General features: G+C 36.5%; 6 protein-coding genes across 12 annotated transcripts; 5 read left to right on the plus strand and 1 right to left on the minus strand.

The window, feature by feature from the left end:
* Nucleotides 1–12,498: 12,498 nt before the first annotated feature.
* Nucleotides 12,499–30,532, minus strand: LOC113091346 (coiled-coil domain-containing protein 85A-like). 2 transcript variants are annotated; one of them, XM_026256802.1, is made up of 5 exons: nt 29,620–30,532; nt 27,541–28,540; nt 17,999–18,056; nt 15,680–15,716; nt 12,499–13,381 (listed from the first exon to the last, which is right to left on the minus strand). In XM_026256802.1, exons 1-5 carry the CDS (start codon nt 29,854–29,856, stop codon nt 13,376–13,378), a joined length of 1,338 nt encoding a protein of 445 aa, XP_026112587.1. In that variant the 5' UTR covers nt 29,857–30,532; the 3' UTR covers nt 12,499–13,375. The 2 variants fall into 2 exon arrangements, with proteins under 2 accessions (XP_026112587.1, XP_026112597.1); XM_026256812.1 differs by lacking the exon at nt 15,680–15,716 and having other exon boundaries at nt 29,620–30,530.
* An 803-nt stretch (nt 30,533–31,335) lies between these two features.
* On the plus strand, nt 31,336–39,635 carry LOC113091353 (protein transport protein Sec23A-like). The gene is made up of 19 exons (XM_026256826.1): nt 31,336–31,493; nt 32,652–32,883; nt 33,496–33,553; nt 33,663–33,749; nt 34,387–34,623; nt 34,731–34,816; nt 34,933–35,077; nt 35,509–35,667; nt 35,779–35,894; nt 35,989–36,112; nt 36,205–36,285; nt 36,393–36,482; nt 36,587–36,693; nt 37,019–37,172; nt 37,321–37,398; nt 37,953–38,114; nt 38,203–38,289; nt 38,397–38,618; nt 38,726–39,635. The coding sequence occupies exons 2-19, from the start codon at nt 32,663–32,665 to the stop codon at nt 38,813–38,815; spliced, it is 2,304 nt and encodes a 767-aa protein (XP_026112611.1). The 5' UTR covers nt 31,336–31,493; nt 32,652–32,662; the 3' UTR covers nt 38,816–39,635.
* Nucleotides 39,636–41,965: 2,330 nt separating this feature from the next.
* On the plus strand, nt 41,966–45,736 carry dtd1 (D-aminoacyl-tRNA deacylase 1). Its single transcript, XM_026256877.1, has 6 exons — nt 41,966–42,103; nt 42,420–42,510; nt 43,292–43,527; nt 44,845–44,942; nt 45,095–45,261; nt 45,417–45,736. The coding sequence occupies exons 1-5, from the start codon at nt 42,061–42,063 to the stop codon at nt 45,248–45,250; spliced, it is 624 nt and encodes a 207-aa protein (XP_026112662.1). The 5' UTR covers nt 41,966–42,060; the 3' UTR covers nt 45,251–45,261; nt 45,417–45,736.
* A 138-nt stretch (nt 45,737–45,874) lies between these two features.
* On the plus strand, nt 45,875–69,204 carry rin2b (Ras and Rab interactor 2b). Of its 4 annotated transcripts, none has more exons than XM_026256865.1 (12): nt 45,875–46,538; nt 49,040–49,122; nt 51,577–51,677; nt 51,986–52,157; nt 53,368–53,479; nt 54,048–54,120; nt 54,459–54,550; nt 56,954–58,108; nt 61,185–61,493; nt 61,639–61,770; nt 65,022–65,185; nt 69,154–69,204. In XM_026256865.1, the coding sequence occupies exons 2-12, from the start codon at nt 49,051–49,053 to the stop codon at nt 69,196–69,198; spliced, it is 2,427 nt and encodes an 808-aa protein (XP_026112650.1). In that variant the 5' UTR covers nt 45,875–46,538; nt 49,040–49,050; the 3' UTR covers nt 69,199–69,204. The 4 variants fall into 4 exon arrangements, with proteins under 4 accessions (XP_026112650.1, XP_026112623.1, XP_026112640.1 ...); XM_026256838.1 differs by lacking the exon at nt 69,154–69,204 and adding an exon at nt 65,291–67,000; XM_026256855.1 differs by lacking the exon at nt 69,154–69,204 and adding an exon at nt 65,291–67,000 and having other exon boundaries at nt 51,986–52,055.
* Nucleotides 69,205–69,863: 659 nt separating this feature from the next.
* LOC113091381 (rap guanine nucleotide exchange factor 4) lies at nt 69,864–102,307 on the plus strand. 2 transcript variants are annotated; one of them, XM_026256891.1, is made up of 30 exons: nt 69,864–70,379; nt 75,078–75,220; nt 76,480–76,568; nt 79,094–79,240; nt 90,010–90,082; nt 90,164–90,228; nt 91,162–91,268; nt 91,364–91,485; nt 92,326–92,509; nt 92,636–92,720; nt 92,822–92,882; nt 94,008–94,084; nt 94,190–94,336; nt 94,454–94,560; nt 94,688–94,773; nt 96,331–96,409; nt 96,614–96,764; nt 96,897–96,985; nt 97,097–97,127; nt 97,265–97,343; nt 97,700–97,846; nt 98,205–98,302; nt 99,203–99,328; nt 99,415–99,593; nt 99,729–99,819; nt 99,968–100,018; nt 100,185–100,272; nt 100,377–100,441; nt 100,690–100,744; nt 101,173–102,307. In XM_026256891.1, exons 1-30 carry the CDS (start codon nt 70,312–70,314, stop codon nt 101,298–101,300), a joined length of 3,018 nt encoding a protein of 1,005 aa, XP_026112676.1. In that variant the 5' UTR covers nt 69,864–70,311; the 3' UTR covers nt 101,301–102,307. The 2 variants fall into 2 exon arrangements, with proteins under 2 accessions (XP_026112676.1, XP_026112684.1); XM_026256899.1 differs by lacking the exons at nt 69,864–70,379; nt 75,078–75,220; nt 76,480–76,568; nt 79,094–79,240 and adding an exon at nt 87,473–87,828.
* A 793-nt stretch (nt 102,308–103,100) lies between these two features.
* Nucleotides 103,101–118,700, plus strand: LOC113091393 (mitogen-activated protein kinase kinase kinase 20-like). Of its 2 annotated transcripts, XM_026256915.1 has the most exons (13): nt 103,185–103,252; nt 105,268–105,411; nt 106,367–106,547; nt 107,547–107,634; nt 111,576–111,677; nt 111,773–111,838; nt 111,928–111,956; nt 112,078–112,215; nt 112,496–112,582; nt 114,201–114,275; nt 114,805–114,911; nt 115,538–115,679; nt 117,854–118,700. In XM_026256915.1, the coding sequence occupies exons 3-13, from the start codon at nt 106,389–106,391 to the stop codon at nt 118,196–118,198; spliced, it is 1,338 nt and encodes a 445-aa protein (XP_026112700.1). In that variant the 5' UTR covers nt 103,185–103,252; nt 105,268–105,411; nt 106,367–106,388; the 3' UTR covers nt 118,199–118,700. The 2 variants fall into 2 exon arrangements, with proteins under 2 accessions (XP_026112692.1, XP_026112700.1); XM_026256907.1 differs by lacking the exon at nt 105,268–105,411 and having other exon boundaries at nt 103,101–103,252.
* The last annotated feature ends 1,708 nt before the right edge of the window (nt 118,701–120,408 follow it).

Below are 120,408 nucleotides of genomic sequence, written 5' to 3' on the forward strand. Positions count from 1 at the left end.
TCCTGACATCCTGTATTGCAAGCCTAGCTAAAATAAGATTTGAAAATTCAAGCATAAATGTGCTGTTTTTATCTAAGCAGGTGAAATGTAATCAATCTCTTTCCTGGCCCTGGTTTTAAGGCCAGCTTCACCTGTTTTTTACATCCCGCTGGTAAGTATTTCCTCTCCTAGAAGGAAAGAGATGGTTCTCACTCAGGAGGTTGGCTCCCTCCCTACAAAACACACTTTAACATAGATGGCTTGAAAGATGGTGAAATGTGGTTCCAAGTGATAAATATAAATAAATTCTGGGCTTTTTGATGGAAATAGGGATGTCCAGCTACATTTGCTAAAATGTGCAGTATTCCGCCAGAGCGGATGGCCAGGAACACTGTATTCCTTAGTGCAATGCACTGAAATTTGTGTGCACATTTAAATTCTAATTTACATTTATTTGTATATCACTTTCACAATACGTATCCAACATCTTTATAGAAAATGCCATTTCAGTGTTACAATAAAGTCAGTGCCTGTCAAAGTAATGTCCGTCTGTCAGTAGGCTTTATACAAGTTTGCAAGTGTTGTTTGTCCATCCAAAATTGGCATCCAGTATAGCAATTGTTGCATTTATTTTAGGTTTCCTCCCTTTGTACTGCAAATTTTGTGTGGCATCTGTAAAATCAAATGTCATACAATTCTACATCCAAGACTAAGTCAGACTTCAAGTGTCCATTCCGTTGCACTTTTTTAAGTAATAAGTTAGATCTTTCTTTTTATTACACCCTATTAAAGTGAGGGCCTGTTGTGTAAACATTTTAATTGAATGTTTAAAGGTACAGGTTGTAGGACCTGCCACTAGAGGGCGCACTACCAAAACAATAAATATCGCATGGTTTGATGACGCTAAGAAGGAGCATGGAATGATGGGATTTGTTGTCTTCTACCCAACCGATGACGGCCATCAATCAGATGGAAAGATAAATCATGGATTTAACTGATGAGGTAAAGTTTTATAAATGTTGTGTTTGTTGTCATAATTTTATTATATTGAATTAGACCTGAGTAATGGAAGGTTTACAACTAAATTGTTTAGTCATAGATGTCAGAATATTGGTCCAATGCGATGGTGTGATAACACAGCACAGTTTAAAGTGTTCAAATCAATAATAATAAATATTATTTTGAACTTAGGGTTAGGGTTATATACACTTGTGTACATTCAAACATAAAAATTGCGCATACATAGCAAACGCGTGTTCAACGATTTGCACGAGTAGATTACATACAAAGTCAATGCAAAGACGCAATCAGACTATGGATCAGACACGTCTAGAGACGCAATGCCCCGCGTTTGGCGTGTATGCCCCATAATACTAATCTTGTTGATCGTTATAAAAGCATATGTTTTCTGTAAAGATACGAATCCAAACAACTCACCTGTCGAGAAAAACACAAGCCTCTTTCTAGTTGAAGTTTGTCGTGAAGCTCTCTCCATCTAGAAAATGCAACACCGATATTGATCCTCGCTCTTTCTCTCCTCTTGTCCCAAACTCTTCTTGGGTCGTTTGGTTGGCCCGTATGCTTACGTTTACGGGAGCTGTCCTTGTCGACAGAACCAGTGGCAGACGGTAAACAGTAATTATGTTCCATAAATAAGTAACACAATCCACCATGAAACGTGCAAGAAGAAGTAAATAAGGAGCTGCTTGAAGCAAGCTAGTGGTTGGCTGGACGCTAGACTCTACACTAGGTTTCTACATCAGTAAAGGCGGTAACAAAGGGAAACTAACGTCACTGACAGGCGACTGCACTGCCCCGTGTCACTGTATAGAAAGGGGATTTTCTCATAATTTACAAGTAGTTGAAAACATTACAGATATTGTTAGTAGTCAGATGGACAAAACATATAACACTAGCCTAGTGGTTTTTGGATATTTTACTACAAATATCTTACAAATTGTACCTTTAAATAAATGCATCTGTTCAGACTGGCACAATCATTTGCATACCATCAGGTGTTGAGGTGAAATGTGTTCTAATCTAATTTTTGCTGCACTTTGAAGGCAACTGTCCAACCAAAAATTTGTTTAAATAAAAAAAGGAATGTGAACTTGGCTCATAGATTTTCCCGCTAAGAAATAGCAGAGAAAAATCCAGATCCATATTGTCCTATTGTCTATGTGTCATGGTGTGGGAGAGAAACATGTAACCAAGGAAGATACAATACAGTCTTTAATATTTCACAGAGGGGCGATCCACAGCAGGGTTAAAAAATACAAATATACACACACCAGGATAACAAAGATGTATTCCACAGTCTACCAGACAATACTGACATGTGACATTACTCCCCCCTTCCGGAAGGTGCGACCAAGGAGGACGGATGGAGGACGGATCCCCATGAGGGGTCCAGCAAACAGAGACTGTGGAGGAAGGAGCAAGGGAGGAGACGACGGAGGGAGGAGCCAGGAGGAACCAGGTGGGACCTAGGCCACAGCAGGAGGAGGACAGATCCCCGGGAGGGGTCCAGCAAACAGAGATTGTGGAGGAAGGAGCAAGGGAGGAGCCAACGGAGGGAGGAACCAGGTGGGACCTAGGCCACAGCAGGAAGAGGACGGATCCCCGGGAGGGGTCCAGCAAACAGAGACCATGGAAGAAGGAGCAAGGGAGGAGACCACGAAGGGAGGAGCAGGAGGAACCAGGTGGGACCTAGGCCACAGCAGGAAGAGGACGGATCCCCGGGAGGGGTCCAGCAAACAGAGACCATGGAAGAAGGAGCAAGGGATGAGACCACGGAGGGAGGAGCAGGAGAAGCAAGGTAGGACCTAGGGTACAGCCATGATGGCGGTCCACGGTGGAGCCGACGGGGATGAGGAGCCATGGTGGAGGGAGGGCCGATGACCCCAGGGGGCAGACCGACGGTGGCGAAGCAGGAGGAGGAGGAACCCGAAGCAGAGAGCCTATGAGCCAGGGTGACACCAAGGATCCGGAGGGCCAAGGCGGAGCAGATGGTGCTGGCGACAGAGGCAGAGATCCAGAAGGCTGTGGTGGAGCCGGTGCAACCGAGCACTGAGGTGGAGCCGGAGGGCAGGAGGAGCCTGACATAGCAAGAGGGACAGAGGGATGAGGTGAAGCCGGAGGAGTGGAGTCCCAAGGCAACGAATGGTCAACGACAGACTAAGGCGGAGCCAGAGAAACGAGGGAGCCCGGCGGAGCTGGTGGGCTGGTGGGCTGACAGACCACAGTGGAGACCCTCGGTGAATCCAAGACACAGATGGAGGGCTGAGGGTGAGCAAAGGGGCTGTCAGGTGACAGCGGTGGCAATGGTGAACCAGAGATGACAGAAGAACACAGACATATTCCATGGACGATACCAGACAACCAAACACTAAACACACTGCAACTTATATGGGGAACGTACATGAGGATAATTGATAAGGCCCACCTGAACATAATGACACAATTAATACAAGACAAAAACTAGTTCACACAGAGAACATGAGGAATGAAAACGTAACATAATGATTCCAGGGGCATGACATTATGGACTTTGACTTCCTTTCTTAATTTTGAGTTTGCGTTTTCTTTCAGCCCATTTGGCGATTTTATTCAAAAATGTGTGTTGGTTTAACCAAGTGGAAATGTTTAAATGCTTTCTCAGCTCCACCCATTTTTACATTCATTACAGATTCAATCCGAGGCACGATGGCTGCAGTAAGAGTGAGACAAAGTTGTGTGGCTGAGATTGATGAGAGGATGAATCAGCACATTGTGTAACTGCCTCTGAAGTGGCGCTGTGAGATGCGACTGTCTTGTGTGATGATGAGAGGGATCAGATCTCAGATTTGAGTCAACACTGAACAGCCTGAGCCGAGGGAAGCACACTCAAGGGAGGCACCTCAAAGTAATTAAAAATCAGAGCCAGAGATGTGTGTGTGTGAGAGAGAGAGAGAGAGCGAGAGAAGGAGAGGGGAAATGAGGAGGCAGAAAGACTGAGGGAGAAAGGTCATTTTGATTCTTACGTTCGCTGAGGGAGTTTTGGGTCAGAGGTGGGCGGCAGTTTGTCTAGAAAGCAAATCGCGGTGGTCTAGTTTACCAGTGGGTCTAATAAGGCAGTCATACTGTGCAGAAGGAAAGGACAATTCTGGGTTCTTTCAAATCTAATGTCTGTGGTACCACATCCGTGTCTTGTTGTCAAATAGCACTAGCAATAATATTGACTCATCCTGCGTCTGAAAAAACATGAAACATGTTTACAGGAATAGACTTCTAATGGAAGCTTACAGAGGAAATGGGCATAAATAAACACTTAAAATGTACAATAAAACTGTCTTACTGGTAAACCATAAGATTTTATGCTCAAGTGTATCATTACTGGAGGCAAATGCAGAATAATGATTATCTGTGCACAGGTTTCCCAAACAAACCTTCCCCCCTGTCTACCATTGATTAACATGTATAGTAAGATGTTGTTGAGTTTGTTTCTTCATTGGAACAGATTTCTAGAAATTTAGCATTACACCACATGCTCACTAATGGATCATATGCAGTGAATGGGTGCCGTCATAATGAGAGTCCAAACAGTTGAATAAAGCATCACAATAATCCACAAGTAATCCACACCACTCGAGTCCATCAATTAACATCTTGTGAAGATAGACATCTTGTTTAAATGTATCCAGTGGCAAGAAGTGAAAGGCTCATCAGCATAAGGCAAAAGGCCAACAGTATTGATACAAAAAATTCTTTAGCTGAAGTAATGTTTTGTCTATGATACTTGTTTAGAAACAATCACATCAAAAATGTTGTATACCTTATTTTCGAAACTGCTTATTCTAAAACATAAAATGCACATATTTTATTATATTGTAGGTGGTTTTTGGGAGGCATGAAACTAAGTTGTGTTTTTCCCTGTCTGTTGCCTTTGACATTAACGTTTCTGCCTTTTAACCCAGCCAACTTGATTTATAAGTATATATCCTTATAAAGTATTTTTCCTACATTAGTATATGTTAACTGTAAACATGTTTCTCCTTTATTCACACTGAGGGAGAATGACAATGCTTTATATGCATTTCAGAATATTCTTTATGAACTCCTGATAAACCCCACAGCACAGTCAATCAGCTCCGTTTCACAGCCAGGCCACTGATTCAGCTCATCTGGTGTTCATCTAATGCTTTGCACTCAGGAAGTACAATGCTCATACACAGAATCAATCATTCAATCCGACTGTGAGCCTGATTCAGATCGGCCAATGAAAGAGCACCGTGAGTCAGAGTCTCTATGCATTATGTACATTTCACTCTGCAAACAGAATGAGCAGCTGCATGTTTGATGAGTGGATGGTTAGTCACGATAAATTCTTTTGTTTAACAGGAATCTGTAGTGAGTCCATGAAAGTATAGGGGTCATACAGGAAGATGGATTTGTACAACAGACCGCTGCTTAGTGGTATATTTGTAGTGAGCATGTGTTAAGATAAGGTCCATTAATCTGTTGTATGATATCTGGCAGGACACCTTTAGAGGAACTGACTTGACAAGTCCACTTGCGATCAGCACCAGTTGGTTAAAAGTGTTTGCAAAAATGACTCAGAGAAGTTTCTTTCTTCTCATTAGAACTAATGTCTACTTGGCAGTAACTGCTGTGACTAATTCTGTCTGGTTATATGGATTACTGGCCAAAGAAATCCCTACGGATTCATTCATCACATTAGCATAAAAAGCCTCATATTCAGAATCATTTTCATAACAGACAATGCAGTCAAATCTAATTTGCAGTGTGAATAGTGCTTTTCTTTTCTCTTCTTTTATTTTATTAATTAATTTATTTATTTATTTCAGAATTAGCTCACAGCCCTTGGTCATTTTAGCAAACTCTGCATTGCTGAAAGACACTCAGTGAACTGCCTAGAACAGATTTCTCTCATTTACAACAGTCTGTCTTGTCTGGGATGTGGTAAAGAGCTTCTAATTGGGAGGTATTTACTTCATTTTAACTTTTTTCATGCACCGTCAGGTTTTATGCTCTCATGGGTAGCAGCTACAGAGGAAAGACAGCCACAGCAGTGTGATTAAATAATTCCAGACAAAATGCTTCACTGACGTAAGGGAAATAGCACATTATAATTTATTATAAAAAGTGTCATCATGCAATTAATATTCAGTCATTGAGGCACTGGGTTTGATACGCTCTTGAATGTGGTATTATTCCTTAGTTTGTGAGTGAGCTGCATTCAGATTTTGTCTCTGTACTGCATGACTGTGCAGTGACCTGCAAAGCTTTTTGCTGTACTCCTTTAGAGCTGTCAACATCTCTCCCACTGCAACACTTTAAAAACATCCTAAACTATCACAAAGAGCTTCTGTTCCCTAGTAGACATGGGGGCAATTGCTCACACAGGGTGAACAAACATGTATTCCTGCATCAAAATCATGGCATCAATGTAATAATTCACATTAGCTGCCCAGGATACTGAGAGATGGGCACTATCCTCATTATTGAGTGATGTGAACATGCAACAAACTAGTTATGAACATGCGAATTACCCATCTCAATGTGTGAGTCTGTGAGAAGCACGCCAGATGACTGCAACTGCATTCACAAAGCCAAAACTCTCTTTCCCTGTTCTATTCTTAGCTGCTGCTTGCACAGTGCATATAATATAAAGGCTGGTATGGTAGAAAATGGACAGGCTGGGAAATTAGCTAAGGTCTAATGACTGATGCTATCTCTCTGCACTTTGAGAACTAGCAGTCAGTAATTAGAGCTGGTAAATTAGACCCATTCAGGCTAAAGTCTGTCATTCATACAGTGCTTATGGAACAGCGCCTACATGCATTCTCTCTGCCTTTGATCTCAATCGAGACCTTTAGTCTGCTCATTCACAGTTATGATGGTGCCATCCAACCCCCTGCATTGAATGCTTACCATAATTCATGTATTTAGTCATCAGCAGATCTACAGCTTTTGAGTGAGACTGGTTTCAAATGACATTCAAAAGATTGGAATCATGAGAATTTTTTATGTTTTTGAAAATAATTATCTTGCAACAATGCTGGATTTAATTTATTTTAAACATTTATTTAAAATATGGTTAAAACAGTAATATTATTAAATATTTTAGCAATTTAAATAACATTTTCTGTGAATTCTGTGTTTTTGTAACATGGCGGTCGGTTTTGTGTTTTCATTGGTTCTAGTTATGCTCCCTGTGATCTAGTTTCCCTGTATTTTTTTTTTTTATTTCATTCATTTCCACCTGTGTTCATTAATTATGTCATTGGTCTTCATTCATTTAAGCCCTGGGTTCTCTTGAGATCCTTTTTCATGTATTGGTTTGAGTTTGTATTTGTATTTGTATGTTCTTCTTTTGATTCTCCTGTCCATTGTTTTGCAATTAAACACTATATTCATTCACTCAGACTTGTGCACTTCTTTACTGCCACATTCTGTTACAGAATACAGGACTGAAAAACTGTCTTTTGCAGTGTTCCTCTTTCTTTTATTTTTATTTTTATTTTTGGGGTGTCTGGGAAAGGTCTTCAAGGGGGTTTCGTCACCCTCGTGGAGTGGGTGCTGGAGAGTAATGATGGACTGTATTTCTCAATCTGTCCAGCTGAGGAGGACATCTCCAGCCCGACTCTTGAACCAGAGATTAGCCAGCCGTCATCCTGCCTGGAACAAATGCCTGAGCCCACTGTAGACGGAGAGCATGAGCCTGCTGCGACACATGAGCCAGCGAATAAAACTGCTTATGAGCCGATCATCGCCCCGGAGCCTGAGCATCTAGATGTGTCTGAGCAGGTTTGTGAGCCAGCAACATCGCCCGTCCCAGAGAGAGTACTGGTAGAGATTGAGGGCTTGGAGGGAAGCGGGGCTCCCGTCACTGAGGGTGAGCTACAACTGGCCTCTTGATGCCATTAGGAGGAACTAATGGACATTTTTCAAGCGGATTTGATTGACTGGTTTGGAAAAGTTGCCCCCAGTTCCCCTGAACCTCCATTATTTCCTATATCTCCTGAGTCTCTGCTGTTTCCGTCCAGCCCTCCTGTGTCTCCTATGCTCCCTGTGACTCTTAAGCTCCCACCCATCCTACCTCTCCCACCTCCTCTTATGCCACCCAGTTCCTCAGCCCTAGCTCCGCTGGTGCCTGTCAGTCCCTCAGCTCATTCTCAGTCAGTGCCTCCAACGGTCCTGAATTCCACCTCGGTCTTTCGACCCATCGGCTCCGCCTTGGTATGAGCTTCCTCTTCTCCACCATGGCCCATCATCCCACTTGCTCCACTAGGCTCCCTCATCCCTATGCTGCCTCGGAACTCCACTCCTCCAGCCTTGCTTCATCACTACATCCCTCTGGCTCTGTCAAGCTCCTTATTCCCTCTGGCTCCACCTTAGTCCTCAGTCGCTCCAGCTCCACTGCATTCTTCTGGATCTGCCTTAGCCTTGGCTCTCTGAATCCTCTGTGTTGCCCTGGCTCTCCATCTGCTTGGCTCCACCTTGACCTCCACCTCCATTTCCATTACTCATCCCCAGGGTGTTGTGAGTCATCTTTCCACCATGGCTCCTCTCTGTCTTATCCAGGATGGTTTCTGGCTCTACGCCTGGCTCCTCCTGCTCCTGGCTTCCCCTTTGACTTACTTTTTGTATAAAAAAAATTGACTCTGTTGTCTCTTTTGTGAATATCATGTGTATGTGAAAGTTTCAGCCATTTGAATTTGGCTATGCATGTGTGCATCTCTTTTGCATGAATTGTCATTGAGACCAGTCGAGCTCCATATTTGATCCTAAGGGTGGGGTTGTTAGTGTCCTGTTAGAACGATGTTTTGCATGATCTACGACATTCCAATTGGTCATGGTGACAAAATATAGAATAAAACAAATCCTTGATTAAGTGGTAAATGTGTAGAGATAAACGGTAATTCTAAACAAACTTAAAGTTAGAAAATTTTGGTGGCATTTTAAATAGAAACAGATAATTGATTCTGACATTCAGAAAGAATTTTATAAACCACCACGTATACATTTTATGTAAATTAACTCTCAGCTATAGAAAATTTGACCTTTTAAACTTCTAAAATTAAAAAATAATAATAATACTGGGAAATGTAATTTATTGTGGCAGATCTTATCAACTCTTATCATATTGGTTTTGTCCCAACTTTCAAATATGACTTTTGAAGTTCAAATGAAATAAAGGCAACAATTAGTTAGTTAATAAAACAGTTAGTTGAAGCGAAATGTCAAATGTTGACCTTTTAAATTAACAACTATTGCATGCTGTAGAAAACGCCGTAACACTGTTCTCTTTGATGCTCCTAACAGACTGACGTCTCCTTCACATTATAAAACCTTGAGCAGTCAGGCCACCTTCATCAAAAACAGATAATGTGCTGTATCTCAGTATTTATAGATTCTGTGCCGGGCTCCATATGCAGATTGAGCAATTGACCTGCTCCGACCTTGTGTGAATGTCCAGACTACACTAGTGCCCTTCCTTGGAGCAATGACAGGTGCCTTCACACTTTTTATTCTCCGTTTCCATTATTCTCTTTTTCTTTATCCATTCACTCAACTGTTATGCAACTTCTTAATTATAATTATACGCCTCCTACTTTGCAATCATAACTCCTCTACTAGGCTTTTCAACTAATTTATTACACCCCATCCAAAGAATCAAAACTGTTGTACTCTGCCCCTCCTTCCCTCTCGTCATAACTTTTCTTATGCACCTCCTTCTCTACAGCCATTGACTGCTCAACTACACCTCCTTTTTATTATCTCATTTTCTCAGCTGTACCTCCTTCTGTATTATCATAACTTCACCTTCCCTTTTAGAACAATTTCTCCTTCACTGTACCTCCTTCCCTTTAATGATAAGTTATCTTATGCACCCCCTTACCTCCTTCCTTCTAATCCTATTTCTTCTACTGCTCTCTTCCCTCTAATCATAATTCTTCTATTGCACCTCCTACCCTCTCATTATCTCTCTCTTTTGTACTTCACCATCTTTTCTATAATCAAAACCCTCTCACCTCTGCACCTTACCCCCTCTAATAATAGCTTCCTTCATAACTCCCTCTTATCCTAATTGTAATCCCCTAGCCTCTAACATAACTCCTCTAACACACTTCCTTCTTTATAGCTATTATTTTTCAACTACACCTCCTCTTTTATAATTAACACCTCTCTGCACTGCACCACCTTCCCTCTAAGCATATCTTGTGTATTGTGCCTCCTCTTTTTTATAACTCCTCAAGTGTACTTCCTTTAATCATTACTGTTCTGCTGCACCTCCTTCCTCTGCAACTCATTATGTTCCTTCTCCTTTATAGCCATTACTCCTAAATTACACCTCCTTTTTATCATTAACTCTTCTTGTCTGCTGTGCCTCCTCTCTAATCAGAAACCAACTGCTGCACCTCCTTCTTTAAAACAATAACTTCTCTACTATACTTCCTTCCCTCTAATCATAGCTCCGTTTATGCTCCTCCTCCTCTATAGCGTTAATCCACATTTACACTTCCTTCTTTATAATGATTAACTCCTCTGGTGCACCTTTTTCTATCGAATCATATTTCAGCTACTGCACCTACTTCCTTAAAACTAAAACTCCTGCCCTCTAATCATATCTCCTGCATTCTGCCTTTTCTTTTATCACAACTCCACAACTGCAAATATCTTAATCATTACTCCTCTACCGCACCTCCTTCCTTCTAAACAAAACTTATTTTGCTCCTCATTCTCTATAACATTACTCCTTAATTACACCTACTTTTTATATCTATGAACTCTGCTATAGCACCTCCTTCTCTCCAATCTTAACACCTGTATTGTGCCTTTGTCTTTTATCATAACTCAGCAGCTGCTCCTTTCCCTCAAATTATAACTATTTTTTTCCCTTTTATAATACCCACTCTACTGCCTTGTCCTTCAATTGTAAGTCTTATACTGCACATATTTCTCTGCTGCCATAGCTCCTCTCCTCGCCTCCTTCCTTCTAATTTAATTTCTTTTAATGCACCCCTTCCCCTTTAAAAATAATTTCTCTATTACACCTCCTGCCATCTGATCATAATTTCTCTTCCCTATAATCATATCATCTCCTCTCCTCTGTGCATTTAACTTCTTTACTGCACCTCCTTTCAGCAAATTTACACTCCTCTGTTGAACCACCCTCCCTCTAACACAACTTCTCTAACACACCTTCCCTTTAATCATAACTTTTCTGTTCCTTATCCCACTACAGTTCCAATCGCTCAAACTTCCTCGATCAAATTCATCTTTTCTCCACCATTCCTGTGCTCATCTCTGCCATCTCTGCTTACCTACCGCTCTCCTCACTTCCCTAGCATTCACATCTTTCCTTTACTGTACTGCAATGCAGCAGAGCGGATCTGGGCGCAGCTCAGGGAACCTGAGAGAGCAGCCCTCTGTCAGCTCGCCTGCACTGGCAAGGATGCGTCTTAATCACACTGCACTGCCTGTCTCTCCTTTACTCTCCACATCAGGCATACAGTCTAAAGTGGATCAGTTTGTTTGAAACTGAAACTGATATTGATTCATAGATAAGTGAATCTGTTGCGCACATCCTTTTCACAGCAGCAGAAAAATCTTCTAGCAAATAAGACTTCTGTATGGTTCTGTATAAATATGTATTATTAAATGAGTGAAAACTCTATTAATTTACTATTGTTTCTGCAGTATATACTATGCACTGTGCATAATAATTAAATAATTACAGTCTCAGTTTGTAAAATGTTTGATTCATGATTTGATTGGGCTAACAGCTTTTAAGACATTTTCAAACAGCTACATTTAAAAATACAATGTGATGAGAATTTTGACTATAGCATGGATACTACTACTTGAAACATTTGTTGTGGCATTTTTTCTTAAGAATAGAAGACAGCATATTATGTGTAGTATTCAGTGGATAGTACACTAGTTTTACATTTCAGACTCAGACCCACAAGGGATTTGATTTTATTTGCAACCTGGGTGCAAGCCACCGTGAATTGCAAACTGAAAAATAAACTCTTAAGAAACTAAAAGAAAGCATCTGCAAAGAACATAAAGGTCTATGCAGCTCTGTGATAAAAGGCCTTTTTAACAGGGATCTTAAAGCACATCACAGTTCTTATTTAAAACACTGTTTCTGGTGTCAGTAAGAGGATCAGTTGATTTCATCACAAGCAAATGCTCAGAAAAGTAAAATCCGACTGGAGCCGTCCTGCTTGAGAAATAATGAAGCGGATTGAGGTCGGCCCTGAAGCCCAATCTCAAAACCAAAGCGAAAAGCTTCTAATTTCATGGCTGTATGATATTGTGACAAAATAAAAACAATTTAAAAACAAATCCGATGGTTTCATTAATTTTCTATCATCCTGACATGGCAGAACGAGTCTAATTTACATGAAAACAGACTGAATTAGCAACTTGGGAAGCTTTGCGCTTTAGTGTTAGTGAAACAAATAATAAATGCCACGCAAGCGTACATAATGAAAATCCTTTAATATTTTGCACATAGATATATTCATATTATTATTGTTATAATAATGACTGTAAGTCAAAAATAATAGTCATTATATGCATATAAAACTAATCCATTAATTTACTATATGTACTATGCTGTATTTTTTGCATATAAAACAACGTGAAGAAACACCTCATTAGCTTATATACAGGAGCTTGGAGGGAAGGAATAATAAATCCAATAAACACACACACATACACACACAGAATCAGTGAAAACACTGATGAGGTTATTCAGTCACTGACAACATGTACAGAGTCCATTCTGCTTTCGTAACACAAACATCTTGCACTGGTGTCAGTCATGTAAAAAACGATCCAAGAGATGGAAAACTAGCAAACATTATACTGATACTCCTTGATAGATGCCTGGATGAAAAATGAGCAATAGAGATATTTCAAATAGCTTTGGTTGAAAAGAAACTGCATAAATAAACATCAAGGGCAGGGAAGCACCTTCAGAGAAGCCACAGCGTTGTGTTTCATGTGTCCTATTGCTACTCAGAATGATACAGAGAGACACGATATAGAGAGAGGGACGGCTCGAGTGTTTGATTACCCAAATGAAGTACTGTTAAACATCTGTAAACCACAGGAGATATTTAGATTCTCATAGTCGTGTGTGGGTGTGTCTGTTTCTGTGGTTTGTGCCAGGGTCATCTTTCACCCCAAAAACATCCTGCGTCTCGCTCCAGTCCCCACTGAAATGATCGCACCAGAGGGTCCACAAAGGGATTGATGTTATGAAAACTCAAAGGGGGTCTGCCTGCTCAGGGATGGAATGCCTGGTGAGAGCTGGGCTCCAGGGGCCCCTGCATCAATCCGAACCTCCAAGCAACAGCGTGGTCAAGAGGAGCCATCAAAACTGTGGAGACACAAATTTCGCTTTAGCTGTTGAAGTTTACAGCAATAAAACACCAAAGTAGAATTTTTTGAGTTTTAAAACATCTACATGCTAGTGTACTCTTAAAATTTGGGAAAATAAACTTTTAGCCCATATATGCATTTACAACCTTTTGTTTAAATATTGATGTTCCCATGGTACAAAAAGAAGTACATTTGAGTATACCATTAAAAATAGTATTTATTACAAAACTAGTATGCTTTTAAAGTCAGTTCACACTGCACCAACAGATGCCAACAAACATCGACAGGCATGTTCATCGGGTTTTGTCAGATCAGTTTGTTAGCCCTGTTGGCGTTGGTCGGCACTTTTTTTTTCCGACTGAACATGCTGAAATGGAAGTTTGTTGGGTTGGCTATCAGCACTGGCTGTGACTGTCTGTGCAGTGTGAATTGGTTTTAAAAGGATGAAAAGGACACACAATCACATTTGATTTACAATTAAATTGAATTGTGTTATAATTTACATTTATATTAAGTGTGATTATTTGAACTTAAGTATATTAATGTCAGTACACTACTTTTTCATAATTATTTCTATTGTCTTTACACAAGTCCACAGTCGAATCCATTTATAGTAACTAAAATATATTTTAGCTTGGTTAATATTATGAGCACTATGTTGCAAAACCTAACAAATTGGCCTTAAAAAAATATACTTAAGCGCATAGCATTTTCAGATACTTAGTTACATTTACAACTAAATGAAATTGTATCATAACTTACATTTTTTGTGATTAGTTGAACTTAGTTGAAGGTTGCTTTTTCACCAAAGTACATTAGGGTCTTTCTTTAAGTGCACTACTTTTTCAAAATTATTTCTATTGTCTTTTCAATATGTATAAGTCCACAGTGAACGCATTTTTTGTAACTAAAATATACTTTACCTATACAGTACCTTGTTAATATCATGAGCAGTATGTTGGAAAAACTTGTAAATTGGCCTTAAAAGAATAAACTTAAGTGCATACCATTTTCAGACTCTTAATTACATTTACAATAAAATTAAACTGAATTAAAACTTACATGTATGTGTGATTACTTGAACTTAAGTACATAAGTACTACACTTAAGTACATTAAGGTCTTACTGTAAGTGTACACTTCTAAGTAATAGTAATCTAAGTAATTTTTTTTATAGTTATTTCTATTGTCTATGCAATATGTGTAAGTCCACAGGCGAATCATTTATGGTAAAAAACATACTTTACCTGTACCTGGTTAATATTATGGATATTTTGTTAGAAAAACTAACATCCACCAAAGTGTGTTACTTCTGTGGAACAGTTTTGAATTTAGAGCTTTTCCATCTCTGTTCTTTTTGTGTAATTTTTGCTGAAACTTGTACATCCCATATTTAAATATTATACTATTGTAATGATAAAATTGAGTTTCACTTAAAATATAGTAACAATAAGCAAATTATAATTATACGTGCTTTACGTGTGCTTTGATATGTTCGTCAACACCAAAATAATTGTATAAAGTATTACAAAGTGCACTTTTTAAAAGTGTTAAAGAACAACTGAAAAAAATTTAGTTTTTCAAGTATTATATTATCTGCAAGTACATTTTTTAAAACGGACTTTTAAAATTTGAAATACACTACAAGTGCACCTTCAGTACAATTAATAATGCACATGCATCGATTTTTTCCCATCAAATGCCAGCAGCCGATTAGTTTTTACATTTTCAGTAAGAAAAGTAGCTTATTTTAGAGTTGTATACTGTGATGGCCTGTAGGTCTGGCCTGTTTCCTTGTGTCTGGTTTGTTCTTTGTTGTAGGGGGCGTGGCTATCGGTTGTCAGTGAGATTGGGGACACCTGGGCCCAGGTGTTTCACGCCCTTCATAAACCTAGCACTCTCTTTGTTAAGGGAGAGCCCTTCTCACCCGTGCAATAATTGCTTTGTTCATGCAACACGCAACAGTATACGTTCCATTCATCCAAACATGCACCTCATTCTACTGACCTTACTGATGTTCACACTTCACGGTTGTATTATGTTATGTTAGTGGTTGTATCTGTGTTTTTGTTTAGTTAATACATTTCATAATAAATAATAATATATAATAATAAAAATATAATAATACATTTAAAACTGCGTCCTTCTATTTTTGTCATGGCTTTAGAGCCAGGTCATGACAATACTAGCATACTACTCTTGCTATTCCAAATACATCTTATTTCAACACTGGACAGAAATATGTAGAGCGATTTAATGTGGTCTTCACATACATACATGTGTCATCATTTACTAACCTCTGTTTTGTTCTCACCCTGTATAAGTTTCGTTTTTCTGTGAAACAAAACAACAACAAGAACAAAAAAAAGAGATCTTCAGGAGGGCTTTAGTTATTCATTCAAGTAAAATGGATGGTGATTTATACTGTCAAGCTCCAAAATAGGCTAAAAGCCACCAGAAATGAACTCCATAGGACTTGTGCTCTATATTTCAAGTCTTCTGAAGTGCCTCTATTGTATTTTAAACATATGCAGCATTTTTCAAACTTGCTTTTGTCGACTAAATGCAAGCATAAATAACACTTGAGAACTCCAGCAAAGGGTTTTTTTGGGAGCTTGACAGTATATATAATATTTGTTTGTTATACAGAGGAAAGGCAATAATACAGGGAGGGGTCTGAACATGAAGGTGAGTAAATGATGACAACATTTAACATTTATTGACAGGTTTTACAAGAGGATTACAGAAATCATCCCTGTATGGCATGGAAGTTGGTGTCTTTAATTACAACAAATTGAAAATCAAGGGGAAAATCATAATCCCTGTGAAATCTTGATGGGATTGGTGAGTAATCCCTAAGGACAAACGTCTGCCTTTCAGCTATTAAATATGAACAAAAACATTTTCTGCCCCTGCTGGGCATCCTTATGAGATCCCTGATAGACAGAGTCACCTCTACCATTGTATTCATACACATATGGATGCATATATGCATGGAGCATGGGGACATGTGAGCTCTGTTTTTAACTATAGTAAGCTGCCTTGCTGTGTTACGTCTCTTTTTGACAGCCCTCTAACTGAAATGAAAATTGAAATGCTCTATAGACAGCAACCCCATTAGGATCAGCCTCAGACAGCACAGTCTGTTCATGCATATTGCACACAAAACTGGAAAGCACTTGGGAAAATCAGATCAGACAGAACTCTGACTGCTTCACAATTTCCGGGAGCCGGGGTGAGCAGGTCAGTCTGCCAGGAAATACAATTCTGTGTACCTACTTAATATAATGAGCATTTTGGTGTCTCTGGATTTGTGGTGGTTAGATTTTTGAAAGATTCTCTTTCTTAACATTTAACATTTTAACATTTAACATTTAATCATTTAGCAGACGCTTTTATCCAAAGCGACTTACAAATGAGAACAATAGAAGCAGTCAGGTCAACAAGAGAACAACAACAGAATACAAGTGCCATGACAAGTCTCAGTTAGTCTAGTATAGAACGCATAGCCAGGTATATATAATTTTTTTTTTTTTTTTTTTATTAAATGAAAAAAGAGACAAGAAAAGGAAAAGTACTGGTGTTAGAAGGTTAAGTGCAGGCGAAAAAGATGAGTTTTTAGATGTTTCTTGAAAATGAGTAAAGACTCAGCTGTACGAATTGAGATTGGGAGGTCATTCCACCAGCTGGGCACAGTCCAGGAAAAGGTCCGTGAGAGTGATTTTGAATTTCTTTGGGATGGCACCACAAGGCGTTGTTCACTTGCAGAACGCAAACTTCTTGAGGGCACATAGGATTTAACCAGTGAGTTTAGGTAAGTTGGTGCCGTCCCAGTGGTCGTCTTGTAGGCAAGCATCAGTACCTTGAATTTGATGCGAGCAGCTACTGGTAGCCAGTGTAACCTGATGAGGAGAGGAGTAACATGAGCTTTTTTTGGCTCATTGAAGACAACCCTCGCTGCTGCATTCTGGATCATTTGCAGGGGCTTGACAGTACATGCAGGAAGGCCCGCCAAGAGAGCATTACAATAGTCCAGTCTAGAGAGAACAAGAGCTTGGACAAGAAGTTGGGTTGCTTGCTCTGACAGGAAGGGTCTAATCTTCCTAATGTTGTATAAGGCAAACCTGCAGGACCGGGTCGTTGTAGCAATGTGGTCAGTGAAGCTTAATTGATGATCCATCACAACTCCTAGGTTTCTGGCTGTCCTCGAAGGAGACAGCCAGACAGCCTTTCTCTGCAACTTGTTTTTTTCTGTAGAACTGTGGAACTATTTCAGTGAGTTTGTTGGTATGTAAATATTTGGTAGAATAATTCAATTTGTAATCACTTGGAACTTTTTTTTTTTCATTGATACTTTAAATAAATTATGTTTACATTTGTCATTTTGTCATATTTACAGAAAATCTGCACTTACTGTAGTTTGTTGCAATCCATCAGCAAAGGATAGAATGCTGCCTTAGCTGTTGCTCTTTCTTGTAAGGCAGCATTATTTAGCTGCCTACTGTTTTGAAATAGCTTTCACTTCAGGAGCACACCAGTGATGCCTTAAAATGCTGTCTATGTAGGCAGCTCACTTGGTTTTGGAACAGAGCCGAAGTCATTTGAGCTGAACTCACCTGTCCCAGAGCTTCACGTTCCTGCAGTTGTTGCTGCAACATCCTGCTGATATCAAAGCTGTGAAGATAAAAAAAAAATTTTTTACAGTTATATTCAGTTTTTGCAGTGCATCAAGGTTGTGATGTCATTATATATACTGGAAAGTTTCCATTTATGTTTAAGTTTCTTCATGGAACCATAAAGTAGATGCCAAAAAAAATCAAGGAACCAAGGACACTGAAAAATGGGCAATTGCTGTTGTCCTTGAGATGACTTATAGCAGCTTATTGTCATAATACAGTCCTCAAAAACGGGCACAGAATGAAAAGCATTTAGATCTGGCTTTTCACAGAGGTGTTGGTAAATTTCATTGTGGTTTGTGCACATTAAGGCTGACACCGAGGGTGGTCTGTAGGAAATAAGAGGCTCTTGACATAATTTGTTGCCCTCACAGCGCCTGAGTAGTTATTTTCTCTTTTTAAGGTTTAGTTGCACACTGGAGACCACAGGCAAACCCTCCTGTTTTCCTTCTTTACAGAGCCTGGCGACAACATTTTCTCCTGCATGTCTGCCCAGACTAAATCAACTGTGAACCTGTCTGCTTTTCCCATATGCTGCCCCGTCAAACACACACACAAGCAGACACAGTACCAGTCCTTTGGGCTGAAAAACCTCACTTTGTGGATGGTGTATTTACCAGAGTAAGAGCATATGGTTAAATACAATTCACAGTGTCACTTCTACATTCTCATTCAGACTCTTCTTAAGAGTAGCTACTGACATGCACCTTTCATTGGCAGGCTCATCAAGGCTTAGCCAGTTTTCCTGTACTCTGAACTGTTCAAAGTCATTCGATATTCATTCAGATAGTGATGACACATCCATTCTTCCTGAACTCTCCTCCATTAAGCCGGCATCAGTAGTGCTCTGTTTCATTCACCACTTCTGTTTTTTCATCTCGTTATCATATTTGCTTCAGGCGTGCATGCGCAGTCAGCCATAAAAGATTCATGCCAGGCTGTGGACTTCTAAGAAACACTTTAGGAGGCTTTAGCAGAAATCCTGGCCAGTTTATCCGCTAACATTCACAACGTGAAAGCGGATAAAGCCCAGGAACAACCGGGAACGCAGAGCAAAACTGATGTCCTGGAGAGAGATAGACCCTCTGCTTTGATCAAACAGAAGATAATAAGAACGACAAAGAGGTTTTGGACTCTGCTCCACAAATGCTCAAAGGATGATCAAGGATAAGGATCAAATCAATATTTGTTGATGAAACAAATCAAAACCAAGGGTTCCCAGTATCATGCAATCAAGACAGATTTGTGTCCATTGAAGCACAGTGTACTCAAATCATACTGGATGACATGATCATCAGGCTTTGCTGGATTGGTATAAAAATTCATCCTATCTGTTTTTTAAATGCATGTTAGAGAAGATATTGTGATTCTGATTTACCCATGTTTATGGTTTTATTTGTTTTGGCCTCATAAATATTAATCAAAATGTTATTGGGCCAAAATGTTACAGAGACTTTTGACATATGTGACAGATGCAGGACCCCTCCGATCATTTAGTGCACTTATGAACCCATTGCACAGTATACAACAAATCATGACTGACATATAAATGGGAGAAAATATCTGTTGCTACTTCCATTTTATTTTGACTTTAAAGCAAAAAGGGCTACACATTTTTACAAATGACAAATTTGTTCCATTCAATTTTTAAAGTTTGAGAAGAAGAGAGCAAAACTGACCATAAATAGACAATTTGGTTAATTTGCTGAGATTTCTATGACCAAAAATAAGATTATTCTGACAGATTATAATGTAAATCAATGTCACGCATAAATACATCAGTTGTCACTCTATATCTGCCAATAATGTATTATCACAATGATATTTAAATGCTTAATTTTATTATCAAAGCTCTGTAGTTTTTTATTGTGAAGGTCAAAACGTATATTACAATGAAGACTGAGAGATGAACAAATAAACTTTAATCAAATGTCTGATATATACTGTAATGCATGATTTTTCTAAAAACTGATGAATACATTCAAAGTGTTCATGTTGAATATTACTGACAGTGTAATAGCAAAACGTGTTCTACGACCTGAAGGTGAACATTTATACAATTATACTAAAAGGCCTTTAAAACATTTTTTTTTAAGTATGAAGTCTTTTGGGGTTATTGAATTAATAGATCATTTATGCTGAACATGGCATGATATCAAAATCTTGTTGCATCCTATACCATTAACATTAACAATCATTATACAAGGCTTTACGTTATAATAATGCCCTAAGCATGCGTTTAGCTCTTGAGCTTGAATATTGAAATTGCATTGTGTGGGCTTTTATAATGTCACTGCGCTTCTTGGCTGGTAGCTTATAATGTTCAATTTGCCCTGAGAGCTCATGGGCTGATATTCATGCAATGTGTTGTGACTCGGATCTGTCAGATAGAGCCTATCCTGAGAGGGGTCACTGAGGTCAAGATGTGTGATTTCATATTTGTACAAACTTCTGTCAAGATGAATATCTCTTTCACATTCTCCCATCTCTATAACAAATACACAAACACACTGCTACAGCAAATGCACACAGACTTACACATTTCCATCATTGTAAAACAGGGATTATGGGAGAATGTCCTATATTTTTACAGATCATGGAAATGCTTAAGCTCTGAAAGTGGGGGGGGGGGGTCACAAAATTCACTAAGAAGAAGAGCTACTTGCTCTATTCTCAGTTATTTGGAATTAATAATTAAAATAAAACAGTTATAAATCGATATAGACATCATAAGGTCAACTTGCACACACTTTTGGAAAAAAAAATATTATTATTATTTTTTTCACCAATGTGGACATTTGCTTGCAATCTATTTGTACCGTCATTTTTATTATTCAAAGGCATAATTCCAAGTAGTTTCATAAATACTTGCCTATAAAAGCACAGATGTTGTCTTAGTTAATTATTTTCATACATCTGCACTTCTAATGACCCTAATTCTGCATGTTCTCCAAACATCAGCCTCTGCAGAGGAAATATGTCTTTTGTAACCAGATCAGATTTTGCTCCATTCTTGGGACTTTAGCAATATATGCAGCAAAAAATGCATGAAAAATGACAATGGGTGCGTACAATTTTCTTATTTATACGCACATTTGAACTTCTCACGATAACTTTCCGCCTAATTCACAACACGTGCGTACGCACATGAGCTTGTTCTTAAGCTCGTTCTTCTGTTAGTGAATTTGGAGTCTTCTAAATGAGCGCCCGCGTGCATGTGGTCAGTAATTAGCATAATTCACGCCCAAACCAGCTCCATATAAGGGCTTTCCACAACGAGGCACTTGTACAGAGAAAGACAATTATGGCACCGAAACAAAAGACAAAGAAAAATAACTTTAACGATAATGAACGTGAGGTTTTGCTGCCGGGGGTGGAAGCCAGGAAAAATTATTTGTTATTTAAAAGTGTATCCACTGGCATAACGGGCACAGGTAAAAAGGAAGTATGGGTTAAACACAGGCTTGGAGATAAGGTGGTATAGGGTGAGAGTGGTTGGTGATGTGGCTTAGGTGTTGTTCCAGTGAGTTGAATAAATCAATGAGGACTTCTCTGGGCAACCTAAAGCGACTGAACAGCTATTCGTCACTCTCCGCGAACATATCTGTGCGCTCTCTAAAGACGCGCTCTCTCCTTAGAGCACGCACCGCGATGTCTTCAAGCAGTAGCCTACCAAGTGTGCCATGCCTACATGCCATGATTAATGCGTACGTGTGGTATAAGTTGTTCTTGAATCTTTTCGTACATTTAGAATAAATTTTAGTACGAAAGTTTTTGATGAATCATGATTTATTCGTGAAAACGTCCGTACGCACATTTCAGGCAAAAATCTGTGCCTACGCATATTTAGTGAATGAGACTCAATGTTTGCCATATGCTTTAATTTCTTGTTGTAGCATAACAACTGTGCAGAAAAATAATCTGTGAAATTAAAGATTAACCAAAATCTAATTTCTGAGATTTAAAGCCCTTAGACTCGGCGAAAATAAATGAATAAAAAGAAAAGATGTTTCAGCGACCGTGGAAATTCTCTCTGAATGCTAATTATTTTGTCTGTTCAATTTTGCTGGTTGTGTGATTCAAGTAAAAAGAGCTGAAATTGCTTACAGCACTTTTAAACACACTAAAATAATGTCATATACTGTATCATCCAAAGAATAGCCACAATGGACCTCTCAGAGCATGCAAACTGAAGGTCATTGCCTAATGAAGCTCACAGCACATTCATGCATCTCACGACTGTGTTAAACCATATCCCTTCAGACAGAGTCACGTTCAGTTCAGATTTAGTTTTCTTAATCACACACATAACTTATTATTTTCATATTAAACACAAAAACAACAGGATTTTACTGTGTGCTACTGCTGAAATACATGGAAATAGGAAACCTGTCAGAAAACAGTTGTTTTTGCAGCTATGCATGGTGCAAAAACACGTGGAGATGCAGGGTTTTTTTTTTTTTTTTTTGAGAAACGTACAATCCTCACACAAAGCCATGACTCAACAATCTGAGCTGAGCCCGCCGTGACAATCCATTAGAGGCCCATGACTAAGAGCTCACTGTAATATTCTTTCCCAGGGAAAAAAAAACACTCAAATATGGTGCACAGGGGAAGAATTATAGGACGTTTTCTAACTTGCCAGATCCTGTTTTTGTTAAAACCTTAACCTTAAACCTGGCCACTGCCTAAATGTAAGCCTATTACTCTCTATAACATTTTTGAGCATCAGTTAAACAATGCTAAAGAAGACAAGGAGCCCATATATATCATTCAATAAATTTCACATGCGAGTCAGTTCCTTTTTTAGTTTTTTCACCTTTATATAAAATAATATTTACATATTTTTGCATCTTAGATTTGTAAATTAAATTTCTATTGGACACAGTTGATGTTATTGCCTAATTATTTTTATATTTTTACAACCAAAGTCATTGGTGTCTTTTAACTGAAAATAAAATAGAATAAATGCAACCTTTAATAATAACTTGTTAAAGAGTATAAACTGTACTAAAATAAAATAAAATATAATGTAACCTTTACTAAAATTATTTAAATTAAATAAAACAAAAATGTAAACTTCACTATACAATAATTTGTTAAAAGTGTAAACTGTACTTAAGTAAAATTTAATTTATTTTCTAAAAACAAATTATAAAATAAAATAATACAAATGCAACCTTCCCTATACAATATATTTGTAATTTTAACTAAAATAAATATGTAAAAAAAATGGAACCATTATACAGTAAAATTACAAAATTAAAATTGTATTACTAAAATAAAATAAAATAAAATTACTTTAGTTTTTTTTTTAATGTAACTTTTATTATAAAGGGTGTAAACTTTGCTAAATGAAATGAAATTAAATTAAATTGAAATGAAATGAAATTAAATTAGCAAGGGCTTGAGTGTTTACCTGATTATTCAGCAGGACACCTGTAAGACTGTTAGTGGAAGTGGGGGAAAGGTCTTTGCCTACTGTATGTGTGGAGGTAAACATTAAGAAAGCCGTCAGCTTCTGGGCTAAATTTAGAGCCGGAGTCAGAGGGGGCTATCTCCCAAGATCACATAGGAGCACACACAACATTAAGGCTCAAACTAACACACTCCCATTTCAGATACAGGTCTGCCTAAACCACAGGCTTCCCTGGAGACTGAGAGTTTGAGACTGAAGAGGTCTGACTTCTGTATTATCAGAAGTCGTGTAATGGCCGCTTTGTCTCCTCTTTTAAAGCCTCGCTCTCATCTGAATTATTAGGAAGGTCTGAGATTTGCCAGAGTTGGAACTGAAGTGAAAGTAGCTGAGAAAGAAATCTCACATGCATAAGAGTTTCAAAAGTTTTAAGCAGAAAAGCTAAAACAAGCACACTGATGTAATTCAACATGCTAGAAAACATGATCATGTCACTGAGTTTATGAGAGAAGCAGCGATGTCAGCTTCAAATGACTTCAAATTCAAATTTATTTCACAATCGCTCCATGCTATTGTATGGCTTCTGGGTCACATGGAATACTTTTATGATTTTTATTTTTTATGGTGCTTAGTTTGCAAAGCTCACTACAGCTGGATGGAAAAGATTGAATACTGTATTATTAAAAATGTTCCACAGAAGAGACAGGACGGGTCTGGCATGACATGTTGGTGAGTAAATGATGACAGAACTTTCATTCTTGGGTGAACCGGTCCTTTAACCTTGCTCTGTTTAAAAACAAACACTCTGGTCCCTCCATCTGTTCATTGTGCGGGGTCAGCAAAAAAATATAAATACAAATCTGAGCCAAGCGATAGAGAGAGAAACAAAGAATGGAGCACCCATTTTTCTCTGCCTATAAAACAATGCCCTCATTTAAATGTTCAGACTTTTCAAGTCATCAGAATATTGACAGATGCTGCCAAATACTGCCTGTATGGAAACAGCTTTCATGTGAATTTCCAGCATGAGCCGACAGCATTAGCTACTGTACAACGTGATTCCCATGCAAAGTCCAAATAAAGCCGCCCTGCGTCTTACCCAGAAAAAAGGTTAGCAGCAGGATGGCATATAGATTAGTTTAGATGAGGTCAAGAGGGGCTTGTTTTCATGCAGGATTTCAGCGAAAAACGCAGAGGGATTGTCTTGTGACGCTGTTATTTAGATGCTCATTTATCTGAACTTTGTTGGCTGAAGTCACTGTGATGTTTATGATCATGTGCTCTGGCTTTTTGAATAATAGCCGCACGCTAAGAAAGCAGAAAAATAATAATTCTCTGAAAACCTCTTACAGGATCATCCAGAGCTACGCACAAGTTTAATTCCCACAACAAATACTACGTTTATGATTTGTACCAACTGCACACACTGCAACACACTCCATTTGAATTAATAGCTACATAATGCAATGTCAATATGGTAAAGACTTCCATCATGCCGGTCTGCAAATAGACATACAGCTCTTATGTCACAACTGTGATATAATCCTGGTTAAACTTTGATATGACAGTAATATAACTTAAAAATGCAGTTTACTACAAAATAAATAAATAGCATTGGCTGTCTAGGCACCATGACCGCAACAGTAAATGCTGACAATACTGATCGATTCTCTGTAAAACCAACAAATACAGATGCCAGAACAATGTTTTTCAAAATATCTTATTTAGTTTGGTGGGAAAATGTTTATAGGTTTTCTTTTTTGTAGTGTACTACCCCTTTAAAACCAATACTTTCCACACACTCTATTAGATCATCAACACTGCAAAGCATTTCAGAGCTGCATTAGGGTCGCTCAGAGGAAGATATGGATGATGTGGAAGTGTTACAGGGTCAGTGGACGTGTGGTTTTTCCTTTGGGACCAACACCAGAAGAGACTGTGACAGTGACAAATGTCTACAGCAGCATTACAGACACGTAGGACAATGCTGAAACCACAGTATCCAACAACAACAGTCATCTTGTTAGCAATTACCTTTTATTGTTAGTGCTGAGCTGAAAGCCATTCTTGTGGTTCTTTGCCAGTTGTAAAGCTAATATCTTTCAACAACTATTATCGATTTCATTTTGACAGTGAGAGAATGTTATTTCGTCACCAGGAAGGTGCTACCGTAAACGTAACAAATAAATCTTATCTGATATGAGGGAAGCTAATGTAACTGTAGAGAGTCAGCTAAAGAAGTTCTTCTGTATTTTGAGTTATTTAAATATGGACATCAATCTGCTCTTTCTTGGTCCTTATTTCACCTTAAGGGGGCATTTCTTGAAGCTAATGAATGCAAAGTGAGTCACATCTTTCACCTTGAGGTGAGTGTTTTATGGACGGTGTGAACTATGGGCTACTCAGCATGTTCTCCTGTAGAAATCGTTATCTGCAGCTGTGGGATATGCACATAGCTGCCTAGCGCCTTTGATTTGAACCATTTCTCTAGTGTGTGTTTGTGTGTGTTTATTTAAAATCATGAGATTTTGAACAGTCAACATCTTTTCTCTCACAAGCTAGCAATTTCATAAAGTACTTACATAAAGCAGCAGAAAGACAAAGCTTAGAGTTATGTCTGAATATGTCAACTTCCCTGCTATATAAATGCTACATTTTACTATTCCATGACGCTGAAGAAGAAGAGTTGTGAATGGCAGTGAAACGACACATGACAAAGCCAATATGGCGGATGTAGAAGTCCCAATTACATTCTTACTGCACACATATGTAGAACATACTTTTTTAACAGACTAAGAAAGTTCTTCAGGTGTACTCAGTGTGTGATTTTAAATGAAGCATATGATTTATCATTTCACCTATTATGTGTGTGCATGCATGCTGAAGTATTGGTCCTGCATTAGCATGATCTTTGTGATGGTTTTTGCTAATGTAAATTCAATGGTTTTTAATACATGGTATTCCATAGTATTCTCTATAGAGGACCTCTTAGTACCAAACCACGCTATTGTACATTTTTAGTACTAGTACTAGAGATGTGCATTTCTTAAATGATGCAAAATAGGACACTGTCTGTATGGTAACATCTAACGCAGTGTCCAGTTGTTTAGATTTGATACTCATTGATACCAGGCATAGGTCTGGTGTCTCTGGAGAAATAATTAACTGTGTTTCAAGATGGATGAGCCAATCGTGAGTAACTTCAGCAGAGTCCATTGCAATCTGGCTGTGGGTGGCAGGCTAGTCTGAAGAAAACTGCAAAGACCTCGACATCAGCAATCATTAGAGATCAGGGTTATGCTGCCTTCACGTAATATTGCGGTTATCGGAAATTGGAAATTGGACATTAATGGCCTCAGGAGCCATATTTATGATTGGGAAACTCAAGAGTTTCAGAGCTGAGCGGGCCATAAACTTTAAACATGGCAGAGGAGAAAACCAAATGTGTAAATAACCGTATGATGCATATTATGTATATTTTACACAGCATTTATAACATTTATTTGACACTATATTGCTAGATTAGGGTGTACAGTCCTGCTTCTAGACGTCTTATGTCCTGCAGAGTTGAACTCCAACCTGGCCAAACACCAGATGTATCTAATAATCTTGATTAGCTTTTTCAGGCTGTTTCAGATGTAAACTCTGCAGGATAGTGCCAGGAACAGAATGGGTAATGTTTATATGGTTGCCAATGAATGGGATACAATGTACTCATGGTTGGATACTGGCTAAATATCTTCTATATATATGGCTTTAATAAAAATTCCCCAAGAAATAGGCAAGAATAAATTTGCCATACTCCATGATTCCTTTTCTTTCCAACAACAAAGCACTTGAACGTGACAATATCAATATCAAAAAATGGAAACGTGCAAATTTTTTGATCAGAGCTCTTAAAGATCTGTTTCTCATTTTACCATTTATCAGATCATATTTTTGTGTATTAGCTAATACTAAACTGGTGAACATGGGATAAAAATTGAGAAAGGAGATATATTTCTCCGGCATAAAAGCACACCTTCAGTGTTTTTTAAATATGTGAAATTTTGCAAGTCAGACCCACCATTTACGCCATTGTAAAGGCTCCGATGGTGTGGCGACAGCTCTTCTCCTGCCAATCTCCGAGGTGACATCTCTCTACCAGGGCTGCCAAACTTCCCATGTTCAGGGCTCATGCTGTACTGGTGCCTCAGCATCTCAGGACTACTTCCTCCCAGCTTGCTTTTGTCATGGTGGAGCTCTGATGTTCCTAGCAGCAGGTGTCTAGCTTCTGGACTCCCAGGCCCACTTCCTAAGCTGCCCCTGTGCCTCTGGATGTAGAGCTCAGGATTCATGGGTTGTCCTGTAGCCAGATGGTGCTTGGGATGAGTCTCCGGACTCCGGTGGCCCAGGGATCGACTGTACTTTTCTGGACTAAGCCCTCTAATCAGCCGATGGTCAGGGACAGATATGGAGCCACAGCGTGGTCGGCAGGGCTGAGGCAGTACGAAGGGATACTCCAGGCTGGTGCTTCTGTGTCGGACGGGAGGGTCAGGACTGGAGATCTCCACCCGTTCTCCTTCCCCTCTTTTCCCAGGACGAGCCTTCTGGATCTCTGGGCTTTTATTCCCAATTCCACCACTAGACGGCGGCTGTGGCTGCTTATGGTGTGGATGCTCAGAGCTGTCAGCGCTTCCAGCACTAGAAGTACTGCTTCCGTCCCCCACGTCCCGCATCAAGCTGGGTACCAAAAGCCCACTCTGGCTATCAATGGAGTTACGACACCCAATGGACCCCGTCCCACTTTGGCCTCCTTCCCTTCCACTGCCTCCTTTCTCCTCGTCTATCAGCAGACAAAGTTCCCTAAGCTCCAGGTTCTCCCGAATGACCTCATCCTGCTTGCGCTCCAGTTCTGTCAGTTTCTGAAGATAAAGTGCCACCTCCTTACGCATAACGCTGGCACTGAAGCGACCCAGACGCTGCCACTCACGCGACACCCGCTTGCCCTTTTGCCGGTCATCGTCCAGAAAACAGCACAGGTCTCGCAGTTCCCGATTGTCATCCTGCAGCTTCTGGTTTACCTCCTTCACCACAATTGGGAAAACAAAATATACAAAATGTGTTTACATATTTTAAAATGTTGCTATTCTTGAGGCCATACAAACTATATCATATCATTTATTTGATTTAATAATTCATTATGAGACTAAAGTCTAGTTAAAAGGGGTTGTTCAAGCAGAGCTCTCATGCATTTCTAACACTGATCTAAAATAGAACAGTCTAAAACTATGATTTTCTTGTATGTGCCACATTTGACAAAAAACTCTGCTTGTCCATTGAAGCAACAGCTCACCTGACACACATGAGTGCCAAATGGATTTGGCATCAATGTTACCAAACTTTGCATGACACATGATGAATGAACATGAAACTAAGATTGAAGAGCTTCAAAATATTTGCAGTGAACGTCAACTAAGCTATATTGCATGGCTTCAAAAAAAAACTTGCAAGTGTCATATGGACTATTTTTATGGAACTTGACAGATGTGGTCATTGTCTTAATATGACATAAAGCTGAAATAAAAAAAAATAATAATAAAGAATTTTTTTAAATAATCTGTTCCTTTTTAGACACCTTCGACAACACTGTGAATTTTTTTATGAATGTTTATTTATATGTAACATTCATGGTTAAAAATTGTGAAATGCTCACATTCATTCACAATGGATGTTTTACCAGCAGTTCAAACATAAATAAAAAATATAAATTATTGATTATAAATTATAAATAAATATATATATATATATATATATATATATATATATATATATATATATATATATATATATATAATACACACATATATATGTGTGTGTGTGTGTGTGTGTGTATTATATATATATATATATATATATATATATATATATATATATATATATATATATATATATATATATATATATATATATAATAAACTAAGGTACTTTGCTTATATCAGTGTTAAGTAATTTTCTTTTTTTTTTTCCAGAAGCTTTTCGTTTTAATCAAAAGAAAAGCATATAATGCAGCAAGAAAATTTTCAGTGCGTTGTTCTCAAAAGAAGAATGATGTGCACCTAGGTGCTTGTGGCACATCCTCAGAGAGCGCAGGTGTGCTACTCACCTTCAGCCCCCGGATCTCGTTCAGATGCAGCTGGAGGCTGCGGTTCACCTCCCGAATCAGATTACTGTGATCCAGAATGACGGTCATTTTATCGGCTTCGGACCTTCGGAGTCGCTGCACCAGCTCCTCTTTGCTCCATTGGAGGAGCTCTTCATCCGTGAGGTTGGAGATGTCTTCTGCTGGACTTTCATGCGCCTTGGATCCAGGCTGTGCTTGTACAGATTGTGCTTTCTCCATCAGGAGTGGCGAGCTGCTGCTGTGATACCAGGTGCTGATCAAATATTAATGATGCAGGCAGCATCCGCTGTGTTAGGAGGAGTCAGGAAGACAGAGGATGCATCGTGGAGTGATGCCCGTATCCGATGCCCTCAGAGTGGGAGTCGCCTCGAGTTTTCCCAGAGCAACAGCTGATGCAGCTGACGATTAGAAAGAAGGGGCGGCATACAGAACAAGTCCGCCCAGATTATTCAGCATCGACCCCCATTCATAGTTCTTGTAAGTTTGGGAAAGTGACGGTACAGGATAGCCGACGAGATATGGGTGATTTCAGGCGGCCCGATGCGCTCGCCTCCGTCCGCCTCTGTGCGCTCCAGCATCCTCGTGGAGATGGAGGAGGAGAGACGGCAGCATCCGCAGCCAGAGCTCCGGAGAAATGAGCGTGACTGCAGCGACCGAGTAAACTCTCTCTCTCTCTCTGTGTGTGTGTGTGTGTCTCTGCTTGTGTGTCGTAAATGTTTGTGTGTGTGAGTTGCCAAGAGGTGATGCTGCTAAAGTTGCATTTAGATATGGATCAAGCGCCATCTATGGACACATTGAGGTACTACACTACAATTTTTTAAAATTCTTCCCCCCTGTTGAAACCGTTTCAGACATTCGCTTAAGGTAAGGTAATTATGCAATTAGGGCTTGATTTAGGCCATTCACTGTATACATACGTTTGATTACACAGCTCTATGCTATCTACCTTGAACATTTTAATGAAAACCCTCTTTCGCATTTTAGAAAGGTTACGTTTTTGTATTTTTTTTTTTTTTATAAAAAAAAAAAAAAAACGTTAATATTGGCCCCTGACAGCAAATACAAAACTACCCTGAAAGAGAACAATAATATAAATATACACGTTTTTACTTTATTTAACTTTGGCACATTCAGTGACACTTTTTTACGTTTGACCTGATCCTGAATGAAATATATTAAATTACATATTAAACAAGATTCTTTGTAATGTGACTTTATCCATCCAGCCATTCTTTTTATAATATCTATATACATCTCATGAATATTCATGAACAGAGTTCAATAATGTCATGCATAGCCTATTTTATAGTTTAGTTTTGTTTGTATTGTTTGTTATCTTAATATAATAGCCTACGTTATCTCAGAACGGTATTGTGTGTAGGCTATACTACTATATTATTACTACGAGTCGATCAAAAAATTGCTTATCAACATATGTATAGCATACTCTTCATCTATATTAATTTTTATTATAATATAATAAATCATAATATAATACGTTCCTTTATAACCAATGTTACGACTCACAACCCGTCAAAATATTGTTTAGTCGGTATTAAAAGTATGTGAGAAATTTTAGGTCATGTGTTTACGCAAAACTCATTTGCATCAAACGCTGCGATAGAAACCGCTCTTCGCATCTACGTACAGAAATTCGACACTGCAGCGGAACGTTCCTTTGACGTCATGCGGAAGCAGCCAATCGTGGCGCACGGAGCGTGTTGTAACACGTCACTCTTCGGAGCTCCAGGAACCGGCTGCGGACGAATCCTCCTCGAAGAAGTCATTTTCTCTTTCAATGGTCCTGTGATCGCGATTATCATATTTAATTTATTAAAGCCTCATCGATTAAAAAGGTATGTCTATCGTTGTGTTCTACCAATGAAATCGGGGTTCGTTGATGTGTTAGATTTTAACCCGCAGACCCCGGATTAGATCAGCGGAAGTCAGTAACGATAATAGTACTGTGTGTGTAACGTACTGCTTACACGGGTGTATTTAGTAGTATGTTTTGGCATTAATGATAGGGATATTATACATATATATATATATATATATATATATATATATATATATATATATATATATATATATATAATTTTTTTTATTTTTTACTTTTTTTAATTACACAACTGCCTTAAGTCTTGCTTTTACTTATGGTTTCTTTTTCTGTGGCGTATTGAGAGCGGATGGAGTTAGCTAGCGCGAGCTTGTCCACTGAAATAAATGTTAGATATACGCGTGACGTCATGACGAGGTTCTTATTTTGACTAAAACGTATTTAATATTGTAATATATTAATAATATGTTAACACCAGTGTAATACATTTAAGATCATTCAGTCAATTTTTATTAAGTTGTCTAATATGCTGACCACATCTTAACAATCTGCTGGACTCTTGTCATGTAACTTACAGTCAGTCTAGTGTCTTCATGTCTGTCTGGAAACTCTATCATTGTGTAACCAAACAGTCAATACAGGTACTGGACAGACATTTCCAGGGATCCCTCTGATTTAGGGTTATCAGAGGCCAAAGTCTCTTCTAATACTTTGAAGTGCTTTGTGTTTAGTCAGCAAACATGTGACTGGAGTGGAGTAGGTATTCTAGGACAGGTGTGTCCCAGCAGTAGTGCATTCTACTCAAAAATAGCATCTGCTTTTGCTCCTCAACACATCTACGCATATCTCTGATCAGCAAGCTCTTAATGACGTTTTGGGCTTGGCAAGGGTAGCCACTCGTGTCAGGTGTCTTTGTTCAAAGATGATAGTTGCGTGAACATTCCGTCTGTGAAAGAGTTCCTTCTGTTATGAACAAACATAAAAGAATGCAATTCCTACTCACATTGCTGACATGGGTTAAATTGTCCTTGTCACTCTGGTATTTGCTGTTAATTTAAGGCATTGCTATCCTGCTTGTCCAGTTTTGGAGACACAACCCGATAGGTGTGGTTTAGGGTTGAAAAGACTTCGCAGCTCACTGTTTACTCATTTCGCTGTTTCTGGTCATTCACAGTTCACACTGTAATGTCGACCTTCCAAGAGTTCATCCAACAGAATGAAGATCGTGATGGAGTACGCTGCAGCTGGAACCTCTGGCCTTCCAGCCGCCTGGAGGCCACACGGCTAGTGGTTCCTGTTTCCTGCCTCTACACCCCCCTCAAAGAGAGACCGGACCTGCCTCCGGTTCAGTACGAGCCGCTACTGTGCAGCCGGGCCAACTGTAAAGCCGTGCTCAACCCACTCTGGTAAGGACTGAATCACTTTTCCAAGCAGTGTTGAGCTCTGTTTGTTTGTACAGCGTGTGGTCCATATAGATAAATATCATAATGACATTTGATTTGCATATCCGAAGTATTGATTAGTTGGTGGACAGGAATTGAAATGGATTTGAAATATCATCTTACACTTAACAACAGTCAATTCCTGTTTATTAGATTAAACTTTGGTGTCCTTAATCATATTGCTGTTGCTCTCATTAATAAACAAAATAAAACTGGTTTAGAGGGTTTCATGTGAAGCTGATTTTGCCTGGTTTAGATGTTGACCTTTTATTTTAGGGTTTAGTGAAATAGTGTTTTGCTCAAGTGGAGGTTTGGTCTTTTCCTCTAGATTTCCTCAGGCTTGCTAATTACATTATTTCAGAGATTTTTAAATGTTAAAAGACACTATACAGCATTACTTTTCAACATTGTCATTGCAATGTTAATTGGATAAGGTTAGTTAACTGCTAATTGTTTCCTTTATTCGCTGTGACTAAAGGAAGACAATTGTTTCTCTTTGTGTGTCAATGACTTGCATTAGAAAAGGCTTTGTCATAGATATGTTTAGCAGTTTTAATGCTTGATTTCCTTTTGTAGTCAAGTGGACTTCAGAGCTAAGATATGGGCCTGCAACTTCTGCTTCCAGAGGAACTCTGTGAGTATACATTACTGAAACTCATTTCAGTCTTGGATTTGCTCCATGTGCTTCTCTAACGTCAATCACACTTGTCACTGTGAGTAAATATTAATCTGTTTCTTCACAGTTTCCTCCATCATATGCAGGCATTTCAGAAGTGAATCAGCCCGCAGAATTAATGCAACAGTTCTCCACCATTGAGTACATAGTGCAGGTAAATATACATTTACTCTGTGTACTCTGTTCTGTAAATAGGCATACTTTACTGCACAAACATATAGATTAACTACAACTCCTTTAGCTCACAGATAGCTGCTTGTGTCATGAAGCTAGTTTTCAGTGTTTTGACAAGTGACAGGATTTTTTTAATAGTTTAACATTTCAAGGAAAACTATTTAAAGTCTGTATAAACTTCCATTGAAGAGAATTATTACATTTATAAGTAATGCAAGTAGTTATATCATCAAATAGTAATATCGTGAGAACATTTTTTTATATATATATTAAAGCTGAATTTTCAGCATCATTATTCCAGTCTTCGGTTCCACATGATCTTTTAGAAATCATTCTAATTTGATGATTTGGTGGTCCATAAACATCTCGTATTATTATTCTTATTAATTTTTCATTATACTTTGATAAATAAAAGTTTAAAAAACAGAACTGATTTGAAATACAAAATCATTTGTAACATTATCAGTGTCTTTACTGACACATTTTTCTTTACTGGGGTGAGATATTTTAATGTATATTTTACTATTTAAAATGTATCAGAATAAATAAATAAATGAATTAAATGATCCATCAATAACAGTATGTAATATTATTTAACCTGATTTATTTCTCTTCAGCGTGGTCCTCCAACTCCTCTCATCTTCCTGTATGTGGTGGACACATGTCTGGAAGAGGAAGACCTCCAGGCTCTGAAAGAATCCCTTCAGATGTCTCTGAGTCTGCTGCCACCTAATGCCCTGGTGGGTCTCATCACCTTCGGCCGCATGGTTCAGATCCATGAGCTCAGCTGCGAAGGTATCGCCAAGAGCTACGTCTTCCGTGGCACAAAAGAGCTCACGCCCAAACAGATACAGGTCAGTGATCTTTTTATTTAGTTTTGATTTACTATTCCTAAATCTCTAAAATAGCCAATAAAGCTGAGTTTTCAGTTATATTTATCAAGTGTGTCATCTGTTTGCAGGAGATGCTGGGATTGATGAAGCCAGCCACTTCTGGACAGCAAGGCAAACCACTGGCCCCTCATGATGCTGCTGCTTCTTCCTGCATGTATGAGATGCTCACCTGTCATTCTCCTTAGCATGCACATTAGAAGTGAACAGAGACAAGTCTTTACCTAAAGGCAGTTGTGTTCATTTTCTATTTTTTGTTTGCACCTGTTTTAGATTTCTGCAGCCTGTGGAAGCAGTAGACATGAACCTGACTGACCTTCTGGGGGAGTTGCAGAGAGACCCCTGGCCTGTTCCTCAGGGGAAGAGACCTCTTCGTTCCACGGGCATCGCCCTTTCTATTGCTATTGGACTACTGGAGGTACAGCCAGGACGTTATTCATTTAAAGCTCATTTTTTATTTTGCTTCTCTTTACTGAACCAGTGTGCAGTACCCTGAGAATTTTCTGCTCTGGCGGTTTGTTCAAATTGGCAACGTGTCAGTAATGCTGGCTGTGAGATTCAAAGTCCACTTCAGTTGTCATGTCATATCAGAACAGTTGTACCTAGTGCTCGAGCCAATCGTTATTCTTACATAACTCTCAAGATAGGAAACAGACTACCTACTGCAGTCTTGAGCTTGTTTGATAATAAGTCTAGCATGGCTGATTTTACTTTAGCCTGCATTATTCCCTTTAAAAAGCACCAATAAAGTTTGTAATATGTGGGAAAAATACTAAAATATACACTTTGACAATGAACTAAATTTAGCTTTTAGCATTTTATTCATTGTCTCTGTCATTCTATTTGTAGAGCACTTTCCCTAACACAGGGGCCCGTGTGATGCTGTTCACTGGTGGCCCCCCAACACAGGGGCCCGGCATGGTGGTGGGAGATGAACTGAAGACCCCCATCCGCTCCTGGCACGACATCCAGAAAGACAACGCTCGCCATCTGAAGAAGGCCACTAAGGTGATTACAGATTTTAGTTCTAACGGTCCGGTGATAATTTCATTTACATTTATAATTTTCCGGTTTAATTTGTGAAAAGCTAATTGAGAACTTCTGTTGACGTGTGTGTAGTATTACGAGGCTCTGGCAAACCGTGCAGCAGTAAACGGACACAGCGTCGACATCTACGCCTGCGCGCTGGATCAGACGGGACTGCTAGAGATGAAATGTCTATCCAACCTCACAGGGTATCTACACAATACCAACGTCTTGTTTCTTTAACGCCAAGGAATTCCGAGTGAAATATGATACATTTCCCAAATATTTCTTGTTCTGTTTCAGGGGCCACATTGTCATGGGCGATTCCTTCAACACATCACTTTTCAAGCAGACCTTCCAAAGAGTCTTCAGCAAAGACTACAATGGAGAGTTTCGCATGGCTTTTGGTGGTACTTTGGAAGTGAAGGTAAAAGAGTTGGACTTAAAATACCTTGGACTCTAGAACGGTAGTGTAAATTATGACAGTACCCATCTAAATCATTGCCTGTTTCTTCTCAGACCTCAAGAGAGCTGAAGATTTCTGGTGCGATCGGGCCGTGTGTGTCTCTCAACACCAAAGGACCCTGTGTTTCAGACAATGTAAGTCCCAAGCATGTAACTTCCCATTTCAGCTTTTGCACTGGATTCCAGATAGGCTCTTCACACATCTGGACACGTATGTGAGAATGTCTCATTGTTTTTCACAGGAAATGGGTGTCGGAGGAACATGTCAGTGGAAGATTTGTAGTCTCACACCTGCCACCACCTTGGCCATGTACTTTGAAGTAGTAAATCAGGTATATAGTTATATAATTATCAGTTCTATTGTACATCCCGTTGGGTGTGAGAGCTTATATTAACATTGATGTATTAATAACACTGGTTTGTTGTATTTTCGTAGCACAACGCCCCAGTTCCTCAGGGTGGAAGGGGAGCCATCCAGTTTGTTACACAGTACCAGCATTCAAACACACAGCGGCGGATCCGTGTCACCACCATTGCCAGGAAGTGAGTATAAGCTTCAGCTTTCAACCTCATGAAATTCTGTTATAAGTCAATATCATATTAAAATCAAGGTCTTGGTTGGTTCTTTTCATTCATAAGATTTTCCTTTGTTAATATCAACTTTGATGTGGTACAAACCGCAGGTGTGGTAGGATGTTATCTAAAGTCAACACATCTCATGTTTCCCTGTGCTATTTGTGTTTGCTGTAGCTCAAAATAGATTTAGCTGCGTAAATGTGTAGTTCAGTCCCAGTAGTCAAATTCTTGAGTGTTCAATTTGTGCGTCTTTCGCTCTCGACAAACCGGTTCTTTCTATTGTCACACCTAGTTGGGCTGACGCACAGTCCCAGATCCAGCATATCGAGTCGTCATTTGATCAGGAGGCCTCTGCCGTTCTCATGGCCCGGCTCGGCGTTTTCAGGGCGGAGTCAGAGGAGGGGCCTGACGTTCTCCGCTGGCTAGACAGGCAACTCATTCGCTTGGTGAGTATCACAGCTATTCAGAAGGAAATGTAGGTCAACGCCTCCATTCAGAAGAGGCAATAATGCGAATCATTGAATCATTATTATTGTAATAATGAATGTAGAATTTGCGTCACACTCAACTTTTGTGTTTGTTGTATGGTTTCAGTGTCAGAAGTTTGGCCAGTTCAATAAAGATGATCCAAACTCCTTCAAACTGTCTGAATCTCTCTCACTGTACCCACAGGTAAAAAACACAAACACCTTCAGATAAACTTTTATATTTGGGATAGGACAGGGTCCTTAAAAGTCTTCAGTTCACATAATAAATGTTTATATTCTAATATGATGATGGTGTAAAAGTGCAAAAGATTTTATTACATTTATGTTTTATCATCTTTTTAAATGAGCTGCTAGAAGTACTAAAACAATAGACATTTCAAAATAAGAGTCCTGGTGTAAGTATAATTAAAAATCCCACATAATGCACAAATGAAGAAAACATTTGGCCTTAATACACTATAATTTAATTCAAAGTAAACTCTTGTTTGATAATCATGCTATTATCATATCAGCAAAATCCAATATTTTGTGCTTAATTTTCATTTATTGATACATTAGTACATATCTCAGTCAGTAGATATGTATATATTGAATAAATCATGCCTTGAATAGTTCAAACTTGCAGTTACACTGTTTTGCAATTAAATGTGTGCCTGTTAAAATTCATAAATGATGCATGGTTTATTTTGAGATTGTAGTGTATGATTAAAACCTGTATGAAAACTATTTTCTTAACAGTTCATGTTCCACTTGAGGAGATCCCCATTCCTGCAGGTGTTCAACAACAGTCCTGATGAGTCGTCCTACTACAGGCATCATTTTGTGCGCCAGGATCTGACGCAGTCACTCATAATGATACAGCCCATCCTCTACTCCTACTCTTTCTACGGCCCTCCAGAGGTGATTTGAGACCCATCCATGCAATATTATAATATGAAATGTTGTGTAATTCAGCTTGCACTCATCTCGTCTTTGTCTGGTTTTGTAGCCCGTTCTTCTGGACAGCAGCAGCATCCTTCCTGATCGCATTCTGTTGATGGACACCTTCTTCCAGTTGGTGATTTACCACGGAGAGGTACGACAGCTCACTAGGTTTTGGATCAGAACTGATGTTTTCAATGGCTCCTCAAATGCTCCTCCTCTGAGGTCAGTTTAGTGATGGTGTTATTTTCATCTTCTCAGACTATCGCTCAGTGGAGGAAGGCTGGATACCAGGAGATGGCAGAGTATGAGAACTTCAAGCAGCTGCTTCAGGCTCCTCTGGATGACGCTCAGGAGATCTTGCAGACACGCTTCCCCATGCCCAGATACATCGACACCGAGCACGGAGGTTCACAGGCACGCTTCCTCCTCTCCAAAGTCAACCCCTCCCAGACCCACAACAACCTCTACGCCTGGGGCCAGGTACACACCTTTAGTTCTGATGGAGCGATACGTTCGTTATGTGTTCTTGAAATGAATTCAGTGTTGACCAAGTGTCTGATCTCTAATATTATATCTTCTCCTTGTAGGAGTCAGGAGCTCCAATCCTTACAGACGACGTCAGTCTGCAAGTTTTTATGGACCATCTCAAGAAACTGGCTGTTTCAAGTTCAGCATAAACTTTCTGCAGAAGATCAGTGAAGGATGTACATTCAGAGTGTTGAAGAAGTGGACTTTTGACCTAATCTTCTGGAAAAACTTCCATATCTAACCTTAACACAACAAAGTGTATCTCTGTATTTGTTTAGGAGGTCCTCCAGAGAAAGGGTTGTTAGATGTTTTCTAATTCTCATCTACGCAAGTAATTATGATTTGTCTGTCATGTTTGTTTGCTTATTTAATTAAATAAATTTAGTTTGTATCTAACAGAGAGTGTTACGTGAAAAACCTTAAAAACATACCATCTGATTTCCCAAAGAGAAACTGTTTTCTGCCATCATGTTGCTTGCATCGCTATTTCTCAAGCATGTTCAGACTGAAATTCCTGTTAATGTTTATTTGACAGAATCCTCTTGTCCGTTGGTTCTTTTTTTTATTGCACAGATTGACAGTCTTCTTACTTTCATAAACTGTACCTGTGATCTGCTCACTGGCGGGGAGAAACAGTTTTTTGTAGTCCTGTTCCTCCAGTCCTGTAATTAAATGAATGTTGTATGTAAAGAATTTAAATGTGACTTGTGATCCACATTCCAGATTCATCTTGATCTACAATTATGAACTAATGCTATGCATAATATTTATCGTGAAAATCTTTTGTAGGTTACTTCATTTCAAAGGTAAAGCTGAAGTTGAGCACCTTGAATGTGCAAACTCTGGTCTTGATCTAAAATAAAACAACAAATCAGCATGACTGAGGCATTTGTACCTATTTATATCAGGATTTTAAGTCTGATGAAATGTGGAAACATTAAAATATATATTAAACAAAAACTATTTGTACTTTTGCACATTATTATTCCTAACTGTAAAGTTCACAATATGATTTGTTAATTGTCAACCATGCAATTACTTTTTTTTATTTTGTATTATAAAATATAACTATAATTTGTACTTTTGCACATTATTATTTGTAACTGTAAATTTCACAATATGATTTGTTATTTGTCAACCTTGCAATGACTTTTTTTATTTTTCATTATAAAATATAACTATGTGGAGACCTAATTTAGTTTCTTTTTTTTTAATAAGATCTAGCTATCTATTATAATGTAATTCATTATTAATTACATTTAATAACTAAACATTTTATTATACATTTATTAACATCATCTGAAGATATTAATTAAAATTACAGGTGAGTAGTTTAGATTGTGTTATGTTATGGACTTCAGGTGCTTTTAAAGTTTTCAAATCGAAACTAAAGAAAAACGGAGGGCACAAAACACACATGAAGCATTCTTTACGATTTATCAAAGACTTTAGTTTCATGGAATATGGCGCACTCTGGTGGACATGAAAAGAAACATTCAAATCTAAGGACGGTTTGGTAACTGAACTCTATATGTTATTTAAAAATAATAATAATAATAAATAATAGTAATAGTAATATCAAAGATTGTTATTTGACATGCAAATAAATCTATGAAATGTTTAAATAAAATCCAATCCACTTACTTCTGGCCAGCGCTGAGAAAAGTAACGGATACCAAATGACTTTTATTTAGTACTTAGTCAATTACTAAAGGGTTGCATTTTAGTAGTATTTAAATTTACTTGAATTAACATTTTCTGGGAAAAAATTTAAATAAACCAAATGCTGCGAGATAAAGAGCAAAAATGGAGACGTTAACCAACTGTTTGATTAATGCTCCGGAACAGAAGCTGGCGGTAATGTACTAATAAACTTGATGCCAAGCGACGCTTAAAAAGAAGAAGAAGCACGTGACAACAACATGAGTGGCACCTGCTCAATTTAATATCTTACATTTTTTTTTACATTGCAGATATGAAGATAGATCATGTGTAATGGAACCGGAATGCGTCGCTGGTTTACGCTGTTGGTGTTTGGACCATGCTTGGTTACGCAAATTATAAATACACGCTCGGAGACGACAAAGATAAAGGTGAATTATAATAGATTCATCTGTAATTTAGGGTGCTTTCACACTAGCACTTTTGGGTTCGGGTTGTTCAATTATTCTACAGACATTTTACTTCAATTTATCCTAGAAGCTAAAAAAAAAAACACTGTGGGAGTTTATATACTAAATAAAAGGCAATGTTGTGTCAATTTATTAACTGCAAATTTTCGTCGAAGACAACAGACCTAATGTGAAGATATATGAAATAAAGCACACTCGGACCACAATTATCTATAAGGATGATTCTGTGCCATATACCACAATGCTTTTAAACTTCATCAGATCTTATGGAGGGTCTACAGAGAGTCAAAACCAGGAAGCTGAAGATAAATGAGCTGACTATTTGCCTGTGTGTTTTTCTGAAGAAAATATTAACTGTCATATTTTAAGATTAAATTAAAAAGCAAAATAAATGTTTTGGTACACTGAACTCAACTGCAGTGTAAATGAGGCAAGTTCCCTGGCAACATAGATAAAATATTGTCATGATTGTCTTTTGAGCAACGCACCTGAAGAGGAGTATTGTGTTCTGTGTTAAAGGAATAGTTCACCCCAAAAAGAAAAAATGTGCTGAAAGGTTTACTTGCCCTAAGGACATCAAAGATGTAGATGATCTTGTGTCTTCATCGGAAAATGTTTGTAGAAATGTAGCATTATATCACTGTCTCACCAATGGGTCCTCTGCAGTGAATGGGTGCCGTCAGAATGAGAGTCCAAACATCTGATGAAAACTTCACAATAATCAACACCACTTAACTAATGTCATTTAAAGTGAAAATAAATGTAGTTTATTTTCTAGAAACCAATCTAGAAACTTGAACAATGATAAACTCTAAACTTCTGTTGGTGTGTTTAATTGAAATGTATTTTTAAAGTTTATGTAAAGTTTATTTTTTTTAATCATGTTAAATGGCATTTACTAGCAAAGAGGAAAAACGGGTTTATAAGCAGGATGAACTCAAATGTTTGGCCGCATCTACACATACTGTACCATTATTACTTTACATGTTTGAGAATAATAATAAGGTCCTTAAAAATATAAACACAAATTTAATACAGTTTAGCACTCTTCTTCAGTGCTCAGTTAATTAAAATACAATCAGGAATATATTTTAAGGTAATAATTTATTTTACCCAAAATTGTTCGCTGCGTTGCGCATTTTCTCCGCAAGGGGGCGGAGGTGTCAGTGCGCAGCCGCTGAGGGGGGCGGGGCTTCGTAGAAACCGGAAGCTCAAAGTGTTCGAGTGTTACACACGGTTACATATGATTAGAGACCAAAACAATGAAGGCGATCATTCAAAGAGTAACGAAGGCAAGCGTAACAGGTACGGCACAAATTGCACACTAAATTTTGATGTCAGCTGGAGGCTCCTTGTTAAACTGTCAGTTAATTTGTTGAAATGAAAATGAAAGCGGCTACAGGCTTGACTGTGTAACTTACTGTACACACCGCTATCATGCTTGCGCCTTGCTTTAACAGCTTCACATTAATGTTGCTGTCTTATTAGTCGCATTTAAAAAGTGCATTTTAAAATATAAACACGTGTTGATCTAAAAGTGTTCAGATCAGCACTAAGTATCATGTTAAGCATGCAGCTCGAGTCACGCTCTCTTTACTGTACGGTGACGTCATCCACGCAGTTGGGGAGGAGCAGATCAGCTCCATTGGCAGAGGACTCTGCGTCTTACTCGGCATCTCAGTGGAGGACACGCAGAAGGATGTCGACTACATGTAAGTATTGATCTCTGGCTCTGGCTAAAAATCAGTTAAACCAGGGAGATCATATATAATATAATAACATCAATATCTATGTATTATAGCAGCATCAGATACAGTAAAAATAATGAATACATTGTATTTATAGTAATATTAGGATCTATTTTTTGTAGATCAGATATTTCATTCATAAAACCAGGCTTGCAGGATTCATCCTGAAATAAAGTTGAAGTATATTTTTACACGTTGATCTTAATAAAAGTATTATCATGTGTGATATTTTCGTTATATTCCCTATAATCATCAACGCTTCATATATTTGATCAAAAATTTAATGTAAAATGTTAGCCTCATACATTTAACATAGCATTTTTCTGTTTTAGGATATTTTAAAATGTCATTTATTTACATGAAGGCGAAGCTGAATTTTCGGCATCATTACTCCAGTCTTCAGTTTCACATGATCCTTCAGAAATCATGCTAACCCTGAAACAAAATACAGAACTAACAAATATTGCTACAAGTGTGATTGCATCATATAATAATTGCAGTTAATAGTGTTCATTTGGTTGACTACGTCTTGTATTAATTTTTCTGAAAATTCCTGTCATATGCACATAAACTGACAGTCACCACTTATAAGCCACTACTAAATATTGTAGAAACTTAATTTTCTGTAAAGTTGCTTTGCAATGATTTGTTTCCTAATAAGCGCTATACAAATAAACTTGAATTGAATTCTAATATGCTGACTGTATTCTCTTGTTTTACAAATCTGTGTGATGTTGTTTATCAGGGTACGTAAGATTCTTAACTTGCGTCTGTTTGAGGATGAGAACGACCGTGCCTGGAGCCGCAGCGTGATGGACCGAGAGCTAGAGGTGTTGTGTGTGAGTCAGTTCACTCTGCAGTGTATCCTCAAGGGAAATAAGCCGGACTTCCACTCTGCCATGCCGGCTGAACTGGCCCAGCCCTTCTACAACAAGATGCTGGAGCAGCTGAGGGAAGCCTATAAACCAGAACTCATCAAAGGTGAGGGCACCCCAGCTGACTGATGAGCGTTTCATTCTTCTGATCAGGATGTGTTCGTTCGTTGTTTAAAGGGATACTCCACCCCAAAATGAAAATTTTGTTATTATTCACTTACCCCCATGTCGTTCCAAACCCATAAAAGCTCTGTTCGTCTTCAAAACACAATTTAAGATATTTTGGATGAAAACCTGGAGGCTTGAGACTGTCCCATAGACTGCCAAATAAATAACAGTGTCAAGGTCCAGAAAAGGTATGAAAAGCATCGTCAGAATAGTCTATCTGCCATCAGACTTGCAATCTGGGTCATATGAAGCGACGGGAACACTTTTTGTAAGCGAAGAAATAAAAAATAACAACCTTATTCAATTATTCCTTTGTTAACGGTCTCCTCTGTGTCACTCCATATCACTGTATGCTGCGTGTGCTGTTCTGTGTCCTCCACGCCACAAGGATGCGCTGTTTCTACATGTATTTAGCTTTGATTTGAAATAAAACCTTCCTTGTAAACTGTGTTCCGAAGACGAACAGAGCTTTTTCGGGTTTGTAACGGCATGGGGGTAAGTAATTAATGACAAAATTTTCATTTTAGGGTGGACTATCCCTTTAAGGTATTTGCTGCATTAAATAGTTAGTTTATCCAAAAATAAAAAAATTCTCACTTGTGTGATTCCAAAAATTTAGAACACAAAAGGAGATCTTTCCAGTTTTTTTGTGTGTTAATGGTGAATGTCAAAATGACAATGACAAAATGTTCTTTTTTGGATGAACTATCCATTTAATAAGTCACTGATTCATTAATCAAACGGTGATTTAGAAATGTGAATTTTTACTATGCAGTCAGAAGACAGCTGAACAGTGGTTCTCCGTTTAATTTATTAACCTAATTTATTATTAATAAAAATGGATCACTTACTGTATTGAAGAATTGTATGAATTGTGTTATTTGTATTAAGATTACTAAATTAATATATACCAGCCAGTTTGTGTTTAGGGAAATAAATGGAAACATTTGCTAATGTAGTTGATGTGTAAATTACTTTTAATATTATTTTAATATACAAGTGTAATTAATATAAAATACTAAATCAAGTATTCTACTTAAAGTTTTTTTTTTTTTTGACAATTTAGTTTCATAATTCTATACCTGATGACAGACTACCTGATTTTATTACAAGACACATATTCACTTGTATTAAAATGACTAAATCATTATATAATAAAAAAAAATCCTTTATATGTAATTGAAAATGCTAAAAACTTTTTTTTCACCATGAATTGGTGTTGGTGTTGACTTACACAGCTTGTGTTGTGTTGCAGATGGGCAATTTGGTGCAAAAATGCAGGTCCTCATTCAAAATGATGGCCCTGTGACCATTCAGCTGGAGTCTCCTGCTGGCCCTACAGACCCTAAACTGGTATCCAGCTTTGATTCGCAATGAAACACATGCCTTAATCTTATTTTCTACAGAAACTGTAAATTCTGTATTTCCGATTACAGCTTGAATTGTTTTGGGACCGTATAAACCCACAAACCGGTTTGCCTGTCTTCCTTTTTTTCATGCTTCAGCTGTCCAAACAAGAGAAGCAACAGCAGCGGAAAGAAAAAACACGGTCAAAAGGCCCCTCCGAGTCCAGCAGAGAGAAGGCAGCTCAGCGCTCGAAAGCGGACCCCAGCGCCAGCAGCGGAGCAGAGGGAGATGTGTCCTCTGAACGCGAACCATAGAGTACCTCACGGTACAGCCAAAGTCAAAATTTATGTTTTATAAAAGCTGTTTTTTATTTTTATTGAATTGAATCAACCTCCAGGGGTTGCTCTTTGGAGACTGACACCAAATATCACAGTCTGCTCATTGTATTTCTTTGCTTTTGTTTGTTTTAATTTTTTTTAGGATTTTGCAACTTGCATATCAGTCCAGCTTCCAGTGGAATGCTGCTGTCTTCAGGGACGTCTTTCAGTGCACTTCAGTGTCTTATTACTGTCCCTCTCAAATGTCCACCGTAGTGCCCCGTCTGATTTTCTTCTGAAACCTGGAATTACAAACATAAGAACGACTGGCAGCTCCACATTTACTAGTAGAAAAAAGACTCAGGCACACACCAGTGGCATTTTAGCACCACTTTGAATACTATCTGAATATTTACTATGCCATCTAATTTATTTAAATGAATACATCTCTGTGATGGGTTTGAATAAAATCAGGTAAGAAAATGTGCGTTATTATTACTTATTCCATAGCTGTTGAGTACTGTTGTTCATTTTACATAATGCCATCATATTTGAAGATCTTGTTTAGATCTACAAATCTGAAACATTATTCATAAGTCTGTTTTCTGTTAGGTCATTAGGCTAATTTAAATCACTGTATAATACAGTGTGACCAACAGTTAATAATTTCATAGAATATTTGCTAAATATGGTCAATAACAAAAGGGCAAAGGAGCTTTTGTGAGCTAACCTGCTTTACTGCATGGCACTTTAAGTAGGGGATTACTCCTGAATGTGGAAAAACACGTGTACCTTTACAATTTTAATAATAATAAAAAAAGCATAATGATTGGAGAGGATGTTATCCAATGTCAGAAGTTAAATATAATTGACAGGTAAATAATTGGGTGGGGGTCATGTGATTTTTCATACATACATGATACATTCGCGGACATTAATGCTGAACATTTCCTAAAAAACATTTATAATTGAATGAATTTTCATTTAGATAATTATATAAAACATTAATACTAATACATAACTATAATGTCATCCTTCGTTATACAAATTTTTGTTCGTATTTCCCATTAAAAAATAATAAATAAAAAAAGTCTAGCAAATTTTCTGACCAGTCTGAAACACGGCTATTTAAATCGTTTCTCTTATACCGCAGTTATTCAGTGGCGTGCAGCGTCGGTCACGTGATCATGTGAGCGCGTGTGTTGTGAGAGATAGAATCACTGGACTGTTACAGTTACTGTAGAGGCATGTGCTTTAAATACAGACTGGAGAGGAGCGATCACAGGTAGGTTTATGTGACATCAATTTTCTTATATAATAGCATTGCGTAATTAGTTATTAAATGTGTTAAAATTATATTAGTTCTCATTGGGCTTGTTTGTTTTCTCTATTGAAACGTTGTAGCTACTGTTTCTCTGTTTTTATACAAATAATAATCATCATGAACTAGTGTTTAGACTTCAGACCGCAACTTATTAATACTCGTCATACTTTTTATTTAACATACCTATATTTTACATGGATAACACGATAAACAATCAGACATCACTGAAAGTTAGAGAAAAGATGTCCCAGTTAAGAACAATGTGTAGGTACTTTAAATTTTAACATATTTAGATACAAGTCTGACATGTGCCAGATGATAATTGTGTTAAATAAATACCTGTTTAAATATTTGCTGATTACAGTTTTTTCTATATATAAATAAATATATAAATAAATATATATATATATATATATATATGTATATATATTTATATAGTATATATATATATATATATATATATATATATATATATATATATATATATAATTATATATAATTATTAGTTGAAAATGTAGTTAAATAATTGAAAAAAATATTATTTGAATTTTACACAGGTATATGAATTTATTAATAGCCTATAAATTATATTTATGAGTAGAGCATTGTTAAATCAATACAGTGCATAACATGAACACTGTGTTTGTAATGTAATCTTTACAAGCTTGCTTTACATTCAACTATTCCTAATAAAATATTCCACAACAAAGTTGAAGTACAATCATGGTCCTAGTTTATTTGTGTGATCTCCAGTGCTGATGGCGCCAGCGTGCACTTGGTTTGCACTGAGGACCCGGTGCAATGATGTGGTCTTTGTCAGGAATTTTTAAACATGTCTCACACTAAATTGCTTCCATGCACTGTAGTGACAGGAACAAACAGGAAGATATGTGTGTTTGTGCAAAGAAAGAGAGTAGGGAGCTCTAGAGCGTTCACCCTTCTACAGAAAACAGACTTTTAGCTTTAGACCTCAGTGAATATTGATAAATGTTTCAGTGAAGTATGCATGTGTTTTTCTGTGGTATGGGTTACTAAGAATTAAGTTCTTACAATGGATATGGGAACTTTAGATTCCTCTTATGTAAATGTCACTGGTGTGTGAAATGGAGTGCGTGTAATGAGGCATGCTTCCTTTTTCTGTGGTGGTGTGTGTGGGTACATGTAAGTATTTTTATAGTTATAAAGTGTATTTTTAGTAATATAGGAATTTATATATACAAAAAAAACATAAATTAATGCTATAGATCGTTTATATATTTGTATAACTATTATTTTTTCAAGGACTTTTTGTCTATTCTTAAACCCATTATAATGTATAAAAATAAATGAAAAGGTAATATATGTAAAAATAAATATTTCAATTTTTTTGGGCCTTTGTGTCAAGTCTTGAAGCCAGTGGTATGTATATAAAAATTAAATAAAAACATATTACTGTATATAAACATATATTTACAAAAATATACTTATAAGTTGTGGAAATTATTATCATTTATAATATTAAATTAATTAATAAGTTAACATGCAGTCTTTTTTTTAATGCCAAAGCCTTGCAAATGTATTGCGTCCACCAGCAGACATTACAACTTTTTCAGTGTTTTAAAAAATCATGAAGTTACGGAAAGAATGTCCACTTGTGTGTGACAGAAGAGAGAATTTGATGCACTCTTTAAATATACCTCTAGCTCTGTTTTTAGTCTCAATGTATTGCTCATGCATGTCTTTGTTTGATTGCAGCTGTTTTAAACTCACATACGCACTAGTTTCACTTCAGAATATTGCCTGACTATGGATGTCCCCAAAGATAGAATCAGTAGTGTGAAGAACACAAAAATGTCTTTCAGAAAGTGAGAGGTATGACTTAACACCTGCTGCTTTCATAAATAGCATAACTTTTCTGATCTGTAATTATGAGTCCAGCCTGTTCAATGAAGCTATTTTGCAGGTGACCTGGAATGTGTAGAATCTCATTATACTGTAATTTTACATCTAGGTTCTGTACTAACCACACAGTGCTGCACCTGCTGTAACTGAGCTGTGTAGCTGATCTAATCACTGACCTCACTGTGTGTTCTAGTGAATAACTTCTGCAAATATTGTTTTGAGGAAATGATCTGTTTAAGATCTGTCTCCATGTGAGTGTGACTTCAGTGCTGCTGTGCTAATTAAACAAAACAAATATTGCTTTAGAAAATATAGTTTCAAGAGATGTCAGGCAAACAGGGCCGTCAGTGCGTAATTGTCTCTTTGAGGAAATGATTATAGCTTCTAGACTCTAATCTCAGGCTTACAGACAAAATCTTTCATCTGTAATCATAATAATACACCACAGACATGCACAGAGTATGACTGAATGTGAAGGGAGATAAGAGCGTGGCAAATACAATATGAATGTATGCATCGGTCGTACTGAAAATAGACAGATTTATATCAGAGTCATTTCATTTAGTGATTTTGAATTGCAGGACTTTAAAACATGAAGAGCAACATGGCAGTAAACTCGTCATTGCAACCCAGACGGATGGACAGAAGTGCAAGTTTTCTTCAGGTAGGATGATCAGTTGTGCACTAAATCTGAAACATGATAAATCAAGGACAGCATTTGTGATTTCTGTAGATTTAAAAAGTTCTCACTCCCAAATCAAGCTTATTATTTTATTTATTTATTTTATGCATTTAGCAGACGCTTTTATTCAAAGCTACTTACATTGCATTCAGGCTAACAATTTTATCCTATCATGTGTTCCCCGGGATTCGAACCCCCAACCTTGTTAACACAATGCTCTACCACTTGAGCTACAGGAACACTATTATTCTGGACCTTTGGGATTTTTAGTACCCAGTTTTAGTGTGTGGCTGGTGGAAATTTTAAATCTTATTTAATATTATCTGTATTGGGGAAAAAACACATATAAAAGCACACTTATCCTTAACAAAATGCATGATCAGCATCATAAATGTTAATAGCATACACAAATATAGGACAATTTAAACACCAAATTTATGAATTGTAAGCAGCAATAAATTAAGATTATTTCCATTAGATGTAATTTTTACATTGATGTACAATGTTTAGTTCCAAATCCATTTTTCTGAGTTAAATCTATGATGACTATGTGCTAAAAACAGTTTGTGTCTTAAAACATTGGTGTATCGATTTAATAATGGCAGGACACGCTACAGACTCTCATTAGGCAATGGGCTCAGACAGGGACTGTTTTTGGATCAGTATAAATATCCCTATTCTCTCTCAGAACATTTTCTGTTCCACTATACATTCACTGGCTGTCTGGTGTTCCTTGTAAAAATCAATGGACAGACACTGTGTGTGTGTGTGTGTGTGTGTGTGTGTGACTGCAGCAGGGCTTATTGCCTAGACAGGACATTCAAGTGCTCTCTCTCTCTCTCAAGATTCAAGATTCAAGTAGCTTTATTGGTATAGTAAAAAAGTATCTTTACATTGCCAAAGCATGGGAACATTTAAAGGAACATTTAACACAAATATACATAGAAGTATATAGCATATAGAGTCTATATATTTGTATTCAGTAAAATGAATGTACTAATAACAGTTCTAATAAAGAGACAGGAGAAGGACTGGATCCTGTCACATCAGTTTATGTCTGTTGTACAGTGTTTTCTTCCAGCTGTGAAAACAGCTCTCGCCCCCCCTTCTCTCTCTCTCTCTCTCTCTCTCTCTCTCTCTCACTCCTTAATTAGTCCTTCTTCTCTTCTTCTCTGTTCCGTTCTCATCCTCCGTCTCGCTCTTCTGAAGTTTATCTTGCCCAGTTTATGTCAAGGAATTTATCACTAGCACTAGGAATTACACTAGGAAATCTCAAAGAACTTCTGTGTTTTGATTCTGTTTTCATCTACATTTAATGGCCTGCAATTTAATCCAAAATAGCCCATAATTGCAGATCAGCATTAAAAGCACAGGAAGCTGGCACAGTGTTTCAAAAATGCATGGAGTCAACATTTGTTTAGTCACCATGGTGGCATATTGGAAACATTACTTCATTTTCAAAGAAGTTTTGGTCAGAATGCCACTAACAGCCTGCTAGGCTGACTTTTTTATATATATAATTTTGATACTAATTGTACTTAATTATAATTAGATTTAATTACAGTAACCTGTATCTAACCTGTACCTGTAACTAATCCTGCTCCATTAGCACGATGGATATACACCAAATCATGCACTTTGTTGAAAAGGAATGTGTTATTACTTTTTAAAAGGTGATTCTATTTACTTTTTGCCTCGTGGAAAATGTGCCCAAACATACCATAGACTTGCATTACAGGAGAATGAGATACAAACTCACAATTGCAAGAATTGTGAGAAGAAAAAAAAAGTTGCTTTCACCTTTTTTTATGTTTTACTCCATGATGAAAAAAGAACAAACAATTGCACTTTTTTTTTTTTAATTGCAATCGCAACTTAGAATTCAGAGAATACAAGTCATAATTGTGAGATGTAAGCACAATGTTGAAATTATGACTCAAAATCAAACACACTGAAACACATTTTTCTCATTTTTGTAGTAGAGTTTATTTCACATATCTACTAATGTCCTTTTAAAAAAAAACATGGATTTACTTGCATAAAGTAATGCTGTGATGGTTGGCTTGTGTTGCCATGACGGATCCCATTTCCTGTTGGGGAAAATAGATTATGAAGACAGGAGAGTGGCTAACTTGCTTCCTGCATGCATAGATGACGCTGTTGACAAGAAGCTTTTGCTCTTGTTTTGGCCACAAATAAGCCTCTTTCAGCTTGTTTTTTATTTTTATTTTTATTTTTTTTTTGGCTTTCCATTTTTTTCTTCACCGTTCTCAGCAGGTTTCCTGGCAGTTTCTCTTTTTTCAGAGAAAAAAGAGAAACTCTTTCTCTTTTCTTAGCAAAGGGGAAGTTGGCAAAGTGAATTTTTAAAAAAGCTATATTAATTCACATGTCTTCTGCTTGTACATGTAAGATTTTACCTTTTCTATCAATGTGCAGCTCGTCGATGTGTTTGCATTGTCACTGGGAGCACTGGAGCAGCAAATGGTTCATGCCGTGCAGGAAAAAGACAGTGATCCAGACTTTTCTATGCTCATACAGTGAGTACACATACCAAACTCGTCAAAAATGCATTCAGACCATCCTTGTACAGTAAGCTCAATAAGAGTGCATTTAAATAAAATAATGCATATAATTTCTGTACTTTTAATAGATGCACTGCATTAACATCTGTTAAGTTTGTGTACTGTAATATATGTCATTACATTTCCAAAGAAGCTCTGAATGTTTTAGAGTAGAGTCCAGTAGAGGGCGCCTGTGTCTAGTCTGTCTTTCTAATGCCTTGTCCTCCTTTTTCTGTCAAAACAAAACTCCCATCTACACCCATGCCTTGTTTTGTTCTCTGTAGGATAGAGGGAGAGATGAGTCCTGTGTGTCTACAGTATCCTGCGGTTGATGGGGAAGCTACAAGCATAAGTGTGAGTGTGTTGGACAAACTGATACACACACACCCCATCTGGCTTCTGCTTTCCATCGACCAGCGAGAGGCCACTGGCATCCTTCTGCAGCAACCAGCTGGGGTAAAATATGTTAGAGTGTGAAAGCAAGGACGCCAGATTTTTTTTTTTTTTTTTTTTTAAGAAATAGTTCTCAGAAATTAAAATTCTGTCAACATTTATTCACCCCTATTTTGTTCCAACCACATCAGATTTTTGTGAAATACAAAAATAGATGCCCAAGTTGTTGTTTTCTGGAGAGGATGCTGTTTTATATAGCTTCAAAAATGACAAAAAGTGTTTCATGAGTCTTTTCCTGAGCCTGAAGCCATAATTGTAGGTTCCTGTGTTGGAAAGACTAGTTGGGATGTACTAAACATTTTTAGGCAAAACACAAAAATATCGTATGCTCTCGGACGACTTGCAATGAAGTGCGTACTATTCTTATGATATTAGAAAAAGAATAGCGTGAACATTCATCTAAACTGCTCCTTTCATGCTCCTAGGGAAAAAGGGGTGAGTAAATGATGAGAGAATATCGATCACTCCTTAAAGAGGAAATTAAAAATAAATTTATTACAGAAAATATTTGCAACAGAATTTTTGATTAATCAGTGAAACAAGTGGTACAGGAAATTATGAACTAGAGGCTTTAATTGAGATTTTTACAAATCATTTTCAAAACACTTTTCATTGCCATTAGAGCAGTATGAGTAGCAGTAGCAGTATGATTATTTAAATGAATACATTATTATTAATAAAGGAAAATAATTCATTAAAGCACATGGAATCAAGATGTAATCTGAAATCACATTTCTTTTCACCCCCTCAGTAACTATTGTTTCACTGAAGAACATACAGCTCTGGAAACTTTCCAATCACAAAATTAATCATGGGAAATTATTTAATATATCAGTACTTCTATTTTAGAACTGGGAGGTTAAAAATTGTATAGTTCACCCAAATTAAAATTCTGTCATCATCTACTCACCCTTATGTCATTCCATTTTGAAGAATGTTGTTAACCAAAAAGTTGATGGTAGCTATTGCACTTCCATTGTATTCTTTTGTCCATATTACGGAAGTCAATGGCTACCATCCACTTTTTGGTTACCAACATTCTTCAGGATATCTTTTTTCTTTTTTTTTGCTCAACAGAAGAAGTAATTCATACAGCTTTGTTTGGAATAATATGAGGGTTAGTAAATGATGACAGAATGTTCATGTTTGGGTGAACTGTCCCTTTAAGAACTGCTGCTTTAGAAACAAATATATTTTCTTTTTCCCTGTTCAGGTGTTTTTAGTGTGGAAATCATCTATCCTGCAAAAGAAGGTCCTTTCAATCCATGTGAATGGCATCTCAGACTCCTCGGTCATTCACATCCCTGTAAAGGAGAACCAATACAGTATGTTGTGTCCCTTATATCATACTAAAAAAACATAACTGTTGTTGACGCTCTGCTCACATCTAGCCATATCTACTTCTGTGTACTTTTTCACCATAAATTCAAAATGTTGGGCTGTGTAAAATAAATAGTGGTTTCTTTTTTATTTTATGGTCTTTTATTGGGTATTTTTTATTGCTTTCATGTGCATGCAGTTGTGAGGGCAAAGATTGATTATGCACCCGTGCACTTTGTATATCAGTTTATAAATCTCTGTTTTGTGTCAAAATAGGATTTTTTCCCCCTACTGTTTCACAGTTAGTTATTAAGTTATAATAACCTGAGCAGCTGTTTAAAAAAGAGGCAGCATATTTGCAGCTAAATGTCACAATAGTAGCCTGGAAGCACTTCAGGCATTTACCGCAGTGCAGTTCCAAGACATTCTCCATGTGAAATATCAGACACACCCTATTGTTTTTGGCCTGGGCACAATTCAGCTGGAATTTCCTTTTTAAAGGTGCTGTGTTGTTATGACTGATGAAATTGTGAAACCTTTATTGATTGTCGTGTATTGTTCTTTTTTTTCTAGCATTTTCTCTACAGGGCTCAGGAATCCATTTTGCTGACCTCTTTCGTCTTGTGGCCTTTTATTGTATCAGCAGGTAACACTTTTTTTAATGTCTGATACTTATTAAGGTATAGGAAGTTGAACAACCGTAGCGCTAAGCACTGTACTGTGTGCATGTAACTCAACCACTCACATGAACACTGAAAGTCTGCCCTCTCTCTGCTCAATACCAGTTTCCAACCCAGTAACAGCAGAATTATTACTTTTTCTGAATGTGAACTATATGTATGCTTTCACCTGTCACCATTAATGTAGGAAAAGAGTGGATGCTTGTGTGTATTTTCATTCCCCTCTTTGGTGTTCTCCCACTGTTTATTTTTTAGCCTCTTTCACGCACTATTTGTCTGTCTGACTCTCTTTGTTTCATATTAGAGACATTCTGCCGTTTACCCTGAAGCTTCCTGAGGCCATCCATTCAGCAACAAGCGTCTCCGATCTACATGAAATGGTCCAGCACGGAGCAGGTACTCACCAAGCTGGTCTAACCCACTTAAAATATTCCATTTAGTAGAGATACAGTTATATAAAATTATATACGATAATAAATTATTTCCTGTTTGGCCTCATGATTATTTATTTGCATCTTCCACCTATACAAATCTGAAATATTATATCTGCATAGTAGTGTAAATATTTGTGATTATGTGTGTTATTTGTGACTAGTGAATTGTGATTTTACTCAAAATAGGTTTGGGGGGAAAATGTCCAATGCAGGGTTATTAACCAAAACTGAAAAAAAAAAAAAAAATAAAAAAAATATATATATATATATATATATATATATATATATATTCCCAGTTTTGGTTAATATGTATATGAAATAAATGTAAACATTAACTGAAATAAAATAAAATATATATTGATATATGAATTTAGTGGACAAAGCAATATTCTTATTCACATTTCATGCTTTTAACTTCACGCACAAAAAAACATTAAAAAAAACAAATAAATAAAATATAAGTGATATATATAGACATTTAAAACAAAAAATCTAATTCAGAATATGTAGGGAAAAAACTACTAGTATGTCAGTGGCACTAAAATAGCAGTGGTCCAACGTCCCTTCAAATTCAGCGGTCATTCACTCTCTCTGATTTTGGAGCCAAGTGGAATTTGAAACACAAAAATAGTCTTCAGTATTATCAGAAATTCAAAATGGCCCTTTTCATACAATAAAATTATAATCAAATTTGATTCATTTCGTTGTTTTTTTTTAATGTTTTTAAAACTGTCATCTTTATTCATTTTGTTTTATTTTGTATTTATTTTTTGCTCATGTCTCAGACCTGAGTCAGGTCTGCCATTGGTGCCAAAGCACAAGTGACCTGATTCCAATTGTTTTTGCAGTATACTCAAGCAGGTTGCATATATAAGTAATAATTAATAATGCAATATTTTGTATGTTCTTACATGCTTCAGATAATGAAGAAATATTGCAATGTTCCTAGAGAAGAAGAAACCTTTTCCATGTCTCTCTTGTGAGTAACTATGTGTTTGACTCTGTCCGTCCACCACAGCTGAGACATGCTGGCCTGGTATTCAGTTCAATGTTATTATTAGGCCAGCTGACATTCCAGAAAGCGTGTGAGACTATGTGTGCCAATCAGAGCATAGAGGTTACTCAGGAAAATATTTCTGGAGACAAATTTGTATCCAGAAGTGAACTAAACATGACAAAATCTCCCCAAAACTCCTTTTTGGATGTACTCATTTGACTTGGTTTTTAAAAAAAAAAAAAACGGTAAAAACAAATAAAGCTAAATAAAGGTTTTTAATATTATTATTATTATTATTATTATTATTATTGTTGTTGTTGTTGTAAAAATGCTGAACATTTTTTGTTAGTGTTAGTGTGTGGATTAGGTTACAAAATATTAACTAGCTTTATATAAAAACGTGTGTGTGTGTGTGTGTGTGTGTGTGTGTGTGAAATTTAGCAGACAGTCATATTCACCTTAAGAGAAAACAGAAACTGGATTTCAAAATTTTCCTTAACAGTGATAGTTCCGTTGTGCCTTTTTGAGGACCTAGCAATGTGCTAAAAAAAACACCAACATTTGTATCACCTTAGCAACACCAGTCCACACCAAAGTACTCTAAAGTTGCCAAAGAACACGTGCAATTTTGGTTCAGTAATTTGAAGTCTCATTTGAAAGAGTCTGACTCCAACATAAGGAGAAACTATACTGAAATGGGTAGCACTTTATTTTACAGTCCTGTTCCTCATGTACATACTATGTACTTATTATAGTAATTACAATAACTATGTAATAACTAGGTACTAACCCTGAACCTACCCCTAAACCTAACCCTACCCCATGCAGTTACCTTGTGTTACCAGAACTTTCTTAGATAAATACACTGTAAGTACACTATAAGTACATGTTAGTACACGTACTGTAAAATAAAGTGCAACCCTGAAATGTGTTGGGACAGAGACAGAAAGCATGGGGAGGAGAAAGAGGAGGGGTTTGCTGTGCTCTTGTGAAGTCAAGATACATGCTGAAACCCCTCCCCACACACACTTCATGTTTTGATAAATGACTCAGTGTTTGGCCGGCTCTGTGCTGGGTGTGTTTGTATGGCATTTGTGAATCAATTTTTCTGAAATGCACGACTGAGCTCGCTAAATTTCTCCAATAACTTCAGTGGACCTGAGGACAGCAGAAGTGAAGAGACGCTTTAGCCGGGCTGCTACTAGATATAGCTACACACACTCTCTGATTCACATGTGTACTGACAACGTGTGGCGGTCTATGGTAGGAAGCTGGAGCGGGTGTGTTTGCTGCTTTTGTGGTTGTGTTTGTGTAAAGACTGTGCATGTGTGTTGTTAACCATTAATCCGATTCTCTCTTTTATTGCAGCATTCTGGGAATCTTCTCTCAACAAACAACAAGGGACACTCTTTGCCCCAGAAAGGTCTCTGGTTCAGGACAGACCACAAATTTCTCTGCACGGCAGCTGCTCTGGTGTCTTACAGACAGAGGATCAAACCTGCACCCCATTTGGGAAGCTACTGACCAACACCTGCCCTGATACCTCAGAAGGTGAGAGGAGTTGCTCCCGCAGTGCTCTGTCTTTTATCAACCCTGTCTTTCTCAAGACACTGCAAGATGTCTCTGGAAATTCAGAAACAGTGATCGCAAAAGACCCAACAGCCAAAAACGGAAAATCTCGTCCCCCTCCTCCACCAAGACCACCTCCTCCTCGCATTTTGGTTCATACCCCTACTTCACCTTCAGGTCCGAGGACTATGCCTTTGAGTGCTGGCCTTACTAGAGCGAATCAGAGACACAATCCTCCACCACGACCTCCGCAGCCTCCAGACATCGACAGCTACCGCTGCACCATTGCGTTAGATGACGAAACCATCTCTAGGGCCCTTTCTCAAGCCAATACGACTCCGTTAAACCCGACCAGCAGCACCATCCTGCAGCAATGGACCGGACCCGAAGAGAAAGGGTTAAGCTCAAGTGGCCGAAGCTTGTCTACATCCTCATCAGACTCTTTAGATTCTCCTCCACATCATCTCCCATTGGGACTATCCCAAAACGTGGGCAAAGACCTCTCCACGGATGACAGCAGTGATGAGAATGGGGACGATGAGGACGACTACGGTGTGGGACTTGAAAGGGATCTGCATCTTCGCCTTCGTGCTTCCCGCATGTCAAAGAAACTCCTGTCGGTCGAACTAGTGGGCGCTCGACCGAGATCACTTGTTATCCCACGAGCACTAAGGGGACACTTCCGTAAGGTCCGAGGTGTTTTCAGTGTACTGGCTACGCCTGAAAAACGCATCTTGCTTCAGATCATTGAGTTGTCCCAAGATAAATCTTCTTACTTTGGGTGCCTGGTGCAGGACTATGTGAGCTTTGTGCAGGAGAATAAAAACTGCCACTCGTCCAGCCAGGATCTTCTGCAGACACTCCGGCAGTTCATGACCCAGATGAAGGCTTACCTCAAACAGAGCTCGGAAATGAACCCACCTATAGAGTCTTACATACCTGAGGACCAAATAGGTAAGTAGATTTCCAGAGGTCCATTTTTTTTTTTTTTGAGGGTTGAACCACTCAAATAAAGAGTCATTTTGAAAGCACCTTTCTGCGAGATCAACTTACGAATGGCCTACTTTCAGAGATATCCTCTCCTGTTCCTGGAAGGCCACATTCTTACAGAGTTAGCGATGACATACCTGCCTGGAAGTTTCCTAAAGTAATCCTAAAGACTGTAATTAGGCTGGTTTAGGTCTGTTTAATTAGGGAGCTTTCCTATTAGTGGCTTTCCAGGAGCAGGGTTGGACACCCCTGGATTACTTTAAGTAACTGTGCTGTTCTTGCTGGGCGAGTTTTATTCACTGTTCATTTTACTAGTGTCTGGAAACTATTAGTGTACGGCATTTTGAAATGCTAGCTTCCTTGTCTTCCAGATATGTATCATCACCTTCCCTTTTTGTTTCCTAATCTGTGCAGTGTGCAAACTGTTAAATTCAAGTTTTAATTACTTAGATTTCCCTGAAAATTCAGTTATTTATATATATATATATATATTAGTTCAAAAAAAGGTGCAAAAATATGTTTTGTTTTTAATCTGAGTCTACCCTTATCAGTACAGAGCTGTTTGTGGCATATTTCCTTTAGCTACAGTGGAAAATGCAGACTAAATGTTGTTGATAGTGTGGTGGGAAAAGCAAAAATAGACTACAAGAGCAACTGAGCAGCGAAACACAAGCACTGTATCCACATGCCGATATCTGAAATACCTTTCAAGTTCAGCTGTCCTCTCTGTAGTTGCACTGAAAAGTAAGTGTAGGAAAATACTCTGAGAGGGACTGAGGTAAATCCAAGTCCAAAAAGTTCATATTAACTAGACTGGTTTGTATAAAAATGACAGCTTCAGACCAGACTGCTATGGAAATAGTTGAAATGAGGTGTTTATTTCAAAGTTCACACAGAGCAGCAGTCATTTTAACAGCAGATTAAATATTGAATAACTGCATTTTAAGAAAATATGCTATAATCCTGTTTTTATAGCTTCTAATATAATGAGGATATTAAAAAAAAAAAAAAAAAGTAAAAAAAGAAATATTGTGTTTGGTGGTTAAGGACCTATAAAGAAAGCTTGAAGGTCGAAAACTTGAACTCTGCATGAATAGGCTACTTTACTTATACAAAAAATAATCTTAAGGCAAGTAAGAAAGTGTTCAAAGTGTAAATTCTTCATGAGAAGAGAAGTTTATATTTATTTATTTATTTTATTTATTTATTTATTTATTTTATTTATCCCAGCTAAAATATTGTTGGTTTAACTTCAAGCTCAAATGCTTTCCACATTAATGATGTTTACCAAAGGTCTTTTCTTTGTTTGTTCAACTGTAATGTTAAAAGCTTTGAAACTGTGTTGTGAAACCATGGTAACCAAATAGTACACAACAGACATAACAATAAATCAACTCCAATAAACAAAATCTAGGATCCTTAATTCATAAACTTGAGTACACTTCAAATGCTTAGCACACCTTGAAGAACAAAGCGGTCAGAGTTTTTTATACATTTATCAGACGATACAAAATAGCACTGTAGTACAGTGATGGAATTAAATGGTAATAATGAAACTGAATGATTATCCTAATCATATATTCATATCTATATTGCCAGTGTACAGCAAGAAGGGTATAAGATTGATTTTAACGTCATAAGAGGTATAATAAATATCTGATTGACAGTGAAGTAACACTCTCTTATTTCAGTGCTGTTTATTTCATTCAGCTGAACTGAAAGAGGGCAAATTTGCTTAAATGTCTCAGGTAACGTCAGTGGAATGACTCATTTCAGTTGCAGCCAAAGTTACATTAACAGTTGTTATACGTACATTAAATGTTATTGTTTGATCAAAAGAATTGCTGGGGACATCAGTAGTGGCTGGATATTGGTAGGGACATGTCTAGCGTCAGTGCTAAATTCTACACACTTGCTTCAAAACATGTTGCACAAAAAAAAAAAAAAATGATGCTCTCAGTTTGTAATGTCTGTGTCATATGTAGATAGCCACAATGGAGCAGTGTTAGTAGGAGTAACTCTGTCTGTGTATCATGCATGTTTGTGAATTCTGTCGGTTTGTAACATTTCAGGGTTGATTATTTTATGTTTTCTTTAAATCATCATGTCTAGTTATTATGACAGTGGATCTGTAATCTACAGGTGACTTTAGCTTCTAATATTTATAACTCGTGTGTATACTGTGAGCAACAGAGCTTCATTCGACGTGTCACTGTGATAGTGTGCTTGTTTAATAACTCTATAGTGTACAGACAACTGAAGTGAGGCCTGCTTTTGTCCTCATTTGACTTGCCCTTTGCATCTCAGACAGCCCTTATTTCACAGGGAGGATTGAATACCAAGAGCTTAGGCCTAAAATATCTTTTAACGTTTGTGTCAAATTTTCCATTAACTCAGCAGACATTGTATACGCTCTCTAAGCATTCAGGGTGTTTTGGTTTTTCACTAGTGCAGAACAAAATAGGTGGAAAGAAAGAAAAGTGAGAAAAGTTTAAAACAGTGTCAAGTTTTTATTTGTATTTTAAATTTTAAAATTTTTAGTAGGTTTGTCATGTTACTGTCATTTTTTTTTATATATGTCTGTATAATTATTATTATCTTTATTTCAGTTTTAGTTTGAGTTATTTTAGTACTTTAAGTCAAACTAAAAGAAAATGTAATTTAATTTTAATATTTTTCTTTATTTTCAAGTGACAGTTTCAGTTTTAATTTGTCTTTTAGCTTTTTTTTTTAGTTTGGAATAACATGAAAATTGAGTAAATTATGGGAATTTTCCTTTGAGTGTGAACTATTGTTTTAAAACTTTATTAAATAGAACATTTAAAACTTCATGCCTGTTAACACTGCCTCTTGTTTTTTTTCTATGAATATGGTCAATGCCTCTCAAACTCTATTATATTATATTATATTATATTATATTATATTATATTATATTATATTATATTATATTATATTATATTATATTATATTATATTATATTATATTATATTATATTATATTATATATAAAAGCTTCAACTGAAACTCCATCTCTTTCACAGATCCAGTGTTGGAGAAGGCCATGCATAAGTGTGTGCTGAAACCTCTGTACAGCTGCTTGCAGTCGGTGCTGCATGACTTCCAGGAGGCTGGTGGAGTGTGGCAGAGGCTGCAGGAGAATCTGGCCCTGGCCAAGGCCAAACATCCTCACGAGCTGGGAGTGAACGGAGCCCGGCCTCCAGACGCCCACGCCATCCACAGGATCCGCCGAAAACTCCGAGCCATGTGCCAGATGTACTCACCTGAGAGGAAGATTATGGTGCTGTTAAAAGTCTGCAAACTCATCTACAACATTATGCAAGACCATCAAGGTGTGTTCGGGCCGAGTTTATTTAAAGGCTTTACAAGTGTGTGTGTTTTAGGCATGTATGAGATCAGTAGCTGATTATCTGAATTGTTCTTGCTGAAATAGTTTGTGTGAAGGTCACTAATAAATGTTTCCTCTGTGTTTGCCAGTGCGGATGTTTGGAGCGGATGATTTCCTGCCCATGTTGACATATGTGCTGGTCCAGTGCGACACGCCTCAGTTGGACGCTGAGATCCTGTATATGATGGAGCTGATAGATCCCTCATTACTGCATGGAGAAGGTGCATTAACATGTACTCATTCTTGTGTAGTTATGTTACATAAACCTGAATTCTTTTAAAAAGGTGCAAAAATGTGAAAATCTTTCTTGTTTCATGATATAATGTAATTTTAACATAATTAATGATTGCCCAGAATCCAAACTGTAGGAGTTTTAGAACGGACAAGCATTTTCCATGTGTGACGAACTTCCCAAGTTCTGTTCCCCACAGAGTCATTTCCTCCTGGGTGTGCGTCTCCTATTCTTACTGAAAAGATTTATTGTGTTGTATGTACACACTCAAGTCACAAACTTGATGATCTAATGTGATAGATACGATGATCTGTCCTCATTATAGTAATATTTTCCCCTTTTTTGTCCGTTTCAAAATGCAGTCTGGGCAGTTAGTAATGTACAGTATTGTTCAAAATAATAGCAGTACAATGTGACTAACCAGAATAATCAAGGTTTTTCGTATATTTTTTTATTGCTACGTGGCAAACAAGTTACCAGTAGGTTCAGTAGATTCTCAGAAAACAAATGAGACCCAGCATTCATGATATGCACGCTCTTAAGGCTGTGCAATTGGGCAATTAGTTGAATTAGTTGAAAGGGGTGTGTTCAAAAAAATAGCAGTGTGGCATTAAATCACTGAGGTCATCAATTTTGTGAAGAAACAGGTGTGAATCAGGTGGCCCCTATTTAAGGATGAAGCCAACACTTGTTGAACATGCATTTGAAAGCTGAGGAAAATGGGTCGTTCAAGACATTGTTCAGAAGAACAGCGTACTTTGATTAAAAAGTTGATTAGAGAGGGGAAAACCTATAAAGAGGTGCAAAAAATGATAGGCTGTTCAGCTAAAATGATCTCCAATGCCTTAAAATGGAGAGCAAAACCAGAGAGACGTGGAAGAAAACGGAAGACAACCATCAAAATGGATAGAAGAATAACCAGAATGGCAAAGGCTCAGCCAATGATCACCTCCAGGATGATCAAAGACAGTCTGGAGTTACCTGTAAGTACTGTAACAGTTAGAAGACGTCTGTGTGAAGCTAATCTATTTTCAAGAATCCCCCGCAAAGTCCCTCTGTTAAAAAAAAGGCATGTGCAGAAGAGGTTACAATTTGCCAAAGAACACATCAACTGGCCTAAAGAGAAATGGAGGAACATTTTGTGGACTGATGAGAGTAAAATTGTTCTTTTTGGGTCCAAGGGCCACAGGCAGTTTGTGAGACGACCCCCAAACTCTGAATTCAAGCCACAGTACACAGTGAAGACAGTGAAGCATGGAGGTGCAAGCATCATGATATGGGCATGTTTCTCCTACTATGGTGTTGGGCCTATTTATCGCATACCAGGGATCATGGATCAGTTTGCATATGTTAAAATACTTGAAGAGGTCATGTTGCCCTATGCTGAAGAGGACATGCCCTTGAAATGGTTGTTTCAACAAGACAATGACCCAAAACACACTAGTAAACGGGCAAAGTCTTGGTTCCAAACCAACAAAATTAATGTTATGGAGTGGCCAGCCCAATCTCCAGACCTTAATCCAATTGAGAACTTGTGGGGTGATATTAAAAATGCTGTTTCTGAAGCAAAACCAAGAAATGTGAATGAATTGTGGAATGTTGTTAAAGAATCATGGAGTGGAATAACAGCTGAGAGGTGCCACAAGTTGGTTGACTCCATGCCACACAGATGTCAAGCAGTTTTAAAAAACTGTGGTCGTACAACTAAATATTAGTTTAGTGATTCACAGGATTGCTAAATCCCAGAAAAAAAAAATGTTTGTACAAAATAGTTTTGATTTTGTACAGTCAAAGGTAGACACTGCTATTTTTTTGAACACACCCCTTTCAATTAATTGCCCAATTGCACAGCCTTAAGAGCGTGCATATCATGAATGCTGGGTCTTGTTTGTTTTCTGACAATCTACTGAACCTACTGGTAACTTGTTTGCCACGTAGCAATAAAAAAATATACTAAAAACCTTGATTATTCTGGTTAGTCACATTGTACTGCTATTATTTTGAACAAAACTGTATGTTTTGAAAGCCCCACTGACTAGTTCTGTCCCAGAACTGTCTTGCTTTCTGTAAGCAAAAATGCCATTAATTGTCCTGATAAACCTGTTTTATAAACCTGTAAAACAGACTTGTTATGAGATAATTAATTGAGTGTGTAGCCTTTTTTCGAACCAATCCATTTGTGTTAATTCAACTCATTTTAAAATGATTGTGTTTAATAGCAGAATTTGTGGTGACAAATACAATACCCATGATGCAGTATAGAAAACTTCATTAAACAAGGAGTTGCGGTGAGCAAAGAACACCAAAAGGTTCCACCCACTCCCATTAAAATATTATGTTTAGTTTGTATAGATACAACCAACACCTTTAAATAAATATTTTTATATTTATCTCAGTTGTTTTCATTTGATTATAAAATACGCAATGTTGCATGGAATTGAAGTTCTTTCCTACATTAAAGCTATTGAGTATTTTAAATGCTTTTTTGCTTCAAATCAAAAGTTTGTTATGTCGTCATTCTCTGTTGAATCAAACCAAGACTGTGTCCCTATGGGAAAAATGAAAATATTTCCAAAAACAGCACTGCTGAAAAAGTAAGCATGCATTAATACTCTACATGGGCAGCAACGTCATGCCACAAAAATAGCATTTGGAATAGCAAAGGGATACTTGACTCACCATCGATTCAAATATATAATGTTAAAATATTGATAAACTAATTATGCATTACTCTAATATGCACAAAAACTTCATAGGACACATAAATATACACTGCCGTTCATGTTGTGTGCTTTTTATTTATTAATTTATTTATTTTTTGAAAAAAAATAATACTTTTATTCAGCAATGACAAATCAAATTGACCAAAAGTGACAAAAAAGTGAGAGAGAAAAAACACAACAGCAAAAAAATATTGATGATAATAAGAAGAACCAAATCAACATATTAGAGTGATTTCTGAATTATCATGTGACACTGGAGACTGGAATATTGTCATAAAAATGACATTTTAAAATGCATGAAATTAGACAGTTTTAAATTGTAATAATATTTCACAATATTCATGTTTTAACTTTTTAACCTTGGTGAGCTTAAATCTTACCAACCACAATCCAAGATTGAATAGGTCAAAATAATACATTTGAAAGTAGATTTTTAGCAATACTTTATGGTACTAAAAAAGTTTTTTTTATTTAGGTTTTGGGATGTTCACTAGGTTTTTCTCTTGATCCTGTACAGGAGGATATTACCTCACCAGTGCATATGGAGCAATGTCACTGATTAAGAACTTCCAGGAAGAGCAGGCTGCTCGAGCACTCAACTCTACAACACGCGACACGCTCGACCAGTGGCACCAGCGTCGCACACTGCAGAGAAACCTGCCCTCAGTGGACGACTTCCAGGTAAAATCCTGACCTCCGAACAGTATTTGCAAAGTTAACTGCATTTTATAGATATGGACTATTTTCATTCCATAAACTCTGTAATATCTGTTCGTTTGTGTGAAGAACTACATGCGAGTGGCTCTGCAGAAGGCAGATAGCGGCTGCACGGCTAAAACCCTTCAGGTGCGGCCCTACGCCACGACAGAAGAGGTGTGTCGTATTTGTGCGCTCAAATTCCGCGTTTCTGATCCAGAAAACTATGGCCTGTTTCTTTACACGGATGAGAGCAGCCAGCAGTTGGCCGCAGACACACACCCACAGTGGATAAAAGCAGAGTTACATACTCGAGCGAAGCGTCAACACTTTTACTTTGTCTACAAGTCAATACACAGCATGAACTGTTCCACTCCTTTGTCTTGAAAGCAGGACGTTTCCTGAACATTCAATAGATGGAAAGTGTGTGACTTTATGGAATGTGTATAAAGATCGGGAAATTAAAAGGTCTCATGGATAAAGTGGCTCAAAAAGAATAGTATTTTTACAGTATTTATTCAACTTAGTTAATGTTGATCTCAACATTTACTAATACATTTTTAACACCTTAAGTAGAGTCTTTTGACAAGAATTTATGCACTGTAAAATAACATGAACTTTTTGCTGACATGAACATTTGAAAACATGAACATTTCATCTTAGTTAATGCATTTTTTAATGTTAACAAACGAGACCTTATTGTAAAGTGACATTAGTATTTTTATTGTAGGTCATTTTTATCTTACAATAGCCATGGTAACTTGATTAAATGCACTTGGTGATTGCTGTCGATTACTGTAAAAAATGAAAATATATAATAGTTTTCATTTTTACTTTTTATAATTGACTTGTCTTTCCCACTAAAGGGTCCTAAATGACATGATGTTATTTCTTGGGAATCACAATTCTAAACAATATTGCAATTTCTTCTATTTGTTTTTTTTTGTTTTTTGTTTTTTGTTTTTTGCCGTAATGTTGGAAAATAATGTAGTAAAATGACTGCATACAAAATGCAGATGAATGCTTATTGTGCTGTAGATAGATAGATAGACAGACAGAGAGCTAGATAGATAGATTTAAAAAATGACAAATATTTTTATATTTATCAGTTCCACAGACTAAAATTGTAATGTATGATAATTCATAATTTATGTTAATATAATAACGATAGTTCATATTACATATATTAATATAATCAATAAATATATTTTCCTTTTATTGTGTGACACCAAAGTGTGCTATATTTGTAAAAAGTCCCAAATATTACATTATGTAAAATAGTGTTAATTCACATTGTTTTGTTTAAAATATAAATGTTTAATATAAAAAGCATTTATTTTATATTGTCAGTAATGTTGTGTTGAACCTGTGAGTATATATTTTTTTCCCTTTGATTCAGTATTAATTTAATGTAAAAAAAAAAAAAAATGCCAGGACTGCAATGAAAGCCACATTGTGCCATTGTTATGTATATACAGAGGTGTAAGGGATTTTCTTTTCTGTACATAGTCAGCTATTTTTGCATTCAGGCTGAGTGTGTTGAAATGTGTTTAGAGATGATGCTTGATCACGTGGTTGCTTTTTCTTTAGCACAATAGAGATGCATCAGTGTGACCTTGCAAATTGTTAAATTGTCTGAAGAAGCTTTTTTTCTCACTTTGTTCTTGTGAAAACTGCAGCCAATGTCTAAATGTGCTATACTGTAAACATGTAATATGTACAAACCTAATTATGGCAGAGAATGTGATTATACCAGTTTCCTTACTGTTGATGATAATTTAAACACTGAACTTGTGCATACTTTATTCTCCTTGTTGTTATTTGCACTGCAGGAAATAAAGAGAGTCTTTATTTGTATTTGTATCAAGTTACACTGTAAAATGTTTACTCCGTGTGTTTATTATTATGATATTATCATTGTTTATATGTGTATATCATTTATTTATTTATTTATCCATAAATACACATGAACTATAAGAATTGACTAGCAACATGGGCACTATATTCTCTAATACATTAGAACCTGTTGCTTCCATCAAATTGAAAAAGATTAGAATTTTTTTTTACTGTGAAAGTAATTTGAAATTCTGAGTCCAAATGGAGAAAAACTAACTTGGAAGTTTTTAGAATTGCGTGGAAAAACAGTATGTCCAGCTATAGACAGGCTCTAAAAACTGCTAGGGTAGAGCATATACACAAACTCATAGAAAGTAACCAAAACAATCCAAGGTTTTTATTTAGCACAATGGCTAGATTAACAAATAGCCTGACGTCACCCGATCTAAATATTGCTTCACAGTTTAATAATAATGACTTTATGAATTTCTTCACTTATAAAATAGATAACATTAGAAATACAATAACTAATAACTAATGTCGAACACTTCAGTTTCATCCATCGCACCCAAAGATAAACTGCAGTGCTTCACAACTATAGGACAGGAAGAGCTAAATAAACTTATCACTGTATCTAAACATGTTTATTAGATCCTGTACCCACAAAATTACTGAAAGAGTTGTTACCTGTGGCTTCTCAATATTATTAACTTGCCAATATTTTTTGGTCACATCACAAAAATATTCAAGCTGGTGGTTCTTATTAAGAAACCAAAACTAGATCCTAGGGAACTGGCAAATTATAGGCCCATTTCAAATCCTCCATTTATGTCTAAAATTTTAGAAAAGGTTGTGTCTTCTTAATCGTGAACCTTCCTGCAAAAGAAATTATCTCTATGAAGGTTTCAGGCCCCTCCTTAGCCCAGAAGCTGCACTTGTTAAATTTAAAAATGACTTGCTTCTTGATGCAGATCAAGGCTACATCTCATTGCTAGTTTTACTTGATCTTAGTGCTGCGTTCGACACAATAGATCATGACATACTCATAGATCGATTACAAAACCATACAGGTATTCATGACCAGTCTTTAAGATGGTTTAGATCTTACCTGTCTGATCGCTACCATTTTGTTTATTTAAATGGGGAGTCATTTCATTTATCACCAGTAAAATATGGAGAGTCACAAGGATCTGTCCTAGGTCTTCTTCTATTTTCAATATACATGTTGCCACTTGGTAATATCATTAGAAAATATGTGATTAGTTTCCACTGTTATGCTGATAATACTATATAACTATATATAGATAACCATATATCTCAATGAAACCAGAAATTCTAAATTATCTAAGCTAGCAGTGTGTTAAAAATGTAAAAGAAAATGTAAAAATAAATGGATGACCAATAATATTCTCCTATTAAATTCAGATAAGACCGAGATATTACTTTATGGACCCAAAATATTCTTCCATCTAACATTGCCAAGTTATGAAACACATACCCATTTCTGTTGCAGAAAAGCTAGTTCATGCATTCATGACCTCTAGAATGGACTATTGTAATGCTCTTCTAGGTGGTTGTCCTGTATCTTCAATAAACAAGCTACAGGTAGTAAAAAATGCAATGTATAGAGTCCTTATCATGTCAAGAAAATATGATTGCTCCAATTTTACAGTCTCTGCACTGGCTACCTATTAAACTCTGTATCAGTTAAAAATATTGTTACTTATCTATAAGGCCCTAATGGGTTAGCTCCTATGTACCTAAGTAGTCTTCTGCCACACTACAATCCATCACGCTAAGGTCAACAAACTCTGGACTTTGGGTATACCTAGGATAGCAAAGTCCACTAAAGGAGGTAGAGCTTTTTTGCATTTGGCTCCCAAATTCTGGATAACCTTCAGGGTTCAGACACACTCTTTCTGTTTAAATCCAGATTAAATACTCATCTCTTTGGCCAAGCATTCAAATAATGCATCTCATAATCTTGTACTGTGGTTATATCTGATCAGTTGCACATAATTATTTTTTAGCTTGGGTTAAACAAATAAATGTTGCTTGGTTGGAACCGCAGCTATGCTAATTATGTCTATATCTGTTTCTCTGTTTCTGCCAAATAGGAATTACACAAGTTTCAGTCTGGATCCAGAACAGCAAACCCCTGAGAAGACCTCAGATGATGCTAACCTACAACAACACTGAATTAACAAATTTTGCTATAAGTTTGATTGCAACATAAGATAATTGCTTTTAATAGTGCATCATCTGTTTGATTACATCTTTAAATGATTTTTCCATACATATCTGCCATATATAAGCTACTGTAGATATTGTAGAAACGTAATTTTCTGTAATGCTGCTTTGCAACGGTTTGTTTTGTGAAAAGTGCTATACAAATAAACGTGAATTGAACTGAACTTGAATTTATTTAATTACTTATATTATTATCCACATATTAAGTAAATTATATTATTTTATGTAAAATATTATTTAATATTGTTATTGTTTAAAATATAATCATTATTTGTTTGTTTCCTTTTTAAATTATTAATTATATTAAGATTGCAAAAAACATTCTTCAGTATTATTTACCATGACTGAATCAACCAGACTACACACGTTAGACCAAAAAGTTATTAATATTAGTATTTTAAATATTTGTAAATATATATTCATGATATTTATTGTTTAAATGTATATATAAAATAATCTTTTTTTTTTTTTTTTTTGCAATATTAGGTGTTAATAAACAACCAGACTTCATTGGCTTATTTTTATTTATTTATTTTTTATTTTTTACAACTGCAACTGTTTGGCTTTTTACAGTGTAGGTGCCAGCATCTCTCTCCTGTCACTGTCAGTGTTTCTCCCGGAGAGGAGGACAAGACGCCTGACAGCGCTTTACATCTCCCTCGTCTTGATGCAGCATCCGCGCTGAACTGCGTGCCCGTCGCCATGGTGACAGTGCAGCTTCAGCACCACCGCTGTCATCCACAAACCTTAATTTTAGACGGCTGTCATTTCTTGCCTTACATCACTAGCCTCCCGTTGACGTTATTTTTCATGCATGGCAACCATGTTATTTGATTTGACTTGGCGACTGTGTGTGCAGTCACGCTTGTAAACGTTCTTCGTGCGTAAACGTGGTGACGACGAGACCACGCCGCGGTGATCCAGTTGACGACAGAGGCGAGGAGGGGGCGAGCCCTGATGCTACTGCACCCGAGTCGACGAGATCCGCGATCCGCGACGCACGATTCACACCGGTGGAGCTGAAGATGGTAGCGGTGCACGCCTCTGCGCACTCCGTGGCCTCCTTAGAGTGGATCATCTGCCTGGACAAGAGGTGAGAGACACCAGATCGCGTCCGACAGCGATTTTACGTTCATGTCAATTTCCGGAGGGGCTGCAACAAGGTGACAGCAGCCGAACGCGCGTTCTCTGCCCTGCGTCCCCGCTGCATCACCTGCATCTGAATAGGCATCATGCATAAATGTGCGTTTTGTTTTCTGCAAGGATTTATTTGGGAAATCGTGTGGAAGGTGCGCTCTTTCTTCTTTCAGCGACTGTGAATGACACGCTTCTCCACTGAACTCGTTTGCCTGTGTCACACCATGTGAATTGCATGCGTGCATCCTATTTTTTATGAAATATTTTAATCAGTTTCTTAAAAAAAAAAAAATCAGACTTTATTTTTAATATGAGTTATTTTGTAATTAGGCTGCTATCGGATGCTCACTTTTTTGTTCTCAACTTTAAGATGCATAAACATTTTGAACATTACTAAGAATATCTGTTACCTTCTCCCAGCCCCTCCTAGTCCAGATACATCCCTGCAGGTTACCATGGCGATGGGAGGGAAAAGTGAGATCACCTTACTGGGTGTGATGGGGTTTTAGTGGCTGATGTTTTAATGGACTCTTTAAATGTAGTCGAGCACATCATCTTCGCACTGATCAATGTAATGGTTCTTAAAGATGTCCATAGTCTCATTAACATCCGACACCAGGATGCATTGTGATGATCAATAAATGTGCACACACACAAAGAAAAAAATGGACCGCACTGTTGGATGATACTATGCTGCATTGTGCTACTCGTGCAGTTTCTACAGATCACTGACACAATGAATAGGCTACTGAATGCAGAACAGCTGATCCCAGTACAATCATTTCAAATTAGGAGTGGTTTGTTGTCTGGACTGAATTCTCTGTCTTCTGATAGCAATCATTGTACTGTATTGTGTTTAATATGCTTGATAATGAAAAGGGTTAAATATTGCTGGAAAGACAGAGACAGTTAAACTGTTAGCTTCCCCTCCATTGATATTCATACTATCCAAGATTATGAAGCCACCTGTCAGAATAATGATCCCCTGCTGTACTGTTGCTGTGAGGAAACAAGTGCTATTTTAGATTATGATTCTATATTATATTTGTTAATATTTTGAATTCGATTTTTTTATGGGTTTAATCTAATTTTAATTTTAATTTATGTTTGTGTTTTTGTCTTTTTATTGTTTAAATAGTTCTGTTTTTCTATATAGCTATATATAGTTTTTTAATATTAATAGTAAGATATTACAATTAATGGAAAAAGTTGAATATGCAGTTTTTAAAAAATTGTCACATCTATGCTGATTCAAGTTTTAAAAGTATTTCAAGTTTAGAAAATCTACACTGTAAGAAACAAATCTGTAGAAATTAAGTTTACAGATGTTTCTTTTAACTGTGAAAAAACAAGGCACTGTGTAAAAATGTAAATAAAAAAATTGTATTGACAGAATATTGTGCTCTATTATTGCAGATATTTTGGTGTATTTGCATTATATTTGGCTTGTATGATAAATTCATTTTTTATTTAGATTTAATTTCTAATGACTTGGTTGACATACTGTTTTTAGAGGAATAGTTCACAAAAAAAAACCTTCTTTGGTCAGTGTTTTCTGTGGAACACAAAAGGGGAAATATATATACATTGATTCTGACAGGAAATAATGCCTCTAAAAACCTCTAAATTTGCTAATTTAATGCCTACTGCAAAACCTCAGAGAGAGGGAGAGAGAGAGTGAGAGAGGGGAGAGGGAGTGCTTTTTCAAAAGACTATTTGGACAGCTGAAGAAAGCTTCATAATGGGCTGGAGATATGAAAAAAAGAAAGAAACGTAGATGAAAAGAGCATGAACAAGACAGAGTCAAGTCAAGTCTGCTTTATTGTAAATTCTTCCACATGTACAGCACATACATACAGAGAATTGAAATTGTGTTTCTCTCAGACCCTTGGTGCATACAGATAACACTAACTGTAGAGCATAAAAACACAGATAGATACAGATTAAATATAAAATACTACTTTACAAATAAGGGCATGTAATACAATTCAAAATAAAAATAAAAATACAGTTAAATAAAGCAGAACAAGGCACATGGCAGATTGATTTAAAGTGACAAAAAGCTTAGAGAGCAGTTCTTTATTTGTAAACTGTCTGAAGAGGTAGTTGAATGAAGGAGTGATCAGACCATTGCTGCACAAAGTGTCTGGTGCAGGTCACAGTTTGTTAGTGGGAGGGGGAGCTGGGGGGTGCAAAAAGAGGGGGGAGGGCTCAGAGTTCAATGGTGTCTGGGCCAAAAGAGAGGAGGGGGGCAAGGTCAGGAAGGAGTTCAGCTCCCAGGGAGGGGAGAGAGACACCAACGATCTTCTCAGCTGCTCTCACTATGCGTTAAAGTGTCTTCAGACAGAGGGAGGCATGACTTTGCACTGTTGGCTGCTGTAATGCAGTGTCCATTCTGTGCCCAGCAGATATATGCTGGTAATGTGTTTCCATGCCAGTGAATCTCAGCACATAAAAGTCTACGGCACTCTCACCCTCTCACATCCACAGCAGCACAGGCGGACTGGTCCAGATCACACAAGATCAGCCTGCTGCTCAGCATAACCTGCAGGCAAATAATACATATCGAACTAGTTAATGTAAATGACGCTCATCTGGTCTAACTGGATCTCAGTGATGCACTGAATCATAAAAGAGTTTTACATAGAATGTGCAAGTAATAGCTGAAGAAGGTCACCATCACAGTCATATCATGTGATTTTCCCTCTTTCTGTGGCTTCAGACAGTTCAGGCTCTGGAATTGTAAGAGTCTCTCTCTCAGCTGATCTTATTTAACAGTACAGATCAAAGTCAGTGATTTTATCTTCATTTTAAACGTTTGATTTGTCATTCTGAGTAAATGAGTTTATCTGTACACCATGATGATGTTTAACATCAACCTGTGTAGTTTCATTTAGCCACTTGTTAGCAGCCACCTCTTTCAAGACAAGTAAAAACTTTTATAAAAGATAGGATATCCCTTACACAAAGAAAATATATTTTCTCATATATTAACAATCAGTATGTTAAATTACAGAATATATACAGAATTATATATTTAATATATCCCAGTATAATCAGTAATACATAAGGAATTGCCACGTTTCATATATTAAAAAAATATGTGACAATATATTATATCATAACACTTTATGTGTGATTTTTATATAATTAGTGAAATACTTCATAATATATAGGTGTAAAATCTGGTAATGTTTTCATGTATACCATATATTTACAAATCGAATATATATACTCGAAAATATATACTGTGATAAATATCCTTGTATTAATTTATGTACATAACGTACTAATTTGATTAAGTTATAATGTCAAATATCATTTTCCACTCACTATTTTAACAAGACACACAACTGTCCAAAAAATGACAACTATATGTTTTCAGTAAATTATTCAGTTATTTTACTTATATTAAGTCACACATATTTTATCAAATGTGTAACTTTGCAAACAGTAAAGTGGGATCATATGTGTTCAGCTTTACATAAACACATTCATTCTTGAGAAATTACTAGAGTGTTTCAATAAAGCTATTCCATTTTCTAGTATATTTCCATATGTTCTTGTTTCATAAGGGAATTACTTATGTATGTTATGTTAGAAAAATGTCTTAACTAGAGACCTTAATTCAGGCATTTAACAAATTCTTTTTAAAACACACTAACTTTGTTGTTATTGACTCGTTTCTTCAGGTTTTGCCCTATAAAAATACATAATCCCTCCGTCCACAGCAAATTAGTAATAGGTTATAAATCACATATTTTTGTGTTGTTTATCGTTTCATCTGAGAGTTATAATAAAAGTACACATTAGAAAACAGGCTTTGATGTTTAGAAGTAATGACTCCCTCGACTTGATTTGTTGCTGTTTCAAAGCCAGTACTAAAAGAGTCGGTCTATTTTTATTTTTTAATCTATTGGGGAACTTCGTTAGCTAGTCTCCATGTAAAATTTGTCCCACTGCCCTTGGTTTGAAAAATGTCTTTGAAGTCTAAATTTCCTCGTGCTGTAATCTCCATAGCAACAAGGCATTTCAGAAAATAAAAGGAGTCCGAATCACAGCATACTGAGATCATTAAGAGAGGCAATTTATTCACTCAAGTGCACACACACACACACACACACAAACACACACACACGCATGTACATGTCACTTAATGAGCTGAGAAGTGAGAGCATTGCTATATTTGTGCAAATGTGAAGAGTGCCTGCATGCAGTCTCTCAATCTCTCAAACACCATTAGAGAAAAATTATGCTGCCTGACTGAACAGATAACTCATATAATAATTCATTTAAGTATTATGTGTTTTGTTTGCTCAGGAATGCTCAGAAACCAATGCAAATACTAAAGTTTAAAAGCTACAAACAACTGTACACATTTCTTAGTTCAAATCAAGCTGCTGAAGTTCTATGTTAATGTGTATATGATTCATGGCTTATATTTTGACAGGAGTGATGACAAAAACCATAATCTTGATCACATTAATACACATTCCGTACCCTACAGACAGCACAATGTGCTTATTCTAATGGACACAACTTCGTCTGTCCTCGTAATTGTCACATGCATCGCTGCAGTGTCAGGATTTTCTTGTTGGTCAGTTGGTTAGAGAACATCTACCCACACCATAATGTCTGTCTGTCTGTTTTTTAGGCCAGCAGAACGCTCGGGAGAAGATGTGGATATCATTCTGGCTCGGCTGAAGGGTGTGAAGGCCTTCGAGAAGTTTCACCCCAACCTGCTGCAGCAGATCTGCATGTGTGGCTTCTATGAGTACCTGGAGAAAGGCATCACCTGTAAGAGCCACGTTTAGTATTTTTATCATGATGCTTTCAGATATTATTCCAGTTTATGTTCTTTTTCCTGATTTGAAACCAGTCATGTGTTTTCAGGTGGCTATAGGAAAGGCATTAATTATCTAAAATCTAAAAAACAAAAAATGTGTTTGTTTGCTTTGTTTGTATGGGGTGCTTGAATTCCTTATATGATTCTTTGGAGATTCAAAAAAATAGTTTTTGATTGTTAAACTACCATTCAAAAGAATTTTTTTTTTTTAAGAAATTAACATTTTTATATTGCGCAAGGATGCATTAAATTGATTAAAAGTGACAGTCAAATTATTAATAATGGTACTAAAGATTTATATTTCAAATAAATGCTGTTTTTTTGAGCTTTCTATTCATCAAAGAATTCCAAAAATAAGAAAACGTATCACAAAAATATTATTCAGGACAACAGTTTTTAACACTAATTAACATTAATTAGCACCTTATCAGCATATGAATGATTTCTGAAAACTAACAATTCTTTTTTCCCTTTTATATATTATTAAAATATATTAAAATAGAAACGGTTTAATTTTGTAATAGTATTTCACAATATTAATGTTTTTGCGTTTTTATTTATTTATTTTTTTGATAATAAAAAATAGTGAGCATAAGAAACATTTCAAAAATGTTTAAAAATCTCACACTTTTGAATTGTAGTATACATTACAGGTCTTTCAGATCACTATATTGGATTCTGAGTTTTTTTGATGGTTTACTTAAAAACTAAAAATAAAATACTCTCTGTGGAACCTGAACATGTTCTCCTATGGCTTCAGGCTATACATCTCTATTTAGTTCTTGAATGGAAAGTTTTATTGGTCACACTTTATTTTAAGGTCCAATTCTCATTATTAATTAACCATTTACTATGACTTTTGCCTCAGTTGATTTCTAATTTGCTGCTTATTAATAGTTTATAAGGTAGTTGTTGAGTTTAGGGTATTGGGTAGGATTATGGATGTCATGCATTATATGTACTTTATAAGCACTAATAAACAGCCAATATGTTAATAATAGGCATGCTAATAAGCAACTAGTTATTAGTGAAAATTGGACCCTATACTAAAGTGTTACCGTTTTATTGTTAAGCATGTAGTCATGAATCTGTGCTTAAGGTTGAATTTTCCACATAACGAGACAATAAGAAGCACATGCTATGTTAATGAAAAGAAGTAACTGTCCTAAAATCCAAATGAAGATTGTGAAACAGTATTTTTTTCCTGCAGTGTATCGGCAGGGTGACATCGGCACCAGCTGGTACGCGGTTCTGTCTGGATCTCTGGATGTGAAAGTGTCTGAGACGGCCAACCATCAGGTAAGAGAGAAGCCTCGATCTGCTAGGAGTCAGCTGAGATAAGTAGTAGTTGATCCTAGCAGACATCATTTGCATCCATGAGCATACAGAAACAGCTACATAAAGCCCTCTGTGAGTGGGCGAACTGTCCACGACTGGCCTTGTTAATAGTCTGATATATGAGGACGCTGATGCAGTGCTGATGGGGCTAGAAGCATCTTTCTGTGAATCCACCGGGAATACAATGAGTCACACTGTCAGATGTGTTTACTGGCCCTAAAGCATGCATCACTCCCACACAGCTGAAGAGGGATGTCCAAAGATTCCAGAAGCTGCCTCGTTTTGCATAATAGACCTTATAGACTCTATATGTACAGAATGTGATCTCTTTGCAGGTAAAGTTTATATTTCCACCAAACAGAAATTGCAGAAATAAACATTGTTTCTCGAGTGCCATTGGTCAGTCAAACTTATAGTCCCACCACAAACACATGGCACTGGTTAAGCCGATGGTTTTGTGTTAGACTGGTTCAAACAAAGCAATGTTGGGCAGTTTTTGAAGTGATCATGTTTATAGACATATTAAGCTCAGAGATAGTATTTTTATATCATCTTTATTTTACATTACACAAAGGTTCAAAAGTTTTGATGAAAAATGCTGCTCACCAAGGTTGCATTTATTTGATCAGAAATACAGGAAAAAAAGTAAGCATTTTATTTATTTTTTATTAAATTTGTTTTATTTTATTTTACTTTATTTTTTAACTACAGTCTTCAGTGTCACGTGATCGTTCAGAAATCATTCTTGTTGAATTATGTATGCTGAAGTCTACCTTTTCTATTTTTCTCATGAGAAAATGACCACAGTAATCTCATATGTGTCCTTTAATCTCAAACTTTGCTCAGATTTTTTGCAAAGTCCAAACCTTTCTCATAAATTCTTTCAAAATCCTATTTTATAGCTTCTGACAGTATGTTGCTTCTATTTTTATTTGTCCTCAGGAATGATCTGAAATCAATAATAATAAAAATAATTAATTCTATTGTGAATGAGTAACTTCTGAATAATATTTTCCCCTCTGAGTTTGTATTCATCGTAGCAGTCATATTTAAGGCATTCTGGGTTGTACTTACATCTGCATACAGTATGTGTATATGAGAATCGCTGTTTCATTGATGCAATATTAATGGCTTGTGTGCTCCTCCAGTTTCATGGAGTGATCCATTGAGCAATAAGCTCTTATCACGCTGCTCTAAATAAATGAATGTAAAAAGCAAGACAGGGTGTAGAAAAGAAGTGTATTTGTGAATGTAATATGAATAATTTATGAGTGTGTCAGCTTGTGTTTTACTGATCTCAAATCACTTGTTATGTGCAACAATCTTTTTAAACCTCAATGAGAACATTCCTTTAGAGTGTGCATAAATGTACATCTTTAAAGCAGTCATCTTTAAGCAATAATTCACCTCAAAATTACAATTCTTTTCAATGCAAACACAGTGATTGAATATTTAGGAGTCATTTAAAGCCACGTGGAGCTTTGAATTTAAAAGAATTGTTGACCTAGACATGTAAATTGAATGACAATATACTCATTCTCAGACCATTCAAGATGTAGATGAGTTTGTTTCCTCATTAGAACAGGTTTGGAGAAATTTACCATTACATCACCTGCTCAGCAATGGATCCTCTGCAGTGAATGGGTGCCTTCAGAATGAGAGTCCAAACAGCTGCTAAAAGCATCACAATAATCCACAAGTAATCCACAATACTCCATTCATTCAATAAATGGCTTGTGAAGTGAAAATATGCACACTTGTAAGAAACAAATCCACCATTAATGGGTTTTAACATTAAACTGTTTTGGACAAAATACTGGAAAAAGTCCAATTCCTGTTGTCCTCTCACATCAAAATCCATAGTTATTACATACATAAATACATAGTTATTTAGAACTGTTTTGGACTGTTTTAACTTGGACTGGTTGATCTGTGCATATTTCTCTCCTTATTCAGAAAACAGTATTATAGCTCGAGACTCTATATTTTAGCTGTAAGTAATGTTAAAAACATCTTGATGTTGGATGTGTTTATTACAAACATGCAGATTTTTGCTTCAAAAAGCTGTTAATTGATGGACTGGAGTGGTGTTGTTTACTTGTGGATTATTGTGATGTTTTTGTCAGTTGTTTGAACTCTTATTCTGATGGCACCCATTCAAGTGATGTAATGCCACATTTCTTTAAATCTGTTCTAATGAATAAACAAACTCATCTACATCTTGGATGGCCTGAGAATTAGTAAATTTTTAGCAAATTATTATTATTATTATTATTGTTTTTTTGGTCAGCTTGATTCCTTTATTTGTTTATTCACTAAAGCCTTACATGTTTAAATGTGGAATGATTGCATCGTTTTAATTTTAGGTGAACTTCTCCATTAAGATCTTTATAATTTAATTAGCTTGCAAAGATGTTTTCATGGTCTTTCTCCCTCTGTTTGTCCTTTCCTTCACTCTTCTAAATATTTCCTCTTTTTTTCTGTAGGATGCTGTAACGATCTGTACTTTGGGAGTGGGGACGGCATTTGGGGAGTCAATTCTGGATAACACTCCTCGACATGCCACGATTGTCAGCCGAGAGAACAGTGAACTTCTGCGCATCGAACAGAGGGAGTTCAAAACCCTGTGGGAGGTTTGTTTGAGTGCAAATGTTACTGAGCATTTTCATTACAGCTCCAGGCTGACAGGTACAACTGAAATGAAAAATCTGTCCGTGGGCCGCTGACATAGACTTTTGGAAAGAGGCTGCGTGAAGTTGATTTAATTCAGGAAGTGTGTTAGAAATGAATGATATGACAAACACTGGCATCTTAAGTTTTTAATGTTTTGAATGGCATACAACCATACTAGTGATCTCCTTATGCATGAAATAACTATATGGTACAGTTGGCCAAATGTGCAATTGTGTAGATTTCTTTAAGTGACTCATTAATTGTGTAGACTTTTGCCTCTTTTTAAAAAGTAAAATAGGAATAAAATACAAAATGTTGCATATAATTGTCATCATTGCACACTTCATACTACGCCTATCCATACTATTTTACTCATTACGTTTTAGGCTCCCCTAAATATATATATATATATATATATATATATATATATATATATATATATATATATATATATATATGCAAACTAACTACAGTATACTGAATTAAATATGCAACATGGTTAGGTCATGTTATAAAAAATGCTATTGCTATTGTTTATCATTGCATGGTGCATACTGTTCTTTTTTTAACAGTCAATATACAGTACATAAAGCCTTTATTCATTAGTAATCACTGAGGATCAGTAACACTGGGGGGCGCTCTGTGATCTGCTAACGGCTCAGTCAATTCCTTTGAGCTGTTCTGCACAATTTATAAGCCAAATCTCAGGCTTTAACAGGCTTTCATAGTGTGTGTGTTGTTAATGTAAGCCAGTGGTCTCGGTGATAATCGATTCAGGAGTCATGTGTTGGTCTTTGAAGTTTGTCTTATTAACTTAGCAGAGAATTAGGATAAAATGTATTGGGATATTGTAAAAAAAAATAATAATAATAATAAAAAAAAGCTATCTGGATTCATTGCCTTAAACAAATTTAGCATAGTGGTTAATTCCCAGCATGTCTGAAGCTTCTGAGTGTGCTTGGGACTATACGGATGAAATGCATTACACTTTACATACAGTCTTTCATGCTTGAGAAAGAAAGGCTAAAAATTCATCAAATACAAAACAAAACAAAACAATATCTCAGTCTCATAAAGCCTTTTTTCTTGATATGATTGAGATCTCTTCAATATTTTGGAACTGGTTTCAATAATGCCTCAGAGGAGTAAGGTTTTAACCTGAATTATAAGAAAACATAATAGCATAAATGACGTATATAAATATTTGTCAGCCTTTGTGTATGCTTCTGCTTACTATGGATCTTCATAACCCAGATTTAAAGCAATAGTTTAGTGATAAAAGTGAACATTCATTTACCTCATGAATCATTCCCAAAATATTTTGCTGACTGTAGCTGCTCTTTTTTCATTAAAAAAAACAAATTGTATTTAGAGAATCTGCTGAGTAAAAAAAAAGACAAAAAATAATTAATCTAGTCCTAATGATTCATAAGCTATATTTCAATATTTCTGAGTGCATACAAAGACCATTTCAATTGATATTACATTGAAATTCTTCCTGTCAATTCTCACTTATGTTATTTAAATAAAAGATAAAAACATATCATGACACCATATTTGAACATAAATGAGATTTCAGAGTAATTCACAAGTGTATATACTACTTGATATATAGCTAATAAATAATATGTTACAAAAAATATTTTAAGCAAATGGTGTTCTTTTGAACTTATTCATTAAAGTATAAAATGTATCATGGTTCCAACATATCTATTAAGCAGTGCAACTGTTTTCAACATTGATGATAATAATAATATCCCATGATTATCAACATATTATAATAATTTCTGAAGGATCATGTGACTCTGAAGACATGTAATTATAATGTTGCTGAAATTTCATCTTTACAATATCTGTGGACACCTGTGTCTTATGAAGAATCTGTCTTCAGTGCTTTAATGACTTTAATGTGCTAAACATTTCTGATCCTAAACATTAAGCATGAAGTGAGTGTGACTCAGTGTGTGAGAGACACAGAGGCTGTCGGGCTTCTGTCATTAGCGCTGTGTGTGTAGATAGTGTCACTCGTGTCTCACAGCTCACTACTGAACATATGTTCCTTATTTTTGTTTCATTTCTCGCACACACAGCTGAATATCATTAATTATGTATCAGTCTCTGATGCATCAGTGAAACAATGTGGGAGAAGATCTCTCTGTCTCTCTACAATCTTCCTCCTATCTCTCTCTCGTAAACCTTTCATTCAGGCGAGTGCTCAAAACAGAGTGTTTATGTTTGTACGTTGTGTGTGTGTGTGTGTGCGTGTGTGTGAATGAGGGAATGGGTGATAGAGTTCATATATTTGTTTATACGTGTGTCATCCACCATTTCAAACCCTTTCAAACTCATCAGCCTCAATTACAGCCTCAATAACAATAAGTGTACTGAACTCTTAATGATACAAATAGCATGAAAATGTTCTTAGAAATGAATATGGCTGACAACACAGCCCATCTGTAATAGTCTACAGATTTTACAGCTCATTAAAAGTTGATAATATGCCAGGTAAACAACATTTATTGGTTGTGCTGGCTAAGTATTAAATTATTAAGATCAGTCTGGTATTAAACACGTAGCTCATCCAATGCCGAATCTATGAAAATTATGTCATCATTTACTCTTATTGCTGCAAACCTGTTTGATTTTTTTCTTTTCTTTTGTGGAACACAAATAAATATTCATGTAAATACAAAGAATAACACTTGAGCTATTATATTATATTATATTATATTATATTATATTATATTATATTATATTATATTATATTATATTATATTATATTATATTATATTATATTATATTATATTATATTATATTATATTATATTATATTATATTATATTATATTATAACCTGAAATGGCTCAGAGATGTATTTATTATCTCAGGTTATCAAGTTAGGTGTTTGGTTTGGTTGCATTGTATTTCATGATTGCACTGCAACAAATATAATAAAATTTAAGAACAGATATAATAGAAACAAATTGAATGTAAAAACAAATATATTAATTAATGTGACAAGCTTTTGAGACGATGATTCAGACTTAAATAAATTTGCTCTGTTTTAGCAAATGTGAAGAGAAATCATATACAATTTAGGGTGTTAACGATTACCAGGGTTAGAGCACTTTAGGCATTTAAGCACATAAGGAAAAAGTCATTTACAAGTTATTTAGCAAGCCTGTAACAACCTAAATCAATTATTTAAAAAGCATTTTTGGCAAATCCAGGTGATAAGAAATATGATGTTTTTAGACGTTTATGACTGTTTTTTTTTTTTGTTTTTTTTATAATGCTTTATTGACAACAACAGGTAGCATGTACAGTGCCATATCTTGTATAACAAAAATATTTTCCATGCCTCAACAAAAAAGAACAAACTAGAACACACACACACACACAAAATAAAGATTTAAAAATAAATAAATAAATAAATAAATAAAGATGAGAGGGTACATAAGCATCATTTTACAAACAGATCTACATTATATATATAACAGTTCCATAGGATATTACAATGTAATTTAAGTACAGAATATATACTTTTCAGGTCAGTTCCATTCATTACATTTTATTTTTTATATTAAGTGAAAATGTTAAAGGAGGAGCATATATTAATCGTTTTAATTGCTTTACTATTTTTAGATTTAGACATTGCATCTATGTACATTTTAATCTCCTTTTCAAGCACCATAAAAAGAGGTTTGCCTTTTGTAAACTTACATTTATGGATGTGAAATTTACATACAAATAAAATAAAATTTATAATAAAACCAGCGTCCTGTAAAGAGCGATCCTTTATATAAAAACCCATAATCACATGTTTATAAGATAAAGAAAATGTTCTTAAAATATTATTAGCAATGAAACCCTCCACATTATTCCAAAAATACTGGGTAAATTGGCAATACCAGAACAAATGTGAAATTGTTTCAGTGGAGCATTCACAAAAAGAACATTTTAAATCAATATTAATTTTAAATTTTTGTAAGAATACCTTTGTGGGATAAACTCTATGAATTAATTTATATGAGATTTCTTTAACCTTGTTTGTAAGGAGGAATTTTTGAGGTAATGACCAAACCTTAGTCCAATTTACATTATTAAAGAAACTGTTCCAGTAGAAAATAACATAAGGCGTAGAGATAATCTCTCTTAAAAATAAGGATCTAATTTTATAATTGTTAGGCTTTAAGCCAGAGAAACAGATAGTGCCGACAGAGGTATGTTCAGGTCTAGGAGGACAGACAGATAGTGTGGATGTATATACACTGCTTTTGAACAGCATAAGTATACCTGCAGGTATGGCCTTAGTAATCACCTTGAATTCTTTTAATGTAATAGGTATTTTGTATCTTGAAATAAAGTCTGCAAACGAAAATAAATTCCCTTCATTATTAAATAGCTGATTCACTAACAACAATCCATTACTAAACCAATTATGAAAAAATAAAGATTTCTTTTTATTCAAAATATTAGCATTATTCCAAATAAAAAAACTATGAGGGGAGAAATTGTGTTTATAGATAAGATTCCAGGTAGCAAGTACTTGTTGATAAAATTTAGACAGTTTGACTGGAAGTTTTTCAATTTTATAATTACACATCAAAAGAAATTCTAAACCACCCACATGAGAAAATATAAACCGAGGAATTATATTCCAAATAGATGAAGAGTTTTTAAGATATTGTCTTATCCAATTTATTTTAAAGTTACTGTTTAGAGAGCTAAAATCAATAAAATTCAACCCACCTTTATCATGTGTATTAAGTATTACTGATTTTTTAATATAGTGTATTTTGTTTTTCCACAGGAATTTTGTCAACATACTGTCAATTAATTTACATGTGTGTTTGTCAACAGAGATTGATTGAGCGGCATACGATAAACGAGAAATGCCCTCTGCTTTAGTAAGCAGAACTCTGCCTTTGAGTGATAAATCTCTTTGCAACCAATGGTTCAATACCTTACGTGTCTTTTCAATAATTGGAAGAAAATTGGAAGGGCATCTAATTTTATCATCTTTGATTATTTTAAGTCCCAAATAAGTAACACTCTCTCTCACAGGAATATTACAAATTAAAGATTCCAAACAATGACCAACTGGGAGTAACTCACATTTGTTAATGTTAAGGCGAAGGCCAGAGGCTTTGGAAAAGGGCTCAAGAGTCTCTAATGCTACCGCAACCTGAGAGGCATCCTTCAAAAACAAAACGGTATCATCAGCTAATTGACTTATTACCACTTCAGTGTCATCAATAGTTACTCCTTTTAAAGGGCTTTCTCTGATATGCAAATTTAGAAGTTCGGTAGCTATCAGAAACAGATAAGGGGAGATTGGGCATCCATGCCTGACTCCACGATTCAGGGTAAATCTAGGAGAGGTTCCACTGCTGAGTTTGATAGAGCTATTGCAATTTGTATAGAGCATTTTAATAGATCTACAAAAGAAGTCACCAAATCCCACCTTACGAAGAGTCTGGAACAAAAATTCATGCTCCAGGGAATCAAAAGCTTTATAATAGTCTAAGAAGAGAATAAGAGTATCATTAGAGAGAAATTCAGAGTAATCTAGAATGTCTAAAACCAGACGTATATTATTAAAGATGTGTCTTTTTTGTAGAAAGCCAGATTGACATTCATCAATTAAATTATTCAAAATACATTTTAATCTTTTTGATAAAACCAAAGCAATAATTTTATAATCGTTATTTAACAACGTAATTGGCCGCCAATTATCAATTAACAAGGGATCTTTATTTGGTTTTGAAATTAAAGTTATAAGTCCTTGACACAAAGTCGGAGGAAGCAGGGCTCTTTCTATACTCTCTTTGAAAACTTCGAGCAAAAAAGGGGATAAAAGTTTGCTAAAAGCTTTATAGAACTCAGCCGTCAACCCATCTGTTCCCGGAGACTTATTATTTTTCAAAGAATTAATTGCATCAATAATTTCTTGTAAATTAAGAGGGGCTTCACATATATTGGACTCTTCATTATTAATCTGCTTCATATTATGTAAGGACTCTAAAAACTCAGATGTAGATTGTTGACAGAAATTCGAAGCATACAAGTTACTATAAAATTCAGAACAAAAATTTGCAATAATCTTAGGGTCCTCCACAATATTATCTTTAATCCTCAATTTTTCAATATGATTATTTCTAGCTTGTTGCCTCTCAAGTCTAAAAAAATAAGCAGAACTCTTTTCGCCCTCTTCAAGCCACTTCCTGCGCGACCTAACAAACGCTCCTTCAGCCTTTTGTCTGTAAATCTCCTCTAGTTTGAGCTTCTGTTCAATAAGTTCTGCTTTATCACATTCTGATAGTTCCGTTTATGACTGTTATAGTGCCATCTCTCCCTGAAACATTGCGTGCTTGTTTAGAATCACCTGTCTCATGTGCTCAGCAGGTTTCTTCAAGTTTTGAGGTTTAGTTCAGGCTTTACAGGCTGGGTGTATTTGGACAGGCCCTTTTCTAAAGGACTCCGTTATAGCTTCCCAAAGGGTAAATTTCAACACGTTTTTGATAGTTATTGACCTAGAGTCCAGAGAATTGCACTGCAGTGTTTTTTTCCAGACTGATACAAAAACCTAGGTCTAATTCGCAAAAGTAGGTTTTTCACATCTTTTCAATCATTTTAAAAGTGGTTTGATTAACATCAGTGGTTCGGAATGAGGAGGTCTATCTTACGTTACAAATATTGCATGGATGTGCAGGAAATTGCGCAACGCACAATTGTTTACGCCCTCAAAAGATTTGATACCACCCCCAAGTTGCCGATTTTTTTCACATTTCTCACAGACCTTTGGGGCTGTGACTCAAACAGGCCCACTGAGTTTCGTTTCGATCGGCCTCCATTAACCTTGTCTATTAGGTGCTCAAACTTCATTGGCCATGTTTGTTTGATATACGTAAATGTCTCCATAGACACTTATTGCACTTTGGACCAAGACCGTGTACAGCTATTTTCAAGTTGATATGACAAATGGTTTACCTAGTAATAGTCTTTTTTCCAACTTATATCGCCACCAAGTGGCCAATTTCCACAATTTATTTTTTCTGTGACCTCAGCTTGAGCTCCTACATACAGTAGGTGCGTTTACATGGACACTTTTTGCTTCCATCGGATTGAATTCATTCTAATTGACGAATATGAAAGTAGTGTTTACAAGAACGATGAATAAAGAGATCGGGTTGATATGCGCGTTTACATGTCACTAGCTTCTGATCAGATTTACTCTTTTGACATGCGGACACTGCATGAATATTCAGAGTTTCCCGCTGCTCTTGCATAATGTTTTAAAAAGCACACGTGATATTTATCTACTTCGGGTCCTAATTAGGCGACGACCAGCACATGAACTGTTGTGCTGCTTAACGTTATTTTACAAAAAAAGAAAAAGGTGTAAAAGTGCCCCTTCCCGCACCCAAAACTTGTCGTCTGTTGATGAGATTGTGCTTGTAGTCCTATTACGATCGGATTAGAAGTGTCCATGTAAACACAGCTAGTTTGGTGAAGATATCTCATTCTGTTCAGGATTTATAGGCATTTTACTGAAAGTGGCCCTGCCCTTTTCGACTCGGTGAGTAGCGCCCCCGTCAGGCCGATTGAGGCGAGCCGAGGTCATGTAGGTGGTATGAGTGCTACCATCCCTCCAAGTTTCAAGTCTCTACGACTTACGGTTTGGTCTACACGATCAGTTTAACGTGGAAATCTAACAGTTACAATAGGGTTTCAGAGCTATGCGCTTGAACCCCTAATAATTAAACAGAAATATTAATAAAGAACATCAATTAAAATATGTTTAAAAAAATATAAAAAATGGCTAAAGCAAATTGCTAAGCACATATAAAATCAAAATGATTAAAAGTTCAATTAAAATGAAAAAAATCTGATCAACATTTTAAAAAAGACTATAAATAATAGTAAAATAACACTGGACTGACAGACAAAGCTTAAATGGACTGGACTTGATCTGTAATATGCAACAAAACATGGTTCACTTACTATCATAAAATGATATTAGTGTATACCTGACTGGAAAAGGACTGAACTAACTGATCCTCAAAGACAGCCACCCTCCTCTCTAATGTGATAACGGTGATTTCACTACAGCTGCAGGGCACACACACACACACTCACACAACTGTCTGTTCAGTGTAAATACAATTTAATACCCTTAATAATTGATGAAGCCTCAAGCTGTTGAGAGCCTTTTAGCAGCCCTCTTCCTCACTCGTGTGTAATGCTGTGGTACAGGGTGAATTGAGCGAATGCGGCTCTCTGATTGGCTGCAGCTATTGCCTGGCAACGGCTACTGAAGTCCAGTCAGATGCTCAGCCAGAAAGATCCAAAGAGCGGACACTGTATCACATTATCCATACGTGTGTAACTGGAGCATCAGGGTGTGCGGGTATGATTTCATGTCTTTGTGCATCTGACTGGAAAGCAGAGGAGCGTTTGCTGGATAATGCTGGGAAGTTTGCCGGGTTTAGGAAGTAGCCAAGCATCACGTCCCTGTCGGACTACACTCCACAAACTCTTCCAAGGGTGAGTCCCATTGGCTCATTGTCTTTAATGCATAAAGATTTGATGCTGTTTTCATAGTTTACAATCAGGAAACCACACTTATAGATATATTACAACCAGCACTGGGTTCAGAGCCACAGCAATATCAACGTAGTTTTTGAGGTTAGTGATGTCAGATATATTTTTTAGCGAATGGTATTGTTTGTTATTGGTGCAAATCATGGTTCTGCTTTTTGTTACATAACATATGATGTTTGAAGATGTAGTATTGCTTATAGGATGGTCAGCCCTGAACTTGCACCGGCGGTGTGAGGTGAATATCAGCTGCTGAAAGCAGAGGATGTGCGCTGAATGTTGAGGGGCTTCTGTCTCTCCGGGACAGTTCAGTGCCAGGCTGCAGGGGGCACCGCCTGACCAGGCGATGAGGGAGGAAGTACTCTTGTTTTGTGTGCTTATGTGCTGTTAATTGCATAATCCTGGCTGAATGACTTAACCTATGTGAAGGCAGCCAGCTGGAATGAGCAACAGTGTATTATGTGTCTGGGGGACGGGAAAAGTTAAGAAAAGTTAGCTTTTGTTTCAGCTTCAGGAAGCAGGAAGGAAACAGGATATACAAAGTGCATTTGTGTGAATGGGACAAAGCCTGTTTGAAGACTTCAAATCAGTGGCCAAAGAAAACCAAGTGCTCCCGTTGTAACCCTCTGTGTTTTCTCTTTAACTCTAAACATTCAGTTCACTTTGTCATACAGAATGTCCTCTGGACTCTCGCTCACTTCTACTCAATGGAAGCACAACGCCTCAGAGTAGCTTGAGCTGTAGTACTGCGTTTGAATGAATGAAGGCTCAGTGCATCTGAATTACATCATCTCACTCAGAGATCCGTAACCTCACAGTGTGTGGTGAAGGATCCTGTGGAGTTGCAAAAACATACATGTCCCTGTCTGACAGCATTTCGTTTTACTCTTTTAGATAATTTTAAATATTATTTCTCAGTTTACTTTCTGGAAAAGTCCAGAAATGCATCTTATTCTATTCTATTCTATTCTATTCTATTCTATTCTATTCTATTCTATTCTATTCTATTCTATATCAATAGCATTATGTCAGAAACATTTTATACAAGTAATTACACACCTTTTTTTCTAAACAAGTACAAAGTATGTATAGTAAATACACTAATGATTAAAGGTTTGTTTAAAATATATATTCAGCAATGATGCATTAAATTGATTTTTTTTTAAAGGCTGTTCTTTTGAACTTTATATTTAAATATTCAAAATTCTAATTGAATATACAATTTACTAATATTTCATAAAATTACTTTTACTGTATATTTATTATATTAATGCAACCTTACAAAACACTAAAACTCAAAACATTAAACATAAAAAATGCAGTGTATGTGAATGTGATATTACATACATATATTTGTAAAATTTGATGAATAACTGATGAAGTGAGACAGATAAATTGATTGCTGAAAAATTTGGATAAACCAGTAATTATTCTTGTAGTAATTATTAAATGTCCTTAATGCTTAAAATAAGAAAAGTTTATATAAGATGCAAAAACCATGTAAAACATTGACTATATTCATAATGTTTTTCCTATTTCCTTCCTGCTTTATATATATATACACACACACACACACGCACACACACACATATATATATATATACACATATATATACACATATATAACACATTATGTTTTTTTTTTTTTTTAATTAATGATTTAAATACTTTTCTGGAAAAACAAGAAAAGCACTGATTAAGAATATATATTTATTATTTGAAATCTTTTGTTGTAAACTCCATTCACACATGCCAAATAGATGACCTTCTCAGCCATATTGGAGTAGGTGTGAACAGATTTCCAGCAGGTGTAGTATAATGTGTGTGTCTGAACTCTAGGTGAGTTTGGGCCGGTATCAGAGTCTCATTCATTGCATGCTGTTCCTCTGTTGCATGTGCTGCCTCGTCACCCATCACCATGGTGATAGAGAGGAAAAGAATGAAAACATCTGAATATTCATAGTGATCGTTGCCAAGCCACAGAAGGCTTCATTCTGATTGGTGGAGCTCTATGTTCTTACTACAGAGCTTTCAGTTTAATGATGTAAAGGCAGTTCACCTGTTTGAAAATGACTCAGGTTTTGAGGCTAAGAATATATTTTCATTGTGTCATTCTGTGTCTTGCAGAAATACAGACAGTGCATGGCTGGGCTTCTAGCACCGCCGTATGGAGTGATGGACAGCGGGGCTACAAATGATAGTGAGTATCACATACATACAAACATACACACTCACATAACACAGCAGTCATTATTTCACAACAATCTTCTGTTGGATGCAGGAATGATGGACAAAGAGAATCTCAACAGCGACCCTCTCAATTTTATGTCCAAAAACCTGAATAAGGTATGATTGGTTTAATTTCTATTTTGACTTACACCCCATTTAGTGAAAGTTGCACAATGTCCCCATTCATCACCTTTACAGTTTAATGGGTTGTGTCAATATAATAAAAATACATTAAAAACTTATTTTTTTTTAATTAAAATCTATTTAAATTACTGTTTTGTATAATAATAATTTTTAAAATGTAATTTATTCCTGTGATCAAAGCTGAATTTTCAGCATCATTACTCCAGTCTTCAGTGTCACACGATCCTTCAGAAATTATTATAATATGATTATTTGCTGCTCAAGAAATGTTCCTTATTATTATCAATTATAACCAGTTGTGCTGTTCAATATTTTTCTAGAAATTGCAATATATTTGTATTTTTATTTGAATTCCTTGACGAATATGTTTAAAACAAAATCATATATTTTGAATATATAGATTTTTGTAACATAATAAATGTCTTTACTGTCATTTGCGATCAATTTAAGGTGTCTGTGATGAAAAGTATTAATCCCATACTGTTAAATGGTCATATATTTTTCTATGTTGATTACAGTCCCTGTACTTTGGACTTGCAGTTGTCAAAAATCAATATTTTAATTATGTCATGTTTGCTTTATCTTAATTTTTCTGACACAGTTTCCTGAGAGTGACTCAAAAACAGTTTCTGATGATTAATTTGACACTAATTCCCATTTCCATGCGCATAACTCAAGACCGCAGACACAGCTTTATGTTAATTACGTCTAATTAATTGAATTTAAAACACACCATCTGCTAACAGAAGGTCTTTTATGTCATTTACACTAGCAAAATGAGTGCAGGCCATTGAATCCCATTAAATGTGCTGCATGCTGTGATAGATCAGAAAATAGGCTGTGCAGGAGTGTTTTTCTGTGCCTCACTCTCAACTTCCTCTCTCTCTGTCCCGGATTTCGCTTCAGGTCCCGTCAGAGAAGATTTTGAGGGCAGAAAAAGTCTTACGTAATGCTATACTGGCCAGAGCTCCTCACATGATCAGAGATAGAAAATATCATCTGAAAACCTACAGGTGTGTGTGTGGCCTGTGACGTTATATGGCACAGCGTGAGCAAGGTTTACTCTTTTAGGTCATGTGTGTTGAATGTGATCTGCGTGTGTTTACAGGCAGTGTTGTGTGGGCACTGAGCTGGTCGACTGGCTGCTTCAGCAGAGCTCGTGTGTTCACAGTCGGGCTCACGCTGTGGGAATGTGGCAGGTGCTGCTGGAGGAAGGGGTCCTGAATCACGGTACACCTGTGTCATTTACTGCAGTGACAGCCAGGTTAACAGTCGGGTCATTCCTACTATGCAGTAACTTTTCACATCTTTGCCTTAATGCCTCGGTAAAAAAAAAAAAATATCAAACTCACAAATTATACTAATTAAACTGAAAAACATTGTTCTTTGTGATTATTAAATTATCATATACATTTTTACAAATTGTTTCACTACACTGGTCTTAGTAAATTTGTTCATTTTAAGCATTGCAGATGTTTCTTTCTATTTTTTCATTGATTAGAAGTTTTATTAGGAATATTATTTTAAGCATAACAAATATAATATATTTATATTTGTATATAGTTTAGGTTTTAGTTAAGTTTTAAGTTTTAGTAATTTTATTGTGTGATTTTGTACATTTTTTATAATACAAAAGTTATAAAATATTTCTTATTTGATATTAAATTTTTTGTCATTTTTACCTAATATTTATATTTCATTTTGTTTACTTTATTTCAATAGCCGAACACAATTTCTAATATTTTTGAGCTTTTGTTGACAACGAATCATTTAGGTTTTTTTTAGTGACCTCAAAATCACTTTCTATCATGTTTTTGCAAGAAGCTATTTAAAACCTGGAGAAAGATATCTAGTGTTCCCATTCATCTCAATGACACTTGTTCAGCTGCTGCAGCTCTATACTACATTGAAGAAATGACCCAGCTAGTTAAAACAAGTAAGGGCTTGATAAATTAAAAAGAATCCCCCAAGAACTTTTTTAAATGACTCTAATTAGAGCATCTGAATGGATCCATGCACCAGATCACATACATACTGCATTTTATCTGTTCTTTCTTTTTATGCCGACAGTCGACCATGAGCTGAACTTTCAAGATAAGTACCTCTTTTACCGTTTCCTTGATGACGAGGAGGAGGATGCGGTGTTGCCTAGCGATGATGAGAAACGTGAAGCTGAGGAAGAGCTGCAGGAGACCCTCCTCTTCCTTTCCCAGATCGGCCCTGATGCCCACATGCGAATGATCCTCAGGAAACCGTGAGTGACCAACAGCGCCCCCTGCAGTATTGAAATCTACATTTGGTTCCATTAGGACAGGAGTGCTTCTGAGCCCACAAATTCTGCTACTGTCCGTTTTTACTTTGTCCCTTGTTCTCTTTATAGGCCAGGTCAAAGAACAGCTGAAGACCTGGAGATTATTTATGATGAGCTGCTGCATATCAAAGCTCTCTCTCATCTGTCTAACACTGTAAGTCCTCCATTGAGACCTCCGTGCCTCATTTCCACAGTAATGCCTGTTATCAGCACTGGTCTGAGCTGTGCTGTGCTGTGCTGTGCTGTCCTCTGCAGGTGAAGCGAGAGCTCGCCGGGGTCCTCATCTTCGAGTCACATGCCAAAGCAGGCACTGTGTGTGAGTTTCAGTGTCTCTCTACTGCTCTTTCAATTCTGATCATTAGTGTTGGGGGTAACTCAAGTTACGTAATCAGATTACTTTTTTTCAAGTAACAAGAAAAGTAAATTTACATCAGATTATCAGAGTTATTTTTTTTTTTTTTAAATAAGTAACGTAATGTTGTCCCATTTATTTATTGAGACCTCTCCTATCCCTGTGTTAAAGGGATTTATCACCCCAAATTTTAAATTCAGCAATCTTCAAAATATCTTCTTTTATGTTCAACATAAGAAAGCAACTCATACAGGTTTGGAACGACATGAAGGTGAGCAAAGGATGACAGAATTTTCGTTTTTGGGCGAACTATCCCTTTAAGAGAAATTAGGAGTGTATGCTTTACTTTTAAAAGTAATTTTCACCAACACTCATTATTAACTCATAAATGCTGGTGGTATTGTAGAACTTTTTGGGGTCATTAAGATTTTTATATATTTTTAAAAGCTCACCAACGCTGCGTTTTTTGATCAAAAACTACAGTAAAAATATTTTGAAATATTATTACAATTTAAAATAATTATATTCTATTTTTATATATTTTAAAATGCAGTTTATTGCTGTTAATTGTCAGCACAATTTCTCCAGTCTTCAGTGCCAAATAATCTTTCAGAAATCATTATGATATGCTGGTTTGGTGCTTTAGAATAATTTATTATTTTAACATTTATTATTGAAAACATACTTGCCACATAATATTTTGTGGAAATCGTGAGACTTTTTCTGAGGACTCTTTGATGTATAGAATGGTAAAAATAATAGCATTGGTTTGAAACATACATTTTATAACATAATAAATATTGTAATTATAGTCACTTTTGTGAACACAGTGCATCCTTGCTGAAATAAAACAATATCTTTACAAATATATAAATAAGTGTAAAAAAAAAAAAAATCTGACTGACTTTTTGAAATTTTGAGAGATAATGTTTGTATGTTGGTTACAACCCCAGTATTTAGGACACAAGGTGGTAATATATAAAATAATTTAGTTTTTCTGGCACATACTGACTCCAAACTTTTGAACAGTAGTGTAAACACTATGATGGCTCAGTAATATGCTATGTATGTTTGCGTTTCTTATTTTAGTGTTTAATCAAGGGGAGGAAGGCACTTCTTGGTATATTATCCAGAAGGGATCAGTAAATGTAGTTATCTATGGCAAGGTAATGTCATGTCATATTACTTCTATTTATTTATGACTGCATATGTTTTCATTTATTTATGTAGAGTGATTCTAGTGACAAACACTATTAGATGTGTGTGTTTAGGGTGTGGTGTGCACGCTGCATGAAGGAGATGATTTTGGCAAACTGGCCTTGGTGAACGATGCCCCCCGCGCTGCTTCCATCGTACTCAGAGAGGACAACTGCCACTTCCTGAGAGTGGACAAAGAGGACTTCAACCGTATACTCAGGGTATACAACATCAGTTATTGCTGACTAATGATGAGTAGTTAGTAAACCTTACAGTGGTAAAATGACCTCTTGACTGCATGCATTTTCATTTGTGCATATGTGTGTTTGTGTGTGTAGGATGTAGAAGCAAACACTGTGCGTCTAAAAGAGCATGACCAAGATGTTCTGGTGCTACAGAAGAGTCTCCGGCCCTCCAGCCATGGAAACATCCAAGCCCACTTCAAGTATATGATCACATCCTTCAGTCTGCTTAGTTTATACATACATTTCTTGATCCATCGTCAATAAATTAATCTATCCATGCATTTATTTGAACAAATTAAATTTTCTGTGTCTGGGTTTTCTGGACAGATACACTGTGATGTCAGGAAGCCCAGAGAAGATTCTGGAGCATCTGCTGGAGACAATGCGACTGGACATTCATTTCTCTGACCCAGGTACTGCACCTTAACATTCATCGCTAAATTAGATAAAAATTAATTAACTTAATTAATCTACTTAAGCTATATGTGAAAGGAATAGTTCACCCAAAAATGTACATTTGCTGAGAATTTACTCAGGCGTCCAAGATGTAAATGTTTGTTTCCTAATCAGAAAATCACTTGCTCACCAATGGATGCTCTGCAGTGAATGGGTGCCGTCAGAACGAGAGTCCAAACAGATTATCCACACCACTAACTGAAAAAAAAACAATACTACTTTTTTAAGGCAAGTGGTTGCAAACATTTTATGCGAGCTAGATTTAAATAAATTAAAAATGTTGAAAGTTTGTCAACTAAATTTGTTTTGTTTAAGTGTAGCTAAAATAAATGGATTGCAACCACTTACCTTAAAAAATTAAGTAAATTCAATGAAGAATTTTTTTCAGTGCTCCAGTCCATCAATTAACATCTTATAAAGCCAAATGTTGCATGTTTGTATAAGAAACTAATCCATCTTTACGACAGTTTAACTTTAAACTGTTGCTTCTGGTCAAAATATGAGTCCATAATCTATAATAACACTTCCTCCAGTGAAAAAGTCCCTCCACTCTTGTCCTCTCACATCGAACATCACCAATATATTTGTTTAGAACTGTTTTTTGCTTGTAAAGAAGTCAGAGACAGCTTTATGGCCAAGTATGTTTGCACATACAAGGAATTTGTTTTAGTGTCACAAGCTTCCAGTACACAGAGACAAAAATAAATAAAAATAAGATGTATTAAAAAACACATATACTGTATAAATATAAATAAACCGCACACAAAAAATTAATAAACTGTATGTACAGGTGTGCTAATGAGAAAAAAAAAGAATAGGAATAGAAAAAAACTAAGTTGTAGGGATGTACAAGGATGTAGGGTGATAAATAAGTGTTCCTGTAGCTCAATTGGTAGAGCATTGTGCTATCAAGCGCAAGGTTGTGTGTTTGATTCCCCGGTAACACATGATAGGTAAAAATTGATAGCCTGGATGCACTGTAAGTCGCTTTGGATAAAAGTGTCTGCTAAATGCATAATTTTAATTTAAATAAGTAAAAGTTTATTGCACAAACTTTAAGAAACTGTATATACAGTAGTAAAACTGTAAATAGTGCTTGATCTTTGCATATTTCTCTCCTGATTCAGGCGACACAACTTTTTTATTGGCGAAAGCAATGTTATTAATAGAGATCGAGGACAGTTTGAAGTTAAAAACATTTTAAGGATTGATTTGTTTCTTATAAACATGGTACTTTTGGCATCATAAGATGTTAAATGATGGACTGGAGTTGTGTGGATTGTTTGTGGATTATTGTGATGTTTTTAGCAGCTGTTTGGAGACTCATTCTGACGGCACACATTCACTGCAGAGGGTCTATTGTGGATCAAGTGATGAAACGTTACATTTCTGTCTTGAAAAAAGAAACAAACTTGAATGGCCTTAGGATGAGTAAATTCTCAGCAGATTTTCATCTTGGTTGAATTACTTTTTTAATAAATGTTTATTAAATCTGCAATATTTTTTATCCAAAGATCCAGCTCTTGATGATTTTGCGCTCATGCATTGCGTCTTCATGCCCAACAGCCAGCTGTGCCCCGCCCTTCTGGCCCAATATCCTTCTAGTGAAATCAATCAACCAATCAGCTCTGTCTATCTCTCTGTCTGTCTATCTATCTGTCTGTCTGTCTGTCTGTCTGTCTGTCTGTCTGTCTATCTATCTATCTATCTATCTATCTATCTATCTATCTATCTATCTATCTATTTGTAATTACACTGATTTTGTAAGTATGAGTATGTTTCTTAGCGTGTGTGTACCTACCACTCTCAGGCCTCTCAAGGCTCAGAGCAGGAGCGTCTAGACTACTCTGTTTCCAGCAAGAGACGGGTGCTCAGCTTGGCTCTGCGCTGGGCTGCCCTGCAGGGCCACCATCTGCTGGAGGATGACACCGCGCTCAGCTTCCTGGAGGTCATAAACATACACAAACACACACATGCTAGCATAGAATCACTTACCACCAGTCTGCATGGTGATATGATAGTAGTCAGATGACACCAAACTGACTATTATGCATGCTAAATGTGTTTTGTGTGTATTCAGGAGCTGCATGGGTTTGCAACTAATGATGCAAGAGTTTTGCGTCCACTGAAGGAGCTACTTCCTGAGCTGGAGAGGATCATCAAGCAGTAGTAGGTTTTTTAGTGGGTTTTGTATGTGCCTTTTGGGCTGTTATTATTAGTTTAAACTGAATGGTTAATGTTACTGATGTCAACATGGGTTTGTTCATTTCATGTTTTCAGTCCAGATGATGCACGAACCTCTCAAAAAAAGGTAATGTAGATCTGCTTTCTTATACTTTATTGTTTATAGATCTACTGTATAGCTATATCTGTGGTCTAAATTGGATTGTTTTAAAAAATGATAAATATTTTGCCATGTTCATATGCATTTGGTTGTTGTTATCTTAGCATAAAGTCCTGCTGCGACAGTTCAGCTCTGGAGAGGAGCGGCTTGCAAAAAAGCAGCCAATAAGGAGCTTTGATGACAGTGAGTATGCGTATGTCTATATGAACAGTTTAGAACTTTTAAGAGAAAAAATTGAAACAAAGGAAAGTCATGAGAGTAAAAACAAATGAACACGAAATATGTTTCACTATTTCTGTGTCACAAAAAATGTGAAGAAAATAACCTGGAAAAAAACCTGGATAGATCATTTTCCAAATTTCTGAGAAAGTTCCCTGTTAGGTGGGATATAGAATAATTTTTTGGAATGCTGAATGCATGAATGAATGAATGAATGAATGAATGAATGAATGAATGAATGAATGAATGAATGAATGAATGAATGCGATAATCAGTGAAATTTCCTGTCTCCTCATCTTTGTCTTTCCATGTGTGTCTAGTTCTCCTGAAGGTGTACTGCAGCGATCACACTTACACCACTATTCGTGTTCCTGTGCTGGCCACGGGGAGAGAGGTGACCGCAGCTGTAGCGGATAAACTGGGATCCACTGAAGAGCTGCTTTTGATAAACCTCAGTGCATCTGGAGGTGATCTACACACACACACACAATCTCATGATGAAATATTGGTTGCCCTTAGAGATGTGACAAACAAATACACTCAGAACTTTGTAGATATTCAGCCTTTTTGTTGCTCTAGCAACATTCTGTACTGAAGCACTCTGTTTCTGCATTACATAATCCACTTCCAGATCAGTTTCAAACGAAACCTTTCAGAAAGTACCAGCAGAACTGTAAATCAAGTAATGGGTTGAAGTTTATGTGATCGTCTAAATATTAATGATAGTAAATAAAGTGCATGAAATCTATAATAAAAGGTATTAGGTGTTGATCTTGTGCAGCTGTTCAGAATGTGATTTGTGGTCTGGGCTTTATTTCTGTGCAGAGAAGCAGATTTTAAAGCCCAATGATGTATCGGTGTTTCAGTCGCTAGGAGTGAACGGCCGATTGTTTGTCTGCTCCAGAGAACAGCTTGATTCACTGGTGAGACCAAATGTGGAGTATTTGGACACTTTAAGGAATAGTTAACCCGAAAATGGAAATTTACTGAAAATGTATTCACCTTCGGGCCATCCAAGATGTTGATAAGCTTGTTGCTTCATTAGAGCAGATTTGGAAAATTTTGCATTATATCACTTGCTCATCAATGGATCCTCTGCGGTGAATGGGTGCCGTCAGAATGAGAGTCCAAACAGCGGATAATTACTTTGCAATAATCCACAAAACTCCAGTCCATCAGTTAATGTCTTAAAGTGAAAAGCTGTGTGTTTGCAAGAAACAAATACATCATTATGGCATTTTAAACTTTAAACTGTCAATAAAAGTCCATGATCTATAATAACACTTCCTCCAGTCAAAAAGTCCATCCACTGTTGTCCTCGCACATAGAGATATTTTCTACAGTTTTTGCTTGTGAACAGTTCTTGATCTGTACATATTTCTCTCCTGATTCAGATAGAAGAGATTGCTTTTTCACTGGAGAAAACAATATTATGGATAGAGAACTATTTTAGCCAGAAGCAGAGGTTTAAAGTTAAACGCATCTTACTAATGTATTTGTTTGCTATAAACATCTCATCTCTCATCTTGACGGCACCCATTCACTACAGAGGATCCGTTGGTGAGGAAATGTTCTAAGGCTAAATTTCTTTATTAGTTTCTTCATAGGAAATATGTTCTGACGAAAAAACTCTTGTTCAACTTGGATGGTCAGCACGTGAATACATTTTTTCCAGATTTTTATTGTACATTCAGCTTTAGTGAGCATAACAGACTTCTTTCTAAAGTGTACAAATATTGAATATTGAAATATTGATTATTTTTAATTTGTAATTGTGGAGTATGTGTTTGTGTGTATTTAGTAATGACACTGTGTGTGTGTAGAATCCTCTTCCAGAGCAGGACGGTCCCTCCACAGGCTCGATGTCCAGTTTTGAGCTGATGAGCTCTAAAGACCTGGCCTTCCAGATGACACAATATGACTGGGAGCTTTTCAGTTGTGTACATGAGGTAAAGATGCACATACACTGACACACACGCACAAATGATTTTTTTAACCCACAAAATGTATACTTTGTCTGTGTGTGTGTGTGCAGTATGAGCTGGTGTATCATACGTTCGGACGGCAGGCGTACAGACGCTCTACAGCAAATCTAGAGCTGTTTCTGAAGCGCTTTAATCAGGTTCAGCTGTGGGTGGTCACAGAGGTTTGTCTGTGCGGGACGCTCAGTAAACGGGTACAGCTACTCAAAAAGTTCATCAAGATTGCCGCCCAGTGAGTTCTCCAGCACACATAATTTAATTTCTCCAGAACTCATGATGAATTTGCACCTGATTTAAGGCATTGCATGTTATACTGACTGATTTGATAAGCACTTTATATATGTGTGCTGTGCATTTATTCCCACAGCTGTAGGGAGTTCAAGAATCTGAACTCTTTCTTTGCCATTATTATGGGCATGTGCAACCCAGCAGTCAGCAGACTCAGCCAGACATGGGAGGTCAGAATATAATAAGCCTAGTTTAATATTATATATATATATAAAATGTGCCATATTCTTTTAAATGTATTCTTTGTATTCAAATTTTCATATTTTGAAGTGTCTATACCATTTCCAAAATCCATTAATAATTTTTCCCCCTTTTTAGAAACTGCCTAGTAAATTCAAGAAGTTCTACGCGGAGTTTGAGAGTTTACTAGTGAGTCTATTTCAAACATTTTGAATTCTAGCTCTCTTTCTTAAAAAAATATTTATTTTTTATTGAGATGCATTATTTATTAAAGTATGATTTAGCCCTCCTTTAAAAAAATTTTTATTATTGAGACGCATTGTTTATTAAAGTATGATTTATTTGTTGCTCTCAGGATCCATCCAGGAATCACCGTGCATACCGCCTCACTGTGGCTAAGATGGAGCCGCCAATCATTCCCTTTATGCCTCTCCTCATTAAAGGTGTGGGCGGGGCCTAGCCCCAGTATTCTTGATGATAAATACTGGTTATCACAAATATTATATCATGACTGTTCTACGGGATTAAACATTTCTACTCTTTTCAGACATGACATTCACTCATGAGGGGAACAAGACTTTTATTGATGGACTGGTGAACTTTGAGAAGATGGTGAGTCTCTTACTGTCAATTCTGCAGGTGTTGTAGTAGTACATAGACATTTTCTTATTATTTTTTTATATTTTTATTTATCTTTATATTTATTTCCGTTTTAGATGTAATTGTAGTAAATGTACTTCAGTAAGTTAGCATTGAAACATTTCTCATTTTTGTTTTGAAGTTTTTCATGTAATGTTTAGATTTTATTTCATCTGGCCAGCTAGAGCGTATGTATTTCTACTATGTTTGTTTGTTTGCAGCGGCTGATTGCTAACACAGTCCGGGCGATGAGGCACTGCAGGAGCCAGCCGTTCAGTGAGTCATCTACACACTAATGCTCTTTTTCATTTTTCTTTATGCCTTATGAGCTGCCCTAGTTATAAAGCTACATCCCAGAGATCAGTCAATCACGTCATCTTCATAACAATCTGAGTTTAGACAATCTGGAAAGCAGAACTGGCCATGTCTAGAGGTAAAAGAGAATGGATTGCCATTAAATCACAACAATTGTAAAATATCAAAATATTGTAAATATAGTCCCATAAAAATTTATGGTCAAAACTGGCAGCTGTTTGCCATAAATTTAAAATACTGAGACAATGTTTACATTATGGTCCTAAATGGCATACTGGTACTTTATAACTTATAGCTGTAGGTTAATTAGTAAAAGGTTAAGTCAACCACATTTCATTGTGGTTCAGCAATTACTAATGGAAGTTTGACCCTGTTCCCTCCTCCATCAGATGCTGAGGTGTCTCCAGCTAGCAAGAACCCACAGGAAGTGAGGAATTATGTGCGTCAATTGAATGTGATTGACAACCAGAGAACCTTATCCCAGCTGTCCTTCAGACTGGAGCCGAGACGGGGCTAAAGACCAATGCTCAGACTTTTTCTCTTGTTTTCCATCCCTCTCTCTCTCTATTTGAAATACATCCACTGTATATCCAGTTTACAGTAGAACTCAATTTTACATCGATCAGCTGCTAGAGCAGCTGAATGCTGACTGTATGTGCTTTCACTGCCAACTGAACTACATGTGCAAGATGCATTCTCATAAGTATGATTGTTTGTGTGCGTGTGCGAGTTGCATGTTAATGACTTCAGTCAGCATAAGAGCTACCTTGGTTGAAAGTGTGTGTTTGTGTGTGTGTAAGCAGAATGCACTTGGTAAAAGTGTTCATTCTTAGATCCAGTTATGTGAGGCCCTTGTTCATTCCCATGATACAACAGTGTAAACCTGCTGCCTGTGCTCAAGCCTGCATTTCTACGATCCTACGAAACCTTCAGAACAATCCTAAAAATAAGAGTTTAGTACAAGCTACATATCATGCATACAAAAAACAGTGACACAATGATCGTATCCCCGCCGCAGAAAATGAATCATTGGTACTCTGTAAAACCATCCAGGCCTCAATGTCTTGTGGTATGTTGTTTTAAGTCATATAAATGTCAGTATTCTGGCTCAAGGACTATTTTTTATCACTGGTTAAATTGTGTGCTAGTAACTTACCTCTCGCCATAGCGTGTAGCATTATTGAGATCATTTTGTACATTGAGTTATATTTTTGGATATGGTTATATGGTTGGACCCATTTTGCTAAGTTATCATAATCGGTCTGAGAAGGCCTTTGTTTGCTCTCATCCTGCCTTTTGGAAAGTGAGACGCTGTGTGTGTAGGGCGCTTATTTTCTTTCAGGAAAATGTCTACGCCTACCTTGTAAATGGTATAATCTAAATAAATGTACCACTGAACACTTGGTGTTGGTGTGATTGGACTTTTCAATCCAAACAAGTGTTTTCCTCTCATTTCCTCTGTTTTATGTATTCTGTCTCTGTTCTGTTTTGCTATTATTTGTTATTTGGGACAATAAAGGGTTAGTTCACCTCAAAATGAAAATCCTGTCATCATTTACTCGCCTTCATGATTTAAAACTTATGGATGTATTTCACCAGAGGAACACAACAATAGTTAAATGAGTTAAAAGATTTTTATTTTTGGGTGAACTAGCTTAACAGAACAATATATACATATTGAACAGAAAAGACTATTGCCATAAATGAACAAGTTTGCACTACCGTGTGCTGGTATGCAAGTATGCTACTGTTAAAATATATATCAGTACCATACAAAACAATATGAAATATCTAACACAGTATTGCAACTGAAAAGTACAGATGAAGATTTCAATGCAGTATTAAAAATATTTATAGACTTAGCTGATACAGATGAGATGTGTATGCTGACATCGGGTTATACATATGTATTATTATGTTATATTATTTTTCATCACATTTCTGAATGAACATAAACTGATACATTAAGTGCTTCATTATTTAATTAATATAATTATTAACACACCCTTTCGTTGCTTCTCTGTATCCGTGTAGAGGCGCTATTGTCATTAAAGTCGCGACACCATTATCTGCGCTCAAGAGCAGACGAATTCTACTATGGCGAATTCTTTGCTAATAAATATTAATTACGTAACATGACGTCTGCCTATTGCGTTTATCTAATTGGCTGTAATGCTGCCGCTAGTAGGAATCTTAACTTGGCGGGTCATGAATATTAATTAGGTTACGGTCTCTCCTGTGTGGTTGCCGCTTTACGTCTGCTTGAAGTGATTAATATGTTAATATCCATAAACCAAGCCTTTACCGTAGTAGGATTCATAATTTGTCCAGCCCTACTCGGGGTCCCAAGCGAGTGTCCTCTTATGGAAGTGCGGTAACACGAGACAATGAGGCTCCGCAATGCATATTATCTTATGACTGGGATTGTTCAGAGAGCGACAGGCGGCCCGCACGGAAACACGACTACAGGTACGAAACCATGCTTTTAAATGTTAACTTTAACACACATCATGATATGTTTTAATGGTAACATTATTTGCTTTATGATTGCGTGGGATGAGATTTAACTCCGCAGCTGATTTTGCTCTTGTCGTAATGTTTTTGAATCGTCTCCAGAATTATTTCAAAAAGTACTGCACGTTGTCAAAAAGTGTTTTTAAGCATTTAAAACGTTTTCAAAGTTTTTAACACGAAGTAGAGGGGAACTGAAATTAATAAACCATAAAACAACAACAACAACAACAGTTTGCATATTCCTTCTCAAACTCATACATGGACAGAAATTATGTGGAAATAGCCTACTACAAATGAATGTTTTAACTTAACTCTTTCTATTTCCCATGGCTTCTTATTTGCTGTTTATTTGCATAATTAGTATAGAAATGTTTGGATGTTCTTGGCAATGGATCAAGTCAGAGGTATGAATGAGCCGGTTCCAGTTAAGAATAGTGACACATTTGCCTCCTGTTGCCTCCTGGTGTCACAGCCAAAGGGCCACAGTGATGATATGCGGGTTGTTTTTAGAGACTGAGCGCTCTTTATGTGAGAGACTGAGTACGGGACATAGACTGGTCACTCTAAACCGGAGAAGACAATCTGAGGTGAGGTCATAGATTTCAGGGAAGAGTGACGCTTCTGTTAGTAATGTATAAGAAACCAGACCCCATTAACAACAAATACAACAACACAAGCATTTACTACATTAAAAGTGAAAGTTAACTTGAGCCTGGTCTGAATGTGAAGTACTCAGCAGTGCACTCTTCTTGGATTGGATAAAACTGGCAAATTCAACCAGTGTTTGTCACACCCGGTTACGTCGCACTTAATGGTTAGTTGACATGACAGTATGGTTAGTTGATGTTAAAGAGTTACTGCAATATACTGCAGTGTTACTAAGTTATATTTCATTTATAACAAAATATTTTTGTGATTTTCCATAACCTCAAACAGAGACAAGGGAAATATAAATATATACAAATGTATCTTATTTATTAATTATACAAATATATAATAATAATAAAAATACATTTGTCACATGGCAGGACTTTTAAGTTAAATGCAAAAGGTTAATGTGCCGAACCCTTTTATAAAATTCTGTGAAGAATTATGATTTGAAATTAAACCTTATTGGTGAACCTTAATGGTGCTATAAAGAAATTGTGCTTTTCAAAGTTGTAAATTAAGATTAATTCAAAATATCTAATTTAATTAAATTTTACAATTACTGGAATTGTAAAATTTACTAACATTTTCAGTTTTTAAGTAAATCCTACTCCACTTTTTTTCAGTATATATTTTGCAGGCCATGTAACATAAGCCATATCTAGGTGTCAGAATATGCTAGGGATATATAGGTGCACTCTTTTGAGGCATATCAGATTATCATAGAGACCTGGAAAATCATGGAAAAATAATCAGGCCAACATTGTGACGGCACGTTCTGGTTAAGCAAGGGACAAGTTATTAATAACCGGTTTATTGACTCGTTAGTTCTTCGTGGCTGCAGCTGTAAGTGCAAACAAGCACATCAACAAGTGTATAGTCATATCAGCGCTTCACTTCGTTTATTCCTCTGCGCCCAGTTCAATAAACCATAATTAGTTCAGAATTAAAAACAGATGGTTACATTCTCCCTGATCGCTCTTATTATGATCTCTCCTGCTGTATAATTAAAAGATTTGTATTTTTTATTTTGTGTTAACAGAAATTTCTGATCTCTATTTCAACAGCAATCTCAAACATTACAGTTGTTGTTAAGCCCCTTCTCTCTCGTTTGTCTATCCTTATGTTCTCATAATTCCTGTAAAATAAGACTGGGGTTTAGTGTAGACAAAAGTGGCAGGAGTCCAATAGCGATGTAGTGGAGAACACCGAAGTCAAATACCTACATTTACATTTACATTTATGCATTTTGCTGATGCTTTTATCCAAAGCAAATTACAGTGCATTCAGGATATAATTTTTTTTTTTTTTTTTTTTACCAGTTTGTGTGTTCCCTTGGCAAGTATTGCAGTTATGTGAACATGGTAAAGGATCACACTGTAAATCATACGCAGGGGCCGCTCAACACAACTCCTCTCATGCTCGGATTGCTTTAGAATCATCATAATTCATCAACTTTACAGCAGGTTTCTATGCATGGTTGTGTAGCATTCTGCTTTTGAGATGTTTTTAAATAACAGAGTGCTGCAGGAATGAGTTCTGTGTATGTATATGTGTTTAAATTTAACACATGAAATGCTTGACAATAAATTATGTTCTTTTTTTCGCTACAACATTAAAAAAAGCTACAGTAATACCCCACTTGTGATTTTTATAAGTTGTCGTGGACATTAAACGCCATCATGCCGAACAGGAAAACTTAGTCTCGTTGTGTTTATACTGGCACTCTTGCAAACTATTCTGAATGAAAAGTTTTCAAAAAAATAAAAATGAAGATTGGTGACATTGAAGTCATGTGACCCTGGTGTAGTTTATAGCATTTATTGCTTGACTATTTTGAATTACCTATTATTTTTATATTTTCAGTGTTCATTTTGAGAGTAGTTACTTTGTTATGTGCTTTAGACATTTTTTATAATTATATATATATATATATATATATATATATATATATATATATATATATATATATATATATATATATATATATATATATATATATATATATATATATATATATATATATATATATAATTTTTGCTTTAATATATTTTTGTTCAGTGTTGATTTAAATATTTTTAGTTAGCAACATTCCAAAAGTTTTTTAAGTTTTTTGTCCAGGGCCTGCCCACACAAGAGGTTTGTATCAACAAAACTAAACAAAATAAATAGAAGACTTCGAAGTGTAAATGAAATCTGCCAGCACAAATCCTGATTAGCAAAAAAGACATTGCAAACTGAGAAAATTAATAGTGGATGTCGTTTAAATAAAGACTTTTTAATACTTTTAATTTGAAAAATACTGTTATTCTATCTCAGTTTATATCTTAGTATTATAAAAAATAATCTATGACATTGTCCTGATCACTTAATTGGCCAAATATATATATATATATTAGCTTTGTCTCTCTCTTTCCTCAGCCACAGTGAATGTCAGTATGAGATGTCGTCCCTCAGCGCTAGCTTCGTTCAGATCCGTTTCGATGACGTCCGCTTCCATGAGAACTGCGGCGGTGGGAGTTTTGGGAGCGTGTACCGGGCACACTGGATCTCACAGGACAAAGAAGTGGCTGTTAAAAAACTGCTGAAGATTGACGCTGAGGTCCGTCCGAGTTTTTGAATAAGTCAAATCAATTTTATCTTACAGTACACATTGTTTCGGAGCAGCTTTACAGAGAACCATTGTGTTTATATTAATATCTAATTCATGCCTTATAGTCACGTTTAGCATTGGATGATAAAATAGCTTACATTTTGCAACAATATAAACAATCAAGCTCTTTAGATTAGCTATATTGCTTATATTGCTTTACTAAATACATGCATGCATATATGTTTTTGTCAGGCCTGTTTGAAGTGATAAACACAATTTTGTTTAGCTGTTCATGCACAGTTTGTTTTAAAAGTCTAAATATGCATTCTAAGCAAAATAATAAGAAAAAAGCAGTAGATCAAATCAGCATGTCCTAGTATTCACTGTGCATGCAGGCAAACAATACTGAGATGACACACTGCATCCTTTGAGATAATGGTAAGTTATTAATCAAATTCACTACATAATCTAAATGTTGAGAAAGTTGGACACAGTATGTGTGTACATAGCCAATGTTACATCATTTCCTTTATTCCATCCATTTGTCAAACTTGTTTATTGTCATGAGAGAGGGGGGGTGTAAAGATGACCATCTCTTTTTCCCTTCATCTCTCCCCCGCCTTTCTCAGTTTATCTAAAGCAAATTTGATATACTGTAAGTGTAAAATGTAGCATCTTTATGTGGGTTTGCAGGCGGTGTGTGTTACTGTCAGTATTGATGCATGCTCAGCAGCACTGACAGAGTCTGTTCCACTGTTTACCGGAGTTTAGCAGCTTTCCTGGCTGAAGCCATTCAGTTCGAGTCCCAGCGGACATGTCCCACAATACTGCTAATGGCTCCATGTTCACGCACATTTCTAGTGTAATATTTGACCTTGACATACTGTAATGAAAAAATAGTTTTATGACATTGATGCAGCACTCATTTGAGCCTGAGTGTTTGACCACAGTCTGTGAATTTCACCTCTGCATCTGTTTTCTTTTTCTTTTTTTCTTCACCTCATCCAGGCTGAGATTCTGAGTGTCCTGAGCCACAAAAATATTATTCAGTTCTATGGAGCCATTCTGGAAGCGCCCAACTTTGGCATTGTCACAGGTAATAATAAAACGTGGTCTCTTTTTGTTTTATAACCAGTTTTTATTGGTAAAAGGTTTCTCTTTAAATGCCCATAAGATAAAAAAAAAAAAAGGTTACTAGGTATGTCTCTTGGCCATTGCGCATATCTTTAAATCCGAGATTCCAATATATTATGTAAAAGTATGGAATTAGATTTTTTCCCTGGTCTGGATAAAAATAAAAAATTGAAAACAGAGTAATATTTACTATAGGGTAATATTTGAAATATTTGTTTTTCAGACTATTGCCTATGGAAGCTCGACTTTTAGCCAGACTAAGCTTATAGCTCACAATGAGGAATTTTTGAATTCTGAGAAAAATTGCGAGAAAATCTGAATTGTGATATAAACATATTTCATTCCAAGCATTGCAAACAAAAAAAGAATGGCTAAGAAGTATCATAAGAACTAAGAGAAAAAAGAACTGAGAGAAAAAAGTTATAACTGTGAGGTATAAAGAAAAAGAAGTCTGAAATTTGAGTTTATATGACACAATTCTAGCAAGAAATAAATGTGAGGATTGTGAGATATTTTCCTATTTGGAATTAATTGTCCCTCTGTTTTATAAAATATATAAAACTAAGAATTTTTATGACTGAATAAACTCAAGGCACATATTTTCATTACGCAAAAAAAAGAAAAAAATGCAAATTATAAAGTGTATTAGGTTTCTTTTAATAATGGAAGCCCATGTTAAAACGAACTAAATGATTTCATCAGTAAATTTATAGTATAGCCAAATAATTGACTCTGGGCCATTGAATTATTGGGGGAAAAAATGCACACCCGAAGTGGTGATGCAGCCACGACGCAATTATTCCACTTACACTACGGTTACCACACCTCAAGACATCATTCAAATGATGTATTTAAAGGGATTCATACGGTTTTTAGATTATTTCTTCTGCATCTCATCCAATGCCTCTTCTGTTAGTTCAAAAACATCATTTTAAGATGGAAATGTAGCCTTGAGCCTTTGATAGCATTCTAATGCAGTTATTAATTAAGTTATTAGAAAGAGAGCGAGAGAGACAGAGACACACGGAGAAAGAGAAAGAAAGAGATAGAGAGAGAGCTTGTGTGAAATCAGGCTACCTCTGTGCGTCCCTCAACAGTGTTCTGCAGCAGAGTCTCTAAACAGCGCTGTTATTACCTCGCTAGTGAGAAATGTCATTTGCATTTACTTTCATGTTGTTGTTTTTGTTACTCCTGTGTGCTGTATCGTTACTGTATGCTAAGTTAGCTATGCGAAGTGATATTGAACTGTAATGCGGCCAAGAGAGCTGCCTGGAACTACGTATGCTGTGCATTTCCCAGAAAATAATTGCACTCCTCAGAACGTTCATCAGCCAATCAGATTCAAGCATTCAACTGCCCTGTAGAATAAATGACAATATATTATAATATATTCAAAAACTGATCACCTCCATGCCATGCTGCATTGAGGCAGTAATTAAAGAAAAAGTAGCCCTTACAAAGTATAGAGTACATGTACACTAAATGAACATACTTTCCAGAAGGCCATTAATTCACTAAAAATTTATTTTTTATTGGTCTTATGAAGTATTCTAATTTGTTGAGATTTTTGTTAAATGTGAGCCAAAATCATCACAATTAAAAGAACCAAAGACTTAAACAACTTCAGTCTGTGCACTGAATTTATTTAATACACGAGTTTCACAATTTGAGTTGAATTACTGAAATAAATGAACTTCTTCACAACATTCTAATCTATTGAGATGCACCTTATGATTTACAATATATAATAGTTATTTGAATATTTCTTAAAATAAATGTAATAAATGACTTACAGTATGAAATTAAAAGATGTTTGCAGCCATGCAGTGAAAGTTTATCAAACAACCCGGTAGTTTTAATAAAAAGCTGTGTATTAAACTTCTGAAAGTTAATCTGTTATTTGATGTGCAATTAAAAGATTTCTAAATGATTTAGAATTTTGAATAATTTTGAAATGGAAAATTGCACTAATCTCATTGCTGTCTATGAGAAATCGCTAAGATATTATAGATATATTCTTTGTGATTATTTTATTCCTAAACTATGCCCCTCTTGTACCCTTCTTCCAAAAATGTAAGCACTGCTTATTGTCATGTTGTTGTGACTGTAAAAAGCTTTGTGGGTGATCAGGGTGTGAGGATAATTCATCAGCAGGGCAGACGCACACTTATACGCTTGCACAGTTGTCTTGCCATTTTTTTAAACATCCTATTGTGATCTTTGTCTCCAGGGATGTGAATGCGCTTATGAGCAGATTTATGTGGCCTAATCATTTCTCGAGAGCATGTCTGTCAGTGGCTCTGTCAGCTGGGTTTTCAGTAAATCTAACGCCTGTGCATGCTGTCTTTCTCTGACTTCTGCTGCCAGCATCTGCTCCCTGCGTGTCTGTGGATGTGTGCATGTGTAAAACGGAAGCCCTGAGCTGTATTTTTCTTCACTCGAGGGTTGGTGATAGATGATCTCATGTGTTGATTGACATCTCCACATGAGACACGCTTTTCGCTTGTTCTGTCTCTCGCTCTGTAAAACTGGTTACAATGACAAGCAATACACACAAATGAGTACTTTTTGTTCGGCAAGGATGTATTAAATTGAAGTGATATTAAAGACTTTTATTTATATAATTTTTAGCAATTAAATGCAGCCTTGGTGCGCACAAGAGACTTTTAAAAAGCATTTTTAAAAACTTACCTACCCCAAAATGTTGTGGTCCAAAAAAATGAAGTTATCATCTACAGCAGTGGTTCCCAACCTTTTTCAACTCGCGGCCCACACAACCAAACACATATGTTTGCGCGGCCCACTTCAAAAAAATTAACTGACCCCGCTATTGTTGGGTTAATAACTTAGTACTCAGAAGCTAGATTTTAAACTGTATTTATTGAATAAACATGGACAAAAAAAAAAAAACTATCGCGATTTTTTTGATCAATTTTGCAATTGTCACAATTGCAAAATTGATCAAAAAAATCGCGATAGTTTTTTTTTCACACCGATATGCTTTTACAGTCATAAATGCATTCAGGATTAATTTTAAACATATTTCCAAAAGAAAACCAATCAGAGCTTTATCAAAAAGTTGTAACATCTCTAGAACAGACATAAGTCAAAATTATCACTATAGTGAAGATGTAAAAAAATGTATAGACTTGTGGCAAAAAAAAAAAAAAAATCCTGTATACAGGGACTTTTTTTTCTTTTTTGCCATGCATTCTTCATAGAGCTCATTAATTGTAGCGGTGCCTCAGGTGTTTGCAGTGTGTATACAGTAGGCTATGTGTTTGCAGTCAGCAGTGAGAGCGCATAAATATAACGCGAAAGCACATTAAAATAATGCACGAGTGCGAATCTCTCTGTTCGCACGCAGATTTCCTTTGCTCGTTCACACTTAAAACGTGTCTCCTCTCACTTAAACTGCATCCTGTTCACTAACAAATTCACTCTATGCTCATGTGTTGGACATGAATTATTTTCGCACATTTTTATTTCTAGCCTTTTACCGCAGTGAGAACGCTCTGATCCGTCAACATTGGCTCAGAAAAAAGGCGCATCACAGACAGTGTGTGAACCTGGAGTTAGGCATATGCCCAGTCTCTGTTCTCGCGCTAGGCGCAATGCATTCTGATTGGATCAGATAGCATACTACGGGAGGTCAGGGCCACGGAAAACTGTGCTATAAAGCGATTTAGAAATCGCGCACGCTCAAATCGTGATTTTAGGACGTTTCCTTTTAATCGCACAGCCCTAGAATGGACTGCAAATGAACAGAAAATAATTGGCGGCCCACCTGCAAGGGCCGCGGCCCACAGGTTGAAAACCACTGATCTACAGTATAAATCAGCTCCACAATATTTATTTGAAACATGTGGTGATATGTATATGGTTTGTGTGTTTGTATTGTAGAATATGCCAGCAGAGGATCACTGTATGAATATTTGTCCAGTGTTGACAGTGAGGACATGGATATGGATCAAGTAATGACCTGGGCGATGGATATTGCTAAAGGTACGTGCCTGTATGAATACATGTGTTTATGTAATGAGCTCAGTCACATTTTCCTTATGAGCTAATGGCTGGTTCTGTGATTTGTTTCTCTGCAGGAATGCATTATTTACATGCCGAGGCCCCAGTGAAAGTCATTCATAGAGACCTGAAGTCAAGAAATGGTGAGTTCTTAGCTGTGAGCAATTTCACATGCAAAAAATGCAAACATGAAGATTATACACAAATCACTGTTTTCTTTTCTCTCCATTAGTTGTGTTAACTGCGGACAATGTATTAAAGGTATGCTTCCTGTTTTTTATTCACATCTAAATATTCATAGTAAAGTCTTAGGACTTAAAGTGTGTTTAAAATATGAAATTGACAGTCCCTGCATAATGCAGTTTTTTTTTTTCGGTTTCAGATCTGTGATTTTGGAGCATCTAAGTTGGTTTCTCACACAACGCACATGTCTCTGGTGGGCACCTTCCCTTGGATGGCTCCTGAAGTGATCCAGAGTCTGCCCGTCTCAGAAACATGTGACACCTACTCATATGGCGTGGTCAGTGCTTATATCTGTCGTATGAATGTGCTGTGATCACATTTTTTTTTTTTTCTCTGTGTCCCTGTAATTAAAAACAAGGTTCATAAAATAAGATGTACAGTATATACACACACATGGCTGTTGTCAATATATGCTTGACTGACACAGGTGGCATAATCTGCTTGCCGTGTTGTTCAACCCATATATGTTTATGTTTGTGGAACATGCCAGTTTTGTTGTAGAGAGCAATGCCAGGACATCTGTACAGTTATTGTTTGATTTGTGGTTGGTCTTGCAGGTATTATGGGAGATGCTGACCAGAGAGGTGCCATTTAAAGGTTTTGAGGGTTTGCAGGTGGCCTGGTTGGTGGTGGAAAAACACGAGGTAATACACAGTATCCCACAATCCCCTTAGTGTTCTTTAGAGAGGAATGCCATTTCTGTACATGGAATCTGTGCCCAGAGAACTCATTCACATTCTCATTTATCACATTTTGGTCAATTTTATCATGCTTTCAGTTACAAATAAGACACAAAAAATATTATACAAAATAGCCAACATTAATTAGACTGAACTATTTTAACCAATTGAATTAATTTTATAGTCCATTTAGAATCACTAATTCACTCACTAGCTATGTTTACATGCACTTATTTTATTCAGTTTGACTGAATCCAATTCCATTTCATATTCTGAAAGTCTCGTTTATGTGAACCCCAAACTTTGCAGCCCAGTTTACATATTTGTTTAGATGTGCATTACATGTATTCTGAATAAAAGCCATGCGTTACACCCAGTTGCCATGTTCAGAACTGGAGAGCTGGTCATTTTAATAACACATCTGTAAAGAAAGCTGAAATGTATGTCAAAGATGTAAACACATTCTTAAGAAATATGTATTATTATGCATCATGGGACTGCACACGTGTGTAAGGTATTCTCGAATCTGATTGAGAAAGTAGTCAATTTCAAGCTTTTACATGCTTATTTTTATCCTGTTGATCAGATTATTTCAGATCTACCAGTCCAATGAAAATATTACAATTATACATATGCAGTGCTTCCTAAGACTTTGACCTGAAGAAGGAATTTTAGAATGCTGATGAACTTTGCACTGATCCACACCTAATGATAATGATTTGGAACTTTCATGTTTCTTGTTCTTCCTGCGGGTAACGGAACAGTATGATCATAGATTCCATTGCTTGCTTCAGTTGGTTATTTATAGCGGGCTGATCCAGAGGCTTCACTCTGTATGTGAACAAGAACCCCTGCAACTTTTATTGAGCTCCGGCATACATTAAAGAACGTTAAGATATACTTTGGTTCTCTCCATCGAGTGGAGATGGGATGAGACCACAGTGGTTTTAGTGCTGTAGGGGGTATTCAGGAAACCTTTTAAGATAAACATCCCAGTCTGAGACAGAGGAAAGGGAACAAGTACTTACAAGAGAAAATGTTGGCGAGGGGGAGTGGGAGAGGTCCAAAGATGGATGAAAAGATATTTTGGTTTTATGTTAAATTCCCAGTGGGAAGGCGCAGTTTCCATTCTGTCGTGGGCTCATGATTATGTGGTGCGCCAGTGCTGTTTGTCAGATCTAATACTGTGACGCTATAGCTATTGGACGAGCCACTTGGACAGTATTAGACTCTTACATGTGTGGCTTATCAAATGGGATTCGACAAGTCTCCATTACAGCATCTCTCCTCACATGCTCTTAAAGTTCCATTATCTTGAGTGAGAACTCCGTTTTATCACTTAGCCGTGTAAACAGCGGCCATGTAAAAGCTCATTGTTAAAAACTGTTATTATATATCAGACTCTTTGAAAATGGAGATATATGCGCCATATGAGTTGTGATGTAAACTTAGCCCAGAGGAACGCTTTGCAGCAGTTGCTTTTGGGAGCTTAAACCGGACTGGTGCTAAAATTAGAATTTGATGTAATGGCTGCTATAATGGGTTTTCGAAATGGATTCTAATGTGTGTGCATGTGTTCCAGAGGCCGACCATTCCCAGCAGCTGTCCCGCCAGCTTCGCAGACCTGATGAGACGCTGCTGGATTGCAGAGCCCAAGGTACGTGGTGGGATAGAGCCGAAATTCAGCTCATATGAGGATCAGGCTCACTGGAATCCTATAAACTGTTTACATTTAGTCATTCAGTAGATGCTTTTATTCAAAGAGACTTGCAAATGAAGAAACATCACAAGCAGCTGTCCCTTCAAATGAAGTCTTAGTGAAACAGGAACATCTCCACACTGAGCCTGAAAAAACATACTAGGAGAAAAACATTTTTCAGCAGGTGGAGAATTAGTGTATTTTTATTTATTTCAGAGAATTGTGATTCATATTCAAATCGTGTTCAAAGTATGCCATTTATTCTTGCTGACCTCAGTGTGACCTCAAATTTCCTAAACATTTATAGTGAATAGGTATGTGTGTCGAGGGTTTATGACCTAACATTTTAAGAGCTAAGTGACCAAAAAAAGGAGAGTGGATGAGGTTTTTATCATTTTAATGAATGCTTGAACTCAAACTTTGATTTAGTCTGTGTATTACAATGTGCTGACGGATGATCCTAATAAACACGCTCTTTCATCTCCAGGAAAGGCCACAGTTCAAGCAGGTCCTGAGCACCCTAGAGACCATGAGAAACGACAGCAAACTGCCGCGCCAGTGCAACTCCTTCTTACATAACAAAGCAGAGTGGAGGTACATACAGCCCAGAACTTGCTGACAATTTTTTTTTTTAGTTTTTGGTGTCTTAATGTACTGGACACTTATGAGGTGTTTATATAATGTAATAATTGAAGTTTTAAAAGTTTGGACATAGTGGTATGAGTTGTAAGAGCAAAAACAAATAGAGGAAACGGACACAATGAATGCTCGACAGTGCATGAAGGGAGATATGTCAGAAAAGAACTGAGAGGAATGGAAAAAAAGAGTGAGGCGCAGAAGAGGGAGGAAGAGGGAGGGTGAGACATTCTGGAAACACTCCTCATGAGAGTGGTAGAGAAATCAATTCTAGCAGGAGGGAGGTTTTGAGAGTGTGTGTGGAGAGAGTTTGGCAGGGGCTGATAGGACTTTGAGGGCAGAGGGGTTGAGGAACACATAAACACATACCTGTTTATTAATAGCCTCACTAAAGGCTTTGTGTGTGGGTCATATTGTTTAGCGGACAGTGCCACCTGCTGGCACGGATGTGAATTGCAGACAGCTGGGAGGGGGGGGGGGGTGAGGTCAAAGGTGCATTTTGAATTGGCAATAATGATTTTTCCATGTTTTTTGTACATGATATACGTGTGTTGTTAAAACTTGCTGTGTCTCCTGTCTGTGAGGTGTGAGATTGAGGAGACGCTGGAGCGCTTGAAGCAGCTGGAGAGGGAGCTGAGCTGTAAGGAGCAAGAGCTGGCGGAAAGAGAAAGGCGACTGACAGAGTGGGAAAACAGACTTATGGAAAGATCCAGATCTTGCACTCCTGTGAGTCCTCTTCATTCTGTGCTCAAAACAACAACTCACACTTCTGCATCCTGTGTGCTGCATAGTACATAATAATGCAATCCAGAACGGCAGAGTTTGAGAATTACTGTATTATATTATGAGTCCGTTAGATGTCACTAGTGGGCCTTTACCTTTATGGAGTGTGTCATTTTTTGCACCATTTGTGGTATCAAACAGAATTATAATATAGGCTAATAATAATGAGGATCTCATTGAGATTGTCTGAGATTGGACAGACAAAACAGACAAAGAGTCTTACCCAAAACTCTGACTGAGTTAAAGTTGCTGTGTTGGGCTGGCCTGGATGTTTTGATAGTGTCACAGTGGTTATAATTTCTGCTTATAATATCTTTATCATAAATTATATCTGGACTGTTCGTGACCTATGAATGGCTTACTCATATATAGTTGTCTTTGCATTTTAAGCTGAGATACTGCAGGACAAAGAAGAAAACATAGAGCTACACTATGGGCTTCATTCATGAAACACAAGCAGAATGATTATTTTGTGCGTGTGTGTGTGTGTTTGTGTGTGTGTGTGTGTGCTCTTATGTTTGTGACATATCAGGACTCAACTCTGTATAATGACATGGGTATGACACAGGTATTACAAGGAGAGGGTGACTTATGAGGACATAACCCATGTGCCCATTTTTCATAACGCTTATAAATCATACAGAATTAGTTGTTTTTTGAGAAAGTAAAAAAAAAAAAAAGCAAAGTTTTCTGTTAGGGTTAGGTGTAGGGTTGGTGTAGGGCGATAGAATATACAGTTTGTACAGTATAAAAACCATTTGGCCTATGGGATGTCCCCACTTTTCACAAAAACAAACATGTGTTTGTGTGTGTGTGTGTAAATTGTTAAGTCATTGGACTGGCATACATTTTTGGGATTTATGAAAATGTTCATATTTTCAAAATGTTATTTGGTACACAAAACAATTTACACCTGCTCCCAACAATGTATAAATTATGTGTAAAACATCCAAACGTTACATTTTTTTGATAACACCATATGTAATATAATAATATTTTGCAAATTGTTTGCCAATATAGCTAGGTAATCTGCTTATTAACATACACATGTTTAACTATCGAATCTGAGGTTTGTGACTCTGGTTTTCAGAAGGGTCCATTTTACACTCCAGTTACTCTGAATTTATTCATATATTTGCAAATGTTTTATGAATGAAGCCTGTAATTTCAATCAAGAGTTTATATGACACACCAATGCACAGTTTTTAAAGTTGTAGTATGCTGACATTGTTGTGTTTTCACGTGACCTTGCAGTGGTCTGAAAAAGTAGGAAGATGCACAAAGGGGTAGTGAAACTTCAACAAAGTCTGGGCTAAAACAAAACTTTGCAGTGTGTGCACCAAAAGAGGTAGTGTGTTTTGAGTGTGTGGAGCAGACTGCATTGAGAAAATCTCCATAATACAGTATACACAGTAACATAACCTTGTGAGAAACAAGTATGCTTTAACATATATTTGTTTTATATTTGTAATTACATATTTATAATGAAGCCGCAGTTTAGTGTGTTTAAAATATATTAATTTTAAATTAAATATTGAATACCACTTTACAGTACTTTACTATAATAATACTTTAATGAAGTACTTTGCATGCACTGTAGTGTTATTCATCACATCAACACACACTTCTTTAAAGCGCATCTTTTGATTTGATATTATTACATAATTTATATACTTTAAAGTGTATTACTTGTTAAAAACAGTGATTTTTTGTAATTTTTTTTAAATATACTTCTAAGATTACTTAAGACTATTATGTGCACTTTTAATGCATTTATTATGCCTTGTTATGAACCTTATAATGCATTGTATGATTTCATGATTTCATGAATAACTGTAACCACAGTTATAATACTTCTATAATACTATCTATTAATTGTTACATCGTTAGAAAGTATTATGCCTTGTTTTGAATGTTTATTACAAAATTATTTATGAAAAGATATAATGCATCACGCCGTACGTTATGAATACCTTTATTGTGCATTATACATAAAGGCTTATGTAAAGTGTTTTAAAAATCATAGAAAAATGATGGAAATTTGTTGGCCAGAAAGAACAGGAATGCAGTTTCCACTGAAGTATATTTCCACCTTTAATTCTAATGTCTTTCCGCAGCTGTTTTCACATCTTTCCCCCTTGGCGGCCACTCTCAGTGCCGAGTCCTTCTATGAGGCTCACATGGAGGAGAGCAAAAGCTCAGAGGTCAGCTGTCAGATTTCATCAACCTGCAGTAACGGGGATCTGGGCCAGGCCAGCCTACAGAAGCTCATGCTGGGGTTCGGGGACGTCTTTGACATGGATATGAACATTCCCGGTGGGAACCTCAGCCAATCAGGGATGCAGTTGAACATGCAAGCAAAGAAGAATTCCTCCAAGTCCTGCAGTGTCCGTGAGGGGCGAAACCTCAACATGGCCATCACCATGGACGACTTTGGCTGGTCCGACGATGACAGCGATTAGTGGAGGGCAGCACGGTATGATGGGGTGGGGTTAGATGGGGTCAGAGCCGGTCCAAGGTCAAATATTGAGAGTCAGAGCTAGCAAAATCAGGAATTAATAGGTTAAACTGTAACGATTGATCTGAATTTTTTAAAAGATTGTAGCACCCATGTGTGGTTGGTTTCAGTGCAAAAAACATGCATTACTTGATCCAGAGCAAAATATTATGCTGCCCTGTTAGCCGTAAGGCTGCTGATCTGAATAAATAAATAGCAAGCACGATGAATGATAATGCGTTGTAATTGGGAAGATACAGTGTACTGCATAAATGCCCATAAATGGCAGGATTTACCATTGGTAAAAAATTGACCTCTGAGCTAAACAGCAGATCATACTGAGATTTCCCCTGTGAGACAGTAACATTTACACTATTTATAAAGTGTGATGTGAGATTTAATGGGATTTCTGAAGCTGTGTTTTTGTAAAGCCCTGAAGTTTTTATAAAATAAAGGAAATACCTCACAACTTGTGTGAAATGGGTCAAACTAAAATGGAACAACATATGTAAAAAAAAATTTATTAAAGTTTATTGTTTTTCAAAAAAATTTGGATAATAAGATTTATATATATATATATATATATATATATATATATATATATATATATATATATATATATATATATATATATATATATAATATTGTCAATATTAAAGGAATAGTTCACCCAAATAATACATTTATTTAAAAAAATAAATAAAAATGATATCGCCATTTATACATCTTCAATTTTTCCAAAACTGTATTTAATTCAGCTGTTTGAGCACAAAATAAGATATTCTGAAGGTTGCTGATAACCAAGCCATTAATGGTAGCCATTGACTTCTGTAGTATGGGAAAAAATATATATTATGGTTAATGACTACCAACATTCTTCAAAATATCTTCTTTTGTGCTCAACAGAAGCAAGAAACCTAGCGAGGTAACTCTTTAGATGAGGGAACACAATCACTATCAACTGAGTCCCTCAGTGTATTCTGAATTTGATGCTTATTAATAGTTAATAAGGTGGTTGTTAAGTTTAGGTACTGGGTCAGATTAAGGGATCTGGAACATGGTCATGGAAAATAAGCCTAATAAGTACTAATAAACAGCCAATACGATAATATTGTATGCTAAAAAGCAACTGGTTAATAGTGAGAATTGGACCTTAAAATTAGGTGTTACCATTCAAGTATTATTAATGTGTTAATTTGAAGTCATCCTACACACTCCTGCAAGTTCATATGCAGTAAAAAGCAAAGAACAATGGCTAAGCAACTCCCTGGCTTTGTGGCTGTAACATTTGCACATGCTTGTCATCGGCCCACATGACTTGTTTAGCAAATTTCTGGAGTCATGTGACAAGCATAACCAGTCCTTTAACTTGTTTTTATTTTATTATTATTATTAGCTCGGGATCTGGACGGCTGTTTCAGCCTCTTTGCTGGACTGACAGATAAACTGAGAGCAATCCGGGGTCAGAGAGAGCACAGAGGCCCACTTTGTATCGTACACTCCATGAGCGCTTAAACCACGACTGCACTCTATCCATATGTCAAACAGGCACAAATAGACTGACAAGCTTACAAAAATTCATATTTCTCTGCCAGTACTCCAAGTTATGATTCTCATAGACTGTATAAACAGTACTTGGTCTGGTAGCACACAGTTGTACCTTGTGTATACATAGGTCTCTTTGTGTGTGTGTGGTTGGATCCAGATCAAACTCCTTCCACATTACATATGCCTAAACCTAAACTCTCCACCCCCCACCAATACTATGGGGGGCAATAATCTGCCAGGGGCTTAGAATTAGGCACAATACCGGCTCTCCTGTTTCACATGCAAGACAAAACACAACATCTTTTAATCCGTAAACTATATCCAAAACAGGAGACTGGAAAAAATTATTCTACGTCGAGGATAATACGTAGTTTGGTTCCATGGCATTGAATTTAGAGCAATATATGACTCAAACATTTGCACGTTGGACTTAATGTAGTTTTCTGATGATTTTGAAGATTTACAGGATTTGGTTTGAACGCTTCAAATGATTTTTGCAGACATACAATCAGGGCTGAGGGAGGATGCCTGGATGAAATAAAAAGACAAAAGGCATCTACTTGATAAAAACACCATCCCCTTTAGAGTAATATATATATTATGTAAAACTTACCATGCAAATAAAAT

This window comes from Carassius auratus, chromosome 6 (assembly GCF_003368295.1).
Source record: "Carassius auratus strain Wakin chromosome 6, ASM336829v1, whole genome shotgun sequence".
NCBI classification, from domain to species: domain Eukaryota; kingdom Metazoa; phylum Chordata; class Actinopteri; order Cypriniformes; family Cyprinidae; genus Carassius; species Carassius auratus.

Coding starts and splice junctions, on each gene's coding strand:
- LOC113091346 (XM_026256802.1), bottom strand. CDS start 29,856: ATGGAGAAAGCACAATCTGTACAAGCACAGCCTGGATCCAAGGCGCAT. Junction 28,541..29,619: donor ACGAGATCCGGGGGCTGAAG/GTGAGTAGCACA, acceptor ATTGTGGTGAAG/GAGGTAAACCAGAAGCTGCA. Junction 15,717..17,998: donor AACGTGAAGCTCTGGGACAG/GTGAGTTCAGCT, acceptor TTTGTTTCACAG/AAAAACGAAACTTATACAGG.
- LOC113091353 (XM_026256826.1), top strand. CDS start 32,663: ATGTCGACCTTCCAAGAGTTCATCCAACAGAATGAAGATCGTGATGGA. Junction 33,554..33,662: donor TCTGCTTCCAGAGGAACTCT/GTGAGTATACAT, acceptor GTTTCTTCACAG/TTTCCTCCATCATATGCAGG. Junction 35,668..35,778: donor ATCTGAAGAAGGCCACTAAG/GTGATTACAGAT, acceptor ACGTGTGTGTAG/TATTACGAGGCTCTGGCAAA.
- dtd1 (XM_026256877.1), top strand. CDS start 42,061: ATGAAGGCGATCATTCAAAGAGTAACGAAGGCAAGCGTAACAG. Junction 42,511..43,291: donor CAGAAGGATGTCGACTACAT/GTAAGTATTGAT, acceptor GTTGTTTATCAG/GGTACGTAAGATTCTTAACT. Junction 43,528..44,844: donor TAAACCAGAACTCATCAAAG/GTGAGGGCACCC, acceptor GTTGTGTTGCAG/ATGGGCAATTTGGTGCAAAA.
- rin2b (XM_026256838.1), top strand. CDS start 49,051: ATGAAGAGCAACATGGCAGTAAACTCGTCATTGCAACCCAGACGGATG. Junction 53,480..54,047: donor TGTAAAGGAGAACCAATACA/GTATGTTGTGTC, acceptor TTTTTTTTCTAG/CATTTTCTCTACAGGGCTCA. Junction 61,771..65,021: donor CTCATTACTGCATGGAGAAG/GTGCATTAACAT, acceptor GATCCTGTACAG/GAGGATATTACCTCACCAGT.
- LOC113091381 (XM_026256891.1), top strand. CDS start 70,312: ATGGTAGCGGTGCACGCCTCTGCGCACTCCGTGGCCTCCTTAGAGTGG. Junction 96,765..96,896: donor CCGCGCTCAGCTTCCTGGAG/GTCATAAACATA, acceptor GTGTGTATTCAG/GAGCTGCATGGGTTTGCAAC. Junction 99,820..99,967: donor GACTCAGCCAGACATGGGAG/GTCAGAATATAA, acceptor CCCCCTTTTTAG/AAACTGCCTAGTAAATTCAA.
- LOC113091393 (XM_026256907.1), top strand. CDS start 106,389: ATGTCGTCCCTCAGCGCTAGCTTCGTTCAGATCCGTTTCGATGACGTC. Junction 112,216..112,495: donor ACACCTACTCATATGGCGTG/GTCAGTGCTTAT, acceptor TTGGTCTTGCAG/GTATTATGGGAGATGCTGAC. Junction 114,276..114,804: donor GCTGGATTGCAGAGCCCAAG/GTACGTGGTGGG, acceptor TTTCATCTCCAG/GAAAGGCCACAGTTCAAGCA.